At 40.5% G+C, this 144,179-nt stretch overlaps 1 protein-coding gene and 2 pseudogenes across 2 annotated transcripts; 2 read left to right on the forward strand and 1 right to left on the reverse strand.

Annotated features, from left to right (window-relative positions):
• Positions 1-1,842: 1,842 nt before the first annotated feature.
• Ces5a (carboxylesterase 5A) lies at positions 1,843-84,983 on the forward strand. Of its 2 annotated transcripts, XM_074055371.1 has the most exons (15): positions 1,843-1,975; positions 3,754-3,875; positions 53,009-53,196; positions 54,190-54,394; positions 55,400-55,538; positions 56,998-57,131; positions 60,127-60,280; positions 62,604-62,708; positions 64,789-64,893; positions 66,347-66,487; positions 69,624-69,692; positions 72,282-72,429; positions 81,928-82,077; positions 84,317-84,389; positions 84,466-84,983. In XM_074055371.1, exons 3-15 carry the CDS (start codon positions 53,124-53,126, stop codon positions 84,707-84,709), a joined length of 1,740 nt encoding a protein of 579 aa, XP_073911472.1. In that variant the 5' UTR covers positions 1,843-1,975; positions 3,754-3,875; positions 53,009-53,123; the 3' UTR covers positions 84,710-84,983. The 2 variants fall into 2 exon arrangements, with proteins under 2 accessions (XP_073911472.1, XP_073911473.1); XM_074055372.1 differs by lacking the exons at positions 1,843-1,975; positions 3,754-3,875 and adding an exon at positions 5,529-5,810.
• LOC109694655 (BTB/POZ domain-containing protein KCTD3 pseudogene) lies at positions 36,752-37,663 on the reverse strand (annotated as a pseudogene).
• Positions 84,984-129,391: 44,408 nt separating the features above from the next.
• Positions 129,392-144,179, forward strand: part of LOC109694654 (carboxylesterase 1D-like) — an 18,620-nt pseudogene continuing 3,832 nt past the window's right edge.

Raw genomic sequence — 144,179 nt, forward strand, 5'->3', positions numbered from 1 at the left:
GGGTTCACCTGGGGAAGCAAAATATATGCTTGGATCTAATTGTAAAGAGAAGTCAGAGGACCACTCCATCTTCCAGCTTGAAGGTACTTTCACATGGAGAGCATCAGCAGCAGGAGGATGGGGTGGGGAGTTACAGAGGACACTCAAATGGATCCTCCAGAAAGCACTCCAAACACACACACTAAGAAAGGGAAGATGTTGACCTGTAGAGCTGCAAAGTAAATGCAAAGGCTCTCCTTTCTCTTTCTCTTCCATTAATTCTTTGAGGCATGGAAAATGAATTTCCATACATCACATGCTGCTGAGAACATTCCAGAAATAATAGCAGAGGTACTGGGATCCTGGGCAGAATGGAGGTGAGAGAGGCCCACAGGAGGTGGTAGAGTGAGTACACATTAGGAGGACATGAGACCTGAGAGCACAGGCTTTCCACTCTGCAATTTTGGCAGTAGTGGTAATTTCAGCTTTTGTGTGTCATCACTCTGACTCAATGTTTTTATATGTAGCTTCCTGTTTATTAAATTTGGTTCCTGATAACTCTGTGATTAGCTAGTTGGCAGGCAAGCTTGTCTCATACTTTATATGGTCCCGGGAGGAGTAGGTGGAATGTGTATAGAAGGGAAGATATGCCAAAAAAGAGGGGATTAATCAATGAAATAGATCATCAAGAGAGTTCATGGAAAAATGCAGACAGAGAAATTACACTCAGACATCTGTCCAGAGAGAATCTGAGGTTGCCTATTTTAAGAATAAATACATTGTAAAAATGGTGTAGAATTCAGAGGGATGAGCTGGAAGACTTCTAGAGAGAAGGGCTTCTTGGCTGGACCTTGAGGGATGACTGGACTTTGGATATTTGGAAGGAGAAAAGATGGGTGGCATGGTTACTTTTACATGTCAATGTGACTGGACCTCTGGGTGTTCAGATAGTTGGTCAAATATTCTGGATGTGTTTTTAGATGAGATTGATATTTGAGTCAGTAGCCTGAGTAAAGCAGATTGCCCTCCTTCATGTGGGTACCCTTTGTCTAATCAGTTGAAAATCTAAATAGAACAAAATACTGATTCTCTCACAAATCCTAGGGAATTCCTCTTGCCTGACTGTTTCGAGTTGGGACACAGGGTTTTTCCTGTGTTTTCACAGGGACTCAAACAGGAACATCCTTTTTTTTTTTTTTTTTTTTGGATTCCCAGTCTGTCAGTTTTCAGACTGGAACTTTCTTTGGCAATTTTCCTGTTGCTCAGGTCTTTACACTTGGATGAACCACATATCAGCTGTTCTGGGTCTCCAGCTTGCCAACTTCTCATCTTGAGACCTCTCAGCTTCCATAATAGGGTGTTCTTATTCACTCTCTCTCTTTCTTGCTCTCTTTTTCTCTGTCTGCACACACACACACACCCTACAGCTATTGGTTTCTATTTGTTTGATTTCTCTGTAGAACACTGATGAAAAGGAACGTAACTTTTGAAGCAAAGCTGAAATAAGCTCTATGCTTGGCACTCTCTTCATGGTGTCATTTACTCCCTAGGCTCGTGCTGGGGGATACATTTCTGAATCTAGCTTGGATCATTGTTGTCTGATATTTAAATAACAAATATTTACTGAGCACTTTCTATGGACTGTAGTGATGACATATTTCACATAGTCATTTATGTTATCAATACCTATTATGTACTGAGTGGATGTTGGAATACATCAGTGAGCAAAGCAATGGTCTATATGCCCTTGAAGTTCATATTTTAGTGGGGGCAGTGAAGACCAATAGACAATATAATGCATACGTTAATCATAGAGTATGTTAGAAGGTGATTGATGCTATGAAAATGTTGAGTAGAGTAATTGGCTTGGATTGCAATTTTTAATAGGTTTGTCAAGGAGGCCTCACTACAAAGGTAGATCTGAGCAAAGAATTGAGAAGCATGTGAAGGAGCGAGCTGACCTGGCAACAAGAAAAGCAAGTGCAAAGGTCCTGAGGTGAGAACATATCTAGTGCATTTGAGGAAGGGGGAGAAGGTTAATGTGTTGGAATGGGAGTAAATAAGAGGAGAGAAGAAAGAGGTGAGGCTAAGGATAAGAAAAAGAGAGGTCAGAGTATGCAAGGCTTTGTAGATTGTTTAAAAGAATGTGGCTTTAATTCCTAGAGAGGAGTCCTTACAGAGGAACAGTGTAATATGATTTATATTTTAATAGAATCACTCGGGCTGCTATTTCAGTGGTTCAGGTGAGAGATGCATGTGGCTAAGATCAGGATAGTTGCAGTGGTGATGGCAAGCAGAGGGAACAAATTCAGAGACAGGGAGAAGGCAGTGTAGCTGGGCAGAGTGGGTCAAGGGGAGCCTGGCACAGAATTAGACTGGAGGGGGACTGTTGAAAATACTGCATGGACAGGATATGTGGGCCAGTTTCTCAGGCATTGGTTCTTTGGTGACTGGATGGTGGGGGGTTCTGATAGGGTCCTGGGGAGGAGCCAGAATAGTAGGGGACACCTGGTGGCCTGCTGAAGATTAGAAAGCATTTCAATATTTTAACAACTCTTGTGGCCATAAGGGCATGTTCCAGTTGGCCACTGGTGATTAGGATGGAACACCTTCCCAGGAGGATTTCAGGGCACATATAAACTTTTGCTTCTATCCTGACAACATTGGGAGATACTTCTGGGGTGGGGGAGGGCAGGCGACAGGACACGGTTGGGTTTTACTAAGCTGAGATTAAATCAAGGAGAGACACTTGCTGCAGACAAAGAATTTTAGTATGGACCCCCAAATTAGTAGATAAGTAATATTTGCATGCACTGTTAAAAATATTTTTAAGTAATGTTAAAAAATCCATTGTGAACAAACATACCAGCATGTTCAATGTAGATGGCATCTCACCCATTCCACGTGTATTGGCCTGGCTCACCTCAACATAATCCTCTGCCCTGTTAGACTTTGTCTTTAATGTCAATTTTTAATAAAAATTGGTCATTGCAGACATTTTTTGCATCAATTTTAGTTCTCAAACATATTGCACGAAAGTATAACTCATCTCAATTGCTGAGAATTTTGGATGTCTCCATATATTTTGAGCTTCACCCTGGTTTTGAGCTGATAATAGTGTTTTGGGTGCCTGAGGCTGAGGGAAGCCAGTGGGGATGCAGCAGGTCATGTGTGTGGGTACCTACACAGGTGCAGCCAGACCTCCCACCCATGTGTTGGCATGTGGGTGGTAGGGATGTGTGGGCAGGCCTGATGCTCTCTCCCCCTTCTCAGGATTCTGAGGAGGGGACCAGAGGGGGATGCTGTCAGCAGCCCATCTGCACACCATGCCTGCCTGCCAACCAGGCTTGTGAACCAAGTGCCTCTTTCCTCAGTGAGACTTCTGGGGAACCATTTTCCCAGGAAGGGAGGGGTGTACCTCATGTCTGACTCAACCATGCATTGGGGCTGATCTGAGGTGCTCTATAGGAGCTGATGGACTCCTCTCTGCTCCCATCTGGTGCCCTTCTAGATTCACTCAATTCCTCAATTATAGCCAGGTGAGGTCTGGCTTCTTTGGGGTCTGTGCAGAGCCCACCAGCCATGGACTCCTTTCTATCTGCTCCTTGGCTGAGTATCTTCAATCTGCTGGCAGCCTTGACATTGCCGGCCAATTCAAACTTCAAGGACATGGTGGTCAAATGATGAGAGCACCTGGAATCTCTCCACTTTGGAGGTAGCACTAGGACAAGCTTAACAATGACCCCTAGTTAACACTATTGTAATCTTTTCTAGACTGGCTATCATCTCACATGACCCACTGTGTCTTCAGCCTTCCAGCAGCCTTTGTGTCACCATCCTGAGCCCGGCAATGAAACCAACATGAAGCACAAAGCTGAGCAGTTATGGGAGAGAAGGTCTGGATACATCATTGGAGCCACGACTTCTCAATTACATAAGCTATTTGAATTGGGTTTTTGGTCGTGTTTAATTGCATAATACAAGAATTTACCTGTCTCTGAAGGTGCTACATAGGAGAGAGGGTGGTGCATGCTTCCCAGGGGCAGTGTGGTCTTTGCACCAACACCATTAGCATTGTTTAAGAACTTGTGAAGATGCATAATCTCAGGCTTTCTCAGGTTTACAGAATTAAAGTATTTATTTTAATACTTTTAAACAAGAGCCTTAAGTGATGAATGTACACATTGAAATTTGAGGAGTGCTATGGTTTGGATACAGTTTGACTGTGTCCTCAAAGATTCATTTGTTGGAAGCTTGGTCCCCAGTGTGGTGCCATAAGGGTGGTGGAGTCTTTAAGAGGTGGGGCCTAGTGGGGGGTGATTAGATCCTTTGGGGCACTACTTTTGGAAGGGATTAATGTAGTTCTCAAGGATCCCAATTAGTTCCTACAAGAGCAGGTTCTTTTTATAAAAAGAACAGGCCAGGCCCTCAATTTCTCTGGCTTCCTATTTTGCTATGTGATCACTCTTGCACATGGTCCAGTCATTGTGATACCATCTACCATGAGGTCCTCACTAGAGGCCAAACCAATGAAACTGCCCCATTTTGGATTTTCAGTTTCCAAATCTTTGATACAAATAAGCTTCTTTTCTTCATAAAATACCCAGCCACATGGATTTTGTTATAGCAATAGAAACTGGACTAATATAAGAAGCATTTCTGCATTTCTGTTGAGGACCAGAACAAATCTCTCTAGCAACCTGGGTTTTTCTTTGTGATTGGGTATGGTTTAATAGTTAACTGGAATTTAGGATAAGAGTTCAAACCATAGCTTTGACTAGTTATTAGTTTAAAGACAATGAACAGGTTTATTTTTTTAAAATATCTTTGAGCTTCAACTTTCTCTTCTGGAGAATGAGGCAATAGCAGCAGCTACCTACAAGGCCCTTTACAAGATTCAGTGTATTTTATTCTATGCCACTGTTGGGCATAGAGGAAGCTCTGATTATTTCCACAACTCTGCAGTGGGGTTGCTTTATGTTCAACCCACCCAATGTCTTTTGATAGATCAAATGAGACAACAGATGGGAAAACATTTTTGGAATGTGTAAATTGATGAAAAAGGAATGAGTTTTCTAAATCTTAAAACAAAATCATTCACAAAGGTTGTTTCATCTGTATGTGGATAGTAGTCGGTTGGCTTTGACATGTGTCTTTGGATAAGGGTAGGAAAGGGGCAAAGAGGTGATGAGGTCATTAGGAAGGTACGGGGCTCTGAGCTGAGTCTTAAAAGGCAAAGGGCCCCTGTCTTTTAGGGAAAGATGGATTATTACATTTGGGCAGAGGGAGTCTGGCTGAAGACAGACTCAGAGAGCCCTGGATGGTAGGCAAGGACCTTGATCTGCAACCAACAAGCAATGGAGATAAAACTGATTACAATGACACCCAAGTAACACTGGCCTCTCTGGAGTTCTTTGCCCTGCACTGACTGGATTACCAGTCTGCTTCTCTCTTAAGAATTGGCTTCACATGTTGCACAAACCTTGGAAGAGCTCCAGCAGGACCTTGAAAGAACTATGCAGCCCAGCTGTAGTGCAGGGGGAGCAAAGAGTGGATTTACAGAAAGCTGAGGAAGGCCATGTGGGAGGAGAGACCTGTGTCCTGTGGGTCACTCAGCCTTGGCAGAGAAGAGTCACTCAGCAGGAGGCTGGATACCTGGTTTGGTCCTTCTGAGATGGATTCTGTATATGGTTGAGAATTGGGTCTCAGAGGGAAGGGCACTGCAGGGTGCTTCCAGGACTCAGGAATGAGGTCTGCTATGTAGTTCTGGAGAAGGCACATGGATCCTCTGACCAGTTCTTGATTCCATTCTGGGATCCACCCTGGTGGAGGTACTGAGCCTGGTTTTTGAGATTTATAGAGGCGGGAAGTGGGAAGGGATATAGGTGAATTAGTGCCATTGATGTTGCTCCAGTAGTGCTCTGTGCTACCTATGCTTAGACACTGAGTCTGAGAGGCTGAGAAACTCAATTTCAGCTTCAGGCACAAGGAGCTTTGTGGTGTGAATGAAGAGAATAGTCTAGACAGCAGGCAGAACTGGGTTCAGATCCTACTCTTATTGTTTAGTCACTTACTATCTTATTGTCTTAGTCACTTACTATCTAAGATGCTGGGTGATCTCTTCATCTCTTTGTGTTTTCTTTTCTCCATTAAAAGTAGAGATCGACACACTCCTTGAAGGTATTAAAATGATCCCTGGTAACATAATTGAAATTAAGAGTGTGGTATGTGGGACTGAGTAAGAAGCTGGTGATGGCTGCTGAATATTTACCTCATTCAGAGTCTAATAGAATAGGGGGATTAGCACAGATGGAGTGGTAAATTCAGGAAAGTTCTCTCTGAGAAAGAGACAATTGAACTGAGATAAAAGGGAGCCAGTTTCATGATTCCTGGGGAATAACAGTTCACTATATTTGGAACACTGGAACAGTAAGGCAGATTCAGCCACCAAGGCAAGGTTCAAAGTGCTTGTAGAGAGGGCCATGATGGTGACACTGTCTCTGTGCAGCCCCTATCTTCCCAGGACCACCCACAGGCATGCTCTGGAGGTGGGATTTGGTTTGCTGTGGTTAGCAAGACCTCCATTTGGAAAGATGAGGTAGACACAGAGCAGAGGAGAGCGAAGACAAGCTGAGATGCTGCGGGAACCTCTGGGTCTGCCCATCAGTATATCTGATCATGATGATATTTCAAGGATGATGATTGTCCCTTCACTTCCTATTGTTCAAATTGTCTGCAAGTTTCTTTTCTGTTCAACTCTATCCCAGAACCATGCAATAGGGGGGTTCTGGGGCTATAATTCTAGCTTATCCAAGTTGACAGCACAATTGTCAGAATGCTGGTACCTTATTTCCTAAGATAGAGAAAACTTGAGTAGGAGCAAGCTTGGGGTATGAAGAAATCCAAGAATTCTGTTAGGGACATGTTTCACTTGAGATGCCTGTTTAACCCATCAGTGATCCCTAGGTCCTGTTGTCATGCCCTGTGTGGGCCCCTTCTCTTGATTTAATGACTCATTTCTAGCAAATAGAATTCCACAGAGGGATGAATGTCACTTCTGATATTAGGTTATAAAAGACCTGGCTTCTGTCTTGGCTACTCTTTCTTGTTCTCTTATTCCCTAGCTCTGAGGCAAGCCAGCTGTCCCTTTGTTAGCTGACTAGCAAGAGGCCCATGTGACAGGGAACTGAGAGAGACCTGTGGCCAGTGAGGAACTGAGACCCTTAGTCCCAGGATCTGCCAGGAGTTGGAAACTGCCATTAACCACTTAAGTGTGTTTGAAAGCAAATCTTCCCTCCCTCTCTGACTTTCATATAAGACTATACCCCAACCAGCAGCTTGACTACAACTTGGAGAGAGAACCTGAGTCAGAGGCACCCAGAAAGGCATCTATATTTCTGACTTATAGAAAATGTGAGAAAATAAGTGTTTCTTATTTAAACAGCTAATCTTTGAGAGCAATTTACTATATTGCAATAGATAACCAATATAAGCATCTAAGTAGGTATTTGTATGTGGAGCTTAAAGGAGAGGTCAAGGGTGGAACTGTTTAGGAACTGTTAATATTTGATGGCATTTAAAGTCCAAAACTGAGTAAGATTATTAAAATAGAAACAGTAGTCAGAGGGGAGCAGAGGTCTGAGAAGTGAGCTTTGAGGTTCTCAGAAGTCACAGGTTGGCCAAAGTAGAGACATTTAGCTAAACAGACATGAAGTGTCTGGGGTAGGAGGAAAAGCAGAAGACTGTGGTGCCAGGGGTCAAGAGAAGACTGTGTGCCAAGAAAGGAGGGGGGTCAATGCTGAGATCAGTTAAGGTGGGGTCAGAGAAGAGTCCATTGGCCTTGACCACATGAAGTCATTGGCAACATGGACCAGTATTGTCTGTGTGAAGTGGAAGCCCAGCTGGCCAGGACTGAGGAGAGCAGGGAGTGGGAAGTGATTGTGTGCCTGACTATGTGGCAGCCTGTATGCCCAAAGAAACAGGGACTCTCCTTTCTAGTTCCAGTGTATCTGTGCTTTTCTGGGTGGTCCTTGGCCTTGGGAGATAGAAGGCAGGATAAGGAGATAGGCAAAGTGGAGGGTGGTTTTAGGAAAAGAGTACAGTTGGAATAAGCTTAGTGGCAGAGCCAGGAAGCTCAAGTGACAAGGTTTCAAACCCCATTTGGGTTAATTGGTTAAGATAGTTTCTTTCTATGGTCTGAGTTAGAAACGTACATTTTAGTCATTAAACACCTTGCACAGGGACTCTGCCAGGCAATGGTGACCTGTCAGATATCATCCCAAAGGGAGAGGATCTTTTGATCCTCTCAGTAGTCAAAGGGTAACTGGGTCCATCCTGTTACGTTATAGGACAGCCAGGGAAGGAGGGCCTAAGTTTATCTGGGGGAGTCAAGAAGACTTTCTGAACAGAACTTAAAGGGTGAGTGGTCAACACTGTGCTGGGAAGGTTATTCCAGGTCTCTTTTTGTCCCTTCCTTCCTGCCGCACCTATTCTCTTTCTTTCCCACTCTTCCCACTCTCCCTCTTACGCCCTCCTCCTTCAGCTCCTCCCCAACTTCTTTTCTTTCCCCTCTTGTTCTGCCCCCTTCCCCTCTCCTATTCCTTTTCTCCTTCCCCCTCCCTGGCTTCTCTCTCCCCTTTCTCTCCTTCTCCCCCTCCTCCTTCCCTGGCCCATGATGAAAGGCCTTCTGCCGCCACCCGACTGATGAATTATGCATGCCCTTCAGCGGGTGTGCCTGGCATCCAATTAGGGCCTTGGCTAGGTTGATAACACAGACAGATTAAAATGTATTTCATTGGGGTTGACATTTAACTCCCAGTGTGAATGGCACGGAAGAGAAGTGATGCTCTTGGGTACTTCGTGTGTTTTTTGTGGGGGTGAGGGTCTCTCCACTACCTGTACTTGCTAAACAATGCCAGCTTGGGATAGTTGGCCTGCAGACTGGGCTTCTAATGTGCGAAGAGGCCAGTGCAAGGGAGGGGAGGAGGCCTGAGGCAGGCTTTGAGCCAAAGCAGGCAGATTTTTTTAGACTTTTTATTTGGAAATAATTTGAGATTTACACAAGAGTAGCAACCATAGTACAGAGAGTTCCCATATACCCTTCACTGAGCTTTCTCTGATGTTAACATCTTATGTAACCATGGTATAATGATCAAAGGGAAGAAATTAACATCAGTACAATCCCATTAACAAAACTACTGACGTTTTTCAGATTTCACCCAGTTTCCACTAATGTCATTTTGCTGTTCCAGGATCCTGGCCAGGATCTCACATTCCAAAGCAGCCTTTTATGATCACACCTCCCTAGGGACAGTGATTCCTCCCCACACCCCAGGTTCTCAAACTTTAGAGTCCAGAGGGTTACCAGGGATTTATTTAAAGGACACATCCTTCCCTAGACATTCTAATTCAGTATGTCTTGGGTAGTGCCCTGGCATCAATATTTTTAACAAGTCCAATCAACAGAAAGCCACTGGCTCTGACCAAGCGAAATCTTGTTGGTTCTTAGTTCCTTTGCCAAACCATGTATCAACTTGTAGCTTCCCCTCATCCATTGGTTGTGCCTCAGGACAAAGCAGGGTCCTCTCCCTACACCTACTGTCATATCCTAGGGTTTGGGGTAAGGGTTGGGCTGCCTTGCACCTCTCTCCTTGCCTTCACTGGACTGGCCAGTAGCTGGCCAGGGCAAAACCTCAGGCAAGCCTCACTTGGAAAGAAGAGGAAATGACATTTACCTGTCATTACTATATGACATTACTATAGATGCATCTATATTATATATATATATATATATTATAGTTACATACCATACCTTATGCATGGTATATGTACTTGTATATTTACATGTGTTATGTACATATATGTGTACTTATTATCCTTTAATCCACAGAATAACTGCTGCAAGGAGACACAATTTCCTCCATTTTATAGATGGGGAAACTGAACAAAGGTGAGGTGATCTGGGTGTGGTGGTCACTTCTGTAATCAAAGCACTGGGGAGACTAAGGCAGAAGGATTGTGAGTTCAAGGCCAGCCTGGGCTACCTGGTGAGACCCTGTTTCAAACAAAACTAAACAATACAAAAAAGCAAAGTAGGTCTAACAGATTTAGCAAATAGAAATGGTTAAATTTGAACATCAGATAATGCCATACTGGAGACATACTTGTATTTAAAAATATCATAATGCATTAGAAATTCAAATTTATCTGAGCCTCCTGTGTTAGATCTCGAAGTCCTCCTTAAGTGATGGTCTGGGGCTGCAGAGCTCATGGGTAGGCCTGGACATGGATCTGACTCTTGTGTCTGTAGCACAGGGCACCCTTGTGCTTGGCTGCCCAATGCCTACCTTACATGGGAGGTTACAAGCAACAGGAGGTGGGGACCAAGTATATCTGTCACCTACTGTATCTCCAGGGCCTGGCACAGTGGGGCAGTGGGTGCCTAATTAATTAATATTTGTTGTACAAATGAATCGCTACACACACACACCTGAATGGACTTACTACCCCCTTTTCAGGGAAGGTACAGAATGGCTAAGTAGGGGAGGTGCTGGAGTTCTGTGGGCCTCAGCCCTTGCAACCAAAGCTAGTTCTCATTTTAACTCACAGGGCCTCTGCTTTCTCAGCCATGAAATGGGATTGCATCTTCCAGCACCAGGCTTCTGTGATTCATAATTCTTCTTTCTTAACCCTATGCTCTTGAATAGTAAAAAATATGGCCACCTGAGGTTTACTGCTAGCTACTGGATATTTCTTCCCACTTTGCTATTTCTTTCTTTTCTTCTTCTCCTCCTCCTCTATGAGGGTATTCTGAGCACCCCCTTGGTGCCTAGCTTTGTGGGTTTTTTCCTCGAATGCTCCCTTCCACCCTGTCAGATAGAAACAGAAGCCCAGAGAGACCCAGCACAGCACAGTTCCTCGTAGACAAGGGAAGACGTTAGGAGCACATTGTATCTTTTAAAATAGACCTGTTGTCGTCGGAATATATTTTTAGCTGTGGGAGAGATTGGCATGCTCTCAGTGCCACCATCTGCCAAAGGCAGTTGCTAGGCAACTGACACTGACGACAGTGAGAGGATAGCTTCACAGAGGATCTGGGGACCCTGGTGGCCCAATCCCTCTCCACTGACTAGTTCTTGCATGACAATAGCCAGGCCCAAGAGAATACATGTTCCTCTCCTGCTGGGAGAGGCCAGGGAGTTGACTCAAGGCCTGTGCCCTGGGCACAGAAGGGGGCTGCCCAGGTAACAAGGGATACTGCATCGCCACTGTCCCCTTGATTGGTAGACTTTCTGTTTAGTAAGGTCAGATGCTACTGTGGGTTAAGGCTGGGCTCTGCAATCAATGAGCCTAAAAAATATACATCCTCCCCCACAGCCCCAGAGACACTTGGTTTGATTGGGGCAGGAGTTGTTTGGAGGTAGTTGGTTGACAGAAGGTGTCATGGACAAAGCAGCAGGCAAGTGGCTAGGATCCCTGGGCTCTGGCCCAATTCATTTTTTTGCTCTGTATGTGATTTCTTTCTGCCCTTCTCTGGACCCCCACATCCCCCTCCAAGTTAGGATATGATATCAGATAAAACCCATTCATAGGGATAAAAGGCAGAATAATCACAGAATAGAAAAATCCATGAGCCAGACCTGATTTTAAATCCTGATTATGCCTCTTACTGCTTGTTTGGGGAATTCAGGGATGACAGTGAACTTCTCAGCATAGAATCTTTACCTCTAAAGGATAGTAGTGACACTCTCATTGTGCTGTGGAACTCAACAAAGCGGCACCTTTCCTTTGGCATATGTTGGAGCACAGCAAATGTGTAGGTACATTCCAGTTCTGTAACAGAGACTGTGTCGTCCATCACAATTGTCACTCATTGTCCTTTTTAACAGACTTGAAGCTGGGCATGTCTCCAGCCTCCATTGCGGCCAAGTTCTCACCAAAGACATGTGAAAGAAAGGGAGGGTGTACCTTATACCTCACTCACTTGCAGGAAAATTCCCTCCCTGGGGGTTCCCTCTCTTTTCCTGCTTGTAAGCCAGGGTATGGCTATGCCAAGGATATAATTTGACCAAGCGGAGCCAGAGGATATGCTGGGGATGGGGTGGGGGGTAGCAGAGCAAGAAGACGGCAGAACCCTGAGCTGTGCCAAGCTTAGTACAGTTCCCCTGACTTGGAAGAGGATCTAGTGAATGTGGCTTGCTTGGGAAGGCCTAAGCACCAGTAGGTGAATGGGGAGGTTACAAAGGGAAGGGAAGGTGTGTTATGGAGCCAAACACCACAGTGGATGACTAGAGATACATTCTACAGGGAAGCTCTAGGAATAGGAGAGAACCCAGCCTTCATTGCTGGACAAGGGATGAGGCAATTCTACCAGACACCCTCTGCCCCTAGAGGACATCAGTTCCCATGCCCCTCCAGTCTTCCATGTGCTGTGGACAAAGAACACAGGTAGCCCAAGGTCACCCCTGACCAAGATGCAGGTGCTGGCCATTGGAGACCAGGCTGGTGGACGACATGGTAAAGGGCTCCAAGACCCTGTTAACATATCTCAGCAGCATCCACCCTGGTTCTTCAGAGAAAGAAATGAGCTTGTCTGTTCTGTGAGCCACTGTGTGTTGAGGGTTCTCTGCATTTTAACTTCCTCCTAATTTAGTTTTCAAGTGCCATGCATGTAGGAGGTTTCAGTTTTATTTGTTCCCTTCAAGCTCCCAGACATCATGCCATACTCACGGAGGCTTTGTCATGGTTGGGGAAACTATGTAGCCTACGGGTCTCCACAGAGAATGCAATCGAATGGAAGTGATGTTGTCCCTGGAGCTCTCAGAGAAGGGGTAGATAAGTGGATGAGCATAGTCAGAGCCCCCCTTTCCGGGGGAGATAGACTGAAGCTGAGCTTTATCTGCTGGAGAGGACTTGGAAAGTTGGGGTAGAGAATGTCCTTACTAGCCAAGGATAGCCCCTTGTGGCAGGTGTGGGGGAAGCAAGTACCTGAACTCAGTTGACTATAGGTGATCTCAGGCCAGTGGATAGAGGGTTGGATGCAGGATAAGTTTTAGCTAAGAATAGCTGGAGGAGGAGACACAAGGAACATTATCATTGCTCTCTGTGTCTGAGGGGGTGCTAGGGGCAGGTACCCCTTGTCACACATCTGATGCTGCTACTGTCCAAGTGGCATGTTACCAAGGTTGGGATCTGCTCAGTAGTCAGAAGCAAAGGCCAGTGTCCTTTAGTGGACTGGCGGGCTGGATGACCAGCTCAGGCTGGGCACTCATTTAGGCAATGTTTCCGACAATCTCAGCATACAGTGAGCACTCACTCTCTTAGAAGGCAGAACTGGGGGTCCCTCAGCAATCAGGTGGTTCAGGTTCCTCATTTTCAGGATGGTGACATGGAACACAAAGAAGGGAATCAACTTGCTTAAGGATATCTGAGGTAATAGAGTCCTGATTTCTTGACCAACACAAGTGGTTGATGTAGTCAACACAGGCATTGAATCTGGCCATCCATCTGGGAGCCATTCCTTCATACTTTTTACCATTTTACTTGTTCATGGCTGCTCACATATGAAACAGAACTCAAGAGATATTGCCTCTCATCCAGGTGTGGCACATCCTCAAATCAGGGCTATTGAAAACTTTCCCTTTCCTTGAGTACCCATAGCTCCTCTCTGCCATCTTTCTGTGATCTATCCCAATGATCTGCCAGTTCTCCTGGGTGTCTAACTATAGTCATTTCTGTTTTTCCTTTAGTTTGATTTAGTTTAACTTCCAGGGACAGGTTGGTTGTGCTGGTGAATGTGATAAATAGGCTGAAATTAGTAAATTCACTTTCATCTTTATTTTCTGTCCTATGTTAATGGGAAGACCCAAATCCTTCACCACTCCCTACTCATTCTACCTCTTTCAGAAGACAGAGGATGTGTAGCAAAGAAGGAGGCAGTTCAGCTGGGCCTTTTCATTCCAAATCACCCAGCTTGGAGGGAGGTTGGAGGGCAGAGGCTCCTGGAGATGAGGGGACTGTACAGCCTTGACTCAAACCCAAGGGAGTGAAAATTGCCTTTGCTGACTTGCTGAAAATCCTATCATCTCTCCATCCTTCACATATACAAATGTGGAGCATTTGTTTCTTGCTCTAGGTGCTATTGGAAGTTCATTCTTTTGTTCTGATTGGGAAGTTTGTGTCTAGGATGGAGAGAAAGAGGAAGAAGAGGACAGTCTTAGCCTCAAGAGAGAAGGAAAGCCCTTCTGGAGGTGGTGCCAAGGGACTGAGCCTGTGGGAGAGGGGAAATAGAGAGGCCTTCACAGAGCACCCCATCTATTTGGGGAAACAGACCCCAAAGTCAAAGTGCTTATTACAAAATGTAAGACAGACTAAACTGTGGGGGCCAGTGGCTCATCAGCATATATAGAAGCAAGAAGGGAGAGGTCAGCATGATCTGAAGTTGTTAGCGAGGACCTCTGAAGAAGAAATCTTCAGTAGGATGCTGACAGGTGACAATGGATGGGCAGAGAAGTGGATGGAATTGGGACCAGAGGCTCCAGTGTTTAAGGGGACTGTTAAGAGAGCAGAGGGTCCTGCTGGGAAGGAACAAGTACAAAGTCAAGGAGTTAGGCTCACTTATGGGGGATAGGGATTGGGCTAGGGGAGGGGAAAACTGAAAAAGAACTGGTCAGAACGGAGGAAGGAGGAGACACTTATCCAGTGTGAAGTCTCGAGAGGAGGCCACTAAGTTAGCAATGCCGTTTGATTGGCTGGAAAGACTGCTGTAAGGCTGTATGTGCTATGGACCTTCCACTCCCATTTTCCATGAATTGTTTGGTAAATGGTGTGGGCACTGATACAGGACCCAGTGAGTGGGGCAGAAAGAGGAAAGATGGGCAGTTTCTTATGGAGGAGGTCATTCCTGGGAATTTGCTCACAAATCTCACAGACTTGCTCAGCAGGCATATGAGGGGATGGTGACAGGGGCTTGAAGGTGAGGGGCCTTGTCTTGTCAGATTGAGTTCATCTCTCTCCTTCTTCCCCCAGGAAGCCATGGGATTAGTGAGTTGGCCTTGTTGCATGCTGGGCAGGCTCACCTGAGAGCAAAGGGGATGAAAGCATTTTGTGACCAGTTCAGAACACTATGCTGGAACCTCATTCTCATACAGGAGAACTCTTACTGTCCACAGGATTAAATTTTTTAATCCTTCCCATAGCATTTGAAGCTGTCAATAATTGGCTTTGGCTTGAAGTCCTATCTCTTTTGCTCATCATCATTTTTACCATCACTGCCATCACAAAATTATTAAACATAAACAATTTTTAAAATTGAGTACCTGTGTGTGCCAGGAGCTATTCTAAACAGTAAGCCTCCAATAACATTTAATCTTGTATGGGATCTCCATTGGTAGACTCTATAGGCAGGAACTATTATTCTCTTCCTTTCATGGGAAAAAAATGGAGGCACAGAGAAACTAACTTGCCAAGCTAGGAAGAGGCAGGACAGTAGATATATCTGACATGGAACTTTTTGCTTGACTTCTGTTAGGAAGCACATAATGACCACCATGTTAGGACCATATGCCCTCCCCTTCACAGGAAGCCTATTGGAAATGCCCCATATACCTGTCCCCAAAGAATGATAAAAAATCCACCTTACGCTATTGTCACTGGGGGCGTAGGTTGAGCAACTAACTGACCTAATCACCATTTATCTCCCTTAGTTACCTATACCAACAAGCCAATCACAAAATTTTTCCCAGCCTAACTGGTTTCCTGGTACTGTCCCACTACCCTCCTATAACTATCTCCAGTCTGTGACAGTGGGCTCCTGCATCTGCTGGAGACCCCCTCCACAGGTTTCTTCTCCTGAATAAAACTTGTGCTGACTTTGAGCCGTCTCCTGCCCATCCTTCCATGCCTTTCATGTTGGCTCATGCATCTCAGCCTTAAGCTGTCCCTTCCTGGATTGCTGCCCTTCCTTAACCTCTTATTAACCTGATGATCAGCCTGTAATATCTCAGTTGGAAGTCCTGGCTTCTGGAGTCTTCCCCAACTCCCCCAGCACACCCCAGTCATGGTGCCCATCACATCTCATTGCTGCCTTTCATTTACATGCCCATGACTTTCCTTGAAGGTTGAAACTACTCTTTCCCTGTTTTTGTCCATTTATAATTAACAATTGATATAAAGGAACTACATTTTCAACTTCAAGACTTTCTTTTGCCTCTCCTCCAAGATCTGGTGTGGAACAAAGCTGTAATTAATATGCATTGAATGGGGACATCTTTCTGCTGCCACTTGGCTCACTTACTGACCATTCTGTTCCTAATTCTACTGGTTGGGAGAATCCAGACATCTTGTACAGCTGCAGTTTAGTGTGGCTCATTTTGGCTGGAATTCAAGGAGTAATCACAGAAAAATGAGTATTATTACCACTGACATCAATCAACGTCGCTCTCCTCAAATGCTCTCACCAGGAAACAGGGACAATCTCAGTAAGATGCTGTCTTGTTTAAGTCCAAGTGTCTTCTGATGTCCAGGGTGTGACTACTTGGAGGGTCACAACATTGACCATCTGCAGCTGAGTCTCTAGAATGCACGGCCTGCACAGTCTGAGACTGAAGGTTCCCAGAGCAGACAGACCTGAATTCAAATCCTAGCCATCATTTTCTTTGCTTGTGAACTTGGACACAGTTCTTAACTTCTATAGGTCTTGATGTTCTCATAGGTAATATGGGGACAGTAATACTTCCTGGGAGTGTTGTTGCTCTGATTAAATGAGATAGCATGTTTAAAGTATCAAAAGAGTTCCTAGGTGATTAATCAATAAAAAATTCCTTTTCCTCTCATTCATCAGTTAATCATTGGGTTCTTTGTTCTCTATTGGGGGCATGGTTCTATAGTCACAAGAGTTTTGCCACAGCAGCTAGATGTTAAGTCCCAATCTTGTCTACATTCCAGGGCTTCTTGCAGAACCTAGAGCAACCAGTATAGAGAAGCTTCCCCGGAACCACTGGGGTTTTCTCTGGGTATGGGAGGAAGAATCGTGTTAATATTAGATTTACAGATCTTCTGTGTGGTGCTAGGGTATCCTGGGAAAAAGGAGAAGTACAAAAAAGACTTAGGAAGACCTCCAATCATGAAACTCCCCTACCTTTATAATACTACCTTAAGAAACATCATGGATGGAGAAGGCATTACTTTGCTCTTGTAGGAAGTGTGGGCAAGAAGAGATTCTTGCCTGGGCCATGGGTATATTCAGTAACCTGTTTAGAAAGACTGCTTATAAAACTGGAGGCTCAAGTAGCCAGGTGCTTCTATTTATGCGGATAGAACCCAGGCATGAAGTATTTTTGTCAATCTGCTAAATTCAATGTAATAAAATATTTGGATATCCTCTTTGGGTGAGATGTAGCACTGGGAGTCAGGAATCCAGGAAAGAAGACAAGTTCTCCCTCTTGTGCTGCTCAGCATCTTCTAGAGTGATATTTGGGGAGGTGTGCACTAGAAACATGGGGTCAAGAGGAGTCCTGACCTGAGATTTGAAGGACGAGGGTATCTGTTGCCACTGTGTTGTGCCTGGTGAAATATTTTGACTTTTAACACCCAGTGTAGCATGTGAAGAGCAGTCAGATGAACTTGGTCTCAATCCCAACTCTGTCAATTATTAGCCATGTTACCATAAGCAAGTCACTGAATTTTTCTGAGCCTCAGTTTTCTTTTCTGTATAATGGGAGTAATGATAAAAGTCCTACTTAAAATAGTCTTTTTGAAGATTGGGAGAGACAATCCATACAAGGCACTTACACAGTACCTGTGGAATCATCAGGTAGATGGTGGTGGTGAGATTAGACATGAATTTACCCTGAGGTCCAGGGGCAGACCAGAGGATTGTCAGAAACTTGTAGTGAAGGTATAGTTAGTGCCTTTTGACCTGCCTCTCTTGACTATCTCAGATTTTCTATGATGCTACAAATTTTCTTCCTTGTCTGGTGTCAGGTACTGGTCGACTCTACCATACTTAAGTTCAATTCTGCCCTCATTCTGACAAGTTCAGAAAAAAGAGATTTACAGAGAATAAGCACAGCTACATTTCATTGCTGTCTTGAGTTTTGACCCTAAATCCCAAAGAAAGCACAGTGAACTAGACAGGGCCTCCTTCATGATCAAGTCAATCTTTCATCTCCACAGAGAAATTAAAACCCCCAAACACCTTTTCCTTTCCTTCTATTTCCTTTCTTCCTTCCTTCCTTCTGTACTGGGGTTTGAACTCAGGGCCTCACACTTGTTAGGCAGGCACTGTACCACTTGAGCCATGCCCCCAGCCCTTTTTGTATCATTTTTGAAATAGGGTTTTGCTTTAGGTCTGGGGCAGCCTGGACCACAATCCTTCTATTTGTGCTTTCTAGCTGGGATGATAGGCACTCCACATTATCCTATAAATCAAGGGACACAGAGTATATCAGATTATATTTGACAGGAACCACACTTTCGTGTCTCTTGAATCTCCTTCATACTTCTCTGGACCCCGGATTCTGACAATCCTGCACCATTGTAAATCACTTTTTGGGAAGAGTTTGAATAAACAATGATTTTACAGGATGTGGGTCAGGTGTGTTAGCCACCATTCTGTCACTATAACAAAATACCTGAGATAACTAACTTTATAAGAGAAAAGGTTTATTTTGGCTCACAGTTTTGGAGGTTTTAGTCTATGATTGGTGAGTTCATTGCTTTGGGCCTGTGGCATGCAGTACATCATGGCAGAAGTGTGTGGTGGAGCAAAATTCACTTACATCAAAAGCCAGGGAACAAAAAGAGAAAGAGGGAGGGTCCAGTGTACACAATTTCCTTCCAGGGCACTTATCAATGATCCAAGGGCCTCTCATTTGGGTTCACCTCTCAAAGTGTTCACTGCCTTCAAGTAGGGTCACCCTGCTAACATGACCTTTTCTTAAACCTTTGACAGTGGATCTTTAGGGGACATTTGAGATCCAAACTATAGTATCAGGAGTGGCAGAAGAAGCCAATGTGGTCTCTCTCTCAAACTCCTCCATGTCTTCCATAGGCAGTTCAGTAGGATGTCAGTCCTGATAGTCAGGAAGTACTACATGGTAAAGACATCATGCCATGTCTTCCCACCTGAGGATGGGGGACAGTCGTCCTTGGAACTTGACCAAATTGGACAGAAATAATCATGTAAGAAAAATTTCTACTGCTCATTTCATGCCCCATGGATCATAGACTCCTGAAGTGCATGGTCGCCATCAGAAAGTGGGTGCCTTTTTATTGCCTGCCTCAGCTTACAGGTGATGACATTTCTGCTTCTTTCTAAGTGGAACAGACAGCATGGGAAATCTTTAGTGGCTTTTGGCAGGCAAAGGATCAAAGCTGTGCTCAGCATCCAAACTTGCAAAAAGCTTAGATCAAAGGGGATGGGCTCTATTTGAGGGTCAACTCTCCAGTTCCTCATTACAGCCCTTCTGTCATTCCTTGTTGAAAGGAACAAGGACAGGGAATTTTGGCTGTAACTGGCTACCACATGCTGACAGACAGACAAACCCAGAACAGCTGGAATCTAATTGTCAGCTTCAAAATGAAAGTAAAATCCACTGATATATAAAAGGAAAAGAGAAACAATTCTAGTGGGGTCAGAAAAATCGTTTGGAAGATCTCTTTGGTGGGCCTATATCCTACATATATCATGGGAGGAGGCATAAATATTTGCCATGGAAACTGCCAGAAGGAAGCTGGAGAGATTCAGATCTGGGTAAGTGAGTCCTGGTGGACCAGGAAGATAAATGACATCTCCATAAACAGGAAGTCTGAGAGACCAGAGCTGAAGGGCAGGTGCATTTTGCTTTCCAGCAGGGCTGGGAACCAAACAGGGCCTTGAGTATGCTAGGCAAACACTCTACCACTGAGCAATGGTCCCAGCCTAGCAGGTGCATTTTGTAATAGAAAGTCTTCCTCACTGAGGATGGGGAATCTGGTTACCAAACTGTATGGCTAGGAAGCTTTGTGTATTTTTTATCCATGGGTTTATTTTAACTTATGTGAAGCTTTAAAAACAAAATGAAACAAAATTTTAATAGTGTTCCCACAAAGTATTTGTTTGCTGCCTTTATTTCCCTTCTTGTCTGGGGGAAAGGACCCTCGACTGGGTAAGGGAGAGGCGGGCAGCTCCTTCCTCAAATCAGACAAACTCCTTCCTCTCCTTGTGCCTCAACTTCCCCATCATATGATCAGGATATAGGATAGATGAACACTTCCTCCATTTAACTTTTTTCTTACACAATCAGAATTTTGTTTATCACAGTTCTGGAGGCTAGGAAATCCAAGATCAATGTGCAGACAGATTTGGTGTTTGGTGAGGGCTTACTTCCTCGTAGATAGCCACCTTTTCTTGGACTTTTTTTTTCTGGATGGTACTGGGGTTTGAATTCAGGGCCTCATATTTGCTAAGCAGGTACTCTATCACTTAAGCCACTCTGCCAGTGGACTTCTTCTTCTTCTTCTTTTTTTTTTTTTTTTTTTGAGACAATGTCTTTCTATATAGCCCAGGCTAGCCTCCAACTCTGGATGCTCTTGCCTTAGCCTCCCAAGTGCTGGGATCATAGGTGTGCACCATCACACCGATCTCCAAATCAATATTATTAACTTTGGTCCTCACTGCACGTACTTTTTAAAAAAGTGTTTGAATACTTGAGTAAGGCCCTGGACTTAAAACTAGTGTGTGCAAGTTAACTACAAGCTGGCAGGTGAACCTCCATTCTGCTCCCTGGCTGCAGAGTGAGGTTAAGTTTGCCCCTCACCTCATATCCACCCCGCTCAGTTGATCCATGTCCTCTGGATGATCTCCAAGGCCCTTCTGCACTCTGACAGCAGACTTTATGAGAGAGTGTGGGTCCTCAACCCCCAGGAGTGGCCGTGGCATCCCATATCTCACTTTCCCTGGAAGATAAGTTCCCTCTTCTCTGGCATGCCCATGCCCAGGCTTTAATGATGGGATGGCAGGGGCTCATTCTATCAGAGTGAAAGGCTCCTTGCCCATTGGAGGCAAAGCTAGTATTCATTGAGATGGAAGCCTTGTCATTCCCAGTGCGCTACTCATGCCTTTTCTCTCTTGGTTAATGTGAGTGGGTATTAATCTTGCCTAATTCCCTGCAGCTGGCCTCACTTTGCATGGCTGTTTGGGGATAAGCTTCTTTTGTTCCCCCTTTTCTCTTTTCAAGCAAACAGATTTTCTTTTGAGTTTTGGATGAATGTCATCCCAAGTTTTTGGTAAGAAACAACTCTCTCTCTGGAATTTCTCCTGGGGCAAGGCATTAGAGCAGCAAGGAGGGAAAAGCCATTTTCTGTCATTGGAGAACAAGCCTGCAAAGAAGGTCAGGTTTCTGGATTGACAGGAAGGGTTAATAGGATGAAGGGGGCCTACATTGGAGTCTGGACCCCAACTCACTGCTGTGTGACCTTGGGAAATTCCTGGATCACATTGTTGCCATCTGTATGAAGAGGTGTTTGAGTTTGATTAATGGTTTGCAATTAAAAAATACTTTGGAGCCCTTTCTTCAATAGAAATCTGTTGAAACCCAAAATAAATCATATGACTTCACTATTTTAATAAGTCAAAAATAGGCAATATCATATACTTTAGTCCAGGGTTTCTAAGTCTTAGCACAATGGAACTTTCAAGCCAGATAATTGCAGGGGACTGCCCTGTAGAATGGTTAGTGACACCTCTGGTTTCTACCCAATGGATGCTCTTAGTTATGGTGACAAAAAATACTTCCAGACCTTGCTAAATGTCCCCAAGAGGGCAAAGTCACCTCTGTGGACTGCTTTACCCAATCAAACTGTTACAAGGTGAGGATAGAGGGGAGATGGAAGGAGTTTGATCCAGTCTCTGTGGCCCTTAAGGCTCTTCTGACCAACCAGTGTTTTAGGAGACAGCTCTTAAGCTCTGACACACTCGGAGCCCTGGCATCTCTTAGCTCAAAACTCCCATGTGTAGTTGGGTTCCAGTGGCTCACATCTGTAATCCTAGCTACTCAGGAGGCAGAGATCAGGAGGATCGCAGTTTGAAGCCAACCCTGGGCAAAAAGTTCCTGAGAAACTTTTTTTTTGTGAAGGGAAAAACCCTTCACAAAAAAGGGCTGAAGGGCTGGTGGAGTGGTTTAAGGTGAAGGCCCTGAGTTCAAGCCCCAGCACCATACACACACACACACACACACACACACACACACATCCAAAACAACTTCCATGTGGATCCAGGGTCAGATATTTAATTAGAGACTGTGGAGGGAACCATAGAAGCTTCCTTGGGGTTCCTGGTTCCCAGCTAGGAAGGATGTGAAGGGCAAGAAGCTGCTTTATCTAGCCTTTCTGACCTGGAAGCCTCCTCCAGGAAGTCTTTAATCATAATGGCAACAAGAAAACATGATCTCAACTCCCACATCTATTCTGAGAGGGATTTATCCATTCTGTGCCACAAGTCTGGGCTGCCCTTTCCCTTCCTAGATAGGCTTGGCCTAGATGTCTCTTTAAGGTTCTGGAGTTGGGACCTAGAGTAAGTGCTGGAGGCTGAGTGTCTCTGGAAAGGTTGATCAGGCAAGTGCTCTGCCCCAGGGGTGGAGTAATAAACAAATCTGAGGTCCATTAGGATCCCAGACTCTTATCTCAGAAACTCTCTGAAACTCCATGAAAAGGCCCTTACTTGTAATGTCAATTTTACCCTTCTGGAGAGAGTAGAGCTTATCCCAAGAATGCATTCACAAGGGCAGACTTTCTGTGAGTTGTGGGCACAGCAGCAGCCTGTGCCCTTAGATGAGCCCCCCTTTTCTCCATGTCCTAGCTCTGGAAAGAGCTCTCATTCTGTTCTTCTCCATCTGGGTCCCCAGGGGACTGCTAAGTGCTCTGCCTGCCTAAGTGCAAGCCAAGAGTATCTAAAGCTAGGGGACTCTTCCCTTCTGTCCTCTGTAGAAAACAAAGCACTTTGCCTGGAAAGGAGGAGGCCAGCAGGAAGCCAGGGGCAGGGGAGTGCTCTGCTCATTAGTGTCTCTGAAGGGCCAGGGCTGAGGGATGGTGTTTTTTGCAGAAAGGTAAGAAATAGTCCTAGAAGGGGACCAAAAGAAGATTTGCTTTGCCTCTTTTAGGAGATACTTGGTCTTCCTTGTCAGTCAATACATAAACAGAAGGGACCAGTCCTGTGGATGTCTGTCTGCCTTGAACTGGAGAGAGCTAGGTAAATGCTTGGATGCAGAGACAAACACCCCAAATCATCCAGTGCTCTGAAGGAAGGACTGTGAGAGACCCTTTCCATGTACAATGGGGAAACTAAGATCCAGCATGGGACACCTACTTCTGTGTTTTCTTTTTTGCTTAAGAAACACTTATGAATGACACATGTCATTAGGCTTTAAAAGCTAATTTGCAGCTGAGTGTGGTGAGTCATGCCTATAATCTCAGTACTGGAGAGGCTGAGGCAGGAATGTCACAAGTTTGAGGTCATCCAGGGCTACATAGAAAGTTCCAGGCTAGCCTCCATCTAAAAAACAAGCAAGCAAAATAGTCTGGCATGATGGTACAGACTAATCCCAACTACTCAGGAGTATGAAGAAGGAGGATCTTGAGTTTGACACCAGCTCCAACAAAGTTAGCAAGACCCCATCTCAAAAACAAAATACAAAACAAAAAGACTGAGGGGATGGCTCAAGAGGGATATCATTTGTCTAGCATGTGTGAGGCTCTGGGCTCAATTTCCAGAACCACAAAAGAAAGGATAATTTTCCATTCACAACAACATTATTTGTAGTAGTTAAAATCTACAACTAACTCAAGTGCTCATGTTTGTAGAATAAATAAATGTATTTGTAGGATAAATTGGGGTGTGTACCTGCAATAGAACACTACAGAGCAATGAAATAGAATGAATTGCTGCTATATGCCATGAAATAAGCAAATCTGCCAGACCAGGTCAAATTGAAAAAGTCAAATGCAAGTTCTATAGTGGAAAGTTCAAAGCAGCCAAGCTAACCTATGGCAACAGAAGTCAGAGTAGTGGCTGTCCTGGTGGACTGGCAATGACAGCAAATCTTTTGGGACTCAGGGAAGGCTCCATGTTCTGCAGTGTGCAGTGTGACAACATGAATAAAAATTGATTTGTGTGCTGAGCATTTGTGTTCTTTTCAGTATGTATACTACACACTGTACATATCAATTTAAAAAATAAAAGCAAATAGTGAAGATTCTTTGAGTTCATGCACCTAAAATCGCCTGTAGGAGCTTCAAGAAACTCTGAAAAGCTGCTATAAGGTATCAAGAGGGAATAGATTGATAGGACAGGATTTAAGTGGGTTTTATTTTTTCTGCATTGTTTGAAACTTTGCTTACAATGAGCGTGAACTGTTTTTATAACCAGAAAAAGATGTTATTCTTTTCATTTTGGGGAAAGACATTTGCAGTTAAATAAGAGATCTTAAAGAAGGAAGACTCAAAATGAAGTGTCACGGCAGATCTGACACACTTAATACCTATCTGGGAAATGAACAAAATCCCCCAAGCTCCAGAAGATCATTTCAACAGACCAGAAAATGGAAGTTCAGAAAGGAGACCTCCTTTGAATGGCTGGCACCAACTATGGTAGAAAGGTTTGTCCTCATAAAGGCACATGTCCCCAGGAGACAACGCTGGTCTAGCCAAGTTTCAAGTCACTGTGGGAGAGACTGGGGCTCCCTCAGAAAATGGTGTGACCAGGAAGATGGGGGCATGAAGGTAACAACACTGAGGCCTGACCACCCTCATGACTGCTTTCCAACAGGGCACTGTGTATGGGATCAAATAGGCCATGTGAGTTATTCTTCCCAATTACTCCATAAAGAAGGCTTAGAATCTGAATTTTGTAGATGAAGAAACAGAGCTTTGCTCAGGCCCCACGGCTGCTGTGGGAGCTCCTAATGGAGTTGTAAATGCTCCATGACCTTGAGAGAGATACTAACTTGTCTAAGCAATTATTTTGCCATATTTAAAGGGGTCATGAGGATTAAAGGAGACAGTGCATGCCCCTGTTAGCCCACAGCATCTGGCAGATTGTAATATTGGCACCTCACAGAGGAAACTGAGAAATCTCTATCTACCACCTTTATAGAGAAGACACTTGCTGGGAGTTGGGAACCTGGGTCCTGATCCCAGCTCTGTCTGCCTCTAATACTCAGCATCCCCTTGCCTACATAGAGGAGGACCCGGCTTTGGTCACATCCATCCCTTTCTGATTGTATCTCTCCTGGAATCTGTGCAGCTATACTTGTTGCCTTAAATGACAAATTTGCACTGGATAGTAGTGAATAAAAGCTCAGACTTGGAAGCTCAGACTTATTTCTCTTAGGCCTTAATTTTCTGATTTGTAAGATGGGAATAATAATACCCACTTCATCCAGTTACAGAAGGATTAAATAAAGTAATGTATGTGTGGCATGTGGTACAGTGGAAGCCATGATAATTACAAAACAGCAAGTATTGCATAATGGTCGTATAATAGTAATAGGAATCCTCATAAGTAATTTAAATAACCAATTTCATCCAGTTGAAAGGAGCTGAATCTTTAGAGTTTGACACCCAAGACAATCATGGCAAATAAAGAAGAGTGTAGTAAGGTAACTATCCCAAGATTAAAACAAAAATGTAATATTTTTTAATGTTGATAATGCCAAGTTAGGAGACAGGGCCCTTGCTCTGGTGGCAACACTACGCTTTAACATTTCGGAGTTTCTTCAACTTGCTCCCCAACTCTGGAGACTGGGTCATCACTCCTGGGTTTCAGTGCTAAAAGGCGTGAGGTGGGGGGAGAGGGCTTGCAGGGCCACCTGCTTGTCAAACATTAGTCCTCCTTGGAACCATTGATTCACGTGAGGTTCATCATCCCTCTGGCCAAGCCCAGAGACAGTGTAGAAGGTAACTACACAAGGATGTAGATATAGATATAGATATGTATTGACAAATTTGGGATTTACTCCAAAAAGCTCCTGGAACACTTTCTCATTCATTCAGCCTTCCTTAGGACAGAGATTGAAACATACTTTCTCCTTTGACATGGCCCTGCAACCCTTTGGGCTTAGATGATATGGTCTGAAGCTCAAAGAGTAAGGGTAGAGTAGAAAATACTCTCAAGGTTGTGCTGAAAACAAGGCTGGGGCTGGGAACTCTCCACTGAGGAGCCCTGAAACCATTGATCCAATGGCTATGAAGGCAGAAAATAAGGGATCTTCCAGGTTGTTGTTATAGTTTTGACCTTGAATATCCTCCAAAGGCCTATGTGGTAAAGGCTTGGTCCACAGTGTGGAGATGGTAGAACCTTTAAGTGGTTGGGTCTGGTGGGAGGTATTTAGATCATTAGTGTGTAACCTTGAAGGGATTGTGAAATGCTAGTCTCTTTATCATTCTCAAACCTTCACTTTCTGGTTACCATGAGGTGAACAGCTTGTTTTATAATGTGCTCGCATCACGATGTATTGCCTTACCACAGGACTGAAAGCAATAGGACCAGCTAATCATGGATGAAAATCTTCAAAACTGTGAGCCCAAATAAACTTTTCCTGTTTAAATTGATTATCTCAGGTATTTTGCTGTGACAGAGAGCTGACTAACACAGTTAACTCAGCTTATCTGTATTGTCTTTCTTTGCACCCTATATCTGTACAACTCCCAGTTGCACTTATCATATCCCATCTTCTATTAGAGTTACCTGCCCTAATGGTAAGTTCTTTACTTGAATTTAAGTTCTGTAAGGAAATCTCTATGCCTTATGTCCCTCTATATCCCTCCCGTCCTCCTGCCCAGAGTCTTGTGCATATTAGCATTCAGTGAAGTCAATGGGAGGCGTCAACACTCTCCAAGAATAGATGGAAAAATAATGTTTCGCTATTTTACATTCTCCTTCATTCCGTGTACCCATTGGCTCTTTTCCCAATTCTGCATGCATTGTTCCAGGGAAGAATGGTTTAGCATAAAATAGCAAAAATGGAAGATTCTGGACTTCTGAGTTTCAAAAGCTTTAGCCTTTAGTAGAATGGTGAAAAGTCATGCTCATGAACCTTTTTAGGCTTGTGATTTCTGGGTCAGTCTGTGCTGTGAGTTCATTTGTGCCTTAACGCACTCTCTTACACCAAATACACTGTAAGGAAAGAGAGCACACAAACGGAACATTAAGAAGAATCTGGTCTCAAATTTGACCAGAAAGAGCAGAAGCACAGAACAGTGAGCAAGTATGGATCCAGAGCTTGGATCTGGAAACAGGTGATGGTAGCAGGGGATTCACTTTTCCAGGGTGTTGATGGCCATTTGACACAGAAATTAATCTGAGTGAGATGAGAATATACTGTTTATGATGCTCCTGAGTGTGTGGATTAGGATTTTCACGTACTTGCTATGTGCAGTCTATGTACTTCACCTGTTCTCTTAAGTAGACCCCTTCTTGATCTGCTCTTTCTTAGTGAGAATTAGAGAGGATTCAAATGGATTGATGAGTGAACTTGGACTGCTGTCAGTTGTGATACGTACAATTTTTGGAATGGCCCACAGTGTTTTGAGGGTTGTAGCCACTGGGTATCAGTTATGAAGAGCTGACCAAATCCAGCAGTTGACTTTTGGAGCATGTTGAGATGGGCTTATGTATTCAGTAAAGTATTTTGTTTTGTGTGAGTACCAGAGTACAAACTGAAGCTGTGGTGACATGAGTTTGACAGTGAGTGAATACAGAAATGGTTTTGACTTCCAACACCCTGGGTTCATGGCTCAGCAAAATCTTTAAAAATGGGACCCTAATTACTTATCTGTCAGCAAGTCATTGAAATAAAATTTACCAAGCAGGAAACAAACAGCTCAAGCGTTCAGATTCATGTATCTCTATTTTCATTTATTGATCACCAGATCATAACACAAAACATTTGTATAACTTCAAAATATTCTGTTTTTCCATAACAGTTCCAACCTGTTACCCCATCTTGAATGCCATCACCATATTTCACATTTGTTTGTCTGTGTTTGGCTTCTTTTAATCAAGACAATATTTCTGAGATTCATCCAGATAGTGTCATATGTTAATAATTTCTTTGATTTTACAGCTGACTAGTATTCAATAATTTGAATGCACCACAATTTGTTTCTACATTCACCTGTTGAAGAACATTGGTATGTCTCCAGTTTATGATTATTAGAAGTGAAGCTGCCATGAACATTCCTGTATAAGTCTTTTTGTGGACATGCATTTATTTCTTCTCATGGTTATTCACCTAGGAGATAAATTGTTCATTCATAGGGTAGGTGGATGTTTAATTATTAGAAACAGCTAAGCAGTTTTACATTTTTTTTTACCATTTTAACTCCTACCAGCAATGTATACTCTGCATCATTGCCAACATTTGATATAGTTAGTTTTAATTTTTTTTTATTTTTAGCCTTTTTGGTGGGTGTATAGTGGGACTCGCAGCAGTTTTAGTCACATTACTCTGATAATGAATGGTTTTGAGCACTTTCTCAAGTGCTGATTAGCTATTTGGGTACCTTATTTCCTTTTTCGGGGAGGGGTACTGGGAATTGAAACCAGGGACTTCTGCTTGGTAGGCAAGTGCTCCACCACTTGAACCTCTGTCCCCTAGAGCCCTTTTGTATTTTTTGTTTTTGAGAGTAGATCTTGCTATTTCGCCTGGACTAGCCTTGAACTCACAATCCTCCTGCCTTCTCCTCCCAACCAGCTAGGGCCACAAGCATTCAACCATCATGACTGACCAAAAGTTTTTAGCTTTTATAAAGTATAATTTATTATTTTTCTTTACTGAGGACATTTTAATATTCAATATAGAAAGAATTAATGTTCTTTTCCTATTATCAAAAGTTAGAAACTGAATATTTTAAAATGTTAGGTATAATACCATCAAAATTATCAAAGTGTTTCTCTCTTAGGATCTTTTTGCCTGTTCTATATCTCCTGTGTTCCCTCCAAAAGTCTTATAGTTTAATTTTCACATTTAAGTCCATGATTAATCTTAAGCTAATTTTTGTGCGTGATGAGTTAGGGTGAAGATACCATTATAGTAAGTCTTTACATTGGATAGTGTTAAGTCTTCCAGCATATTTCAATGTCCTTCGGTATTCCATATAAGTTTTAGAACTTCCTTTTTGATTTCTATCAAAACCAAAACAAGCCTGATGGAGTTTTCATTTGGATTGAACTTACTCTACAGTTCAATTTGAGAGAACTGACATCTTAATAATATTGTATTCTTGAATCTACGAAGATAGTTCATCTCTTCAATTATTTAGGTCTTTTGTTTCTCATAGCAATATTTGTAGTCTTAATACAGAGTCAAATATTCCATCTAATATATTCTTGAGTATTTGACGTTTTGGGTGAGTAAATCCATTTATATTACCTAAGAATCCAACCTACTCTGAACTCCATTGTCTAATTTCCCTTGTGATCTTTTTCTTTAATATCTGGGTGATTTGGCAGTGTGTTGCTTAACTTTTAAGGATTTAGAAATTTTCTAATTACTTTCTTGTTATTGATTTCTATATTGTGTTCAGAGAATATAATCTGCATGGTTTTAGTACTTTAAAATTTATTAAAACTTGCTCTAGGACCCAGCACATTGTTTGATAAATATTTCATGTACTTTTAAAAAAGTATAACCTAGAGTTGTTAATGTAGTGCTCTATATGTGTCAATTGGATCAAATTGACAAATTTGATTTGCTGTTCAAATCTGTATCTTTTCTGAATTTTTTTGCTTATTTTAATAATTGTAGAGAGATGGTGGTGTTAAAAATTTCTATCTATGACTGTGTTTTCTGTTTCAGTTTTTGCTTCATATATTGAGTTTTTATTGTTAGGTACATACACAATAAGATTGTTTTACAGTCAACCTTCCAAACCCATGGGTTCAGTCACAGGGTAGGTGACTGCTAAGCACTTTTGCAAAGATGTTTTTACTATATTAATTCCTACCAGCAAAGTAGACTCTGCATCTGTGTCAATATTTGACCTAGTAGGTTCAACTAACTACTGGTAGACAATATTTAAAAAAATTTGCATCTGAACATGTATAGGCTTTCTTTTCTTCTCATTATTCCCTAAACAATACACAACAGTTATCACAGAATTTGCATTGTATTTGGCATTAAAAGCAATCTACAGATGATTTAGAGTGCAGGGTGTGTGTGGTTAGGTTCTATACAAATACTATTCCATTTTATATAAGGGACTTGAGTGTCTGAAGATGTCTCTCTCCTTGTATGTGGGAGTGTGTGTAGTGTTCTGGAACCAATCTCACACAGATACCAAGGTACAACTTTATATTTTTCCCATCATTATATTTTCTTTCCATCAGTAAAATAATGGCCCTGCAAAGGTATGGTCGTTCACACCTGTAATCTCTTATCATTTGGGAGGATCATGAGTTTAAGTCCAGCTTGGGCTACATAGGGAGACCTGTCTCAAAAAAAAAATCTTTTTAAAAATCTCTGGCAATGTTTCTTGTCTTGAAATCTACTGTACCTAAATTGTGGTGCTTAGTCTATGTCCATTAAATCTGTGGTATACCTTTTTGTTTTTGGGTTTGTATTTTTTCTCATCTGTTTCTTTTCTTGTTCTTACTTCTTTTTTTGCTGGAGCAAAAAAAGCCTGAACTCAGTGCCTTGAGCTTGCTGGGCAGGTACTCTTATCACTTGAGTTGAAACCCCCCACTTATACTTTCTTTTAAATTAATAAAATATTTCCTGTCTATGTTTGCTCTCCTCTTTAGTTTTTTAGCTATATTACACAGAAAACTTAAAAAAAAAAAAACCCTCGTTTTGCCCTTTATTTTACTTCTGTGCCTATAGGAGCTTGGTAATAGACTTGCATTGTATTTGGTTTGTCATTTTCTTTCAGCCTGAAGAAAATTCTGTAAAGTTGTTAGCCATGTTCTTACTTTCATTACTTATTTTACTAATTTGAGTTGGCTGTCAATGTAGAACAAGTTTTATCAGTTTTGTCAGTTTTCCCCCCAAGAGCCAGAGTTTGTTTTCGTTGATTGTCTTCATTGTTTTTCTATTCTCTATTTTGTTTCTCTACACTCTAATATTTTTATTTCCTTCTTTTTGCTTGCTTTGGATTAGTTGTTCTTTTTTCTGGTGCTTTAAGTAGAAGATTAGGTTATTGATTTGAGATTTTCTTTTTTTTGTCATGGCATTTATAGCTTTGGCTTAGTTGTTCTTTTTTCCTGGTTCTTCAAGTAGCAGATTAGGTTATTGATTTGAGATACTCTTTTTTGTTGTGAGCATTTATAGTTATAAATTTCTCTAGGTGCACTGTTTTAATTGCATCCCATAAATTGTGGCATGCTGTGCTTTTGTTGTCATTTATCTCAAAATATTTTCTAATGCTCTTGTGACTTCTTTGACCAACATGTTATTTTTTTTTTATGATTTTATTTTATTTTGTTAACTTTATTTATTTTTTTTTCATTTTTCTTTTATTATTCATATGTGCATACAAGGCTTGGTTCATTTCTCCCCCCTGCCCCCACCCCCTCCCTTACCACCCACTCCGCCCCCTCCCTCTCCCCCCACTCAATACCCAGCAGAAACTATTTTGCCCTTATTTCTAATTTTGTTGTAGAGAGAGTATAAGCAGTAATAGGAAGAACAAGGGTTTTTGCTGGTTGAGATAAGGATAGCTATACAGGGCATTGACTCACATTGATTTCCTGTGCGTGGGTGTTACCTTCTAGGTTAATTCTTTTTGATCTCACCTTTTCTCTAGTACCTGTTCCCCTTTTCCTATTGGCCTCAGTTGCTTTAAGGTATCTGCTTTAGTTTCTCTGCATTAAGGGCAACAAATGCTAGCTAGTTTTTTAGGTGTCTTACCTATCCTCACCCCTTCCTTGTGTGCTCTCGCTTTTATTATGTGCTCATAGTCCAATCCCCTTGTTGTGTTTGCCCTTGATCTAATGTCCACATATGAGGGAGAACATACAATTTTTGGTCTTTTGGGCCAGGCTAACCTCACTCAGAATGATGTTCTCCAGTTCCATCCATTTACCAGCGAATGATAACATTTCGTTCTTCTTCATGGCTGCATAGAATTCCATTGTGTATAGATACCACATTTTCTTAATCCATTCGTCAGTGCTGGGGCATCTTGGCTGTTTCCATAACTTGGCTATTGTGAATAGTGTTGCAATAAACATGGGTGTGCAGGTGCCTCTGGAGTAACCTGTGTCACAGTCTTTTGGGTATATCCCCAAGAGTGGTATTGCTGGATCAAATGGTAGATCAATGTCTAGCTTTTTAAGTGGCCTCCAAATTTTTTTTCCAGAGTGGTTGTACTAGTCTACATTCCCACCAACAGTGTCAGAGGGTTCCTTTTTCCCCGCATCCTCGCCAACACCTGTTGTTGGTGGTGTTGCTGATGATGGCTATTCTAACAGGGGTGAAGTGGAATCTTAGCGTGGTTTTAATTTGCATTTCCTTTATTGCTAGAGATGGTGAGCATTTTTTCATGTGTTTTCTGGCCATTTGAATTTCTTCTTTTGAGAAAGTTCTGTTTAGTTTATGTGCCCATTTCTTTATTGGTTCATTAGTTTTGGGAGAATTTAGTTTTTTAAGTTCCCTGTATATTCTGGTTATCAGTCCTTTGTCTGATGTATAATTGGCAAATATTTTCTCCCACTCTGTGGGTGTTCTCTTCAGTTTAGAGACCATTTCTTTTGATGAACAGAAGCTTTTTAGTTTTATGAGGTCCCATTTATCTATGCTATCTCTTAGTTGCTGTGCTGCTGGGGTTTCGTTGAGAAAGTTCTTACCTATACCTACTAACTCCAGAGTATTTCCTACTCTTTCTTGTATCAACTTAAGAGTTTGGGGTCTGATATTAAGATCCTTGATCCATTTTGAGTTAATCTTGGTATAGGGTGATATACATGGATCTAGTTTCAGTTTTTTGCAGACTGCTAACCAGTTTTCCCAGCAGTTTTTGTTGAAGAGGCTGCTATTTCTCCATCGTATATTTTTAGCTCCTTTGTCAAAGATAAGTTGCTTATAGTTGTGTGGCTTCATATCTGGATCTTCTATTCTGTTCCACTGGTCTTCATGTCTGTTTTTGTGCCAGTACCATGTTGTTTTTATTGTTATTGCTTTGTAATATAGTTTGAAGTCAGGTATTGTGATACCTCCTGCATTGTTCTTTTGACTGAGTATTGCCTTGGCTATTCGTGGCCTCTTGTGTTTCCATATAAATTTAACAGTAGATTTTTCAATCTCTTTAATGAATGTCATGGGAATTTTGATGGGAATTGCATTAAACATGTAGATTACTTTTGGGAGTATCGACATTTTTACCATGTTGATTCTACTAATCCATGAGCATGGGAGATCTCTCCACTTTCTATAGTCTTCCTCAATCTCTTTCTTCAGAAGTTTATAGTGGCATGCTGTGCTTTTGTTGTCATTTATCTCAAAATATTTTCTAATGCTCTTGTGACTTCTTTGACCAACATGTTATTTAAGAGTATTTTGACTGTATGTCATACACTTGCAGAATTGATGAATTCCTTTTGGTATTTACTTCAATTTTCATTTCATGTGATTGTAAAGATATTTTGTATGATTTGAAACTTTTAAAATTTATTGAAACTTATTTTGTGACCTAACATATTAGGTATGCCATGGAGAATTTTCCAAATTCACTAGAGAAGAATGTGGATTCTGCAGTCTTGGTAGAGTGTACTATACACATCTATTAGGCCTACTTGGTTTGTATTATTTTTTGAATCTTTTATTTCTGTCTGTTCTATTCATTATTGAAATCAGGGTATTAAAGTCTTCAATTATTGCTGTATGAATATTTCTCTCCTTAATCCTGGGAATTTCTACTTCAGATATGTGGGAACTCTATTGTTAGGTGCATGCATGTTTATAATTGTTGTATCTTCTTGGTGAATTGACTGAGCCTTTATCATGGTGTATGTTCTTCTCTATTCCTTATAAAACATTTTGTCTTAAAGTTGATTTGTCTTAAATTTGCATAGCCACTCCAGATCTCTTTTGGTTCTGATTTCATGGCATATCTTTTTCAATTCTCTCACTTTTAACCTATTTGTATCTTTGGTTATAAACTGAGTCTCTTATAGATGGCATATAGTTGGTTCATATATTTTTATCCATTCTCCTAAATTCTGCCTTTTACATTGAGAGTTTATCTTTTTACATATAATGTTATAGATAAGGGATGCTTTACTTCTGCCACTTTGCTCTTTGTGTTTATGTATTTGTACTTTTGTCTATTCCTCCCTTCTTGACTTATTTTGTGTCACATAGGTGTTTTTAGTGTACCATTTTGTTTCCCTTCTCAGTTTTTACTATATATTTCCCATTATTTTCTTCATGGTTTCTCTAGGGATTACAATTAGCATCTTAATTTATAGCAATCTAGTTTGAATGAATACCAACTCAGTTGCAATAATATATGGAACCTTTCCTTTGATATAGTTTTGCTCTTCTTTTATGTGTTGTTACTGCCAGAAAATGTTTAAAAACATTATGTGCATCCAACATCAATTATAGTTATTATTTTACAGACTTACTTTTTAAGTCACTTAGAAAAAATAGGCATTAAAACTACATCAATACTGAAACATGTATTTATGTGGTTTGCCTAGGTGTTCTCTATTTCTTCATGTAAATTTGGATTTTTGTCTACTGTCCTTAATCCTGAAGGACAATATTATTTCTTGTAGGACAGATCTACTAGTGATAAAGTATATTCATTTTTGTTTGTGCAAGAATATTTTAATTTCTTCCTGCATAGGTTTGCTATATATAGAAGCGTTAGTTGACCTTTTTGGTTTTCATCTCTTCAAATATGTTACCCCACTGTCTTGCAACCTCCATGGTTTCTGATAAAAAATTAGCTACTAATCTTATTTAGCAGAGCTTGTATGTGATGAGTCACTTCTTTCTGGAGTCCCTCTTTGTCTTTTAGTTTGGTGATAATATATCTAAGTACGAATTTTAAAAATTAATGCTTCTTGGGATCTGTGTAGATTTATGTATTTTTTCAAAAAATCAAATTTAGAAAGGTTTTAGACATTATTTCTTCAACTATTTTCTTTTATGTTTCCTCTCTCTGTTCTCTACTTCTAGGCCTCATATTCATCATGTTGGGATGTCCCACAGTCTTGAGCTTTGTTTGTTTTCTTTGGGCTCCTCAGATTGGGAAATCTCAAGTAATCTGTCTTCAAGTTCTCATAGTATTCTGCCACTAAAACCTATTATTGTTGAGCCTCTATAGTGAACTTTTCATTTCAGTTATTATACTTTTAAACTCCTGAATTCCTGTGTTTCCTCTTCAAATTTTTCTATATTCTGTTTTGGTGAAACATGCTTGTGGTTTGTTTTGTTTGTTTAATGACTTTTATAAACTAATTTTGTAAAGTTTGTGATCTTTGTTCTATGCAGCCAGTAAAGTCTTTGGTTAGGTTAGAAGTCAATTAATGATGTTGACAGAAATTTCTTTGAATATATAAGACAATAATAAAATCACAGCAACTAAAACGTCCTAGTCTTTGCAGCTGTGCTCTCTGTGTTAAGGCATACCTTCACTCAGCTAAGCTATTATACTCTGCATTAGCCTTGACTTTGTGTTGGGGCAGAACCTGAAGGTCATCCAGAAGTGAGAACCTTGGTGCTCACAGGTATTTGTTGAGTGATCATCTCACTCTTTTTTAAAATTTCAACTTCATTTATTTGTTATATTTCTTGGAATGGGATTATCCATATTATTCACCAATAAATGCTTAATGATTTAAGTTTAAACTTAGCTTATTTGTACAAACTTGAAAATATTCTTTCTTTTGCTTTTAAAACTCAAAATATATTAAAAATACCACTTTTACAAGAGCCAAAATATTTAGCCAAAAATCCAGAATTATAGTCCCAAAGTATAGCACAATGGCCACAATTAATTATCTTGATTATTAACACTGAAAAAATATGGTGGCTGCTATAGCAAGACAGAGTAGCAGCTGAGAATTTTCCCTTCTGAACACTCAAGGTTTTGACCTTGATTATTATTTTTACTTCATCTCTTCAAACATAGACAATTATGCCGACTTAAAAACATGGACTGTTGGCACTGAATATTGGTGATGCATGCTAAGATTTAAGAACTCCCAATATGAGAATCAGAAAATGACCCACAATTAAAACAAAATGAACCTCAAGTTCTTACAACATAGTGGAACTTAGTAGTCAACATAAATAGTGTTTGTGAATTACATGATATTTTATCACAAATATAACACCTCATCAAATACCGGGTAAATACTTTGCAGTCACAATAAGGGTCGAGAGCCCAAGTTCCAAGGAAAATCACATGAGTCACTTGAGATAACATTGCAAGACAATCAGGAAGATCAGGAATGCAGTCCATTGGTTCACATGCTCTAAAGGATACTTACCCATGTGGATACTATCCTAATAAGACATGGTACTATAACAAAACCAACGAGTGGCTAAACATTAAAATGGACTCCTGCTTTACAAATAATCTGTTACATGTGCTTGTAAAACACAAAAATTCAAAATGCCAAGAGATGATTACTATATCTCTTTATCAGGTAATTCTGTTAAAAAGATACTCAGTGAAGTCCAATTTTATCCTGTAAAGTTTTTGTGTAAAAACTAATGTGTTGAAATCCAGGAAACTTTAATATTCATCTAAAGTTAACAAAACTACCATTCATTTTGGTGAGTTTTCACAAGCTGTACTATTGACCTGAAGAATCACTTTATTTATGCTGAGGAGACAGAGTGGTCTTTGTAGGAGATGGGGATGCAGTACCAGGTGAGTCAGTTCCACCATCAGAAGTACTTGGTGATGAGGCCAGATAGGGAACGTTTTTTCTTCCAAGGAATCCTCCCCATTCAAATCCTCCTCTCTTCCTTATCTCTCCTTTATTTCCATCTTCTGATGACCTTTTCTTGGATTCTGAAAAACTTCAGCTATTTTATGCACTTCCAGTCCATTATCTAATTCTTTCAACGTTTTTATTTCTGTTCCAGAAGACTTGCTCTCAGATACATTACATTCCTCTGTTGCCCCCTTCACTTCAGCTTGTATTGGGCACCAGTTACCATTTTTGAGGATGGTTCTTTCTACAGTTCTGTTCAGATTAATAGTCTGGAAGTCCCTGTATCTGTGAAAGCTCTCAGTCCTTCTTGCCCTGGCTAACAAAGAACTCTCTCTGTAAGGCCTCATGGAGCCATAAGTAGTGGTTTCATGGATAGTCTCATGGTGCTGAAGCTAGAGGCTAAAATTGATTCTCATAGGCAGCTATGCTGAACCACAGAAGTTGCTGGACAAATGTTAGGAGTAGCACAGAGAGATGTACTCAGATCACAGTTGTCTAGTAATTTGAGTAGCTCTTCTGCAGTTGGACCACCTGTATCCTTATCTTCACTTTTGTTAACCATATCCATAGCAGTGGTCAGAACCCACATTTGAATGCTGCCATCTGTGTGGCCTGTAAACAAGCAGTGCTTTGACCTTGAGCCCAGCTACTGGATCCCTCACATTCTCTCATTGTAAATGAGGATATTGTAGTACAGTCAACAGCTTGGATCTCACATATTCTCTTCACAATGGCAACAAGTATTTGTAAGCCCATATTTAGATTGGAAAATTGAACGAGTGGCTTTAAATGTGAAAGACAAAATGGTTTCTTTGGCCTCAGAAAGCACCATCATCCTATAGAGTGTGCAAGATGGAGGAAGTGGAAGTAAAATTGGAGTGTTCAGCCTTGGTGTTCCTGCGGATGCCCTCTTCTTTATCAGTAATCAGTTGGTGGCCACAAGTCACACAGGGAAGGTGGAGGTGTGGAATGGTGTCACTTAGCACTGGCAGGCTCAAGATGTTTTTCTTATAACTAGTATGACACTGCTGGGTTATCCCTTCTGCTGGGATGCAGCAATGGATCAATATATTACACAGATATGCAGAAATTCCCTTTATGAATGAAGGATAATGGACTTCTTATTACTGAACTCTATCATGAGCCTTCAGTTGGGTAGGGTCCTCAGCCTTTTCAGGCTTTCACAGTTCACCGAAATCCAGTTACAAAAATCATGCTGTCAGAAAAGCATCTTGTGTCCATCTGTGCAGATAACAATCATGTCCAGACACAGACAGTGACACTATTCAGAAGAATAATCTGTACTCGGCCAGGTTCTACTCCTTTAGCATCTTTCAAGACACTGTCTTTGGGAGAGACAAAAAGTCATGGTAGCTATTCCTCTGGAAACAACATAGGGCCATTTGGAGAGCAAGATGATCAACAAGTGTTTATCCAGAAAGTTTTTCCTATGACTAACAAACTATTTGTAAGAGTCTCGTCTACTGGGAAGAGAATACATGAGATCATCCCACTCTTGATATGCACACAGGCTTCTGGAGTCCAAGAAACATAAGAGTTTTCAAAGCCCTAGCCTCTAGAATTTCTCACTCCCTAGGCTGTCCTCTCCAGCTTTTTGGTATGTCTATTGTTTTCTCTACTTGGAATTCCTTGTCCCAATTGGAAGCATCTTGAAATACTTTTTGACAAAAGTTCCCAGGTTAGTCCCTTCTCCACCTTTCAGGGAAAGTCCTGAGTTAAACCAAATAGGAGCAAAATTTTTTTCAGCTAGTTCCTAGAAGAACCACCAGAGAGGTAAAAACAAATGATCACAATTCTTTAATTTGGAAACCCCCCACCCACTCCCTCTGGTACAAGAGACCCACCCAGAGAACTAGGTAGTGGGGGAGGGTACGAAAATGGCACAAAATTCTCCTACCAAAGATTCAGTCACTTTTTTCTGGATTAAATGTTTGTCTGATTATTATAAAGCTTTGAGTAGTTTCGAGAGCTCAGATAAAATTTATTCTGACAGTTTTTGCCAGTGTATTTACTGTTTTATGAAAGAATGGGTCCTTGGAGTTCTCTAGTGAACTGTTTTTTCTGATGTCACTCCACATTTCCTACAAAATTTTTTTAAATGATTTTTGCCATTGTGGGTCTCCTGGTCACACATTCTGTCTCAGCTTTCCCCCTCCAAATATGTCTTTATTTTCTTCATTCTTGAAGGGTCTATCTATATAAAATTTTGAATAGACAGTCCCTTTCCTTTCATCATTTAAAAAAAATCTTCAAACTTCCACTCTTTCTAATGAAAATAGTCACCATCCTTACTTCTTTTTATAGAACTCAGTGTGTCTTTTATTTCCTGGCTGTTGGTAATATATTTTTAGCTTTGGTTTTCAGAAATTGTTTATGATGAACTAAGATGCAATATTTTTCTCGAAATAAATTTTGCTCAGTTTGTTGTGACTCTTAGTTTTATGTCTTTTATCCATTTTTCAGTTATTGCTTTTTCAGATCATTCTGCAGCTTCATTCTCTCTCTTTTCTCTTCCAGAGTTTACTTTTATTATTTGTTTTTGAGACAGTATTTTTCTATGTAGCTCAGGTTGCCTCAAACTTACAATCTTCCTGCTTCTGCTTCCTAAGTGCCAAGAATATACCACACCTGACTTCTTCTAGACTCTAACTGTACATATATTAGACCATTCATTACATTTCAATGCTTCTGTTTGCCTTTCTTTCTTTTCCTACTTTGTGTTTCAATTAGAATACTTGCAATCGCCCCCTGCCCCATTTTCAACTTTTCTAATCCTTTCTGTAGCTTAGTTCAATCTACTATTAAACCCATTGAATTCATTCTTTATTTCATGTATTTTATATTTAAGCTTTAGAACTTTCATTTGGTTTCCTGTAGAGTCTTCATTTGCTGCTGAAATTCTTCATCTTTTCATTAATTTTGTCCAGTGTCCTTTCTGAATTCTTTAATGTGCTTATAATGGTACTCGTAAAGTTTATTTGAAGTTCTGTTAATACCAAAATTTTTGTCATTTATGAGAACTGCTTCTTTTGGCCTCATTTATTTTTTCAGTTCTAGGTCATACTTTCTTATTTCTTCATGATTCATATGTTTTTTTCTGCTTTATACCAGGTATTGTAAATAGGGCTGATCTGATCAATCTAATCAGAAATTGAACTGAGCTAGGTTTGAGACTTTGGTTAGTCATAAATGACCTCTAGTCTCTAATGTCTTGAAGGCGAATTCAAGTCTCTCCCTTCAGTGGGGCTTTGATATGCAGCAAGTACTGTGAGTAGGTAAGATTCCGCTCTGTTTTCTAACATTTTCCTCAGATTCTCAGTGTCGCTGTTCACTCAGCAGAATTTCTGTGGAGGAGAATTGGGAGTTGATAGCAGAAAGCCTGTGTTTGATACTTTTCCAGACTTCAGTGTGTTGGGCTAAACCACATTTGGCTTTATAAGCTGAGATGGTTTGTCTTTGTCTTTAAAAAATGCCCTGCCTGTATTAGGCTCATTATTCTACCAATTATTTTTTCTAAAATTTATTTATTTATTTATTTTTATTATATTATTGTTGTACTGGGGGTACATTGTGACACTTACAAAAGTTTTCACAATGTATCATAGTCAAATTCACCGCCTCCATCATTCTCCTTTATCTCTCCTTCTCCCGTTCCTGGAATAGTTTCAACAATATCTCATTTTTCTGCTTTCATATATGAGTACACAATATTTCCACACATTCACACTCTTACATCCTTTCCTTATATCTTACCCACTGGTACCAACCCCCAGACAGGACCTGTTTTACCTTCCTGTTACCCATTTTTCTCCTACTTATTTGTGACCCTAACTTGGCAACCTCTCCTGAAGATATAACTGTACTCATCCATATTCATTTGCATTCATTTAGGGACAGCTTGTTCTCTCTGTGGAGTTTAGCTCAATTAGCCTTCTCTGTGACCACAGTTCTTTGATGGTTTTAAGAAAAATAGTTAATTATGAAAATTGAGCCAGAGTTTACTTCTTATTACAACAGGAACTGTAAGAATCTTCTCTGTCCCAACACTCTATGAGTGCTTTTATAAGCAGAATTATGCCAAAAAAAAAGTTTTCAACCTTGGAAAGTCAAAATTATGACTGTTTAAGTTCTTGGTAGAGAATTTTGTAATGTGGTAAACTACATTGATTGAGTTTCAAATGCTAAACCAACCTTGCATACCAGTAAAACCAAGGGAAAACCTAAATAAACCCTATAGTTTCTGTTGCCTCTAGTCGACTTTAAAAAATCACTGATTTTTTAAGGTACACAGCTGAGCATTGTATTATTAGTTTTCCACCAGCTTGGGAGCTACAGATGACTTCTCTGACTACAGCCTTTTGCTCTCTACCCTGTTCTCCAATGGTAAGATGCACTTTATTATCTTAATGACTAACTGCAAGGTTAGCTATTCCTAGGATGAGGAACTAAAAAGACACAAGCTATGAAACTTATTAACCAGTAGCTTTTCTGTAGATACACAGAACCCAGAATATCTGAGGGTTTTCAGATTAACATCAAAATATGGTTCCAAGACTTGTGAATCTTATTCTTCAATTAAAAGTAGAATAATGTTTAACTTTCAGGAAGATAATGTATTTGTCTAAAAAATTACATGGACTGGTCTAGAAGACAAATGTCAACTATTATTGCAAATATGCTCTGGTAGAAAAGAGAAAGAGAATCATCTAAATGTTGGGGATGGTTATTGAGCCCGCATGACAGCGTGGTCTTCATGCCCTTTACCTCCCTGCTCTTCCTTTCCCTTTCTGTAAAAGCCCTTTTGTGCCCCTGGGTTCCCTAAGGTGGCCCTTATTTTGGGAACCACAGTGTTTCCCTTCACCTTCCAGGGTAGGACCTTGAGTAAACTGACTGCCTTCCTACTGACTGTATCTCTTGAGCATTGACCTTCAAGCAGCGAGTAGATGGCCTTGAGTCTAGTAACACCAGGAATAAGCCTCAGTTGGTTGTGATGTGTGCTTTTATATATTTCTGGATTTGAATTGCTAATACTTTAAAAGATTTTTTTTCACATATGTTCATAAGAGATAACTATATTTAATTTTCATTTTCTCATAAGGTCCTTGGTGGCTTTTGGAATGAAGGTTACATAGGTCTCATTAAAGCAGTTGAAAAGTATTCATTACTTTTTTAGTCTCTGAAACAGTTCTTGCAAAATTGACATTAATTGATCTTTAAATGTTTGCCAGGCTTTGCCTTCCACATTTACCACTTCAGATTTCACAAACAATAAAATGAAAGAATTATCTAGTTCAAGTCTGGAATATTGTGGTGTCTCAAGCATGTTTGAATGTTCTGAAATTTCAGATTAGGTGATTTGATTTTTTTTCCCCAACTGAATGTTTCCTACAATCAATAAATTCAGTTTCTTTTATTTTTTCAGGCAATCTTAGGTTGCCATCTGAAGCTTCTGTCTCCTTTGCCCTCCTTTACTTTCCCGTAGCTTTTATTCTTTTTTCAGCCTGATATAGTAAATAGAGGAAGTCCATTCTTCCTGGGTGTTTGCAGGGCCCCTGAAGACTCAGTCTATGCTACTAACAGAGGCATCTAGATGGAATTGCTTTTAGTGAGTGTGACTCTGATCCACTCCCAGCTGGACGGTCAATATAATTTGGTTCTGAAATCCTATCAAGAGTCTGTAAGGAGCTTCTATTTTAAGATTAGCCTTCTATGAACTGAAAATATATATTTGGTATTTACCTGTTTTCTGAAAACAGCTTCTAAAATCCTTAGAATCCTGAGTCATCACTCTCAGTCTTTTTTTATGATAATGAAATGACTTGTGAAGGGGTGGGTGGGAGGAGGGGCTCCTGGATAGCTTCAGTCATGTGATTTAGAAGGTTAAAATTTTCAGTTGCCCTAATCTCTTGGTGGAGAGAAAGGCTACATGTTGAGTTGATAATCAATGGCCAGTGATTTAACTAATCATGCTTACATAATGAAGTCCTCCAATGAGTGGCCTGGAAAAGCTTTTGGAGAGCTGAACACATGGAAGTTCATGGAAGGTTTTGTGCCTGGAGAGAGCATGGGAGCTCAAAATTCCTTCCCATATATCTTGCCCTGAACATTTCTTCCATCTGGCTGTTCATCTTTACCTTTTGTAATATCCTGTGTAATAAAAGTATAAGCATAAGTAAAGTGTTTCCCTGAGTTCTATAAGTCACTTAAGCAAATCAATCCAATCCATGGAGGGGGTCATAGGAATCCCAATTTAGAGCCAGTTGGTGGAAAGTCCAGGTTGCACCCTACACTTATGGCTGCCATCTGACACAGGGTGTAGTTTAGTTTTGTGGAACTGAGCCCTCAACCAGTAGGATCTGATGCTGTCTTCAGGTTGATAATCCGAATTGAATTGAGTTAAAGGACATTCATGTGGTGTTCATTGGAGAATTGCTTATTATGAGGGAAAATATTCTGACATAAATGGTGAAGTGTTGTGTTGAATGTTATATAAGAGAAGAAAGGAAAGAAAAACATCTTTTTTTTTCCCCCACCTACCCAGTTTGGGGCCTTAGATTTCTAGTAGGCGTCAGGATTGAGTATTGTGCTGGATTTGTGTTATTCCAGGCCACCTTGGGTAAAGCTCTCCCCTTTAACTATCAAATTGGTGAGAGAAGCACATTCATAATTTTAAATGTAACAGTTACTAAAGTAGTGCTCTGTCAGGCTCTGAGCTGGTCATTGGGGTCAAAGTGAATCCAAAATGTCTCTGCCTTCATGTAGTCCGTATCTGAGGCTGATGGGCATAACGATTGAAACGAGAGTCAGATATATCCAAATCTGAGGATCAGCTTTTCCACTCACTAGCTGTGTAAACTTCTCTTAACCTCACTGTTTCTTAGTCTTCTCATCTATAAATAGAGTAACAACAGGATCAACCCCAAAGCATTTTGTGAAAATTCAATGTGACAATGATGGCAAAATCTTACCACAGGGACTGATACAACCAATGACTGGAAATAGAAATCTTAGTTTGGATCATCCTAAATGCAGAGCCTGAGACAAAGACTTAGGTTCAGATACTTTATTTAGGAGACAATCCCAGAATGAGGATTTCCTCCCTATCCAGGGAGCGTGAGCTAGGATAATGGAGGAAAAGCAAATACATGAGTATTTTGTTGAGATTTCTGTTGTCAGTGGGGTTCTTTTTGGGGGAAACATTGGAGTTTGAACTCAGGGCCTTGCACTTGCAAGGCAGGTATGGTACCACCGGAGCCAAGCCCCTAGCCCTTTTAGCTTTGGGTATTTTTGTGATAGGATCTTGCTTTATGCCTGAGTTGGCCTAGACCATGATCCTCCTATTTAAGCTTCCTGTGAAGTTGGGATGACAGGTGTATACCTCCACATCCCAGCTTTTATTAATTGAAATGGGGTCTTCAGAACTTTTTGCCTGGGCTATCTTCAAACAGTGCTCCACCTGATCTCTTCCTGCTGAGTAGTTAAGATTACAGGCTTGAGCTACCACACCTGGCTGTCAACGGGGTTCTTGATTCTACTGGGATTTATTGAACAACTAACTGAATAAAGATTGCTCATAGGGAAATTAGCTACTTCTAGACTACATTTATGCATGAGCCAGATAGATTTTCACAACATTAGAAAAATCTGCGTGGCACATAATTGAAATGGAACATAGCAACATGAAGTAAGTGAGTCCATAACAACTGCAGCTGAAATCAGAGGGGCCAAGGGAATTTTTATGGAATACCATAGATATTTGCTACAGTCCACTCCTTGCTCCACTTACATCTATTTATCCCTCCCAGTTTACACTGCTGTAGAGTCTTCATGGTGGTCTCAGCTACAATCTTCATAAAAGACAGTACAAGAAAGTTAGAAGAACAAGGCTGGCATCCACTGCTGGAACATGTCCTAAGTCCCAGTCTACTTGGTGTAATGATCCAGACCCTCATCCCTGATGGATCCAAGCCCTATAAAACATAGTATACATAGGGCTCAGTATACCCATGGTTTTATGTTTCCACTAAGGAACTTGAACCATACCCACTGCAGATAATGGGAGACTACTGTACCGAATTATGTGCAACATTCCAACACTCTGAAAGGTGTTTCTACCAACTTGAGACCTTAACTGATCTTTAATAGACCATTCCATTGATCTGTTAGGCCGACTGATTCTAGTTGATGCAGCCAGTGGAGCCTATGGCTATTTGTTTATTATTTCATGTCTCATTTTAAACTATAAAATAGGTCCATTTTGCTAAGGTGATATCACAAGGAATCATGTGTTAGCAAATTAAGCAATGGATGTCAATTCTGATAAAGATGGGTTACTATGCTTCTCCTGCTCCTGAATGAGAGAGTGGGAAGAGTCTGACACAACCAGTTTGTTTCCAGATGGATTTTGATACATACTTAGAGAGCATACCAGATTGAGGGCTCATATTAGTTTTTGCTGCTGGCTACTCAGCAGCAGTTCTGCCTAGGTCAGCCTTGGTTAATCAGAGCCCAAATATAGTTTATATTGGCCACCATTGCCACTCCAGTCATGGACTCATTGTACAAGCACTGCTTGGGTGAAGAGAGAGGCTGGTTGATGCCTCAAGTGAGTTTTTTCCATCTATTTGTACAGTTTCTAGCTTGTCATCAATGGTCTTTTGTGGATGTTAGCACGAGACACCAAGTTGTGCAAAATTTGGCCCACTCATAGATCCATAGCTGGATCTGAATGTTTCTTTCTCAAAGTTCTCTGTCATGAATTTTTTTATCTGTCTCTTTCCAGGTCCCTGAGCAATCAGCCACACCATTTTCTATTGCCCAGAAGTCATGCATGTATTTACTTCACATCACTTTTGTTCCCCTTCAATGTGGGCAACCAAGCATATTGCTTAAAGCTGGATACCAAATGGTGTCTCTCTCACCCTGTGGTCCTTTAGGACTACATCTGAGGGTGGCCATTGTGTAACAGTTGAATTTTAGCCCATTTTGAAAAGCAGCTTGCATGTGAACCAGTCTTGTTTTCCTCCTCCATCACCTAGTTAGAAAGCCTGCCATAAGGTGGTAGATGGCATTGGTTCAGTAGAGGGAGATGCCATGGAGTTGGTCATGTGTATGTAACTTGCTTGTGCTATCCAGACTTGCTCAGACATAATTTCTAGTATACCAAGCATGCTTGTCTGACCTTATTGCTGAATTTGAAAATACTCAGCTCATAATCAGCAGCTCTGATGGCACACTGGCTTGATATCCCATAGTGGAATAGGCATACACATGAGAATGCAGCTTGAAGGCTTCCAACTGGATCATCCAATGACTGATCAAGGATATCAAATGCTTGCCTCTGAAATTTGTCATTGCATTTATATGGAGACCATGATTCCATAGGATTCCCCTAGCTAATGACTAGGTATGCAAGGGATACAAGGGCAGATCCCATTTCTGGGGACTCAGAATCCTTCTGGTGATAGATTTAAGTGTATAGGCTCCCCAACACACTTGGAGGACCTTCTTTAGCCTTCACAGTAGGCTAGGATTATGCCTTTTATCAACCTTTTTGTTTTCTCTCCCTTTTGTCCTCTTAGACTCTCCTTTCAGATTCTGTTATAGTCTGGCAGCTCTCTTGGCCTTTCCTTGCTCCCTCCCCATTTTCTACCTACAGACACTCCCCTGTAATAAAAGAGTTGTCTGCTTAACTCTGTCTTTGAAATCTGTTTCTTGGAGGACTCAGATCAACATGAGTGTAGCAGGATTGGTCTTAGAAGACAGGTGGTAAGATGGGACCGTGGGACTGGATTGCCTAATGCCTAGCGGGAGTAGAAGATAACATCTTGGTTGACAGATGGGACATAGATAGTCCTGGCACAAGGTGGTGGCTCATTTGCTAAAGATTTCAGTGGTGATGACCTGGAAAAATGTTCCAAGTGGAGAATTTTGTGGGAGGTACAGTGATGTGAGCATTTGAAAAATATGAGGAAATCAGAGCCTACAAAGAAAGAGTAGGCCCAGTACTACTAAGTTGTAATCTGCAGAAGGATAATGAGAGGCAGGAAGCTGTTAGCAAGCAGATAATGGCTAAGAGTGAGATCAAGAGAGCCTTGTGAGAGCTCAAGAATAGCTTTTTATTGGGACAGCCATCCTCAGCCTTCTGCTGTTCCTCTATTCTTGCTTCTTCCTTTATTATGGATCTCAAGTAGTACTTTTGTAGGAGGTCTGTCTATTTTACTCCTACAGATACCATGCTGTATTAATCGTCTTCATCACTTCTTATAGATGAAGCTCTTTCTGATCCTTTGACCTTTGTGGTCATTAAAGTATTACAGAGTCCTGGTTCCTAGCAAGTAAGTGCCACCATCTAGTGTCTCTGACTTTGAGGCTCCATCAACCCTCTCAATGTTAATGAATTCAGCTCTGAGATACCTACCATGCCCTCTTAATGATGGTGGTGCTCCACTGACTACCACATTTAAGGTGAGATCATCATCCTGCAGTTCCACCACATTTTCCCTTCCACTCTGAAGCATATTAGGCATTCTTTCAGGACAACCAATCATGCATTTTGATAACGTGCTTTTGTATTAATAAATTCTCTCCTATCCTGCCTCATTTTTCTGTCCCATCCCTCATGTCCACTACATTTTAAGAATTGTTACCACTTAGTTTTTACCAGGACATGGTAGCTACACCATGCAATTAATATAAGGAGAAATCCATTTTCTCCTAGAGAAAGGACCGTATTTTCTTGTGTAGGTATTCTGAAACCTGAGAACATGAATCTCCCAGCTCTTATGCCCCTATTGGCCTGGACCAGTAAGAGGACAAGGGTGATCTGCATGAGGAAAAGTTTTATCTTGTAAGTCATGTATCACAAATCAAATCTATGCCTTGTTAATATAGTAGGAGTGTCTGCTCTCCTCTAGGAAGAAGGAGAGGGCTATTTCCTAGTTTGCAGAATTTAGAAGCATCTTGGTGTTCATTGTTCTCAAATTCATCCATCTAATATCCCACACCACATTTCAGTGTTCTAATCACTTCCTAGGGGAGTCCTGACTTTACCTTAGGATATCTTACAAGGCTACACATTCAATCTCCTTTGTAGTTCTTCTGTCCTTATAGTTAAACCCTGGGTCTAATTTTCAGCGTAGTCTAGCCATGGTTCAGGAATAAAGGCTATTTTCTTCTGATTTTCACAGCACACCCTGTGTTGATAACTGCTTGACTTGAGCCTGCTATTTTCCTCAAGATTCCAAGGCAGTTAAGAAAAGCCAGCCAATGCCACACTCCTTATAATTACTACTGCCTGTATACCCAGAGGTGTTAGAGTTAACGTACTTCTACGTGCTGCCCTTCCCTCATCCCAACCCATTAGGGAGAGTCTTAATAATATGATGCTGTCAGATCAGCGAGTGATCTAGTTTCAGAATTTCACTAAGGTTTGCCTTTTGGGCTTCCTTTTAGTACCAATAGAGTTAATTTGGTTCTCTGAAAGCAGAGCCTGAGACAGGGCTTTGGGTAAAAAGGGAGTTTATTTAGAAGGTGATTCTAAGGAGGAACAAAAAGTAGGAGGAGAAAGGATCAAACAAGGGGGGAATTATAGAGAATGTTGTTGTGAGCATTTATAATTCAATTTCCTGCCTGCTGAGCAGCATACAGAATACCCCGAGAACTCTCCCAGGTCTCCTTCTCTGTGATGGTTAATCTTGATTGTCACCTTGATTGGCTTGAGAGGTACTTAGGAGGTTAGTAAAGCATATCTCACTGTGTGTCTCTGAAGGCATTTCCAGAATGAATAGATCAGAAGGACTCTGATTTAACCAATGGTTTCATTCATTCATTGATTCAAAATTTGAATAGACTATTGATAGGTGGTAAATTGTAGAAGATAGGACCTAGTTGGAGACAGTGGGTCACTGGGGGTAGGGAGTGTACCTTTGAAGAACATATCTTGGCCTTGTTCCTTTTATGTTATTACTCTCTGCTTCCTGACTTCCATGAAGCAAACAACTCTGACCCACCATGCTCTTCTGCCATCGTGGTCTGTCTTACCACAGGCCCAGAAACAATGCAACCAACCAACTATGAACTGGAACCGCTGAAACCTGTGCCAAAATAAATTCTCCATTCTTTAAATTATTTCAGGAATTTGGTCACAGTTATGGAAAAAGTCTGACTAACACATGGCCTTTTTGTTGAGGGCTACTCCTGGGACTTTAACTGTCCTGTAATTCTAGTCTCACTTGAACAAAGAGATAAGAGGCTGTTTTTGATGGAGAGAAGATCCTTGGAGAGAAAATAGAAAGCTGAGTTGCTCACACATGCTTCAAAGGGTATATTGTCAATACAACAATTGGCTGGGCTTACATCAGAAGTGGGCTGAGGTTTTTCAATCTGGATGAGAGATTTCATCATTGTCATCATCTTTGTGGTTGTTATCACTGCCACCATCATCATTACCTGTGGCTAACCCAGTTATATAACAAGGGCAGGGTATTATAAATAATTTAATAGAGATATGAAAAAAGTGCATAGGAGTGAAGGAGAAAATGATTCTAGCATTTGGGAATGAGGAGGTCTGCATGGAGGAGATGGTATTTCATGGGATCTTGAAAGCTAAGTAGATAGAATCAGGTGAAGAAGTCAAAGCAAAATGTAGACGGGGAAAATGTAATTAAGAAACACTGGATGCAGTGGTGAAATGATGGAGCACAGTGATGGCTGGGTGATGGGGTTATAGTGGTGGGAATGTAGTAAGGGGTGCAGTGATGGGGTTGCCATGGTGAGGATGCTGTGGGCCATTGGTTTGGAATGGTAGGATGGACCCAAATGAAAAAAAGATTCAAAAATCAAGATAAAATGTTTTGGGTTTAATATGAATGTGAGCTTGGTTTAAAGAAACAGGTTATAGGAAGGAAGTTCCAAGGCTTCCCAGCTTTGAACTCATGTGAAGTGAGAGGGTCATTGCCCAGTGACCTGCATACATCACCAGAGAATCCTTCTTTTGTTTTGCTCACCTCCAGGCTGGTGGTTTCCACCTCGAGGCAGCTGCCATTGACCTCATGCCTCTAAGTTTCCTTTAACTTTCCTTATGTGAAGCCAGAAGTGGGCCTTGATCTTCTCTACTTGTCAACAGGGACATATTGGTATATGTTTTGAGCCAAGCCTTAAACTGAGATCTTGCTTCTCATGATGGTTTTCTCCCTCAGGATTTCAACAGAACAATCTGGGAAAACAGAGATCATTGATCAAAGTTCTGTGTCTCTCAGGGGCCTTCCAGGCCGCTTGGTCTGTGCTACTGATGGAACATCAAGGTTCAAGGAAGTGATGATGTCAATTGGTTAGTCAATTTCTTCAAAGATTAATTGATTTTTCATGGCCAAGAACTGCAGAAGCCAGGCCATCCTCTTTGATATTCCTTTGTTCCTATTCCTTCTTTCCCAAATTGCAAAGCCTGCATCGTGGAGGCAGGAAAACTGGGCTCAAGTCCTACCTGTATTTCTTCTCAGCCTTTTGATATTGGACAAGTCATCTTATCATACAGCACCTCAGTTGCCTCATCTACAAAATGAGAATAATTGCATTAAATTAGGTAACAGATGTGAAACATTTAGTCCAGAGTCTGGTACCTATAAGGCATTCCATAAATGGTAGTGATATTGTTTCCTGACATATCAGTGTTTCCCAGAGTAAAGGTCCTAAATATTTTAGGACATCTAAAATAATCAGAGACTGGTCTTCATGACAAGACAGTACATGTAAAACCACTTTAAAAACTGTTGGTGAGAAATGGCATAGAGAATTAATATTACTTCTGATTGGATGGAGGGACAGAGTTGTAGGCTAGAGAGAATTTTTGTGGTGCCAACTTAGGAGGATGAGAAAGAAAGGTGGTTAAATAAACCTCCAGGTTGCCAAGGAAGGCATAGACAAATGGACATTGAAGACCCTTGTTGGTCTAAATCTTCACCTTGGCCATCCCAGATGCCATTTTGAGTTGGCAAAATTTGGGCCTTCAAAGTCAGTCTCTTGCCATGCCTGCAACCTCTTTTCCTTCTTGGGAACGTCTCCACCTTCCTGTCCTGCTCTGGGTCTTCTACAATCAAGGCAGGTCTGGAAACTTCACTTATACTCCAGACTCTGGAAATTATAATCCTTAAATATCTGCAAAGCTGTCATCATAAGATGGGGAGACTGAAGCCCAGAGGAGAGGGAAGATTTGTTCAAAGACCCTCTTGGCTCTGAGGATGAATCAAGGTAGAACCCAGGTCTCTGTTAAGAGTATTAAGGCCATGGTAAGAGCATACAGCCACTTAGGGCTTCCATAACTGTAAGGGCCTACCTGCACAGGAAGAGAGAAGGAGTATAACTTTTTAAAAACCAGTGTATGGGTGGCTCTTAGTAGGCAAGATTTAGATTGCAATCTTGAAAGCACTATTGACCACCTACTACTTTTTGATGTCTAAAAAGCTATAAAGGGAGGCTGGATTTGATCAGTGTAATATATGCATGTGTTCGTCGCCAATGTGTACAATTAATACATGTTAATAAAAACAAAATAGTAAAAACCTTGAATCCTTTCCTCTTGAATCCTTTCAACAGCAAACATGTATATAATACTTATTAAGATATTTATATTCTTAATGTTAAACCTAATAAATAAGCCTGAAGACAAACTGGAAACATTTTAGAAATTCCTGCTCATCCTCTTCTTATCCCCAGAGATTTATGCTTCAAAGGTGGACATTTGAGCATCTAAACACATTTGATATAATCAACCCTTTCTTCCTTTGCCCAGTTTATAGTTCTTAGTTATCATCCCACACAGAGACCTCTGTCCACTCTTGATTAGTGGGTTTAGGGGCAATTTGAGAGATTTTCAAGGTTACCTTAAAACATAAGTGATTTTTGCTGAATTGAGAACCCAATTCTCACATAAACTTCCATGATATCCTCTTTTTATAATTTGTGGCACATCAGCAGTGTAGTGATATGGAGTTGAAATTATCATGAGATTATTTACTGGAGGACTTCAAATCTGTAAGGGCTTATGGGAGTATTTGCCTTGAGTAAAGTGTGTCCAGTAGCCCTTGGCTCTGACCTTGAGAAGGCCTTCCTTGCTTATACAATTCTGTATCCGGTAGGCACATAACACCTGTAAGTGGCTCCCCATGTAATCTTTTAAACTGTTCTGAGAAATATCCTGTGGATAAGATTGATGTTTCCAAAACCTACTATTGCCATAGTTAAATTCCAGGACGCTGTTCCCAAATCTGTAGATGGTGGGCAAAGGATGCCATTTCAACAGGTGTACCTAAAAATTCTAACTCTACAAGACCCATCCCAAGCATTTGGGAAGCTCCACTGTGGGTCCTTTACTAAGTGGGGCTGGGCATCTGCTGGGAGCAGGTGGTGATGCTCTTGGTCCTACCCTGGATCCCCCAGGACCACCAACTCTTTCCCAGAATATGGACTTATATTGGAAAGACCACTGTGGTGAGTACCCAGAATGCTGAGGACAGTTCCCCATGGAACATGCTATAGCTTGACCTCTCTGGGCCTGTTCCCTGGAATTTATACTAGGAGCTTGAATCTAGAGTAGAATCACAGAGGGTTGGTCCAGGATCAACTCAAACCAGTAGAAATGCTATGTTGAGTTCACGTGGTAATTTTTTCTTTTTTAAACTGAAGTCAAATTTGAAAACTAAGTGATATCATAGGCTTCTGGTTTGGCCTATGTATACTGTCATAAGACAAATGTTTACTGGAGCTGAGAAGTCACTGTTCCTTTAGACAAAGCATGTGTTCCTATTTTCTTTAGTCCCTTCCACTCCTTATTGTCCTCTCCTGGTCAGCTTCATTCACTGCCTTTTTGGCCCCTGTAGGCATCTGAGTTTGAGATTCCCTGCTTACCTGATCTGAATGTCCATTTGACTTCTGCTGTCCTATGAGTTCAGAGCCTGACAAATGGTTTTCCCCAGCACAAGAGTTAATCATCAGCTGCTTCTTACATAAATCAGAACAGGAAAATCTTGCTTGGCAATTCCACTGAAAATCTTGGTCTGATGCTATTCTTTATTTTCTCTGCAGCTGGTGTCTGTCTGCTCAGCTTTTGTCTGCAATCAGGAAGCCTTTTCTTGTTCCTGACTGAAGCTCTCTGAGGCCAGCATTGTCTGTGGATGTCCTGGGAGTTCAGGCCAGCCAGATGAATTGGGATTGGGTATACCCAAGCCAGGCCCTAATATGGGCCGTTTGGATCCTTGCAGCGATCATCAGGGGTGAGATGCCCTGTTGGAGAAGAGGAATCTTAGAAAATAAGAGAGGGGGAGGATTTCCAGTTGGGAATGAAGTTATTTCCTAGAGTTCTTGAGAACTCATGGAGGGCTCTGTAGACTCTCAGTGCTCCAATGTCCATTGTTGCTGAGAGTCCCGGTCAGAGCCTCCTTCTTTGGTGTAAGGAGAGTATGAAAGACCTGGCCCTGTTATGGGTTATTTACAAGGACAGGCTCCATCTTGGGCACTGGAGAAGGGTGTGGGATGGAGCCTCTGCTTCTGTAGTCTTGGCTGTGGAGATGGGACTTTCATAGATGAAATAACATCAGAGCAGGTAGTGCCAAGATACTTGGGTCCTGCTAAGTAATTAGCTGGACAGTTTCCTTCTCAAATCTCCCTATTCTGTACAAAACGCAAGGTGTCATCTTCAAGTCCCTGGAAGAGGGGTTTGATTTCAGGTGGCATTTGAAAATTTTAATTTTTTCATAATGTATCCAAAGCATATCTACCTCACTCATAAGAACCACAACTCCATGGATGTTATTGCTTAGGATTTCTCTAGGTTATACGTTAAAAAGAGTTTATTTAATTTTCATAAAAACAGTTTTGAGTAACCATAAAGGTTATGCAAAAACTACCAGCAATTATGCTGGTGGGTGGACAAAAGTGTGAACCCCCCAGCAGATGATTTAGTGAGGTGCTGTCATCTACAGAGCCTGATTTATGTTAGTCCCTTAGAAAGAAAGCTTCAGGGCAGAGAGAGACCTCTCCCCAAATTCTGTGACTTGATGGTGGGCTCCCTGGAGAAACTAAGTCAGTGTCCTGGTGGTGACTTCTCAGGCAATCTTAAAGGAGGTGAGGGATGTGGATCTGAGTTTGTACCCAGTTACTTCTGTTGCATGGCCTCTGGATGGGGAAAGAGCACCCCCAAGGGGAGATCTGGTTTGGTTGATTCCCTGCCCTTCCACAACCAACTTCTCATTCTTGTATTTCCTTAGGGACTGAGACTGAAGGGCCACAGAGGAACACCAAGCTGGGAAGGATCCAGGGGAAGCAAGTCACAGTGCTGGGAAGCCCCAAGTCTGTGAATGTGTTTCTTGGAATCCCCTTTGCTGCACCCCCTCTGGGACTCCTGCGATTTGCAGACCCACAGCCTGCAAAGCCCTGGGATGGCTTACGACATGCCACTTCCTACCCCCCACTGTAAGACCAGGTTCTGTTTCAAGGGTGGCCTGTGACTCTGGCAGTTGGCAGCAGATCAGGGGCAAAGAAGAAGAGGGGTGGATATCAGAAGGAGAGGTCGGGGAGAGGGCTACAGACTGGGGCGAGTGTTTCAGTAATTCCCAGCCTCCCTTCTTAACTTCCGAAACAGAATCTCCTGAGCTGGACCCTGGAATCTGATCTGAAAGATGCCTAGGGATTCTGAGCACCACCCAGATTTAGGAAGTGCTCAGTGGGCTTGCCGAACCTTTTGGCTAGAAGATATTGTCTGAGAATTTTCGTGCAACTTCTCACAGGGCTAGTTTCTGTGGTCAAAGTGGGTCAGGGCTTCAGAGGAGGAGAACCACACTAGGAGGCATTTAGCTCCTGCAGTCAAAAAACTGTGCTGATGGCAATGCCTGGCCCACAGGGGGACTCTACAAATCCCTGTGGAATGGTGACATGAACACCTTAATGACACAGGGGGCTTGGGAGGTGAGAAGCTTTCAGTCACTGCAGATTTTCAATCTTGGGTGGGTAATCAGTTTCCAGGTTAATTGTGGAGGGGTAAGATGAAACTTCTAGATGGGCAATGAGACTAGAAAACCCCCAAGAATCTTTTGATTCTTCAGATTTCTACAGTTGGGAATTGTAGAGAAAAGTTTTTTATACTCAGCTCAGGTCCTGTCCTCTACAATGTGAGGAATTGTTGAGCCACCTTGGGTCTTTATGTGTGTCTATATTGTGGTGGTGGGTATAGGCCTGGGAGTGTGCTGGGTTTAATGATACAATTATTTTCCACAATATGTTTTCTTATCCAGGAGTCAGATAAAAAATGATAATTTGTTAGTTTATTTTCTTGCTTGTTTTGGAAACTAGAGGGGCCAGGTGCGATTAGCTCCCATAGGCCTGGGAAGCCAGGCCTTGCTGCTATCCCTCAAATTGGCCCCTCCCGGGCATGTCTGGTGAAAGCAATTCTGGGGGATATTTTCTCTCCCTTTCTCCAAGGTGCTTCCAGAACTTACAGTGGATGAGCACACATCAACGCCTGCTCAAGGTGCATTACCCCAAGTTAGAAGCATCAGAAGACTGCCTCTATCTTAACATCTATGCACCGGCCCATGCTGATGAAGGCTCCAATCTCCCTGTAAGGCTGCCTGCCTGCTACACTTGGGGTCCAGCTGGCAGGTCCTTGGTCTTGGATCCAGGAGGATGTCTGGGTGTCTGGAATTGGACATGGCCTCTATTGCATAAAAGGGAAATAAAATCACATCAGTAACTTGTTTTTAAAAAAGCTGTAATGGTAGAATTCACTTTACCATCTTTTCTGATTGATTTCTTTTTATTGGCAATGACTTGACCTTTGATATTTGTTTCAATTTGTTGTTCCTCTTTGTTGGGTATTAAATGGTATGCAAACCTTCAAAAAAGACACAGCTTAAAAGGACTTTTTTTTTTTAAATCAAGAACTCCTTTTTAAAAAGAGGATAATTGCATCCTCCAATTTTTCTTATGTAACTGAGACAGTCAGGTAACGTAAAGGATTTCATTTAAGAATGTAAGAGTCCTATAGAAGTGAGTGGGGGAAGGGCTTATTGTATGATCTATTTTTTCTTTTTTTGAGGTGCAAAGCGACAGTTTTATTAGAAAAGGAAAGCCGGAGAAAGAGCAGAGACTCCTGTATGGGAGGGGCTGGAGAAAAGCAGTCCAAGCCTGTATGATCTATTTTTTAGCTATATCCATCTAGCATTCTCTCTGCCCCATGCCTCTGCAATGGGAGACTCTGTTCTGTCACGATAGCAATATGTACTGTGTGCTAGGCTCAGAACATCATATCATTGTAACTCTCACAATGACCCAGTGTATAAGGATGATTGGACTCGTCCTGCAGGTGAGGAAGGCGAGGCACAGGGCACGCTTACGTGACTTGCTTGATGTTGTGAGCATAGTACGGACGAGACGAGCTAAGGCTATGCCTACCTCTATGGACTATGCCTACAGGGTTATAGTCCATACTGTGAACTTAAGAGAATGGAAAAGGCTCAGTATATAGATAGTGAAAATACCATTTAAATAATGTTTTATGTTTCCTGGTCTCAATTTTTCTAATAAAAGTTTCCACAATTTGTTTTTCTTCTTTCTCTCTTCTCTCCAAAGACAGAAAAAGTTGATTATCTTTGGTGCTTTTATCCATGACTTACAATGATTTCCATCTTCCTGTAGGTCACAGGCTCTGTGACACTCTGAGCACCCGGAGTGAACCAGCACTGTTTGTTCTATGAGCTTTAAATGTGTAATCTTGTTTAGATCTCATGGTGGCCTCCTAAGTGAGACACTCATTCTTCACAGATTACAGATGAGAAAAATAGTCCTCTTAGAGGTTGAGCAATTTTCTCAAGGTTGAACTGCTAATTAGTGGCACAGCTACACTTCAGCATTATCTACTCAGCTATCAGAACCCTGGCCCTTCTTCAAAAGACAAACTATCTGACCCTTCTTAGAGAGGAATGGACATTTATTTCCTGGAAGAAAGAATACCCAACATACATGGGGAGGAGTTGTGGATACCTGGTGAGCTGATTGGAGTGTTCCTCTCTCCTTTTTAGGTCTTCGTGTGGTTCCCAGGAGGTGGCTTTGAGAGTGGTTCAGCTTCTGTCTTCGATGGGTCTGCCCTGGCTGCCTACGAGGACATGCTGGTTGTGACCACCCAGTACCGACTAGGAATATTTGGCTTCTTCAAGTGAGTCCCCTCCCCCAGGTGATTCACATACTAGGTCCCCAAGGGGCTGCTGTGCAGTAGCCATGGGCAAGGTCCAGCAGCTTAAGGAAGAATGAGCCTTCAGTGGTGTTTAATAAATCTGGCTCTAATTAGGTAATTTTAGCAGCTGTAACAGACATCCCCCCAAATCTAACTGACTTAAGACAATAAAAATCTCTTTCTTATTCAAGTAATGTCCATGTGAAATGTCCCTGATTGGTGGATCTCCTTTCATGTGATCAATCAGGGAGCTGGGCTCCTTCTGTCTTGTGGCTCCGATGTGGATTCCTTAGGGCCCAGACCTGCATTTGGCCAGCAGTGGAAAAAGAGTATAGGGGATCACAGGAGGGAGGCTTTCCTGGGCCAGCCTGAAGGTGGAGTGCCCACACCATTGGGCAGAGCTTGGTCACATGGCCACCTCCAATAGCAAAGGAGACAGGGAAATGGAGCCCAGTGTGTGGCCTGGAAGGCAAAGAGACAGGTTGTGTGAGCCATTGGTAGTGTCTCCCACAGCCCTGCCCCACACCTTAAGGCTCCTCAGATGCTCCCCAGAGAATAATCCTCCCCACATCACAATGGTTTCCCTCTCCCCAATAATACCTACCATGTACTGGCATGCACTGTGAACAAGGCACCATGCTGTGCCCTGACCAAGTGTTACTTCAACTCACCCTCAAAGTGACAGTACAAGAAAGGTCCTATTATTCCCACTGTTTAGCTGAGAAGTGGGGGCACAGAGACGTTACCCAGCCTTCCAGAGGTCACAGAATAGGACAGGGTCTCTCTACTTCCTCTATTATCCTGCCTTCAACATGGTAGCATAAGTTCAGATTGCAGTGTGAGCAGAGAGGAGTAGTGAGAGGTGGGGCAGCCATTCTGCTTGGAGGCTGCTGTCATATACTATGGAAAAGGCAACAGTGACTCACAGTAGAGGCCCACTCCCAGGAGGCTCAGAGGCCAGTGAAGGGGTCAATGCAGAAACACACATGTCCATGTTGCCAGACAGGATGGGATTAAGTCTGTAAGAGTGACAGGCAATGGGGTGTGAATATGGTGAGGAAGCTGCCATGGATCTGAGAGCTTCCTGAGAGAGAGGGCATGAAGTTACACCCTAAAGATGTGGGTGAGTCTGGAGGAGGGGTTGGGAGGGAGTACGTTCAGCAAAGGGTGCTGCCTAAACACAGGCTAGGAAGCTGGAAGGGATGTGACAACCCATGGGTTAGGTCTACTAACTGGGCCTTGGGCCTGTGGCTCTGAGAGGTGGCTCTGGGGTCAGGTAGGGCAGGCTGATGGTGTGCTCTGTCCAGAGCAATTGCACTTTAAGCTTCTCTATACATTAGGATTCTGCATAAGATTCCTTTGTTAGAAAGGTTTCCAAGAAATCTTTATAATATCTTGGTTTGAGCATCAGTAAATGAGGGGTTATTAGGAGATGGATTTGACAGGCAGGGACAGACCTGATTGCTCAAGGCCTTGAATGCCAGGCCATCTGTAGAATTTGGATTTTATCCTTTAAAGGCTAAGGGGCCCAAGAGTACTCTTCTCAGAACAATGCACTAGGAAGCTCCCTTGGCAGCAGTGGAATCTGCCAGGAAAGTCCAGCAGCACATGGGACGTCCAGCTGGGAGCAGGCCATGGAGGTTGAACCATGAAAACAATAGGTAACAGACATATATATATATATTTATATTTTAGTATTGTTGTTGGGGGTACATTGTGACATTTACAAAAGTTCTTACAACATATCATAGTTGAATTCACCCTCTCCATCATTCTCCTTTATCCTCCTTCCCCCCATTCCTTGAATAGTTTCAACAGGTCTCATTTTTCCATTTTCATACATGTGTACACAATATTTGCATCATATTTACCCTCCTACACCCTTTCCCCACATCCTCCCTCCTCCCACTGGTACCAACTCCCCAGAGAGGACCTGTTCTGCCCTCCTGTTCTCCACTTTTGTAAAAAGAAAAAAAAAATGCCATTTTTGTTTGTTTGAGATAGCTGTACATTGATTTTCATTGTGACATTCCATGTATATGTGTATTATAACCTGAATTGGTTCATTTCCTCTATTTTTCTCCTTTCTACCTTAGTCCCCTTCTTAGGGTGATTTCAACAGATTTAAAAATTCTATATTCGTTCTTGTATAGGAAATACATCAACCATATTCACTTTCTTAACTTCCTTCTTTTACCCCCTGCCTCTCGTATGTGACCTCCTCTTAGCATGAACAGTTTTTCATAATTTTGCTTATATTTGTATTGGGTCTATATTCCACATATAAGAGAAAACATGTGGCCTTTGGCTTTCTGAACCTGGATAACCACACTTAAGATGAAGTCCTCCAGTTCCATCCATTTATCTGCAAATGACAAAATTTCATTCTTTTTTATGGCTGGGTAAAGTTCCATTGTATATAAATATCACATTTTCTTGATCCATTCATTAGTAGTGGGGCACCTTGATTGTTTCCATAGCTTAGTTATTGTGAATAATGCTGCAATAAACATGGATGTACAGGTGCCTGTATTGTAACCTGACATATTCCTTTGGGTATATCCCTAGGAGTGATATTGCTGGATTGTATGGCAGCTCTATTTTCAGTTGTTTGAGAAGCCTCCATACTATTTTCCAATGTGGTTGTACTAATTTACATTCCTGCCAGCAGTGTATGAGGGCTCCTTTTCCCCACATCCTTTCCAACATTTATTGTGTTCTTGATGGTAGTCATTCTAATAGGAGTGAAGTGGAATTGCATGAGCATTTTTTTGGTGTGCAGAGCTTTCATCAGATTCTCAAAGAACTCCAAATCCCAGCAAAAGATGAGGACTATACATGGGTTTCCTAGCTCATACAGGCCTCTGATTCTCACCCCCTTCCCAGATGATACCTTTTCATAGTCTCTGCTGCTCCCTGGGCAACAAGACACAGAGAGCAACTGGCTAAAAATTCTCTCCTTGCTTCTTGTCCCCAGCACATGGGACCAGCATGCCCCAGGGAACTGGGTCTTCAAGGACCAGTTGGCTGCCTTATTCTGGGTCCAGGAAAACATCAAGTTCTTTGGTGGGAACCCCAGCTCTGTGACCATCGCTGGCGAGTCAGCAGGAGCCATAAGTGTTTCTGGCCTTGTGAGTTTTCTGCTTTGTGACTTGAGTGATTCTTGCTGGGGGAGGTTATGAAAATGAGAACGATGAATCACTTACTTTTGATTGGTGCTTTCATGTTGAACAAACCCCTCGATACGCATTGCCTCCCCTGGGCCTCACAGATACATTGTGAGTTCGAGGTGCAGTTTCATTTTATGAACAAGACAGCTGTCATTGGAAGAGTTCAGATGGATGCCTATAGGTCACATAATGAGTAATAATTTGAGTAAAAAATATCCCCTGTAGTTTGTAGAATCAAAGTCCTAAGCATCCAATGTCTAGAATTGGTCATTACTTTTTTGTATTAGGCAGATTGTGGGTGCTTTTTCTGGAAGAGGGTGGCTAAGCCCCCTGGTATCCTGTGCTTCCAGGGGATCTCAATTTCACTGTGACTGAGGCAATCATTCACCTGTGCTTTAGTCAGCTTTTTGTTACCATAACAAAATACCTAAGACAGGCTAAATTATAAATTCAGAGGTTTATTTAGCTCACAGTTTCAGAAGCTCAAAGTTGAAGATTAGGTGATCCCATTGGCTGGGCCTCTGGCAAGGGTGGTGGACGGTGTCCCATTATGGCGGAACATATGGGAAGAAGCACCATATTCTGAACCAGGAAGCAAAAAGAGCTTATGGAGCCAGGTTGGCTCCTTTTATAACAACTCACTTGTGAAAAGTACCTTAATTTCTTCCAAGGGCAGGGCCCTTGGAAATATGACCTCCTAGTAGCCCCCACTTCTTAAAGGTTTCATAACTATTGCCTAATATTGTCACCCTGGGGACCAAGCTTCCAACACGTCAACTATTAAGGGACACCCAAACTACAGCATTGTTTAATAGAAAAACTCAGCTAAAGCATGAAATAATAAAGGATGCATATTAACATTTTATTTTAAATTAAAACATGAAATACACTTTCCTCACTGACAGTTTCATATCCTGTCAGGGTCCCAGCATGATCCTCTTATGTCAACCATCCTTAGAATTCACTGCCCTCAAATTTAAATTTCAGTCTTTATTTATTTTTATTTTTTTACAGTGAGCACAAACTTAAGGATGTCCACAAAGTAGCCTGAAGTAGCATATGTTTTATAGTTTTACAAAAGTATAACAGTTTTATACTTTTCTCCCAAATAATTTACTCTTCCTCATCCACACCAAATTTGACAGCAGCATTTTTAAGCCACTGATCTTTATTTTTCCCCCAGACACATTTTGTTTTCTTTTTACATGTACAATCGATTGGCTTCCATGATATTTCATTGATTCCCTAATTACAATAACAAGTACAGATGACAATATAAATTTGGAAGCAAATACACCTGACTCTTGGCAAGAAACTGCTGGAAATAGAAATGTATGAATGTGCTAGAAAAATGACCCACTGGCTGGGAGTGGTCAGCATTTCCTTGGCATAAATTAGCATATAATTGCATAAATCAGTTTTACATCAGTGTGTTAAGAGAGCATCTACCGTACAGCACTTGAGAGTATTCCAGGTATTTTTATGTCCTCAAGATTACTTTCTAACGTGGACTATATTAGCCCAACTTGATGTATATGGTAACAGCCACCCTTCAGGAGTGAAATTTGAACAGGCTTGGTATGAATTTTTTTTTTTGCAGCACTGGAATTTGAACTCAGGGCCTCATGCTTGCTAGGCAGGTGCTCTACCACTTGAGCTACTCCACCAGCCCTTTTTTTGTGATGGGTTTTTTTTTTTTTTTTTTTGGTGGGACTGGGTTTGAACTCAGGACTTCACACTTGCAAAGCAGGTGCTGTACCACATGAGCCACACCTCCAGCCCTGTTATGGGTTTTTTAAGATAGGGCCTCTCAAGCTATTTGCCTGGGCTGAGTTTGAACTGCAATCCTTCTGATCTCTACTTCCTAAGTAACTAGGATTATAAGTGTGAGCCGCCAGTGCCCGGCTTGGTGTAAACTTCTGTATTCATTACTTCCTCTATTTCCCACAACAATTTTGTAACACAGATTCATTTTTTACCTACTTTTATAGTGGAGTAACTTGACTGTGTGACCCAACTAGGAAGGAAAGGAGCTAGAAATCACATGCCAGAATGTCTGATGTAAAAGTTCACCAGTCAATGGGGTCTCAGAGAAGTTATGTAACTTGTCCAAACCTTCACAGCTGGTCCTTGAACCCCTCAATCCAGAACTTTTCTCCCCTCTAAGGTTAATGCCCTTAAGGAGGCTTTCTGAGAAGAACTCTTTAAGAAGGGGATGGCTGGTATGTGTGGTGGTGGGATTTCCTGGGATAACTTCCATGAGTCTCCTGTGTTCTCTTTCCAGATTTTGTCCCCAATGGCCAAGGGCTTATTCCACAAAGCCATCATGGAGAGTGGGGTGGCCATCATCCCCTACCTGAGAAACCTCGATGACAAGCTGAGTGAAGATGTAGGTATATTGTTAGCACCTCTCCTTAGTCAGGAGTGAATGTGGTCAGAAGCCTACAGACTGTTGTCTCTTCATATGTTTGGCTTTCTTTACTGAGCACACCCAGACAACTCATACTGGCCCAGTGGGAACCTTGTTCTGTGGTAGTCTTGTTCAATAAGCAATGGTGCAGCTACATGATGCAAACCATTGTGCCTAACTGTGTGCATCTGTATGTTGTAGTTCTCATGTTTTATCCATTATTCTTAGCATGAGAGATAACTTAGTCGCAGTTATTCTAGGCAGCGCATCTACAGGGAATTGGTACCTAGAATGCTATGTTCAGAAAGATTCTGAGGCTGTTTCTGGTTCAATAGGAAATAACACTGTGACTGACTAATGATGCCTGGAGTGGGATTTTGAGGGAGTGTTGTAAGGCATATTTCTAGATATTTGTCATCTTGTCTTAATTTCCTACTAGGTATGAGGACCTGGAGGCTAAGATTTCTTTGTCCTGCATGCTCACAGCATTATATCTGGCATATTTTAGGCAAGCAAAATGTCTGCTGAATGAATGAATGAACTGATTCCTTCAATGTATATTAATTAGGCACTAGCCTGTGGAACCATGTCCTCAGTATTAATTATTTTAGTGATGCATTTTCTTCTGTCCTCCCTCCATTTCTCCTCCCTTTCCCTCTTTTTTCTTTCTCTCTTCCTTCCTTCTTTCCTCCCTCCCTCCCCATCTCCTTTCCTTCCATCATTCCTTCCTTCCTTTTTTCTTGGTATTACTATGCTGCCTAAGCTGGTCTTGAATTCCTGGGCTGATGCTCAGCCTCCTAAGTAGCTGAGACTACAGGTGTGAGCCACCGTACAATGGTGCATTTTCTTAAACACCATATAGAAAATAGCATGTATATCAAAAGCAGAAATTCAGTCATAAAATTGTGAATGTACCCTGTATACACAGAGAATACTGATTTTGGTAACATATAGGAAGCTACTATCACTTTGTGCATGTATTTATTCATTCACAAAGCATTTATTGAGTGCCCACAGTTTGGGAAAACTGTGTTGTTAGGACTTCTTTTTTTATGAATGGGGAAAGCACATCCAAAACTTGAGAAGACTATAATTTCTTTCTCTTGTGATGCTAGGAATTGAGCCTAGGACCTTGCACATGCTAGGCAAGTGCTGTACCACTGGAGACACACCCAAAGTAGAGGCTATAATCTTTTTGTTAGAAGGGTAACAAAAAGTCTGTGGACAGGTGTAGGAGGTGGTCCTTAATGCTTTACAACTGTGTGCAGACTTTATATGTGTGTGCATTTCCCCAGAGTCTGTAGCTTTCATTGAAGATCCAGAGCATCCATGGCTCCTAAAAGATTAAAAATCACAGGGGACAAATATTTCTACAAATATTTAAAGTTCAGCAATAGGGCAAGAAAGCATTTTGCAGTGGGCTATGTAGGGAAGATGGGGATCACTGGGGTGATGGGAGGTTAGCTGAAGAAGAGCCTAATGGGGATGTCAATGATTGAAATGCTGTCATAGAGGAGGCATGACTTGGGCCTAAGTGGGGAAAAAAGTAAATAGAAACAAATACAAAATTATAATTATGAAATTAAAAAAAAACCAAACAAGATTGGTGTAGTGATAGAAAAAGACCTCCAGGGATTCAGGCTGTGCAAGGGACTCACTTCAGAATAGTTGGCAAACTGGGTATGTGCTCCAGATGCCTGAAATAATGGTGAAGGAGCTTGCAGAGCTGCCCCTCACGCTATGGGCTCGGGGTTGGGACCTGGTGCCAAAGTAGCTAAGCTCACAGGATTAGTGTCTCTTTGGACCAGGAATCTTGATTCTGGTCTGTCACCACAGACTGGTCCCCAGCTCTGGTATTTGCTAAATAGGACAGGAAGGGCAGGGAGGATCAAGATAATGTCATGCCAGTCTGTCCTCAAGGTGAACATTACATATGATTGCATGAGGCCGGGGAGAACAGTAGGCTGGGCTTCAATGGCTTGTCAGAGGGCGCTTTCCAGCTTTCGTTTCCTTGAGTGCTTTGGGTACCCCACTCTGACCAGCTCCTTCTCACACATAGTTGCAGATGATTGCACATGACTGTGCCTGTAATGCATCAGACTCCAAAGCCCTGCTGGAGTGCCTGAGAACCAAATCTTCCAAGGAGTTGCTGAGCCTTGGCAAGGTGAGGAGCGAGGGGAGAATTTGGGTTACCCTTTGAGTGGAGTGGTAGACAATCCTACCCCTCTGTTATTGATTTTGAGTCAGAACTGGAAATTTCAGCGAGGGGTTGCAGATTTATGGCAAGAGCTATACAGAACAATGTGGGGTCTAGAACTCTTATAAGTGATGTAAAGAGGTTGATGGGACAGCGGTGGTGCTTAGCCACAGGAAGAGCCACCAAAATACAGTGGTTGGTGTTAAGACTTAGAAGGCATCTCACTGGGAAGAGAGACCATGGGCCCCTAGGAGCTAGCGTCAAGACCAAGAGCTGTTCTATGGTGAAGCCATTTGGGCTTGGTACAACTGAGAATGTTCTACAACCTCAGTTCTCTGCAAGGGACTGGATTCCTTTAGAAGGTTGTTCACCTTTGCAGATATTCAAGTGAGGTCTTGCTGACCACTGGCAACTTTCTATCACTGGTGGCTAATTGGAGTGGATAATATTTTTATGTGACTTCCAGCCTTGAGAATTGTGTGAGTCCTTACAAGATTCAAGATCATTGTGTCAGATTCAAACAATCGCTACTTACTTGCATGTTTGGAATCAACTGTACGCTACAGTCCATAAAGAGGACAATGTGTCCTTGACCTGGTGTGATAGTGAGCTCTTTTATAGATTCACCTCAACCTAACTCCCAAAACAGACATGTTAAAGAAATCCCAGCATGAGCAGAATCAGTTATTGCTTGTTGAGACCCAAGCAATATCCAGCCATGTCCACAGCACAGCTGTCTGAAGGAGACATTTCAGGAAGGTGTTCACACCACCCCCTACTATCGTGGCCACTTCCTTCCTCCTCTTTTGCCTATTGCATTTAGCTAATGGTTCTCAAACTTGAGCATGTGTCAGAATTACCTGGAGGACTTGCCTTAAGAGTTCTATATACAGTAGCCAGGGAATGGAGCCTCAGCTTGTGCATCTCTAACAAGTTTCCAGATGACATTGATGCTGTGGTCTGGGATTCACATTTTCAGAACCACTATTCTACTCTTTCTTAGGTATGTGCTATTATTATTCCCAGTCATAGGAGGAGAAACTATGGCACAGAAAGGTTTAGGCGTTTGCCCAAGTAAATGGCAGGGCTGACCAGGGACCAATGCTTTGGGCTGGGCCCATAGTGGTTTCTTCTTTCTTTCCTTGATGATTTTTTTTTTTGTTGTTGCAGTACTGGGGTTTGAACTCAGGGCCTTCACCTTGAGCCACTCCACCAGCCCTACTTTTGTGAAGGGTTTCTCGAGATAGGGTCTCATGAACTATTTGCCCTGGCTGGCTTGTCCCTGCGATTCTCCTGTTCTCCACTTTTAGCTATTCAGGATTACAGGCATGAGCCACCGGCGCCCAACTTTCTTTGATGAATTTGGGGATGAGAGTTCTGAACAGAAGTCTGTTGATTTTTCTTTTCCTCCTTATTGCAGAAAACAAATTCTTTCACTCGAGTGGTTGATGGTGTTTTCTTTCCTGAAGAGCCTCTAGAACTATTGTCTAAGAAAACATTTGAAGCAATTCCTTCAATCATCGGAGTCAACAACCATGAGTGTGGCTTCCTACTGCCCATGGTAAGAATTCTGGCTGTGCTTCCTGCTGCTCCAATAGCGATGCAGCTGTTTTCTTTTATAGTGTGGAATTTCCATAGATGACCCTCAGGGTTAGGAGAGACAGCGCCCGTGGCCATGCATGCACTGATAACCTTGCTCTGTCTACAAGAGGGTGTCCCTCACCTGTTTTGTGTTGTTATAACATACTACCAGGTGCTGGGTAATATAAATTAAAGAGATTTATTTGGCTTGTGATTCCAGTGGCTGAAAAGTCCAAAACAGTATGTATCAGAATTTTGCTAGGGTTTCCCTGGCTGTGTTACAACACGGAGAAATGGAGAAAAGGGTGTATGCAGAAAGTGCCAAGCATGTGGCTTTGTTTTGTACCAATTCACTCACTTGAGAACTACCAAGATCCTTTGAGAACTACATTAATCCCTTCCAGGGGTGATCCCCTGATGACCAAGTCACTTTTCATTAGGCCCCATATCTTAAAGATTCACCACCTTGCAACATAGTTATACAGGGGACCAAACTTCCAGTCCCTGTCAGGGACACACTCAAACCATATTCAAACCATAGGCAAGGAGAACTGAGGACTGGGGAAATTTGCAGCAGGTGTCTGCTATGCTGCTCATACAGTTTTGCAGCAAAAGAAGCAGGTATCTCAAAAGGAAAAAGAGGGCTGGATACACTTGATCTTTCTAAAACACATTGCAAACGATTGTTTCAAATGTACACCATTATTACTTCAAAACTAAATTTAGATAGTTTGGAAAACTTCAGTCCTTTAAACTTTTTATGTCAAGACTTGGTCCTGGGCATTTTGACTTCCAGGAAGGCTCTCTAAGGTTGTGTAAGTTGCAAAATTATGAAACAGCTTTACTCATTTGGCGAGTACACACTGCACATTTACTACACACATAAAAAACTGTACCTTCAGTAGCAAACAAGTAACATGGTACCTGCTTTCTGTGAATTTACATTCCCCAGGAGCAGACACAGAAAATACATGGTTGAAAAGATGATTTCAGAGGCTGTGAAGCACTATGAAGGACATAAGCGGGAAGAAGGGAAAAAGGCAGTCAGTGAAGGTCATCTGAGGTGTAATCATTGCTGAGGCTTGGCTATGGAGAAAGAGCCATGATTTCTGGACTTTGTGGTTTCAGAAACCACCCCTTTGGAAATAAACTTCATCTGTCCTCAGAAGATTAGAGAGATCAAATTCATTATACTGTCAGAGCTTATTTACATAGACCAAGCCCTGGTTTTAAGCTGGGGGAAATGAAGTTAAGAAATAAAGTGATTTGCTAAATTTCAAAGCTTATTGTTGGTTGTTTTGAACCAGAATTTTGAGTTAATTGGGTTGTTAAAGCATGTTCTGGCATTATTAATTTGATCTTCTGAGCAGTGTTTTGGGGTATAGTGTTTTGGGCTGGGGATTTTGTTCTCATGTTGTTATTGAGGTAACTGAGAGACAGATTGTCACTCAAGTAAGGCCTCTCAATCCTTTCTGGGTGTGTGCTTGGAAGACATCACCATAACCACTGTTATCACTCCCATGAGCCAGGTGCACACCACTGGTGCATTATTATTCTAATTTCATAGTTAAAGAAACTGAGGCTCAGAGAGGCAAAAGTAGCTTTTGTAAGCCTCTCAACTAGTAAGGAGGCAGGGCCGTGTAATTTTTATGCATTTAGATTCTGCCTTTAACTGATGGCTTCTCTTTTTACCTGCTTTGTGATGTTAAGTGAGATTCTTAACCTCCCTGAACATTTATTCCCTCATCACAAAGCAGGGTTAATTTTAGGACCCACCTCAAAGGTACATATCAAATAGCCGAACATAGTATAAGTGCTCAGAAAATTCTAGCTCTGGGAATTACTCCCAAGATGGAATAAAAATTGGTGTCCAGATCTGCATAACTCAATGTACTGTGTGAATGCTAGTGTTCTGGCTATTGGAGACCCTGGGAAGTCTTCCAAAGGCAAACCAATTCCTGAACACACAGAGAGATTTTTTTAGTGCTTATAATATGCTTGTGGGTGAGTTGAATGACTTTGTGATTTTCCTCAGATTCCTGGACATAGGTGTGTTTAAACATCTACTCTAGTGATTCATTCCTGCACGATTTTCCCCAGAAAATTCACTTAATCAGTGAATGGTATTTCTACCGCTCATGTTTTTTAGCTGTAGTATTGGCAGGAAATGATCATTTAACAAATAATTACACGAAGCTTGCTGTTTACCAAGTATCATTGTAAATGCTTTACAAATATCAACTTGCTCTATTCACATCACAGCCCTGTCAGGTGGGGACTTTGCCAAGTTCACAGTGGGTATCTGGTAGGTTGGGGTTTCAAATCTAGACATCCAGGCTGCTCAGAGTTCTCACTTACCAGTCTCACTGATTTTTAAGGCCGGCCTCTCATGGTATTTAGAAGAACAACAAACCAAAAGTTTTGACATTTCCTAGCTTTTCTTTCAACTTGATGTCAAAGCAAAGGTGTGGTCTGAATTAGTCAGGTCAGGCTACTATAACAAGAAAATCATAGACTTGGTGACTTGAACAACAGAAATTCATCTTCTCATGGTTCTGGAGGCTAGAAGTCCAAGATTAAGCTGCTGGCAAGTTTGGTTCCTTTTGAAGCCTCTCTCTTTTTCTTGCAGTTGGCTGCCTTCTTGATGTGCCCTCCTGTGGTTTCTTCCTAGTGCCTTTGTGTGTCTGAGTTTCTTTTCTGATAAGGATGCCAGTCTGACATTAGGGTCACAAGGGTCCAACCTAGTGGACTTATTTTAACATAACCTGTTTAAGGGTCCTATTTCCAAATGTAGTCATATTATTAGGTACTGTGGGTTATTAATTCAGCATATGAAATTTGAGAGGGGAACATGATTCAGCCAATAACAGAATTTTTTCCAGAGTGGCCACTTGGGCCCCACAAAGCTATGGGTATGGCAGAGAATGGCTTCCTTTTATCAAATGTGAAAAAAAGTTGAAGCATGACTAACTCACTGAGGCTGCTACAACATGTGTCCACCTATGGTTGGGAATTCCTGCTCTTTCCATCCTTCCCTGGGAAAGTCAGGTGCCCAGGCCCTCTGGAAACTGTGATGACCAGATGGCTCACAGAGGACAACCTGCTTCTCTTCACAGGTGGACAGTCCTGAGGTCATCGATGGCTCCAACAAGACTTTAGCCCTAGACATGATACATTCTTTCCTGGTAAGTGAACTTGGGTCATGGTGGTTCTCCAGATTCATTCATTTAACAAACATGCCTGGTCCCCATTCAGGAATTGGAGTTGGGGTACAGACATTCCTCATAAATGAATGAGTTCATTCATTAACTAAACAGACCTTTGCTAAGTATAGGCCCACAATCCCTTACTCACAGTCCCTGAATCCAAAGAGCTCCCAAAACCCAAAGGTGTTTTTAAAAATCCTCAGGGAGTAGCCCAACCTGACTTAGACAGATCTGTGGCCGTGAGGCATTTTTGTTTCCACACATTTACTCACTTTATTTATCCACTGCTCATGTTTCTCTGTGAACGCATTAATGTGAGTGCTGGGAGTGTTATCCCCCAAGCATGTAACACAATGTACAACAAATGTGCTGAGTTGTCTATCTGTAATTTGAAAAGTCTGAAACACACAGGACTAGAAGCCCATATTCATTATATGTCAGCCAGGCATTGTGCTAAGTTCTAGCAATTCCAGCACTTACTAACTCATTCATTTATTACTCAATCATTTACTCATTCAGTGCACAAACACAGCATCATCAGTTCTTATTCTAGACACTAGAATATAGAGATGGATTTTTCTCCTTCCTTTCTTCTCTCCTTCCTTCCATCTTCCTCTCCATAAACATATATTCAGCATGCACTCAAGTGCTAGATATACTTGATTTATTGAACAAATGTTTGTTGAGATCCACATAATCCATACTTCCCTACTCACTAAGGTGTGGTGTGAGTAGACAGACATCACAGTCCATATGAACTAGAGCAGGGAAATTCCAAGATGTGTGATGCCTGCAGGAGGAGGCAGGAAGCTTGCTGGGGAGAAGAATTTTGGAGAGGCAGGGTTCAGGAGAGCTTGAGAGGAACCATGAGGACCAACTGGGAGAAGAGAGATGTGATGAGATGCAGTGAGGGATTTGGCTGTAGCAAGAAAGGATCATGCAGCTGTTACAAGTTATGGAAGCAGTGTAAACTTCATTCCGAGGTTTGAGAAGAGGGAAGAATGAAGTAATTCAATTTTCATTTTAGAAAGAGCCCTCTGGCTACAGAGTGGATTTAACTGGGTTGGGGGATTGCTTAGGTTCTAAGGTTTGTTTGTAGGATGTTTGATGAGTCTTGGATGTCTGATGATGCAAATTGAGAGTAAGGTTCTAGGGATATTTAAAATATAAGTTGGACAGTGGAATCTTTCTGATTGGGTTGGAGATGCCTCATGGAGGAGATGGTCACTCATCTAGGCCCTAGGGGAGGGAACCACTGGGGCAAGAGATCATTTCAAGGGAAGAAATTGGAGAAGTAATCTTGAGCTAAATCCCAGGGGTTAGAGTAGGTTGTTTGGGAAGGCAGGAGAGGAAAGGAAGAGCATGGGGTCTCTCCTAGGCTTAGTAGCATGGGGAGATGCTTTGCAAATGATAAGTTATTCTCTGATGCAGAAGGCATAGCCTTGCTCAGAACTCCAGAGCTCTCTCTTGTCACTATCTTTTGGTGGCTTGCCAAAGGCACCACACAGCCTGTTTACCCACCTTGGACACCTCCAGCATTTTGAAATTTGCTGGCCATGTGATCCAAGTGGCCAGACCCTTGCACCACTGCTGCAGAGTCCACCCTTGCTTTGGGCCTCATTAAAAACTATTAACCTACTGAGGAATTGATCAGTGATTCTGAGCAGCACTCCTAGATGTGGTAAATGCAGCCTCTCCTCCAAATTCCACAGAAACCTACCAAGGAGTGTGTCCTGAATTACTGGTAATGGTTTAAGGTGCAATAAATTGTCTAACCTTCCTCAGAGTGCCAGTCGTGTACAAATATAACCCTTGAAACCTCAGGAAGTTTACTTCCCACCCTCTACCATTGATGCTTGAGGCAAGGTGAGGATGGAGGACTGTTGATAAAATGGTGCTGGATTAAAGAGGGCATTGAATGCTGTGTTAAGACACTCAGCAGTGGGTCTCAAGGGAACCAGCCTCATGAGACCTGCTCTGTGCTAGGCAACATGCTTTTCTCTTCCCATCTCATACAATCCTTTGAACAATCCATTATTTTGATGACAGAACTGAGGCTCCAAATCCACCAATTAGATTAATAGCAAGACTGGAGGCAGTGCTGGTCTCAAGAGTAGGAATGTTTTCATGGTTGTGACCTGTGTAGTCATAAAGGGCTTTGTACTCTGAAGAGGCCTCCATTTGGTTTAGTACTCTTATGTCACCACCTGGAAATTCTCAATAATATTTGAAGAACGGGGCTCTCATTTTCACTTTGCACTGAATTCCACAAATCATGTAGCCAGTTCTTCCCAGGAGTGACTCTTTCTGGCGTGTGTACTGTGGTCAGGAGCATGGGGTATGGTTGCAATTAGACTTGTGAAAGAATCATGGTTCTACCAGTTTGGGACAACCACTTAATCTCTCTAAGTCTGTTTCTTAATCTGTGAAACTGAGCTTATTTTACCACTTGCATCATAGGATTCGTGTGTGCATTAAGTGAGGCAATGAGCAGAAAGAATTCAGAATTAATATGTTGGTCACTGTTGCTGATTTGGATCTTCTATGACCATGACTTTTTTTTAACAGCATATCCCCCCCCAGTATCTGCATGTCGTGGCTAAGGAATATTTCCATGACAAGCACTCCTTGACTGATATCCGAGATACCTTACTGGACTTACTTGGAGATGTGTTCTTTGTGGTTCCTGCACTGGTCACAGCTCAATATCATAGAGGTGAGTCTCTGAAGTGTGTCCTCCAAAGACTCAGCTCAGTGAGGCTGATGGCCCCAAGGGTCCATGTTGTCCACTGACAAGGATCCATGTTGTTACTTGGGGGGAGTAAACAAACTGTATCTCCCTTCCTTCCTTCCTTCCCTCTCTCCCTCCTTCCCTCCCTTCCTTCCCTCCTTCTTTTCTTTCCTCTTTCCCTCCCCAACACCCTATGTCCTTTACTTTTTTAAAAAACAAATACTTAGCAATGGCTTCCTTTGTGCCTGGCCCTACTGTATATCCTGAAGATATAACAGTGAACAAAGCAAAGATCTTGTGACCATTCTAGTGAGAGAGACTATAATAAAGAAACAAGCAAATACAGAATATGTCAGATCTTGGTAAGTACTAGTGAGTAAAAGCAGAGTAGGGGTTATCAGCGACATTACTGTGGCAGGTCACCATTGCATGAGGTCTATTAAGGTGACAGGTGAGATGAGGACTGAGAATTGACTATTGAATTTTGCAGTAGTTCTTCTTGACAAGAACTACTTTGAAGGAATTTATAGGGAGTAAAAGCCTCATTAAAATGGTTCAAGACAAAAATGGGAAATTGATCAGTGCAATCTGAATCTCAAAATATGCAGTAAATTCTAAAATTTATGTGGAAATTGTGGAAATGAAAGGCTTGCCAAAATAATCTTGAAAATGAGTAATAAAAATGGAGGATATGCAATTCACTTGATTTTTGGGACTTATCATTGAGATACAGTAATTAAGAAAGCCTGGTATTGGATGCACTATAGATAAACAGAACAATATAACAGAATGGAGAATCCAGAAAGTAGACCCTCTCTTGTACAGCTGAGAAGTGGAGCTGGAATAACTAGATACATACGTGAAAAAAAGTCAACCAAAACCACTAACTTATGCCATACACAAACATTAGTTTGAGATGAATTGTAGAACCAAATGTATAAGCTAAAATTACATTTACATAAAATGGGTTTTTTGCTTGTCAAAATATGCTTTTAATTATGTCAGCAAAAATGGGGGAGTAGAGAACTTAAAAAGCTCATTCCCCCACAAAAGTAGTGAATTAACAGACAAGGACTGTCAAGATCAATTTTATGAGAACCCTGGAAACAAATCAAGGGTTTGTAGCCAGTAGGTGAACATTTAATTAAGACACAGAACTCTAAGTCTCAGTAACAGAATTTTGTGGCATATTCCCTTACTCTTTAAGCTACCCAGTACCTTATTACTGGAAGGGAAAAATTGGATTTTATTCTCAAAGAATTTTGGTAGTTTGTTTGACTAGCTCAAAGTGAGCAGTTCTCTAAATAGCTTGCTCTTATTACACCCAAATCAGAACCCTATGAGGCAGTTACCTGGAATGTGTCATAGCATTTAAAGGTGCATTTCTTGTCATCAGAGGAAAAATGGTATCAGTTGGAGTGAACAATGAACACACTGAAAGCCTTTGGAGGAAAAGCTGGGTAACTAGAGACTTTGTGGGAGTAAATACTTTGAAAAGCTGTCAGATTCTCCTAAAGGTTTGGAAGGCTGTGTGCATGTCCATGCTTAGAAAAGGCCTTGGGAGGCCCTAAGTTCTCACAGCACAGCTAACCCTCAGGCTCTGCTCAAGCACAAAGTAAAGGCTAAGGCAGAACTGTAAACTATTTGATCAGGTATTAAAGAAGTCCTCCATCACTCTCTCTCTCTCTCTCTCTCTCTCTCTCTCTCTCTCACACACACACACACACACACACACACACACACACACACACAGCCTATAGGGGAGGGAAGGGGAATTCTTTGTTTGCTTGGTTTCAAGAATTTATGGAAATCTCAGATGACCTGTCAAGTCAGCTCACCACAAAGCTAACAGAAGACAGACTTCAGTGGTCATACAGGACCAATAATTCGGCCTTTATAAAATTAGTTCAGAATATCAATAAGCAAAATAACAACAGCACCCACAACAATAAAAACAAACCCCAGGGAGGGGATGGAACTTGATGTCTTTAGTTACCACATCATATATTAAAAACCTCCAGTTCCTGACAAAATTACAATAGACAAAGAAATAAGAAAGTATGTCCCATACACAAGAAAAAAGAAATTACTAGAAACTGTTATTGAGGAAGTCCAGACATTGGAATTATTGGGTGGACAAAGAGTTTAAATTAACAATTTTGAATATGTTCAAATAGCTAAAGGACACCCTGTACAAAAAGTTAAAGAAAACCATCAGAATAATTTATCACCAAATAGAGAATATAAATAAAGACACAGAATTTATCAAATTATGAAAATAAAAAAATACAAATTCTGGAGTGTGAAATTATAATAACTGAAACAAAAAATTTAGAATCACTATTAGATTTGAGCATACAGAAGCAAGAATAAGAAAACTTTTTTTTCTTTTTTTTTTCATTTTTCTTTTATTATTCATATGTGCATACAAGGCTTGGTTCATTTCTCCCCCCTGCCCCCACCCCCTCCCTTACCACCCACTCCCCCCCTCCCTCACCACCCCCAATACCCAGCAGAAACTATTTTGCCCTTATTTCTAATTTTGTTGTAGAGAGAGTATAAGCAATAATAGGAAGGAACAAGGGTTTTTGCTGGTTGAGATAAGGATAGCTATACAGGGCATTGACTCACCTTGATTTCCTGTGCATGGGTGTTACCTTCTAGATTAATTCTTTTTGATCTAACCTTTTCTCTAGTACCTGTTCCCCTTTTCCTATTGGCCTCAGTTGCTTTAAGGTATCTGCTTTAGTTTCTCTGCGTTAAGGGCAACAAATGCTAGCTAGTTTTTTTGGTGTCTTACCTATCCTCACCCCTTCCTTGTGTGCTCTCGCTTTTATAATGTGCTCATAGTCCAATCCCATTGTTGTGTTTGCCCTTGATCTAATGTCCACATATGAGGGAGAACATACGATTTTTGGTCTTTTGGGCCAGGCTAACCTCACTCAGAATGATGTTCTCCAATTCCATCCATTTACCAGTGAATGATAACATTTCGTTCTTCTTCATGGCTGCATAAAATTCCATTGTGTATAGATACCACATTTTCTTAATCCAATCATCAGTGGTGGGGCATCTTGGCTGTTTCCATAACTTGGCTATTGTGAATAGTGCCGCAATAAACATGGATGTGCAGGTGCCTCTGGAGTAACAGTCTTTTGGGTATATCCCCAAGAGTGGTATTGCTGGATCAAATGGTAGATCGATGTCCAGCTTTTTAAGTAGCCTCCAATTTTTTTTCCAGAGTGGTTGTACTAGTCTACATTCCCACCAACAGTGTAAGAGGGTTCCTTTTTCCCCGCATCCTCGCCAACACCTGTTGTTGGTGGTGTTGCTGATGATGGCTATTCTAACAGGGATGAGGTGGAATCTTAGCGTGGTTTTAATTTTCATTTCCTTTAAAGAATAAGAAAACTTGAAGGTAAGTCATTTGAGATTACTAAGTCTTGATATCATAAAGAAAAAAGAATGAAGAAAAATGAAAGATGCTAAGAATCCAGTGGAATACCATTGAGCACTCCAATATATGCATCATAGGAGCTCAAGGAGAGGGAAGAGAAAAAGGAGAAAAGGAATACAATGGTAAAAATATTCCAAATTTGATGAATTTCAAGATACCCCAAATAGGAAAACTCAAAGATTGTGCAGAGACACATCATAATCAATCAAAAGTCAAAGACAAAGAGAAATTCATAAATGCATTAAGAGAGCAGACACTTGTCAGGTGCAAAGTAATTTCAATAAGATTGACACCTGATTTCTCACCAGAAACAATGCAGGTCTGAAGGCTGTGGGATGACATATTGAAAGTCCTGAGACAAACAACAACAACAACAAAAAACCCCCCAAAACTCACAAAACAAATAAAAACCAACTGAAAAGCCTGCGATCCAAAAATTCTATATTTGGTAAAATTATCCTCACAAATGAAGGAAAATTATTACATTTCCAGTTAACCAAAGCTGAGTTTATAGATAGTAAACTGGCCCAACAAAGCTAGAAGGAGCCTTTCAAGGTGAAACAAAAAACAAACCCACAGGAAAGAGTCAAAACACCAATAAAAGTAACTTTACACAAATAAATGCAGAAGTCAGTATTAATGTATTTTTATAACTCTTCCTTTTTCCTATAATGATTTAAAATAAAACTGTGAAAGTCATTATAAATCTGTGTTGACACACAGTGTGTAAAGATATAATTTTATATGTATTTTAAATTAATGCATTTAATTGTACTAGGGCGCTACACCATGGTATTCCATACATTTATATATTATACATGGATCAATTAACTCCTTTATAACTCTCTTAAAGATGCAATTTTTGATGTTAATAACATAAAGAGGGGAAGGAAATACATAGGAGAACAGTTTTTGTATTCTATCAAAACTAATCTGATATTAACTTGAACTAGATCATTACAAATTAAGATGCTAATTATAATCTACTTAAGAAACAACAAAAAAGTTGTGATAGAAGAGGGGAATCAAAATGGTGCTCTAGAAAATCTCTAAAACAAAAGAAGGTAGTAATGGAGGAACCCCCCCCTGCAAAAAAAAAAAAAACCAACTGAAATAGTATAATTTATGTAGAAAACAAATAGCAAAATGGCAGAAATAAGTCTTTTCTTATTAATAAGCATATTAAATGTAAATGGATGAAACTCTCAAAAAGCAGAGGTTGCAGAAGGGATTAAAGAAAACCTGGTACACGCTATCTACAAAAGACTCACTTTAGAAACAGAGATCTAAATCCATTGAAATTGAAAGAATGGAAAAGATGTTCTGTGCAAACAGTAATCAAAAAAGGATTGGGTGGCTGCATAAATCAGAAAAAATAAATTTTAAGACAAACATTGTGGCAGGAGATAGAGGGACACTACAAAGGGATAAAAAGTTGGCACCACCAAGAAGATATCATAATTATAAACCCATATGTACCTTACAACAGAGCCACAGAGTATGTGAAACAAAAAGTGACAGCAAAAACTTGAAGGGAGCAATGGACAGTTCTATATTAATAGTTTGAGACTTCAGTACCTCATATTAGATGGCAGAACAGTTATGCAAAATATAAACAAGGAAGTAGAAGACTTGAATACTGCTATACTCAGAGGACCTAACAGACACATAAGGGCATTGCACTCACCACCACCAGATTCCATATTTATCTCAAGTGTACATGGAAGGCAGCCATGCTCACCACTATACCACCAACATATCAAGTGCATATGGAAAGTCTTCCAGAACAAACCATGTTTAGGCTACAGAACAAATCCCAATAAATTTAAAAGGATAGAAGTCATACAAAGTATCTTACCTGACCATGATGGAGTGAAATCAGATATCAATAACAAAAAGAAATCTGGAAAATTAAAAAATATATAGAAGTAAAACAAACTTTTTTTACATTTAAAACTTGTGGTAAAATATGTATGACAAAACATTTACTATTTAACTATTTTAAGTGTACTGTTCAGCAGAATTATGTTTACATTATTATATAGCCAGTCATCACAATGCACTTCCACAACCTTTTCATCATCCCAAACTGAAACTCTTCTGGTTAAAAATAACTTCCTTTCCCATTGCTGAACCTCTGGTACCAAGAGTCTACTTTCTGTCTTTATGAATTTGACTATTATAGTTACGCCATATAAATGGAACCATACGGTATTTGTCCTTTTGTATTTGGCTTATTTCACTTTAGCATAGTGCCTCAAGGTTCATTCCTGAAACTATGTTTCAGAATTGCATTCCTTTTTTTTAAATTTTATTATTCATATGTGCATACAAGGCTTGGGTCATTTCTCCCCCCTGCCCCCACCCCCTCCCTTACCACCCACTCTGCCCCCTCCCTCTCCCCCCCCACCCCCTCAATTCCCAGCAGAAACTATTTTGCTCTTATTTCTAATTTTGTTGTAGAGAGAGTATAAGCAATAATAGAAAGGAACAACGGTTTTTGCTGGTTGAGATAAGGATAGCTATACAGGGAGTTGACTCACATTAATTTCCTGTGCGTGTGTGTTACCTTCTAGGTTACAGAATTGCATTCCTTTTCGAAGATGAATAACATTGCAATGCATGTATAAACCGCGTCTGTCCATTCATTTGTCAAAGGACAGTTGGATCAATTCTACCTTATGGTTATTGTGAACAATGCTACTATGAACATGAGGTGTACAAATATCTGTTCAAGTCCCAGCTCTAAATTCTTTTAGGTGTATACCAGAGGTGGAATCTCTGGATCATATGGTTATTCTTTGTGTAATTTTTGAGGAATTGCCATATTATTTTTCCATAGTGATTATATCATTTTACATTCTCTCCAGCAATGCACAAGGGTGGTAACTTCTCCATATCTTTGTGAACATTAATTTTCTGCATTTTCTTTTTTAAAAATAGCTATCCTAATGATGTGAAGTGGCATACATTATAGTTTTGGTTTGCATTAGAGATGTTGGGTATCTTTTATGTGCTTTTTAGACACTTGCACATCTTTTTTGGAGAAATATATTTTGCAAGTGCTTTGTCAGTTTTTGAATTGTGATATTTTTTGTTGTTGAGTTTCAGAAATTCTTTACATATTATAGATATTAATTCCTTATGAAGTATGATTTGCAAGTATTTTCTCCCATTCTATGGCTTGCTTTCTCACTCTGTTGACAATGTGCAATATCTTTACAGTGGTTTTTAATTTTGGTGACATTTTCTTTTGAAGTTTTCTATTTTTTTCTTTTGTTAATTGTGTATTTTTTGTCATATCTGAGAAACTATTGTCAAATTCAAGGCAATGGAAATTTACTCCTATGTTGTCTTATAAGACATTTACAAATTTAGCTCTTCCATTTAGGTCTTTGATCCATTTTAACTTTCATACATGGAATGAGGGAAGCGTCCAATTTAATTCTTTTACTTGTGTTACTCACTAAAGTGACTATAATTTAAACAACAACAAGAACAAGAAGGAATGAAGAACACAAGTGTGTGTAAGTCATTTTGTTGCTGTAACAAAACCTGAAGAACTTATAAAAGGTTTATTTAGGCTCACAGTTTTGGAGCTTTCAGTTCATGATTGTTTGGCCTCTTGGTGGTACATCATGGCAGGAGTGAGTGGCAGAGAAAAATTATTCACATCATGACCAGGAGCCAGGAAAGAGAAAGAGAAAGGGGCTGGATCCCACTATCCTCTTCAATGACCTGAAGGCCTCTCAAGAAGCCCCACCTCTTAAATGTCCACCACCTCCCAAGAGCATCATGCTGGGGACCAAGACTTGAACACATGAACTCTTTGGGACATTAGCAGTTGTGAAGGATGTGGAGAAACTTGAACCATGGAACATAAAATGTTGCAGCCATTGTGGAAAACAGCATGGCTATTCCTGAAAAAATTAAACATGGAGTTATTCCATAACTGAGAAAATCCACCCTCTATAGATTTACACAGAGAACTGAAAACAGATGTTCAAACAAAAATTGTGCATGAATGTTTGTTCATAATATCCTCATTCATAATAGCCCCAAATGGTAACAACCTAAGTGTCATTAACTGAATAGATTAAAAATGTGGTATATACATGCAGTAGGTAATTATTTGGCCATAAAAATGAATGAAATATTGATGCATACTGCAACAGGGATGAGCTTGGAGAGCATTATGCCATACAGAAAAGGCCACATGTTGTATGATTATATTTATGTGAAAAATCCAAATCAAGCAAATCTATATGGACAGAAGAACTGTGTTTTCCAGGAGCTGAGGGGAAGGACAAATGTAATGACTGCTTAATGGACCTGGGATTTCTGTTTGGAATGACAAAATGTTCAACATCTAGATGGTGGTGATGGTCATACAGCATTCTGAAGGGACTCAAAACTTTTGAATTATATACTTTGAAATTGTTAAAGTGATAGATTTTTGTGCTGATTTTTTTCCCCTAAAAAATACTGCCAAAAAACGAAAAGACAAACCACAGACTGGAATAAAATATCCATAATACATAATCTGACAAAAATTCATATCCAGAATAGAAGAAGTCTTACAGCTCAATAACAAAAATAGTCCTTTACAATAATGGGTAAAAGATTTGGAAAGAAGATATGTGAAATTCTCAAAGCGCATGAAAAAGTGTTCAACATTGTTAGTCACTGGGAAATGCAAAAGAAGCCCAAAATGAAGTAACAATTTACATCTACTCAAGTGGCTAAAATTACAAACACAAACTATACCAAGAAGTCTTGCTAAGGATATGGAATGTTCAGAATTCTCAGATAATTATCGTAGAAAATATAATAGTACAACCATCCCAGAAAACTGTCAATTACTTATATAACAAAACACACCTATTCTATCATCCAGCCATTCTGTTCTTGGGTATTCACTGTAGAGAGGTGAAAGTACACAAGCATGCAAAGTACTTGTGCATACATGTTCATGGCTTCTTTATCCCTAAGAACTGGAAACTGGGAACAACCCAAATGTCTATCATCAGATGAATAGATAAACAAGTTGTGGTACATTCATACAATAGTATAGTAATCAATGATAAAAAGTAATCAACTATTGATACACACAGTGACATGCATGAATCTCAAAATCATGCTGAGCAAAAGAAGTCACAAGAATACACAGTAGAGTATATGTTGCATTACTCCCTTGAATGTCAGAGTTCAAGAACAGGTGAAATTAATCTATGGTATAGGAATAGGAACACGGGCTGTCTTTTGGGTAAGTGATTGCAAGGGACCTTTCTGGGATGATGGAAAAGTTTTATGTTCTGACTGAAGTGGTGGTCACATGATTATGTGTGTATTTGTAAGAACTTATCAAATTCTATGCTTAAAAGCTGTGTTTTTTATTGTCCAAAAAAGATACTTTGAGAAAGAGAGAGAGGAAGTAGATACAAGAAGTTTAAGGCAACTGTGTTGTGGTGTGTTGCTGGAAGAGATGCAGAGAAACAAACCAGTAACTAAAGAAGAAATTGAAACCAAGTGTCTGTGTGTGTGCTCATATGAGTGAGTGTTTGTGTTTCTGCTCACGCATGAGTGTCCATGTGTGCATGTGTGCAAATCCACCTGTGCTAAAACTTACAGAGCTTTAAAGATCGTTGGTAGAAGAAAGCTGAAGGAATGTGGGGTATACTTGTGTGGATTGTTCGGAAGCAGATAATTACCCTTATTTTGTTTGTCTCCAGACATTTGAACCAGGATCAATGAGAGGAAGTCACAAGGTAGATCTTGACTCAGTATGAAGGTCTTTTTTGAGGAGCAAAACTATTACCTTTCCTGGGTGCACTGAAGGGTTGTAAGGTCTTTGTTACTAGGGTCATGAAGACTGCTATAGCAGGTAATTCCAACCTCGGATGAGGAAGGGAGCTTCCTGTTTCTGCACTGTCTCATACATAGATCTTTAAATCTAGGATTTGATAGGTCAATACCTTGTTTTACCTGCATGCACACCCACCTGAACTTTCCTAATTTTTTGTCAGATGCTGGTGCACCTGTCTACTTCTATGAGTTTCAGCATCGGCCCCAGTGCTTTGAACACTCAAGGCCAGCATTTGTCAGAGCTGACCACACTGATGAAGTTCGTTTTGTCTTTGGAGGTGCCTTCCTGAAGGGTGACATCGTCATGTTTGGTAAGGACCTGGCCATGGGCTGCTGTTTTTGCAGGGACATGGGATGTAGGGTAAGGTGGGGAGAAGAATTGACTCCTCACTGCTAACATACAGCTCTCACTATCTCTGGAGGACTGGTGGGTTAGTATTTAACCACTCTGTGGTTTACAGACAGATAGAATCTTCCTCTGGAAAATGTCCCACTTGGAGTTTTAGAAACCAAGATAGAAAAGAGCTGTCAACATTTGTTCCACGAGCGTTTTACTTTTTTCTAAAGTCTGTAGAGATGGGCACTTTGCAACATTCAGCAATTTAAGTTTTTGAAAAAAATTAGAATAATTTTCTTCCTTGTCCTTCCAAGAACTCTCTTGAGACTACACCCAAGGCTTTAAAAGGCAGAACTCATTTAAAAAAAATTCTAACTCCACATGTCTGTATCTAGATGAGTTTGTGAACCAGTGATAGTAGCTTTTGTATTCCTGTATTTATGACATACTCAGTGCCTAAAGTAACAAACCTATCAGATGAGGTTGTCAATAGAAAAACTCATAGGAAAATTACATGCAGGAATGATCACTAAAATATTTACTTAAAAACATTACATTGTAGGCTTTCAAACAATTCACGCTGGTTTCTTGACAATGAGGATAGAACCTGCCATATAAAGCATGTTTGTGGCCTGTGGTTTATTCATTATTTTATTTATTCACCCTCATTTTACAACACAGTTAGTGATAGAACTACCTCCTAGTTTTTCTGGAAACACAGATGACTTTTGTTTCTTTTGGAGGTACTCAGGACCTCACATTCACTAGGCAAGTGCTCTACCACTTGAGCCAAACCCCCAGCCCTAAAAATGGCTTTTAAGCATAAATAAGAAAATCCACTTATTTTCACTCCCAACAAGAGAATTGTAGACTATCCTTAGCTGCTAAATCACTTTTCATCAATCAAGGTGGGGAAGAACAATATATTTTAAGTAATGTATTCTACCAGGTGTAGGAAACAGATGGTTTCATACATTAATAGAAAACTCTATTAATATTTAAGATGCATGTAGTCTTTAGCCTGGCAGTTGTTCTAGGAATTTTTTTTGTGTAATGATTCTTCTACACGAACAAAAATATATGTGCACACTAAAGCATGGCTTTATCCATCAAAAGACTGGAAATGATGTGAAGATCCATAGGTAGAATATTGAATGCATTTAATATACATTTAAATATAATTGCATACAAATATATTTAAATTTATGTACTATATATTTATAGAACAACAAATGGCAGCTTTTTAGATGGCTATGTATAACTGTATCCTAGATACAAATTCAGTTAAAAAGGACAAGATGCAGAACCTGTGCCTGATATACCACCAAATGTGTAGAAAGGTGTTCACTCATACCTGTGCACATGTAGAGCCTGTCTTTGGCCAGGGGATTAACAAGTTGGTAGCAATGGTTGCCTCTGAGTCTGGTTACTGAGGATCTGGAGGGAAGAAATGGGAGTGAAACTTACTTTGATTAAACATTTCTCTTTCAACATTTTTGGATTTTGTACTTTAATCAGGTATTACCTTTTCAAGAAAAATGCTATGGTCAGCCCTCCACATCTGTGGTTCAACCAACGGCAGGTTGAAAACATTGGAGAAAAATTGCCTATGTACTGAACATGTACAGACCTTTTCTTGTTATTATTTCCTAAACAATACAGCATAACAACTATTTGCATTGCATTAGGTGTTATCAGCACTCTAGAGATGACTCAAAGTATGAATGAGGATGTGCACAGGTTATGTGCACAAATGGCACTGTTTTCCATAAGGAACGTGAGCATCCTTGGATTTAGTATCTGTGGGGATGTCCTGGAACCCTAGGGATACAAGGGCCGACTGTAATTAACTGTGTGTGTGTGTGTGTGTGTGTGTGTGTGTGTGTGTGTGAGAGAGAGAGAGAGAGAGAGAGAGAGAGAGAGGTGTTTTTGTCTTTAAGGACACTGCAGTCTCATGGGAATGTCTGAAAGGACAGGGCTAGAGAGGGAAGAAAGGTGTGTGCTCAGCCTCTGCCATTTGGAAACTACGATTCCTTGGGCAAATCACAGTTGCTCAGAGCCTCAGTATCTGCACATACAAAATAGGTGTGGTAACTTGGTAAGCTTGTAAGGATTCCACAGGAGGAGCCTATGAATCAGATCCATCAAACGGAGGAACCATGGATTTCTGGTAAATCCTTGTGAGCAGCTGGATTTGTGCTTGTTTTCTGCAGAAGGAGCCACAGAGGAGGAGAAACTGCTGAGCAGAAGGATAATGAGATACTGGGCTAACTTTGCTCGGAGTGGGTAAGTGAACTTCCTGGTCTCCCTACACCAGGTATTTGAGGATGAAAATCTCACCCCCATCTGCCCTCACTTCCAGGAATCCTAATGGAGATGGCCTGCCTCTGTGGCCTGTCTACGATCAGATGGAGCAGTACTTAATGCTGAATTTGAACGTGAGCCAGGGAAAGAAACTGAAAGAACAGAGGGTGGAGTTTTGGACCAATGCCATCTCCCTGATCATGTCTGCTTCTGAAGCTCTGCCCAGTCCTCCTGCCTCCTTAATCCTCTTTTCTCTGTCCTTGTCTTTTTTTCTCTTTTGCTCCTCAGAAGTCATTGTGTGATTTTGATTTTCCTCCTCCTCCTTTAAGTTTCTCCCCCAGTCATTGGCTTCATTCTCAGTTGAGCTGCTTTTGGTGGGGATCTTTGTGGAATAAGCTGCGTTAGCTGTTTTATGGACTTAGGGATGATCATTATAAAATTCTTTTCAACATCAATAACTGCAATTATCTTGGAAGGCAACAAGATTTCCTCAGTATGTCTGGAGGAGTGCTGGCTTGTTGATTGTTATAATCATGATTGTGTTATTCATATGAAATAAAATCAGAATGCAAACTATACACAGAGAACAGAATTTAATGTGATGATAACTCCCCTCTGGCCCTCATCATCTGAGATAAAGGGGACATTATATTCTGTTAGAGAAAGTGTGTGTTACCCATAATGTGAGCCCTGACCTCAATCCAGGGGACCTTTAGCCATAAGCCAAGTATGGACGTCCTGGACAACTCTGAGCTAAATCTCTTTTTTGATTCAGGGGTGTGTGTGTGTGTGTGTGTGTGTGTGCATGCACGCACATTCTGGAGAGCATCATTCTCAGCAGTGGAAACCAAACATCATTCAAGGCCAAGGACCTAGAAGTTGAAAACTGGGCAGCAAGGGTGAGATCAGAGACACTAGGAGAAAAAATGCTTCTCTGATGTGGTTAAGACTAACCCACCATTCATTAAATCTGCACTGAGTGCCTCACATGGGCCAGACCCCACTGGGAATGCAGCCGTGAACAAAAATATGTCTCTACCAAATAGTGAGCAAACAGACATTAGGCAAACATTCAAGCATGTGAATGTCTTATGATGTAAGTGGTTAAGGGCTACTCGGGGACAGCAAGGTATTTTAAGATAGGATAGGAGAGGGAACATCATTTAGATTGAAGTTGCAAGATGGTTTCTCTGGAGAAATAGCATCCATATTAAGAAAGGGTGCATTAAAGTCAGCCACATGAAGGGTCTGCAGAATATTTTATGTACCATAATTCAAAGGACATACTCTTGCTTTTTGTATCCCCATATGCATATTATATACATGTATGTCACCAGGGTAACTCGTTTTTCATTGTGATTACTTCCTGGGTACACAGAATAGGAGGTTTTCTGAGGTACCAGCAACTTCAAGTTCTTCTGTCTCAGAGATCTCCAAGTTATAGTCTGAATCTGACCCCTGGAAGTATTTTGTTTAGTTTACACAGAGTTAGAGATGTTTCCAAATTAGTCACAGGCTAATTTTCTTAGAAGAATTTCATATTAGAAGCCACATTTACAGCTTCTCTAGAAAAAAAAAACAGGAAATCTGGAAAAAATAGAGATACATTCCTACATGATAAGCAGGACTTCTGAAAGCCCATATACCATTTTGGTGCACACTAGAAGGTGCCCCTTCCTTAAAATACTCCACAGACATCTTCCAGGAAACTCACTGATAAATATCTACGTCTATGATGGGAAAGACACTTCCTCTGAAGTGTTACCCTTCTGCAGTGCACATCCCATAGGAGTATTCTCTGATGGAGGAATCTGCAGGAACTGGGTAGTGGCAACTCCCTTTACAAAGCCAGGAGCTCTCAACTTCCCATAGTTTCCACCATTCCCCTGTGTCTTCTGCCTAGCCATTCTCTCTCACTGATATTACCTCACCCCTGAAGGCATTTAAATGTGAACCTCTAATTTTACAGTGATCCCCAGAGAAGTAAAGGATTCATCCAAGATCACTCAGCAAGTTGGCAGAAAGTCAAAATCAGGCCTCATGTCTTTTGTTTCTCCAGAGGAAGACCCTTTCTGCCAAGTTGCCTACATCTCTGAGAAGATGGGCCAAAGCTGTAGGGTTGTCTCTGGCTCAGATGATTGTGGGAAGGATGGATCATAGATGCTTAGGACACTTTATGGTTCTAGGAAGAAAGACTGAGCCATTTTGCAAGCTGGAAATTCCATGGTCTCTGCAGCACTCATTTTTTACATTGATATTTAGTAAAAGGAGCAGTTAGTAAACACCACTCACTTAAAAAGTACCATTTTATTAAGTGGCATTATATTCATCATAAATATACTGCTCACAGTCTCAGAATCCTCAAACATTGTTCTAATTTTGGCAGTCATATTGCTAGATGGAACACATTTCCTTCACCCAGATATAGGACCCTCTGCCTTTCTTATTATTCACATGCAATCAGATGTTTTGTGGAGCAAAAGTCAATATAAAAATGACACTTTGTCACTTAATTGAAACTTTCCTGTCAGAAGTATAAGCAGGGATTTCCCAATATTCCAATGACCTGGTCACTTCCCATTTCATCTGAAGTAGATTTTTCTTGGATATGACCTGCACATTCATATTGTTAGTTTGCAGGCATTCTGATGCACAGCTTTGATTAAGACCCATCAATCCTCAATAGTGTAGCATGTGTACTCTTCAAGTTGCTAGAGTCTTTTAAAAAGTCTGGTTTAATATCCTAGATATTTATGGGCATAATTTGATGAGCAACTTTGGGAATGACTACTTTTATTTTTAAATATTATCCACCACATCAGGATTTGCAGAATATGGACTGCTTTAAGGTCCATCACCTTCAAAACTACTCATCTTATGCTCTGCAAATTCACTTTCTTTAAGAACCATATCACTTCCTACTCATCAGCAATCTAAGTGCACTGAGTCAGTCACTTTTGCTTTTCCATAATTTGAACCACAAAAACCTAATCACTTTATTATTATAAAATGAAGAATTTGCTTTAATAGTGGAAAATCTTTTTTCTCTCCTAAACAATCTTGGACCACATTCATTAAATCAAACCAACACAAAACTTTAGGAATAACCATCAGTCTACATCTGTAAGTTTCCAACTGCCCAGCAGATGGCAGCACTACAACAGGAAAACAGTGTTTCTCTCCATGAAGGCTCCTAGGCTGCTGGTGATATTTATAGAACCTGGACAGAAAAGAACCATACCAAATAGCTAAATTAGAAACTAACCAGGGCTGGTGGAGTGGTTCAAGGGGTAGAGTGTGTCCTTAGCATCTCAACGCCCTGAGTTCAAATCCCATTACTGAAAAAAAATTATCTTATCACTTTTCTCTAACATTTTAAAAAGGGAAAGATACAATCCATGACCTGAAAAGGCTGACTGAAAAAGACTAAACCCACAGACAAAGCAGAGGCTTGGGACTGCAGTGATTTTTTTTTCTACTTTTTGTACTTTTGGGTCAGGTTCCAAAAGAGCCTCAGATAAAGACATAAAGAAGTCTATTCTCTTAGCGCTCCCTGCTCCTTCAGTTTCTCTGATGGACTGAGGTCTATGAACCTTTTCCTCAATTTCAAAACCCAATTTTTCTTTCTCTCAGCCTCTGGCAAGTTGCAAGTCACTACTCTCATCTTTCCAGAGCTGGGGAGGAAGTAGGAATTATGCCCAGGTCTTGCACTCTGGAAGCATCCCTACTTGGTCTGCCCCAGAGAATCCATCTTCAAGTGAACTTCTCTTTCCATAGTTGAGATGGAGGCATTTGTCATAATTTCTGTGCTCCCTAAAATTTGTGTTAAGCTGTGCCTTATTTATTCCCTTGGAAGGAAAGGGTGGGGAGAGGAAAACCTACCTTGCCACTTGATTGTGTCAAAACCCAAGGGGATTCATTGATGAAGTGCTCACTTGGTTCAATTCTGGTCTTAAGGGATAACTAGGAGAGGGACTGACCGGTGACAGCATGGTGGAAGCATGCTGTGAATGTGTAGGGTGGTGAGGAAGCCAGCACAGGTAGCAGTGTGGTTTATGTTGATAAGATGTCTGCCACTGCACACTGTAGGGATTGAGGATGACAGCTTTTATATCTTGACTTGCAGGAAACTGTTTTTTTAAATGAAGGAACTATATTAGTCCATTGTCTGTTCTATAAAAACATACCTGAGCTAGACTTTTCATGAAGAAGAGAGGTTTATGGGAGAATTCCAAGATGGTGGCTAGAGGGAGGAAGCAGAAACCGTGCCTCCTATAGTGAAATCTTGGAGAAAACCTGGAGACACACCTTGCAGGCAAAACCACCGAGAAGAGGCAAAATTTTGACCCCTCCACACCTCCAGCCAGCACAGAGAATCTCCACTTCACGTTAAATGGAGAAACCAGGAGGGCCCCGGGGCTGTCAGTTGCCTGCGCCCAGATGGCTTGGGAAGACGTGGACAAGATGAGCTAAGTGGTACGTGGTACTTCCATAGACAACCCTGGGCCAGATCAGCATAGCCCCCTGGACAGACTGACCTCCACCTGGGGAAAGAAGAGCAAGAAGAGCATGGGGTGAGATCTTTTGGGAACTGAATGAAAATAACTTCAACCCCAGGATACTCTACCCAGCAAAACTATCATTCAAAATAGATGGAGCAATAAAAGCCTTCCATGATAAGCAGAAACTAAAACAATATGTGACCACAACTACAAAAGATTCTTCAAGGGATTCTGCACACAGAAAGTGAAACCCAACATAACCATGAAAAGACAGGCAGCACCAAACCACAGGAAAAGAAAAAGCATGACAGTAGAGAGTAACCTCAACTTAGGTACACACAATCAAACCTTCAAACAACTAAGACAACTAAATGACAGGAATCACCACATACCTATCAGTACTAACGCTTAATGTTAACGGACTTAATTCACCCATCAAAAGGCACCGCTTGACGAAATGGATTAAAAAGGAAGATCCAACAATTTGTTGCTTACAAGAGACCCATCTCACCAACAGAAATAAGCATAGGCTTAGGATGAAAGGCTGGAAGAAGATTTACCAAGCCAATGGCCCCCCAAAACAGGCAGGAGTAGCAATACTTATCTCTGACAAAGTAGACTTCAAACCTACATTGATCAAATGAGATAAAGAAGGGCATTCCATGTTAATAAAAGGGGAAATAGACCAAAAGGAAATAATAATCATCAATCTGTATGCACCCAATGTCAACGCACCCAGTTTCATCAAACATACCCTGAAAGACCTAAAAGCCTATATAAACGCCAAGACAGTGGTTGTGGGAGACTTTAACACCCCATTATCATCAAAAGATAGGTCATCCAAACAAAAAATCAATAAAGAAATCCAAGATATAAAATATACAATAGATCAAATGGACCTAGTTGATGTCTACAGAACATTTCATCCAACTTCTACACAATATGCATTGTTCTCAGCAGCCCATGGAACCTTCTCCAAAATAGATCATATCCTAGGGCACAAAGCAAGCCTCAGCAAATATAAGAAAGTAGAAATTATACCGTGCATACTATCTGATCACAATGCAGTAAAAGTAGAACTCAACAACAAAAGTAAAGACAAAAAACATGCAAACAGCTGGAAACTAAATAACTCATTACTTAATGAAGAATGGATCATCGATGAAATAAAAGAGGAAATTAAAAAGTTCCTGGAAGTCAATGAAAATGAAAACACAACCTACTGGAACTTATGGGACACAGCAAAGGCAGTCCTGAGAGGAAAGTTTATAGCCATGAGTGTGCCTATATTAAAAAGACTGAAAGATCCCAAATCAATGACCTAATGATACATCTCAAACTCCTAGAAAAACAAGAACAGGCAAATCCCAAAACAAATAGAAGGAGAGAAATAATAAAAATAAGAGCTGAAATCAACAAAATAGAAACCAAAAAAACCATACAAAGAATTAATGAAACAAAAAGTTGGTTCTTTGAAAAAATATACAAGATCGATAGACCCCTGGCAAACCTGACTAAAACGAGGAGAGAAAAAACCCAAATTAGTAGAATCAGTAATGCAAAAGGGGAGATAACAACAAATACCATGGAAGTTCAGGAAATCATCAGAGACTACTTTGAGAACCTATATTCAAATAAATTTGAAAATCTTAAAGAAATGGACAGATTTCTAGATACACATGATCATCCAAAACTGAACCAAGAGGAAATTAATCACCTGAATAGATCTATAACACAAAATGAAGTTGAAGAAGCAATCAAGAGTCTCCCCAAAGGAAACGTCCAGGAACTGATGGATTCTCTGCTGAATTCAATCAGACCTTTAAAGAAGAAATAATACCAACAACCCTCCTTAAACTGTTCCATGAAGTAGAAAGGGAAGGAAAACTGCCTAACACATATTATGAAGCCAGTATTACACTTATCCCAAAACCAGGCAAAGACACCTTCAAAAAGGGGAACTATAGGCCAATCTCCTTAATGAACATTGACGCAAAAATCCTCAACAAAATAATGGCAAACCGAATTCAACAACACATCAAAAAGATTATTCACCACGACCAAGTAGGCTTCATCCCAGGAATGCAGGGGTGGTTCAACATACGAAAATCAATAAACGTAATAAACCACATTAACAGAAGCAAAGACAAAAACCACTTGATCATCTCAATAGATGCAGAAAAAGCCTTTTATAAGATCCAACACCATTTCATGATAAAAGCTCTAAGAAAACAAGGAATAGAAGGAAAGTACCTCAACATTATAAAAGCTATATATGACAAACCTACAGCCAGCATTATACCTAATGGAGAAAAACTGAAACCATTCTCTCTAAAATCAGGAACCAGACAAGGATGCCCACTATCTTCACTCCTATTCAACATAGTACTGGAATTCCTAGCCAGAGCAATTAGGCAAGAAGAAGGAATAAAAGGAATACAAATAGGTAAAGAAACTGTCAAAATATCCCTATTTGCAGACGACATGATCCTATACCTTAAAGACCCAAAAAACTCTACTCAGAAGCTTCTAGACATCATCAATAGCTATAGCAAGGTAGCAGGATACAAAATCAACATAGAAAAATCATTAGCATTTCTATATACTAACAATGAGCAAACTGAAAAAGAATGTATGAAAACAATTCCATTTACCATAGCCTCAAAAAAATCAAATACCTAGGTGTAAACCTAACAAAAGATGTGAAAGACCTCTACAAGGAAAACTATACACTTCTGAAGAAAGAGATTGAGGAAGACTATAGAAAGTGGAGAGACCTCCCATGCTCATGGATTGGTAGAATCAACCTAGTAAAAATGTCGATACTCCCAAAAGTAATCTACATGTTTAATGCAATTCCCATCAAAATTCCCATGACATTCATTAAAGAGATTGAAAAATCTACTGTGAAATTTATATGGAAACACAAGAGGCCACGAATAGCCAAGGCAATACTCAGTCAAAAGAACAATTCTGGAGGTATCACGATATCTGACTTCAAACTATATTACAAAGCAGTAACAATAAAAACAGCATGGTACTGGCACAAAAACAGACATGAAGACCAGTGGAACAGAATAGAGGACCCAGATGTGAAGCCACACAACTATAACCAACTTGTCTTTGACAGAGGAGCTAAAAATATACAATGGAGAAATAGCAGCCTCTTCAACAAAAACTGCTGGGAAAAATGGTTAGCAGTCTGCAAAAAACTGAAACTAGATCTGTGTATATCACCCTATACCAATACTAACTCAAAATGGATCAAGGATCTTAATATCAGACCACAAACTCTAAAGTTGGTACAGGAAAGAGTAGGAACTACTCTGGAGTTAGTAGGTATAGGTAAGAACTTTCTCAACGAAACCCCAGCAGCACAGCAATTAAGAGATAGCATAGATAAATGGGACCTCATAAAACTAAAAAGCTTCTGTTCATCAAAAGAAATGGTCTCTAAACTGAAGAGAACACCCACAGAGTGGGAGAAAATATTTGCCAGCTACACATCAGACAAAGGACTGATAACCAGAATATATAGGGAACTTAAAAAACTAACTTCTCCCAAAACTAATGAACCAATAAAGAAATGGGCAAGTGAACTAAACAGAACTTTCTCAAAAGAAGAAATTCAAATGGCCAAAAAAACACATTAAAAAATTGCTCACCATCTCTAGCAATAAAGGAAATGCAAATTAAAACCACACTAAGATTCCACTTCACCCCTGTTAAGAATAGCCATCATCAGCAACACCACCAACAACAGGTGTTGGCGAGGATGTGGGGAAAAAGGAACCCTCTTACACTGTTGGTGGGAATGTAGACTAGTACAACCACTCTGGAAAAAAATTTGGACGCTACTTAAAAAGCTAGACATTGATCTACCATTTGATCCAGCAATACCACTCTTGGGGATATACCCAAAAGACTGTGACACAGGTTACTCCAGAGGCATCTGCACACCCATGTTTATTGTGGCACTATTCCCAATAGCCAAGTTATGGAAACAGCCAAGATGTCCCACCACTGATGAATGGATTAAGAAAATGTGGTATCTATACACAATGGAATTTTATGCAGCTATGAAGAAGAACGAAATGTTATCATTCGCTGGTAAATGGATGGAATTGGAGAACATCATTCTGAGTGAGGTTAGCCTGGCTCAAAAGACCAAAAATCGTATGTTTTCCCTCATATGTGGACATTAGATCAAGGGCAAACACAACAATGGGATTGGACTTTGAGCACATGATAAAAGCGAGAGCACACAAGGGAGGGGTGAGGATAGGTAAGACACCTAAACAATTAGCTAGCATTTGTTGCCCTTAACGCAGAGAAACTAAAGCAGATACCTTAAAAGCAACTGAGGCCAATAGGAGAAGGGGACCAGGAACTAGAGAAAAGGTTAGATCAAAAAGAATTAACCTAGAAGGTAACACACATGCACAGGAAATCAAGGTGAGTCAACTCCCTGTATAGCTATCCTTATCTCAACCAGCAAAAACCCTTGTTCCTTCCTATTATTGCTTATACTCTCTCTACAACAAAATTACAAATAAGGGCAAAATAGTTTCTGCTTGGTACTGAGGGGGTGGGGAGGAGAGGGAGGGAGAAGAGTGGGTGTTAAGGGAGGGGGTGGGTGCATGGGGGATAAATGACCCAAGTGTTGTATGCCCATATGAATAATAAGACAATTAAAAAAATGATTAAATAAAGTTCAGAAGAGATCACAGGGTAGAACATGGAGCCAGAGACTTTGGAGGGGCCAAATTCATTTTTCACTGTTTTTTGTGGTACTGGGATTTGAACTGAAGCCCTTATACTTGCTAGGCAGGCACTGTATCACTTTAACCACATGGCTAGTGCTCTCTCTCTCTCAATAATAAAGTACCAATATTGGCTTAAATAAAAAAAAAAAAAAGAAGAATAGCAAGCTACTCTTACAGGAACTAGCCTTGTATTATAAGAACTACATTAATTTCTCCTGAGGATTATGTCCTTTGTGCTTTAATTATCTCCCACTAGGCCAACTTCTTAAAGGTTCCACTGGTTCCACTGTCTCTCAGCAAAGTCACACAGGGACCAAGCCTTCAGTACATGAACCTCTGGGGAACACACTCAAGCCACATAGAAGCCAAACCCTAGCAGGGATGATGTGACAAAAGGCAAGGTTATCTATCCCCTGTCTAATTGACTATCAGTCTGTCTTTTTTTATAATTGTACTTGAAGTGCTATTTACCATCCTATAGCTATAATTTATGTGATCGATAGTAATTTTACCCATATCAATCTCATCTCCTTTGTTACACAATAAGTTCTTAATGCCTGGTATAAACTTTTAGGTTTTTAAACAGAATATATACCCATATAAGAAATCATATATGTACGTGTATATATATATGCAATATGTGTATTATGCTTTGATGAAATGTCACAAACTGACCACACTTGCATTATTAGCATCCAGATCAAGAAACAGAATACAAGGGGCAGGACAAGATGACTAAACAGAGGTACCTGGAACTTACCTGTTCTTCCAAGAATGGAACCAAAGCAATAGGTGTATAGCTGCATGTTGAGGTGAGTAACCATGGGAGAATGCTGGAACTAAACAGCAGAGGGTTGGAGACCTGGTGACTTGTGATATCAGCATAGCTAGAGAAGCAGGCACCCACTGCTGTGCACTATAGCTGGAAAAGGGGTTCTCCCTTCAGCAGGGATGAAAGTGAGGTAGTCTCAGCAAGTTCTATGGCTATAGAAGCATCATCATGTAGGCAGAAAACCTAAATAAATAAGAAACCTAGGATTTGCACAAAAGGCTGCTTTAGAGGAGCTTTCTGTCTCTCCCAGTGAACTCACAGGGTGCTGAAGCTGGGAACCATCTTGGGAAAGGTTCCATTTTCTGAGTTTGTATTGCTCTGGGGGCTAGGAATCCCTGCATACTCTCATCTCTGGGACCACCCAGAGACATTCTACTGTGCTGCCTCAGTAAGGCAGCTGCTTCACAAGATAGTCTCATCTTGCGATGTGACTCTGACCCAAAGCCACTGAGAGATCCATGCTATGGGAGACATAAGCTGTGACATGGAGGGAAGAAAACTCTGTCCTCTAGAATTGGTGAATATGGGAACTTGCCCTATGCCAAGTTGCCTGCCTCTCTTAGAAGATGGCCCAAGGCTGTTGGACTGCCTCTGGTGACTCAGGTGACTGAAAGAAGGGTGGAACTTGTCTTCTAAGACTGATGAATGTTGTTTTGCACAGGTCCCAGCACTGAGACTGTCAGGATTAAGGACAGCAGATAACACAGTTTTGTGATGCGGTCCCCCCTCCCTCCCAACACAGAGCATTATGGTTTGATTGCTCTCCTATCCCTGCACTGAGAAGCATTCTGTGACCTTCTAAGGTTCTGTTTTTTTGTCCTGTCCCAGGGTGCACAGCCCAAGAAGCTCTGTAGAGAAAACCTGCCAAGGGCTGCCTGCATTCTGTTTTAGCTCATTCTAGTACACAACTCAGAGAGAGAAATTTCAACTAGCTTTAGCCATGAGTAACTGGTACTCAATACCATAATTGAAAGAACTGGTGGTGAAAAGCCCTGGTCAATACCCTGCTCTTGGGACACACACAGCCTGAGAAGACCCAGAAAGAGGCTTTGCTCAGCATAGGCTGTGATCATCTACCCTTACTTGCTTATCCCAGCAGCTAGCCTGGGAGGAATTTGTTTTTAAGTTGAAAAAATTTTAAATTTTGCTTTCTTTTTACTCTACCTCTTTTAAAATTATTTTCTATTTTAAGTTCCTTTTCTGTTGTTGCTGTTATTTACTTGTATTTTTATTTTATTTATTGTGGTGCTGGAGACCTAGCCCAGGGCATATGTTTAGTGGGTGGTCTGCCACTAAGATACTGAGAAGAACTATACCTAGTTCCAGTCCCAGGTCAGTCCTGCTTGATCATGGTGAACACATCAACTTAAAGAATAGCCATGCACTATTCACAATAGCCAAGTTATGGAAACAGCCAAGATGCCCCAGCACAGACGAATGGATTAAGAAAATGTGGTATCTATACACAATGGAATTTTATGCAGCCATGAAGAAGAACGAAATGTTATCATTCGCTGGTAAATGGATGGAACTGGAGAACATCATTCTGAGTGAGGTTAGCCTGGCCCCAAAGACCAAAAATCGTATGTTCTCCCTCATATGTGGACATTAGATCAAGGGCAAACACAACAATGGGATTGGACTATGAGCACATGATAAAAGCGAGAGCACACAAGGGAGGGGTAAGGATAGGTAAGACACTTAAACAATTAGCTAGCATTTGTTGCCCTTAACGCAGAGAAACTAAAGCAGATACCTTAAAAGCAACTGAGGCCAATAGGAGAAGGGGACCAGGAACTAGAGAAAAGGTGAGATCAAAAAGAATTAACCTAGAAGGTAACACCCACACACAGGAAATCAATGTGAGTCAACTCCCTATATAGCTATCCTTATCTCAACCAGCAAAAACCCTTGTTCCTTCCTATTATTGCTTATACTGTCTCTACAACAAAATTAGAAATAAGGGCACAATAGTTTCTGCTGGGTATTGAGGGGGTGGGGGGAGAGGGAGGGGGTGGAGTGGGTGGTAAGGGAGGGGGTGGGGGCAGGGGGGAGAAATGAACCAAGCCTTGTACGCACATATGAATAATAAAAGGAAAAAAAAAAGAAAAAAAAAAAAGAATAGCCATGAAAAAAACTCCCACCTATTAACCCAAACCTAGATATGCACAGTTATGAGGATCTCAGGTACTGTTCATGGGAAGACACACCCAGCAGCAACAGAGAAGACACCGCGTCTTCTACATCAGATGTAGAACAACTTGTCAGATGGTGCATTACTGACAAGACTGGATGTGAGTGCCACAGACAGAGGGTTATGACTCCTGCTCCTGCTTTCCCCTATGAAGTACTTGGATCTGTACCACTGTCTAATCAGAGGACAAGAACTCAAGTCTCTTACCATGACTGAAGCAGTTGGCATCAGAATTGTTTTCAAGTGATAGAGCTAATATCAATAATGCCCATGGAAACCCTTTCAACATTATAGGGGCTCTCACTCCTATTGTAGGGAGAACCACAGAAATCCAATGGATGAACACTAGAAATATGAAAAAAATAAGGTAATATGGCACCTTCTAAAGTTCTTAACTCTGCAGGAACAGATACCAAAAATATCAAAGTGGATGAAATGTCTGATAAAGAACTCAAAAGAATGATTTTTTTCAAAGCTCAATAAAACCACAGAGAATACGGGTAAACAGTTAAATATAATAATAAGGGCAGAGCTGGGTGCTTGGCTGAAGTGGTAGAGTAAGTAGGTGCGAAGCCTTGACTTCAAACCCCAATACTGCAAAAAAGAAGGGGGGGGGGTAGGTATTGGAGGACATGAGTGAGAAATTTAGCAAAGAGATAGAGATATTGAAAAGGAAGTAAGCAGGAATTTTGGAATGAAAAGCATAATTCAGATTAAAAATTCAGTTGAAAATGTTAACAACAAAATAGATCAAATTGAAGAAAGACTATTGGAGCTTGAAGACAAATCTTTCAGAAAGAAATGAAGAAAAAACAAGAAACAATGAAAAGAGCATTCAAGAGCTTTAGAACCCCAATAAAAGATCAAACATCCACATAAACAGAACATACAAAGGAAAATTACAGTTTGAGAGCACAGAAAACCTATTTAATGAAGGAATTTTCCCAAATCTTGGAAAATTTCCCAGATCTTGGAAAAGACATGGACATTCAGGTATAGAAAGACTTTAAAACCCCAAATAGACACAAGAGAACTTTTCTACAACATATTGTAGTCCAACTGTCAAAAGTAGAAAACAAAGAAAGAATATTTAAGTCTATAAAAGAGAAGCACCATGTCATATTTAAAGACAAATCCATTAGATTTTTAATTCATTTCTCAGTTGAAATACTACAGGCCACAAAGGTGTAGAATGATGTAGTTCAACTCCTGAATGAAAATAACCAGCAATTCTACCCTTTGGAATCAAAGGAGAAATAGAGATTTTCCAAGATAAATATAAGCTAATAGAATTCATAGCTACTAGATTAGCAGTACAAAGATACTTAAGGAAATCCTACACCTAGAAGAGGACGTAAGATAATCACCATCATGAGAACTCATGAAAAAATAAATTCCACTAGAAGAGTATGCAAACAAATTAGAAATAGGAAGTAATCAAACACTATCAATAACTAATCAAAGCACAAAAATTACTAAGAGAGGAAGACGTGAATGAGGAATATTCAAAAGAAATAATAAAAAATCAGCATGGCAGTCATATGTCTGTACCTTTCAGTATCAACTCTGATAATAATTATTTTGATTATCCAATTAAAATTCACAGACTGGTTGAATGAATTAAAAAACAAAGCCCAACGATATGCTGTTCACATGAAAATCACTTCACCTATAAAGACACACACAGTTTGAAAACAAAAGGATGGAAAATGATATCCTAAGCAAATGGAATCTGACAACAAGCTGGAGTATTTATAGTTATATGTGATAAAACAGACTTTAAGAAAAAAGTCATTAAGAAAAGACAAGAGATGATGATATAGTGATCAATTAATTAATCAAGAAGAATTAATGCCTATAAATCTATATTCACCTAGTAAGGGAACATTTGATTTTATAAAACAAACACTACTAGACCTAAAGTGAGAGATAAGCCTTAACGCAATAATACTGGGAGAATCAATACTCTCTTTTCAATAATAAAGAAATCATTCAGACAAAAAAATCTATCAAAGAAACACTAGAGTTAAATTATACTATGCATCACATATACTTAACAGATATTTACAGAATATTCTACTCAACAGCTGCAGACTCCATATTCTTTTCGTCAGTGCATGGAACTCTCTCTGAAATAGATCATGTATTAGACTACAAAATGACTCTTAACAAATTCACAAGATACAATAATATCCTATATCTTTACTGATCAAAACTGAATGAAACTGAAAATCAACAATAAGAGAAGCTTTAGAAATTATACAAACACATGAAGACTGAACAACACATTTTTGAAGAATAGTGGATCATTGAAGAAGTTGGAGGGAAGTTTAAAAACTCTTCAAATCAAATAAAAATGGAAATACACCATGCCAAAATATGTGGGATAAAGTAAAAGCAATAGTAAGAGGGATGCTTATAGCAAAGAGTGTGTACACAAAGACAAATAGAAAGATCTCAAATAAATAACCTAAGGTTGAATTTCAAGGTCTTAGAAAAGGAAGAACAAACCAAACTCAAAACAATTGAAGGAAAGAAAAAAACAGGTCAGTGTAGAAGTAAATGAAATAGATAAAAGCACAATGGCCAGGGACCAATGAAACAAACAATGTATTCTTTGAAAAAATAAACAAAATTATCAAACCTTTATGTAGATTAATGAAAGACAGAGAAGATGCAAGTAAATAAACTTAGAAGTGAAAAAGGAGATGATACAACCAATACCACAGAAATTCAAAGTATCATTAAGGATTATGCTAAAACACTATGTGTTAATAAATTGGAAAATCTAGAAGAAATGAACAATTTTCTGGACATATATTACCTATCAAAATTGAACCAAGAATATATAAAAGACCTGAATAGACCAATAACAAGTAAAGATATTGAATTAGTAGTAAAACGTTTTCAAATGAGGAAAAGTACAAGTTTCACTGATGAATTTTGCTAAACTTTAAAGATGAGCTAACATGAATGCTTCTTAAGCTAGTCCATAGAGTTGAAAAGAAGAGAACCCTTCCAAACTCATTCTGTAAGGCCAGCATTAGCCTACAATCAAAACCTGTCAAGGACAAAACAACAACAACAAAAAAACTATAGAGCAATGTCCCTGGTGAAGATAAATGCAAAAATCTTCAACAAAACATGTGCAAATTTAATTCTATGCCACACACACACACACACACACACACACACACACACACAAAACAAAAACAAAAACAAAACAAAAAACCTCTGCACTCTCCATAATCAAGATGGTTTCATTCCAGGGATGCAAAGATGGTTCAGCACATGCAAATTAATAGATGTAGTACAGAATATAAAAGGAATCAAGAAAAAAAATCACATGATTATCTCAACAGGTGCAAAAAAATTGGTAACAGTCAACATTCCTTTGTGATAAAAACCATGAAAAAGGTTAAGTCTATAAGGATTATACCTCAGTATAAGAAGAGCCATATATGACAAACCCATTGCAAATGTTACACTAAATAGGGAAAAACTGAAAGCATTCTAATGTCAGGAACAAGACAAAGGTGGTCACTCTCACTGCTTTTATTCAGCACAGTACTATACATTTTCTTCAGGGCAATTAGGAAAGAAAGAAAGAAAAGGCATACAAATAGGAAAGAAAGAAATCAAACAATACCATTTTCAGAAGGCATGGTTCTATACACAGAAAATCTGATGACTCCTCCAAAAGACTATTATAATAAATTCAGTAAAGTAGAATACAAAAGCAGCATAAAGATTTGGTAGTTTTCTATATATAAATAACAAATTTGCTAAGAAAGAAATCAGGAAACTAATCCCATTTAAATAGCCACAAAATACTTAGCAATAATTAACCTAACTAAGAATGTGAAAGACTTCCACAAAAAATTATAAACATTGAAGGAAAAATGGAACAAGACACTAAAAGGTGGAAAGCCCTCCCATGTTCATGGTTGCAAGTATTAATATTGTCAAAATCGTTATAATTCTCAAAGTGATCTAGAGAGTCAAGGAAATCCCAATCAAAATACCAAGGACATTCTTCACACAACTAGAAAAAATAATCCTGACATTCATATGGAGCACAGCAGACCCCAAATAGCCAAAGCAATATTAAATAGAACAAATTCAGTTGGAGCCACCACAATTACTGATTTCAAGACACACTACAGAGGCATAGTAACAAGGCTGAGTTTTGGCATAAAAACAGACATGCAGGCAAATGAAACAGAATAGAGGACCCAGAAATAAACACACATATCTTCAACCAACTCATTCTCAATAGGTGCCATAAACATACATTGGAGAAAGAACAGTCTCTTCAACAAATGGTTCTAGGAAAACCAGATATCTATATGCAGAAGACTGAAATTTATCCTCCCCTCTCATCCTGTACAAAAAAACTCAACTCAATGTGGATCAAAGACCTTAATGTAGAACCTGAAATGAAACTACTAGAGGAAAAGATTGAGAAAGCTTTTTAAAATACTGGCATGGGCAATGACTTTTGGGGGCAGAACTCTGACAGCACTAGGGACAAAGTAAAACTGACAAATGGGGTTATATAAAAATTAAAAGTTTCTGCATAGAAAAGGAAGCAATCAACAGAGTGAGGAGACAACCTACAGAATGGGAGAAAATCTTTGCCAGTTAGTCATCTGATGGGGGAGACTGGCCATGCCTGTGGTCCAAGCACAAGGAGGTCTAAGTCAAGATAGGATACATAGTGAGTTCAATGCCAGCCTGAGCTACATATTGAGACCCTGTCTCAATAAAAAGTTAACAACAACAACAATAAAATAAGTATTGTAGTTAATAATGAGAAAATAATCTAAAAAGGCATATCTTAAAAGAAGAAATAAAAATGGCCAATAAATATATGAAAAAGTCCTTGTTATCATTAGCCATCAAGGTAATGTAAATCAGAACTACAATGAGATTCTATCTCACCCCAGCTAGATTGGCTATTATCAAAAAGCAAAAACAAAAGCTGGAGAGGGTTTGGAGAAAATGGAACCCTTATACAATATTGATGGTAATGTAAATTCCTACAAGCCATTATGGAAAACATTATGGAGGGTCCTTAAAAAATTAAAACTAGAACCAACCAACAACCCAACTATCCTATTCTTGAGTATATATTCAAAGGAAATAAAATTAGTGTACAAAAGAATATCTGCATACCTATGCTCATTGTGCCACTATTCCCAGTAGCTACAATACTGAATCTGCCTAGGTGCCCATTAGCAGATAAGTGGATAAAGAAAACACAACATAATACATAACTGGCTATAATTCAGTCATAAAGAAGAATGAAGTCATATGACTCACAGCAACAGGAATGGCAGTAGAGGGAATTTGTTAGAAAAATCAGCCAGGCACAAAAAGATAACATCATTTGTTTTTCTCACACTTGGAAACTTAAAAAAAAGATGGGTCCAAAAATAGAAGTGGAATTATTAAGGACTGGAAAAGATGCTGAGGGGTGGAGGGCACAGGAGAGAAAAGAGGAGGGAGTGGAAGGGTTGATGAACATGGTCAATGCAGGATCACGAGATATGTGTGTGTATGGAACTATCATAGTGAATGCCATTAATCTAAATAATTAACATATTAATGCTGAAAAAGGAACAAAGTATAATCAGAATTCAGAAGCCATCCTGAGCTCAATTTCAGGCCCTACCTACTGACACTGACCAATTCCTGCTCACCTATCGACTGTCCTGACTTTAGGAGCATATATTAACGTTTTTTCCATGTCTGGGGCTTTATATTAACAGAATCATGTACTGTTGCACATTCTGTCCACATTATGTTTGGGAAATTCATCTTGTATGTGGTTAGAGTTTGCACATTGTCAGTACTGTAAAGGCATTGTTTTTGTGAATATTCCATAATTATTCTACTGTTGTTGGAATTTGGATAGTAGATTAGTCTGTTCAGGCTGCAATAACAAAATGTCAAAGGCTGGGTAGATTAAAAGCAAACTGATTTTAGCATAGTCCTGGAGACCAGCACTTCAAAATCAAAGTACTGTCTAATTCCGTTTTTTGGTTAGATCTCTATTCTTGACTTGTAGATAGCTACTCTTGCTGTGTCCTCACATGTTCTTTCTTGGATGCATGCGAAGAGAGAGAGAGAGAGAGAGAGAGAGAGAGAAAGAGCGAGCTCATTTCTTTTCTTCTTACAATGGTACCAATTCTATTTGACTAAGACACCAACCCACCAATCATATGATCTATAAATTCTATATCTCCAAATATAGTCCCATTGGAGACTGAGCCTTCAATATAGTAATTTTGAGGATGAACATAATTCAGTCTATTATGGATAGTCTGTAGTTTGAGGATAATACAAATAATGTCATTAGCATTCCAGAATGTGTCTTTTAATGACTACATGCATGCATATAAATGCAAGCGTGACTTTGTTGGGCCATGAGGGTCCCATATGTTAACTACAGCATCCATTCCAAAAGGTTTTCCAATGTGGTTGCAGCCATTTGCATTCCTACCAGCAGAGTAAGAGTCACTCCACATTGATATCAGTACTTGGTATTTTCAGGACTGGTTCCCTTTGATTCTTATTCATGACTGTATATTTACTTGCTTAGTTTACTGTAGGAAAAAATTTTAAAGAAATACATTACCCCAAATGGTCCAAAAGAGGACCATTGTCGGTTGGTTGGTAACATAAGCATTACCAGGTCAACATTCCCTATCATCATGGTCGCTGGTTAGTTGACTAAGAATGATTCCATTAAAAGTCCTAGCTCTTGAATTCACGTCTCCAGCCTCAGGAAACTTCTTCTTTTTGACACTCAGGTCTCTGGACAGAAATCACATTGTGTTGAGCCCTGCCAAAGACTTCCTAATGCTCATATATAATTAAGTGGTCAGAGCTGCAGGGGGTATTCCAGTTCTAGGATTGGAGAGGCAGAGTCTGTGGGAAAATTTGGCCTGGGAGTAGATCTCAAAGAGGGAGCTACACTTCTCATGGGTGGGAAACACTTGCACCCCAAGTCTTATCTATCAATCTAGAGTCATTTGCTGCCTCATTTTGCACCTATATTTGCTTGAGGTCCTCCTCCTTTGCACATATTGATATCCTCTTTCTCAGCTCTAAAATTAGTTTTTGTTGCCTTGTTGATGTTCTAGCTCCCAAATGCAGTGGTGTCTTCCTCATCTGTTTTGTCTATATGTGTTTGTTCTTGTAAAGGTATTAGTTTAATGTCTTTTTAGACATTTTGGGAGATGCTAGGAATTACTTGACCCCTTTCTTTCATAGGAAATTGTGTACTTTTTTTTTTGTAACAAAAACAGTGGAAATAATATTTTATATATTTTGACAATTACTTTACATGCCATTGTATTAATACTCAATAAACTATTTGACCACTTTATTACTGTTAGTAATTCAGATTATTTCAGATATTTTACTATTGTTAACTTCATTGAGGTGAGCACCAAATACATACATCTGAGGACTCAGCACCATTCCTAGGTAACGGTGATTTCAAATACAAGTTTATTGTTGCTTGCATATAGCAAGGCCAATAGATCAGGGGATGACTGCCACTGAAAGATAATTTATTCCTCACAAATTCCAAAACAAGAGGGCCATGTGGTGATGGTTCACCTAAGGAAGCAGTGGCATCATTGGAAGGAGGTGGTGGGAAGATGGGAGCAAGACCCTTTACTGTGGCTTCTGTGGGATGGAAGAGGCAGGGTGAGCAGTCATGGGATTCGCTAGTTTGAATGAGTTAAGTAGGTTCTGTGACATAGGGACCATTCCACAAGGTGCCTGGCCCTGGAGTGATTAGAGCAGGAGGTTTTTGGTCCAGACTGTGAGAGCATGATAAAGGAGGTGGTTGAGGGTTTGGGCTCAGGATAGATGAGTATGTATATGAAAGGCACACTCACAGATAAGTGGCTTACTGTCTATAGGAATTAACTAACCCTGAAAGAGGATTCCTTCCAGTTCCAATGAGGCCTCAGAGGTCTCATCATTGGAACATAGAAAATGAGGAACATGGTTAATATGATATCTAAGACAAAAGAGATGCCTCACCTTGAAGTGTTAGGAGGGATTTTACCAAATTGCTTCTAGGAATGCATGTACTTTTTCATATTCTTGCAAACACTTTGTGTACTAGGAAAATAGTCATGGTTAAAATCCTTGCCAATTTGTTAAGTGTAATTTGTGTATCTGACTTGAATTTGCATGCTATTGTTTTGTTGAAAGGACATTTTATGTGCATGTAGATTTTAGACCCCTTGTCTCCTGGTTGAGAGGATAGAGGGGGATGCTATACTGATTTGTCCTTCTGACCCACCTTCTTATCCAACCCTTATGCATACCTGGTCTGCATCCATATAAGGTCACGTAGGAGCAGATACCCAAAGAACTTGAGAATCTCAGAAGGGCTCCAACTCTTATCAGTGGCCAATCAACCCACAAATCATTCTAGAGATTTAATTATATCCACAAACTTTCAGTGTGAAAACAGAAGGCCAGCAGCAATCCAATTGGGGATTAGGCTAAACTTTTGTTCACCCCAAATTTTTGGAGAATTTATTCGTTATTGTTGAGTCTTGTGCAAGCCCAGGAGGAGAAGCTTTCTCATACAGAAGACCTGGCATGTTGGAAGAGGAGAGCTGATTTTCCAACCTCCCAGGGAGTGTTTAGGAGGGTATCTTCCAGAGTAACCCTACTAGTTCCCCCAAATGGCTTGCCAGCTTCTGCCAGATTGTACTTTCAAAAATGCCCTACTCATCATATTATTGCCTAGACTAAAGCACTCAGTGTCTTCCCATTTGTGGGGATAAAGTTTGTCCATGCTTTGGTGTTCAAGCCCTTGTTCTTGACCTCCCCAAGAAACCTCCAAGCCATCCATGCACCACTGATCATGTCCTCTGTTCTCTGTTCTCACCAATTCTCCTCATCTGTTGATGCCCAGTCCCTTCAGGATATGTCACAGATTGGGCACTAACATATACACATGCTCGTAATTCTCAGGGCAAGAAAAAAACATAAAAACATGTATATGATGCTGCTTTATTCACCCAGGGATTTATAATATAATCTACAGTTTGAGTTTGCTGAGCCCTTTCCAGATTATAACTGAATTTTAAGTCTTCTGGGCCTCAATTTTTATATTTAGGTCTTTCTGATTCATCTTTTTTCCTTTTTATTAAAAGCTCAGCTAAAATGTTCACAAAGCAGCTCTCCAACCAGAGTCTTGTTTTATGATTAAGCTCTGTGATTTGAATCAAAGAAATATAAAAGCTTAGTGTTTATCAAAGTGTAGTATACTTATTTCTGGAGCTAAGCAAGATCATCTTAGATGATGCACAAACAAAATTTAAATTCTCTACATAGGGAATATGTATTTATTTTATTGTATGTTGCAAAAACAATCCTTACTATAAAATCTATGATAGAATCAGTAGTTTTTGTATCAGGAAGAGGTAGGAGTTCATTAAAATTTGTCCCAATTTCTTTTGCAAATATCTGGGCCACATTTCTCAGGTTTCTCTGCAATTTGACTGATGATGAAACTAAGTTTCCTGCAATGCAATGTTACTAGGAGGGATGAGGACCACATCCTGTTGGGCCCCAGGAACCTCTAACTGTCATTCTTACATGTTTCTTCTCCCGGCTGACTGGAATCAATACCCATCGATCTTGTATCCCATAGCTTACAGATTGGAAGCCGCCAAAGTCTAAACTAAGAGTCAGAAAATTACAGAAGAAGGGTCACATCTGGCCCACTACCTACATAGGAAAATAAAGTTTTATTGAAATATGGTGATACCATTTGCTTATTTCTCACTTGTGGCTGCTTTCACTACAGTAGCAGAGATGTTTAGTTGCCACAAAGACTGTGTGGCCTGAAAGCCTAAAGAATTTACCACCTGTCTCTTTAGACAAAAGTTTTACCTACCACACCCTGTTCTAGATTGCTGGATTACACAGGAAAGCTACCTTGTTGGTTTGAACAATACCCTAGTCTTTACGTTAGCAAAAACAAGCAATTGAATTCTGTGCCTATTTCCTACCATAATCGACCCTTGTCTCAATACAACAGTCCTAGGAGATTGCCTAATATGATGATCTGAGGGCCAGGAGTTTGTATCCTTCAGGATGGCCTCTTATGTCTATGGGAGTGCAGCTCTCCATTTTAGGACTCACCTACAGGCCAATGTTTCTCTCAGACACTCTGACTTAATCTCAGGACCCAATTGACCCTTGAAAGGTATCAACATAACACAATTTCAGCCTAAAATTCTGAATGTCATCAGGAAGAAGTGCCCCAAAGCTCAAGGAAATGACTGCAGTGATGATGGCCCCGAACAAACTCAATGCTTACCAGTAACTGGTAGTCATGATGGTGGTTGAGGTCATCACTGTCTTTACACTCCTTCATGTAACTTATTAATCATTGCTCACTTCTCACACTGAACGATTTGTTTTCAGGTACATACTTCTGTAAACTAGGTGTGTTATTACTTACATTTTCTCATTTATTTTTCATTTTGTGATTATTTAATTTTATATAATACAGTGACACATTTTACATGCTTACCTTGAATTTATTGCAATATAGATTTTTCATTTATAGAAATGAAAAAGGAGTGAGGAGAGGAGAGGAAAGAGAGGAGAGGAAAGAGAGAGAGAGAGAGAGAGAGAGAGAGAGAGAGAGAGAGAGAGAGAGAGAGAGAAATTATTATGCTTATGTGGGCATAACCAGGAGTGTTGCAATGAGGAACAAACATTACATGGAAACCCTGGGTTACATAAGTTATTTTGAAATTAATCATAGGCCACAAGTATTAGTAAGGGAAGTTCCCAGGGTCAATGGCAAGGGGAGGCACTAATTCAAGGCTGAACAGACACTTGCCTGGCTCACATTCTCATAGAAGCATTTGCAGAAGATTGCAGTGGCCTTTGTGCAAGGTTGTAGTTTTGGCAGTTTTTTCTTTTTTGTGATAAGCCTTGTTATTAGATACTCATGTACAAGATCCCCTCCTTTAGAACCTTCTTGGTCTCTTTTATTTTTATTAGGGCTCTACGTAAGTGACTCCATTTGGATTCTGGCAACTTTTACAATAGTGAAAACTGTTGTTAGTGTGAGAACAACAGAGGTTCCAGAAACATGGCATCCAGGCTGCACTGGAAGATGCCATGTCATTCTAGATTCATAGAGCTTGAACCATAGCGAATGTTACATGAGAGGGCACCTCATTCAGAACTACCCTCCTCTACCTCGCTTCCAGAAAGGGTTACAATGTCACCAGGTGGACTCCTAGTGCAATATTTTACCCCACAGTCTACCCTGATTAGTCCCAGGACCAGTAGACAAAACTGAGTGAAAATTCAAGGGGACATGTCTTGCTTTTATCTAAGGCTTGTTTTCTATATGTGCACTCCATGTGCCTGTTGAATAAACTAATGGATGTGGGGAGGTTTGGTGGATAAGTGTGGAACCCCAAGAGACACCTTGCTCCCCTACTGCCCAACTTCTTAAGAATAAAGTACAATTCCTAGGATTATACTCTCCAGGTCATAGAGTTCCACACAGGAAACCTTAGGGAGTCCCCAAGGGAAAAGCAAAACTCCCAATCAAGTGACACTGAAGCTCAGAGAGATGTTCACCTACAGCTAGAGTGACACAGGGAAACTAGATTCTTTTTCTCCTCCTTTTTTCCTCGAAGGCCCTGTATACTTAATGGAAAGTAGGTTTTTAAAGTAGCCATGATATCTGGTTCAAGGTCTGGAAGATCCCACTGCATCCATGCACTTCTTTAGGTTATCAGGAGCCAGGAATAGGCTTCAGCCCCAGGGTATTTTGTGGTAGGCTTGTGTTGACTAGTTGTGGCTGCTTTTCAAAAATTTACAGAATTTGCTTGTGTGATTTAACAATAGATTGGAAGAATAATTCATTCTTACATTTGATGTTTCATTTAAAAAGCACTGTTTAATCTTCATGGGTGTAGAGCCAGAATTATTTGCCCAGTTTCAAAGGCTAGATAGCTAGGGCAAAAGAGAGAGTGGTTAGTAAGTGTGTGTGTGTGTGTGTGTGTGTGTGTGTGTGTGTGTGTGGTGTGATATAGGGAACACTTTTATTGTCTGCGTAGGAGGACCACATAGATTGTCTCATGTGGACAGAGATAAGGGAGCTTTTATTGTAGTGCTATTTATGACCTACATTTATTTTATGAATAAAATAAGGGATGAACCATAAGCCTGGTCAAGCTCTGTAAAGTGAGATTACCTCTGTAGACAGATTCTATTTTTCTACAATGTCCAAGCCACATCCAAGAGCTCCCCATCACCAGTCAATCTGTCAAAGTATCTAGAATGAGTGCTAGTGAGCACCTCTCTCTCTCTCTCTCTCTCTCTCTCTCTCTCTCTCCCTCAATCTCTGTAGTACTGGGGTGTGAACTCAAGGTTTTGACTTGTGAAGCAAGCATACTAGTGCTTGAGCCATGCCTCCCTCCAGCCCTTTTTGTTCTGGTTATTTTGGAGATAAGGTCTTGCTTTTTGCCAGGCCAGTCTGGACCACAGTCCAGACTGCACTTCCCACTGTAGCTGGGATGGTGGGAGTGCTGTACCATGCCCAGCTTTTTTCAGTTGAGATGGAGTCTTGGGAACATTTTTGCCTGGGCTGGCCTGAAACCTTGACCTTCCTGATCTCAGCCTCCTATGGTAGCTTGCGATGACTGGCATGTGCTATTGTGCCCAGCGATTGGTTGATATGAGGGTCTCTCAAATTTATTTTGCCAGAGCCGGTCTTGAACTGTGATCTTCCCCATCTCAGCCTCCCAAGTAGCTGGGATTGAGCACCAGCCACTGGCACCAGCTTGAGCATCTCTTTTTGAATTTGGTTCTCCAAAAGCTTTTATTCAGATGAAACCTATGGTTTTGGGCAAAAACCCATGAGCTTCTTTGGGATTGACTTGTGCTTTGTGGCTATTGATTGATCAATCCTCCTTATTTTTAACTTTCATTTATATTTATTTTTATTAATATAATTATTAACATGTATTAGTTGCACAAATTAGTGGGATTCACTGTGGTATTTCCAACATACCTATATCATGATGTCCAACCACTCCTCACCCCACAACTAGTAGTCTCCCCTTTTGTTGGTGCTGGGGTTTGAACTCAGGGCCTTGTGCTTGCCAGGCAAGTGCTCTGCCACTTGAGTCACACACCCAGTCCCTACTTTATTTTTCAGACAGCGTCTCCCATTTTTGCCTGGGGCCAGCTTCCTATCTCTACTTCTCAAGTAGCTGGGATTATATGTGTGAGTTATCATACCCAGCCTAGTCAAAATTAGTTTATCTTTTAGTACCTCCCATATTCCTCTTGAATTTCATAATATTGATATTAATTTATCCCAACTAATAGACCATTATTATGCTCCACAGTTGAAAAAGTTGAAAATAGCTCATAAACATAATTACAGTATCTTGTAGTATGTATTGTTACATTTGCTTTTTCCTTCATAATTAGGAAAGCAAAGTGAAATGTTGAAATTTTAATCAGTTTTTTCATAGAATTTTGTTTCTGTAGTTCTTGACTATCATCAAGGAAAAGATGAAGCTCTGCATTACATCCTTCAGGTACAGTAACTTTTCCTAGGAGACTAATTCTGAAGCAGTGAGCAGGTAAGTAGAGGAGAATATTGCATTGGCTAACAAATTTAATTTGTTTACAGTTAATTGAATTTAAAAATTACATCAGTCAATATGTTTAATACTTGCTGGGCAGTATGATTTAAAATTACAGGAAACATTAAGATTTTAGAGATATTGATTTGTTCAAAAATCACCATTTTACAAGGCTAAACAATTATGTTAAAAATCTCTTCCTTGATTATTTTAAGATCTTCGCATGGTGTTCTGACTAAACTGTACCTGATTTGCAGTCTAAAGCTGCTTAATTAGTTACATATAAAAGAAATTACACACTCATGTATCTATAATTATATCCACATATTTATATATAGATGTAGTCTTCCTGACAGAAAACTGTATGTATAAAATTGTAGTCTTAAATGATTGTGGAAATGTCTTAAGGTATGGGAAAACTAAATATTTAAACTGTGCTTTATGACAACTGTCTCTAGCATGTTAAATAAATAAACTATTCCAATTCTTTAATAAAATGTTTTCCCCTATATTGGTCACTTTGATAATGCCTTGATTAGTTTTACTTTAAGCAAATATTGATTTACAGAAGTGCATTCCCCCACATAGATCACTCAATGGGGAAGACAAGACCAGTGGGGTTGGTTGGTAATGTAAGAGCCAAGACAAAATTCTCCGTCATATGACCACTCCATTAAAAGTCCCAGTTCCTGCAGCCATATTCTTCAGCCTCAGAAAACTTCTTCCTTAAAACACTCAGGTCTCTGGACAGAAATCACATTGTGTTGACCCCTGCAGAGGACCTCCTGATGCTCAGATGTGATTAGGTGGCCAAAGCCCTAGAGTCATTCCAGTTCTAGGATTGGAGAGGCAAAGTCTGCAGGAAACTTTGGCCTGGGAATGGATCTCAAAGAGGAGGCTATACTTCTCATGGGTGGGAGACACTTGCACCCCAAGTTTTACTTCTCAATCCTGAGAGTCTTTTTCTGCCTCCATTTTGCACTTGTGTTTGCTTGAGAGCCTCCTCCTTCCCCATTGATGTCCTCTCTGCTCTAAAATCAGTTCTAATTGCTCTGTTGATGTTTCAGCACTCAAAATACTGTTGTGTCCTCCCTATCTGTCTGTCTATATGAGTTTGCCTCTATGTTAGTTTATCTTTTTTTTAGAATTTGAGGCAATGATAGAAATTTCCTGATTCCTTTTTTCACAGGAACTGGTGCACTTAAAAAAATTTTTTTACAAAATCATTAAAAATATTTTACACATTTTTGACAGGTATGTTATATCCCATTGTATGAATACTCAATAAATATTTGAACACTTTCTATTTTTGGTAATTCAGATTAGTTCAGCTATTTTAGATTGTCAATTTCACTGAGGTGCACATTAGATATGTATGTCTTTGGGCTTACTCAGAATTTTTCATGGAGAATAGAATTTTAAAATACAGGTTTGTTTTTATTTAGGTATGGCAAAGCTAACAGACCATAAGATGACTGCCACTGAAAGGATAGTTGCTTCACACAGATCCCAAGACACGGGGCACTTCAAGTCATATGTGAAGGAGCCCACATCTGAAAGAATCAGGGTCATTCAGGAGATGTGGGGGTGTGAGTGAGCAAAAGGCTTTACTGTGGTTTCCATGGCAAGAAAGAGAAGAGAGAGGGTGATCAGGCATGGGACTGGATAGTTTGAATGATTCCAGTGGCCTCTGAAATCATTATGGGATGTTCTAAATGGTAACTGGCCCTGGAGTGACTAGAGCAGGCAGTTCGTGGTCCAGAGTGAGAGCATGATAAAGGAGGTGGGTGAAGGTTTGAGCTCAGGATAGGTGACTACGTACACGAAAGGCACACTCACAGATTCGTGGTTTGCTGTCTGTAGGAATTAGCTAATGCTGAGAGGAGAGTCTGTCCTGCTTCAGCAAGGCCTCAGAAGCCCCACCATTGGAACAGAGAAAATAAGAAACATGGTTAATATAGTATCTAGGGCCACACCTAGATGTGTGGGAGAGACTTTACCAAATTGCTCCTGAGTATTGCTAAGTCCTGTGCAAGCTTAGGAGGACAAGCTTTAACACAGAAAGTGCTTAATCATGTTTGATGAGTATTTAGGCGGGTTTCTTGCAAAGTAACCTTGATGCTCTCTCCAAATGGCTTTCCTGCTTCTGCCAGATTCAAGTTCAGAAGTGTTCTTTTCATCTTTCAGTTCCTCAGAGTTAAAGCTTTCAATGGCTCTCTATTTTGTGAGGATAAGGTCAGTTTATAGCTTAGTGTTCAAATCCTTGCCCTCTCTTCACCCCTCCATCCAACTGGCCTCCCTGAGGTGCCTATGTCTGCCACACGCCATTGCTCATGTCCTCTTTTTTCTGCTTCCCCCAAATCTCCACATCCTTTAATGCTCAGTACCATCAAGAAATGTTGCAGACAGTTTGGGGCATTAACATAAACAAACACTGGCAATTTTCAGGGCAAGAAAACACACGAAACATTTTTCTGTGTGAGGCCACCTTATTTACAAAGGGGCTTTATAATATAATCTGCAGTTTCAGTTTGCTTAACCCTTTCCGGATTATAATCAAGTCTGACTTTTCTGTGTTTAAATTTTTACATGTATTCTAGTGACTCTTTTTATTTAGTTTTTATTAAAAGGCTGAAGAAAATATTTACTAGGAAGCTCTCCAAACAGACTTGTTTTACAGATTTAGGCTCTCATGTCTTGAATCAAATAACACAAAAGCTAGTATTCACCAACATGTAGCATACTTACTCCTGGATTGATGCAAGAACTATTTAGATGGTGCACAAACTTTAAATCATGTATGTAAGGGTCACTTATGTATCTTGTTGTGTATTAGAAAAAGAATCCTTAGTATAAAGTTCATGATTTGGTATTATTTGTTTCAGGGATTGCTAGGTGTTCATTAAAATCTGTCCCAATTCCTTGGCACACACCAGAATGTATTTCCCAGTTTTCCTTGCAATTAGAATATTCATGTGGCTAAATTCCTTCCAATGGAATGTAAGTGGAAGTGAGCCAGGCCTGGATGCAGAGAATGAGAACTCTTACTGTCATTCCTGGATGTTCCCCCTACTCCTGCCTGGCTGGACTCAACACCATGACAAATCAGAAACTGTAAGTTAAAGATGGCAAAGCTACTGTTTTATAGATCAATAGTCAGCAAACTATAACCCAAGGGTAAAGTCTGGTCCATTGTCAATTTGTGAAAATAAAGTTTTATTGAGACACATTCATGCCCACTTATGGCTGCTTTCACTGCAACAGTTGGATTGTGTAGTTGTCACTACCCAACTGAGGCTGTACGGACTTCAAAGTTAAAATATTTACCATCTGTCCCTTTATACAAAAATTTTACTCACACCCTGTTCTAGATCCTGGATTTCAAAGGACAGACACCTTGTTGATTTGAACAACATCCTATTTACATAAGCAAAAAAGAGGTTATCAAAACTCTTGGCTAATTTCCTCCCATAATTAACCCTCCTCTCACCAATATCTTCTTATTCAGCAGTCCTAGAAAGATTACTTGATGTGGGTAGCCTGAGTGCCAGGAGTTGTGCCCCTCAGGATGACCACTATGTCTCTGGGGACTGAAGAGCTCTTTACTTAGCAACAGATCAGTTTCTCTCAGACATTCTGACTCAGTGGGTCTTAGTACCAGATTGACTGTATGGTATTTGGTCCCCTTTCTCAGCATAACATCAAGAGTCTTGTACGGTATAGACATAACACAGTTTCTGACCAAAGGTATGAATGTTAGCAGGAAGAAGTTTCCTGAGGCTCAAGGGAATGACTTACAATGGTGATGTCCCCTAACAAACCCCAATGCTGGCAACTTAAAAAAATAGAGATATTTAAAGGAATGTTCATGTGGGAATAAGCAGGAGTGTTGCAATGAGGAACAAGCATTGCATGGAAACCCTGGGTGTCTTCAAAGGCTGGTAAAAGCAAAATGAGGAAGCTTACATAAGCTATTTTGAAACTAACCATAGGCCACAAGTTTTAGTAAGAAGAGTCCCCAGGGTCAATGGCAAAGGGAGACACTAACTCAAGGCTGAACAGACACTTGCCTGGTCTGTCTGGTAGAAACATTATATGCAGGATATTGTGCAACCTTTGCACAAGGTTGTGGTTTTGGCAGAGTTTTTTTGTGATAGTTGTTATTGTCATGCAAGGATGTATGAGATCTCTTCCTTCATAACCTTGAAGTTTCATTTGTTTTTTATTTGTTAGGGCTTGACACAGCCACTTAATTTGGATTCTAGAAATTTTTACAATGGCAAAAAATACGTCATTAGGGATAAAGAAGCATGGCAATAAGCCTACATAAGTCTAGTTTCATGAGTTGTGGAGCCACAGTGAATGGTACACGAGAGAGCACATCATCCAGAGTCACCCTCCTTTACCCCCTTTCCAGAAATGATCCCAGTGTCTCCTGGGGATTCCCAGACCAGTACAGTACAGGATTGTATTCTCCACCACAGTGTACACCTGATTAGTCCCACGACCAGTAGGCAAAGCTGAGTGAAGGATCAAGAGGACATGGCTTGTTTTTATTGAAGACCTTTTTTGATATGTGAGCTCCATATGTCTGTTGAGTAAATTAATGGATATAGGGAGGTTTAGATGGGTTAATGCAAAGCTCCTAGAAATACCTTGCTTTCCAAGTCCTTTTTAAGACTAGAATTATATTCTCTAGGTCATAGAGTTTCACATAGGAACTCTTAGGGAGTCCCCAGGGGAAAAGCAAAAGTCCCGATCAACTGACACTGAAGCTCAGAGAGATGTGTCACCTACAGCTAGAGTGACACAAGGAAATTAGATAAGTTAAGCACCCATGAGATTCAGTGTGAGGCTTGGAAGATCCCAGTTTTACCCATCATTTCTGCAGAGTCATCATGAGCAGGAATAGCTTTACAAGTTGCAGCCAGGTGCAGGCAAGTTCTGTGAGTGTTCACTTCTGTCTGCAGAATCGGCTATTGTCTCAGGCAGGTGTGTGATTCAACAGAGAATTGGGAAAATAACTCATTCTTTCACTTATCATGTTGTCAAGTTTCATCTACACTGTGGTATGTTGTTCTATGGCTGAATAGTATCCCATGGTATGAGTATACAACCTTGTTTTTAATCATTCATCAGTTGTTGAACATTTGAATTGTTTCCATTTGGGCTATTGTGAATAATCCTGCTAATTATGTACAAGTATTTTTTCTCTTTATTCATTTATTCATATGTGCATACATTGTTGGGGCTATTTTACCCCCCTGCTTCCTGCCTCCTTCCTCTCCCCGCCCCACTTCTAGGCAGAACCTGTTCTGCCCTTTTCTCCAATTTTGTTGAAGAGAAGACACAAGCATAATAAGAAAGGCAAAGAATTTTGCTACTTTAGATAAGGATAGCTATACAGAGAGATTCCTAGCATTGCTTCCATGCACTTGTGTATTATAATCCGAATTGATTCATCTCTACCTGACCTCTTCACTACTTCCCAGTCACCTTCCCATATTGACCTCTGTCATTTTAAGGTAACTGTATTAGCTCCACTGCAGTGGGGACATCAAACACTTTCAAGTTTTGGGTTTCCTACCTATCCTATCTTCATTCCTCCTGTATGTGCTCTCCCCTTAGCGTGTGACCCAAGTCCAAAAACATTATTGCATTTGTCCTAGATCTAAAGTCTGAATATGAGGGAGAACATAAGATTTTTGGTCTTCTGAGCCTGGCTAACCTCGCTCAGGATGATGTTCTCCAGTTCCATCCATTTATTTGCAAATGAGAAGATTCCATTCTTCTTCATGGCTGCATAAAATTTCATTGTGTATAAATACCACATTTTCTTAATCCATTCATCATTAGTTGGACATCTTGGCTGTTTCCATAATTTGACTCTTGTGAATAGTGCTGCAATAAACATGGGTGTGCAGGTGCCTGTGGAGTAATCTCAGTTGCATTCTTTGGGTATATCCCTAGGAGTGGGATTGCTGGATCATATGGCAGATCTGTTTAGTTTTTAAATAACCCTCCATATTGTTTTCCAGAGTGGTTGCACTAACTTGCATTCCCACCAACAGTGTAAGAGGGTTCCTTTTTCCCCAGATCCTCACCAATACCTGTTGTTGGTGGTGTTTTGATAATAGCTATTCTAACAGGGGTGAGGTGGAATCTTAGTGTGGTTTTGATTTGCATTTCCTTTATGGCCAGAGATGGTGAGCATTTTTTCATGTGTTTTTTTGTCCATTTGAATTTCTTCTTTTGAAAATGTTCTGTGTAGTTCAGTTGCTCATTTCTTTATTGTTTCATTGATTTGGGGGGAGTTTAGTTTTTTGAACTCCCTGTATATTCTGAATATCAGTCCTTTGTCTGATGTATAGCTGGCAAATATTTTCTTCCACTCTGTGGGTGGTCTCTTCAGTTTACAGACCATTTCTTTTGTTGTGCAGAAGCTTTTTAATTTTATGTTGTCCCATTTGTCCATCCTTTCTCTTAGTTGCTGAGCTGCTGGAGTTCTATTGAGGAAATCCTTGCCTATACCTATTGCTTCCAGAATATTCCCTGCTGTTTTCTGTACTAACGTCAAAAGTTTCGGGTCTGATATTAAGGTCCTAGATCCATTTTGAGTTGATACTAGTGCAGGGTGATAAATGTGGATTAGTTTCAGTTTTTTTTTTTTGCAGGCAGATAACCACTTTTCCCAGCAACATTTGTTGAAGAGGCTGTCTTTTCTCCATCGCATGTTTTTGGCACCTTTGTCAAATATAAGGTGGGCATAGCTGTGTGGTTTCATATCTGGGTCCTCTATTCTGTTCCACTCATATTCATGTCTGTTTTTGCGCCAGTACCATGCTGTCTTTATTGCTACTGCTTTGTAATATACTTTGAAGTCAGGTATTGTGATACCTCCAGCATTGCTCTTTTTGCTGAGTATTGCCTTGGCTATTCAAGGTCTCATGTTTCCAAATGAACTTTAGGGTAGATTTTTCAATCTCTGTGATAAATGTCATCAGGATTTTGATTGGAATTGCATTAAGCATCTAGATTGATTTTGGTAGTATAGCCATTTTTACTATGTTGTTTCTACCAATCCATGAGCACAGAAGATCTCTCCACTTTCTGTACTCTTCCTCTATCTCTTTCTTCAGGGGTTTGTGGTTCTCCTTGTAGAGGTTATTCACATCCTTTGTTAAATTTACTCCTAGGTATTTGATTTTTTTTTGAGGCTATTGTTGATGGAATTGTTTCCATATATTCCTTCTCAGTTTGTTTGTTGTTGGTGTATAGAAAAGCTAATGATTTTTGTAAGTTGATTTTGTATCCTGCCACCTTGCTGTAGCTATTTATGGTGTCTAGGAGTTTTTGGGTAGAGTTTTTTGGGTCTTTAAGATATAGGATCATGTCTTCTGCAAATAGGGCTATTTTGAGATTCTTTACCTATTTGTATTCCTTTTATTTCTTCCAAAAAGGTACCTAATTGCTCTGGCTAAGAATTCCAGGACTATGTTGAATAGGAGTGGGGAGAGTGGGCTCCCTTTCTCATTCCTGGTTTTAGGGGAAATGGTTTCAGTTTTTGTCCATTAAGTATGATGTTGGCTATACGTTTGTCATATATAGCCTTTACAATGTTGAGGTACATTCCTTCTATTCCTAGTTTTCTTAGAGCTTTTATCATGAAGTGGTGTTGGATCTTATCAAAGGCTTTTCTACATCGAGATGATCAAGTGGTTTTGTCTTAGGTTCTATTAATGTGCTGTATTACATTTATCTATTTGCATATGTTGAACCACCCCTGCATCCTGACTTGGTCGTGGTGAATGATCTTTCTGATATGTTGTTGGATTCGGTTTGCCATTATTTTATTGAGGATTTTTGCATTGCAGTTCATTAAGGAGATTGGCCTATAGTTCTCCTTTTTAGAGGTTCTTTGTCTGGTTTTTGGATGAGTGTAATATTGGCTTTATAAAATGAGTTATGCAGTATTCTTTCCCTTTCTATTTCATGGAAAAGTTTAAGGAGAGTTGGTATTAGTTCTTCTTTAAAGGTCTGATAGAATTCAGCAGAGATTCCATCAGGTCCTGGACTTTTCTTTTTTGGGAGACTTTTTATTGCTGCTTCAATTTCATTTTGTGTTATAGATCTATTCAGGTGATTAATTTCCTCTTGGTTCAATTTTGGATGGTCATAAGAATCTAAACATTTGTCCTTTTCTTCAAGATTTTCAAACTTATTGGGATATAGGTTCTCAAAGTAGTCTCGGATGATTCCCTGGATTTCCGTGGTGTTTGTTTTTCTTTCCCCTTTTGCATTTCTGATTTAATTAATTTGGTTTTTTTCTCGTCTCATTTTAGTCAGATTTACCAGGGGTTTGCCAATCTTGTTTATTTTTTCAAAGAACCAGCTTTTTGTTTCATTGATTCTTTGTATTATTTTTTTCTTTTTTTGTTTCTACTTCATTAATTTTGGCCCTTATTTTTATTATTTCTCTCTTTCTTGTTTTGGGTTTTGCTTGTTCTTGTTTTTCTAGGAGTTTGAGATGTAGTATTAGGTCATTTAGTTGAGATTTTTCTGACCTTTCAATATATGCACTCATGGCTATAAACTTTCCTCTTAGGACACAGCCTTTTCTGTTTCCCATAGGTTCTAGTATGTCGTGTTTTCATTTTCATTAACTTCTAGGAACCTTTTGGTTTCCTCTTTTATTTCACTAATGACCCACTAATCATTGAGCAATGTGTTGTTCAGCTTTCAATTGTTTGCATGTCTTCTGCTGTTGTTTTTATTGTTGAGTTCTAGTTTTAATTCATTGTGATCAGATAAAATGCATGGGATTATTTTCATGTTCTTATATTTGCTAGAGCTTGCTTTGTGCCCTAATATAAGATCAGTTTTGGAGAAAGTTCCATGGGCTGCCGAGAAGAATGTATGTAGTGCAGAATTTGGGTGAAATATTCTGCAGACCTCAGCTAGGTCCATTTGATCTATGGTGTGATTTAATTCTAGAATTTTTTGTTTGGATGACCTATCTATTGGTGATAGAGGGTATTAAAGTCCCCCACTATCATTGTGTTGGAGTCTATATATGCTTTTAGTTCCTTCAGAGTATGTTTGATGAAATTGGGTGCACTGATGTTGGGTGCATATAGGTTGATAATTATTATTTCCTTTTGGCATATTTCTCCTCTTGTTAGTATGGAGTGTCCTTCTTTATCTCATTTGGTCAATGTAAGTTTGAAGTCTACTTTGTCTGAGATAAGTATTGCTACTCCTGCCTGTTTTCAGGGGTTATTGGCTTGGTAAATCTTCTTCCAGCCTTTCACCCTAAGCCAGTGCTTGTTTATGTCAATGAGATGGGTCTCTTGTAAACAATAGATTGTTGAATCTTCCTTTTTTTAAAATTTTATTATTCATATGTGCATACAAGGCTTGGGTCATTTCTCTCCCCTGCCCCCACCCCCTCCATTACCACCCTCTCTGCCCCCTCCCTCTCTCCCCCACCCCCTCAATACCCAGCAGAAACTATTTTACCCTTATTTGTAATTTTGTTGTAGAGAGAGTATAAGCAATAATAGGAAGGAACAAGGGTTTTTGCTGGTTGAGATAAGGATAGCTATACAGGGAGTTGACTCACATTAATTTCCTGTGCATGTGTGTTACCTTCTAGGTTAATTCTTTTTGATCTCACCTTTTCTCTAGTTCCTGGTCCCCTTCTCCTATTGGCCTCAGTTGCTTTTAAGGTATCTGCTTTAGTTTCTCTGCGTTAAGGGCAACAAATGCTAGCTAATTGTTTAAGTGTCTTACCTATCCTTACCCCTCCCTTGTGTGCTCTCGCTTTTATCATGTGCTCATAGTCCAATCCCATTGTTGTGTTTGCCCTTGATCTAATGTCCACATATGAGGGAGAACATACGATTTTTGGTCTTTTGGGCCAGGCTAACCTCACTCAGAATGATGTTCTCCAATTCCATCCATTTACCAGCGAATGATCACATTTTGTTCTTCTTCATGACTGCGTAAAATTCCATGTGTATAGTTACCACATTTTCTTAATCCATTCATCAGTGGTGGGGCATCTTGGCTGTTCCCATAACTTGGCTATTGGGAATAGTGCTGCAATAAACATGGGTGTGCAGGTGCCTCTGGAGTAACCTGTGTCACAGTCTTTTGGGTATATCCCCAAGAGTGGTATTACTGGATCAAATGGTAGATCAATGTCTAGATTTTTAAGTAGCCTCCAAATTTTTTTCCAGAGTGGTTGTACTAGTTCACATTCCCACCAACAGTGTAAGAGGGTTCCTTTTTCCCACATCCTCACCAACACCTGTTGTTGGTGGTGTTGCTGATGATGGCTATTCTAACAGGGGTGAGGTGGAATCTTAGTGTGGTTTTAATTTGCATTTCCTTTATTGCTAGAGATGGTGAGCATTTTTTCATGTGTTTTTTTGGCCATTTGAATTTCTTCTTTTGAGAAAGTTCTGTTTAGTTCACGTGCCCATTTCTTTATTGTTTCATTAGTTTTGGGAGAAATTTAGTTTTTTAAATTCCCTATATATTCTGGTTATCATTCCTTTGTCTGATGTATAGTTGGCAAATATTTTCTCCCACTCTGTGGGTGTTCTCTTCAGTTTAGAGACCATTTCTTTTGATGAACAGAAGCTTTTTAGCTTTATGAGGTCCCATTTATCTATGCTATCTCTTAATTGCTGTGCTGCTGGGGTTTCGTTGAGAAAGTTCTTACCTATACCTACTAACTCCAGAGTAGTTCCTACTCTTTCCTGTACCAACTTTAGAGTTTGTGGTCTGATATTAAGATCCTTGATCCATTTTGAGTTAGTATTGGTATAGGGTGATATACATGGATCTAGTTTCAGTTTTTTGCAGACTGCTAACCATTTTTCCCAGCAGTTTTTGTTGAAGAGGCTGCTATTTCTCCATCGTATATTTTTAGCTCCTCTGTCAAAGACAAGTTGGTTATAGTTGTGTGGCTTCATATCTGGGTCCTCTATTCTGTTCCACTGGTCTTCATGTCTGTTTTTGTGCCGGTACCATGCTGTTTTTATTGTTATTGCTTTGTAATATAGTTTGAAGTCAGGTATTGTGATACCTCCTGCATTGTTCTTTGACTGAGTATTGCCTTGGCTATTCATGGCCTCTTGTGTTTCCACACAAATTGAACGGTAGATTTTTCAATCTCTTTAATGAATGTCATTGGAATTTTGATGGGAATTGCATTAAACATGTAGATTACTTTTGGGAGTATCGACATTTTTACTAGGTTGATTCTACCAATCCATGAGCATGGGAGATCTCTCCACTTTCTATAGTCTTCCTCAATCTCTTTCTTCAGAAGTGTATAGTTTTCCTTGTAGAGGTCTTTCACATCTTTTGTTAGGTTTACACCTAGGTATTTGATTTTGTTTGAGGCTATTGTAAATGGAATTGTTTTCATACATTCTTTTTCAGTTTGCTCATTGTTAGTATATAGAAATGCTAATGATTTTTCTATGTTGATTTTATATCCTGCTACCTTGCTATAGCTATTGATGATGTCTAGAAGCTTCTGAGTAGAGTTTTTGGGTCTTTAAGGTATAGGATCATGTCGTCTGCAAATAGGGATATTTTGACAGTTTCTTTACCTATTTGTATTCCTTTTATTCCTTCTTCTTGCCTAATTGCTCTGGCTAGGAATTCCAGTACTATGTTGAATAGGAGTGGAGATAGTGGGCATCCTTGTCTGGTTCCTGATTTTAGAGGGAATGGTTTCAGTTTTTCTCCATTAGGTATAATGCTGGCTGTAGGTTTGTCATATATAGCTTTTATAATGTTGAGGTACTTTCCTTCAATTCCTAGTTTTCTTAGAGCTTTTATCATGAAATGGTGCTGGATCTTATTAAAGGCTTTTTCTGCATCTATTAAGATGATCAAGTGGTTTTTGTCTTTGCTTCTGTTAATGTGGTTTATTACATTTATTGATTTTCATATGTTGAACCAGCCCTGCATTCCTGGGATGAAACCTACTTGGTCGTGGTAAATGATCTTTTTGATGTGTTGTTGAATTCGGTTTGCCATTATTTTATTGAGGGTTTTTGCATCAGTGTTTATTAAGGAGATTGGCCTATAGTTCTTTTTGAAGGTGTCTTTGCCTGGTTTTGGGATAAGTGTAATACTGGCTTCATAAAATATGTTAAGCAGTTTTCCTTCCCTTTCTACTTTATGAAGCAGTTTAAGGAGGGTTGATATCAGTTCTTCTTAAAGGTCTGATAGAATTCAGCAGAGAATCCATCCAGTCCTGGACTTTTCTTTTTTGGGAGACTCTTGATTGCTGATTCGATTTCATTTTGTGTTATAGGTCTATTCAGGTGATTAATGTCCTCTTGGTTCAGTTTAGGATGATTAGAAGTATCCTGAAATCTGTCCTAGGGTTGAATTTATTTTCATTCAGTGCCTGGTAGACTTCACCCCAAGCTCTTCTTGCTTTTAATGTTTCTGTTGAGAAGTCTGCTGTGATTTTGATGGGTTTACCTTTTTATGTTATTTGTTTTTTCTCTTTTACAGCCTTCAATATGCTTTCTCAAGTCTCTGTACTTGTTGTTTTAATAATATGCCATGGGGTAGTTTTATTTTTGTCAGGTCTGTTTGGTGTTCTGGAGGCTTCCTGCATGTGTATGGGCATAGACTTCTCTAGATTTGGGAAATTTTCTGTTATTATTTTGTTGAACATATTGCGAATCCCTTTTGCTTGCACCTCTTCTCCTTTAACACCCGTGATTCTCAGGTTTGGTCTTGTAATGGAGTCAGTAAGTTCTTGCATTTTCTTTTCACAGGTCTTGAGTTGTTTAACTAATAGTTCTATTTTTTCTTAATTACCATTTTGTCTTTGAGTTCTGAGATTCTGTCTTCTGCTTGTTCTATTTTGCTGGATTGGCCTTCCATTTTGTTTTGCATTTCTGTTTCATTCTTTTTTCTGAGGTTTTCTATATCCTGAGTCCCTTCCTCTTTGATATTGTCTATTTTCGTTCTGAGTTCATTTATCTCTTTATTTATTGTGTTCTTTGTTTCACTTTGGTGTTTATACAGTTCTTCTATAGTTTCTTTTATTTCTTCTTGTGCTTTCTCAAATTCTCTATTTTTGTTGTCTTGGAATTTCTTGAGTGTCTTCTTTACATTTTGGTTGACCATATCCAATATCATCTCTATAAAATTCTTATTTATTATTTGCAGGATTTCTTCTTTCAGGTGTTCTTTTGGGTTTCATTGGGTTCTTTGGCATAGTTTATCTTCATTTTCTTGGAGTCTGGATCTGGATATCTGTTTTCTTAATTTCCCTCTGGTTCCTGTACTGATTTATTATTGGGGGAAAGTGGTTTCCCTCTTTTTTCCATCTTCCCATCATTTCCCTTGCTATTATTACGCCCCTGTACTGTGTGTAATTCTGTATTATCTAGCTTGTAATAATAACAATAGCGATTTCTAGAGTGGAAGGGTGAGAGAAGAGGGAAAGGAAAGAAGGTAAAGAAAAAGGGGAAAAAACCCACAAGAAACAAGCAAACAGACAGACAGACAGACACACACACACACACACACACACACATGCACACACACAAATAGAGCCAATGAAAGAAACAAGGAGAGGTAGTGTACTAATCAACAGTGAGCTATACAGGCATTAGGATAGTAAAACAGAAAAAAAAAAAAGAAAATCCCCAAGTTCAAATGCAATAAAGTTTCAGTCTTAATAATTTTGGTGTTAGTCCTTCATCCTCCAGTCCTGGTGTTGGTGTCTGGGAAGAAGTTCTGTTGTTGTCTTATCAAAGGGAAAAAAGCAAAACAAATAAACAACAAAAAACCCAAAAACCAAAACACAACAAAACAAATAAATCCCAAATTTAAATGCAATACAGTTTCAGTTATTCTTTCAGCATCCAGTTCTAGTTCTGTCATTGTCTCATCAAAGGACAAAAAGAACAACAACAACAAAAAAGAGTCTGGAGAAAGTTTTGTGAATGTCTGTCTGGGGCTGCGGCTCACCTGCCATTTACTGTCAGCCTTCTGCTATGGCAGGCTTTACTTATGCAGCTCTCAGGTAAGAGGTTTACATTCACCTAGCCCTGCAGGCTTTGTTTGTTTGGAGTTCTCTTGGCCGCATGCCCCTTTTATTTTCTCCAGTATGCAGCCCTACCTGCCTGTTACAATTGCAATCTTTTTGCATGGGGTGGTCTTCCTCCCCCACTCTCCAGTGGGGCGTGCTATGCTTTAGCCACTTTTACAAGCCTTCCCCTTTCCAAGCACTGGGGGCGGGAGCTGCCGTTCCTGCCTTCTCCTGCCAGCTTGTTTATTTACAGATCGTGTGAAGGAGTGCCTCTCCCCTGCTCTCCTGTGGGGCTGCTATGCTTTAGCTGCTTTTACAAGCCTTCCCCTCTCCAAGCACACTGGGGGGAGGTGCTACTACTCCTTCCTTTTCCTGCTGACTTGTTTATAACTCTCCAGAGCTCAGGGCACCCTGCCCTCTTTGGTAAATGTCTTTTTTTTCAGCTACTTGTTTATTATTCAGATTTTTTTTCCTTGGGTGGGGGTCAGTCTGTCCAGGGGGCTGTGCTGATTTGCCATGTGCCTCTTAGCTCACCTGGTGATCTGCGTCTTCTCAAGCAGTCTGGGAGTTGGTGTCTAGTGGTGCGGGAGCCTTCCTGGTTTCTCCATTTAACGTGGAGTGGGGATGCTATGCATGGGCTGGGGATGTGGAGGAGTTGGAGTTTTGCCTCTTCTTGGTGGTTTTTCCTGCCAGGCATATCTCCAGTTTCTCTCCAAGATTTTACTTTAGGAAGCATGCTTTCTGCTTTCTCCCTCTAGTTGCCATCTTGGACTCTCCTCGATTCTTGTCATTTAGTTGTTTTGTTGTTTAAGGGTTTGATTGTGTGCAGCTGAATCAATGTTACTCTCTGATTCCTGTCTTTTCTTTTCCTGTGGTTTGGTACTGCCTTTTCTCTCATGGTTTTGTTAGCTTTCACTTTCTGTGTGCAGAATTCCTTGGAGAATCTTTGAAGTGGTGGCTTAGTGGTCATATATTGTTTTAGTTTCTACTTATTGTGGAAGACTTTTATTACTACATCTATTTTGAATGATAGTTTTGCTGGGTAGAGTATCCTAGGTTGAAGTTATTTTCATTCAGTGCCCAGAATTCCTTGCTCCATGCCCTTGTTGCTTTTAAGATTTCTGTTGAGAAATCTGCTGTGATTTTGATGGGTTTACCTTTGTTTGTTATTTGTTTTTTCTCTCTTATATCCTTCAATATTATTTCCCACTTCTCTTTGCTTGTTGTTTTAATGATAATATTTCATAGGGTAGTTCTATTTTGGTCAAGTCTGTTTGATTTCCTGGAGACTTCCTGTACCAGAATGGGCATAGTTTTCTCTAGATTTGGGAAATTTTCTGTTATTATTTTGTTGAACATATTGCAAATCCCTTTTGCTTGCACCTCTTCTCCTTCTTCAATGCCCATGATTCTCAGGTTTGCTCTTTTGATGGAGTTGGTGAGTTCTTGCATATTCCTTTCATAGGTCTTGAGTTGTTTGACTAATAGCTCTTCAGTTTTTCCTTTAATTTCCATTTTATCTTCAAGTTCTGAGATTTTATCTTCTGCTTGTTCTAGTCTGTTGAGTGGCCTTCCATGGCCTTCCATTGTGTTTTGTGTTTCTCTTTCATATCATTGGTCACTTCCTTTTTAATATTGTCTATTTTTATCTTTAATTCATTTATCTGTCTATTTATGGTGTTCTGTGTTTCACTTTGGTGTTTATTTAGGGCTCCTATGAGTTCATTTATTTGTTTCTGTGTCTTCTCATATTCTTTATTTTTGCTGTCTTGAAATTTCTTGAGTGCCTCTTATACATTTTGGCTAACCATGTCTAGTAACATCTCCATGAAATTCTCAGTGATTACTTGAAGGATTTCTTCTTTGAGGTTGTTCTTGTGGGCATTGTTGGGTTTCTTGGCATTGTTTGCCTTTGGTTTGTTGGAGTCCAGAACTGGGTATCCATTTTCTTCATTTCCCTCTGAATCCCATATTAAATTATTTTTTGGGGGAGAATGGTTTCTATCCCTTTTACTTCTTTCCATCATTCCACTTGGTACTGTGCAACTGTGTTCTTGATAGGCTTGTTGGTGGTTTCAGTCATCTGTTTTCTTTTCCTTGGTTTAATTTTGTTTTGTGGCTATATTGGGTTTTTACCTAAGTGTGTGTGTGTGCTATTTCTGTCTCTGGTCTTGGTGGAATTTAGTATTAACTAATTCACAATGGCAAAACTAACAAAAAAAAACTCCAAAGAAATCAATGAGGAGAGATGAACAAACAAACAAGAAACAAAACAAACAAAAAAACTCCAGGTTTAGGAACAATAGAATTTCAGTCTTAGTTTAAGTGCTGGTGTTACTCCTCCAGCATCCAGTCCTGGTGTTGGTATTTAAGCTGCAGCTCTGTCATTGTCTCACCAGGTCTGTGGGTAGTGTTGTTTTGCTTTTTCTTCTGTCTTTCAGTGGCAGTGGCTTGGTCCGCTCCTCCCTCAATAAGGTGTGGCAGTTTAAGTTTGTATGTTGTCCTCAGGTTCCAGAGATCATCTCTGTAGTCCACCAGCTGTCCTGCTTTGGAGTTGGATTTTTGCTGTGCTTGTTTACTGGGAACTTGTTTTCTTTGCCTCACTCCCTTTCTCTGAGGCAAGGTCAGTGATCTGTCAGCCAGCCTGTCCCCTGCTGTCAGTATTTTATGATGGTTTGCTGATTATTTTTCAATTTTGCAGAGCCGTTAGACTTTGGATGTTGCTCAGTGGTCCAGGAGATGAGCTTTGTGAACTGCTCCCTGCCTTATTTCAGGCAGTGGCTTATCACCTACTTGCTGTTGGCCTTCCTACCTTTCCAGCCTTTGTTTACTGATAGATCACATGGAGATTATCTCCTTGCCTCTCCCCCCTTCTCCTGTGTGCCTTCAGTGTTTCCACCCCCTCTGCTCTGTGCTAGTTTCCAGTTCATTGTTTATTGTTCAGTTTTTTTTTTTTTGTGGGGGAGTCACTGTGCCTGGAGGGCTATGCTGGTTTATCTCAGGAGTGGCTGGGGGAATACTGTGTAACACTTGGCTGTCACCTGTTTGGTCTGCCAAATGTCTCCCAAGCAGGTTTGGAGCTGTCAGCTGGTGTAGCAGCCCACCTGTTTTCTCAGTGTAATGTGGTGTGAAGAAGCTTTCTACAGGCTAGGGGTTCAGGGTGTTGAAGTTTTGATTCTCCTTGGCACTTTATTTCCACCAAGTGTGGTTCCAGTGTCTCAGCAAGGTTTTTGATTCATGGAGCTCATGCTGTCTGCTTTTGTGCTCTAGTTGCAATCTTGGATCCTCCCTATGAATATCATGTACAAGTATTTTATGGCCCAAGTTTTCAATTCTCTTGGGTATTACTTTAGGGTCTGAATTTCTTGGCCATATGGCAACTCTCTGTTTGACTTTTATAGAAATGGACAAGCTGTCTCTCAAAGCAGCCATAATAGTTTATGACTTTTGATTTCACCTTTACAATAGATTATGACTATCTTCTCATGTCAGTAAATAGAAATGTGCTTTGAATTAAAACAGTATTTCCTTGGACAGCTGTATCAGAATGTAATTACATATATTTCCTTGTTGGACATTTAATGATCCTATGAAAGCAACTTTGAGGTCCTCCCTTTCTCCCCAGCAGTGTGTAAATAGCTCTTTCTCAGATGCACCTGGCACCCATTATTCCCCCCTAATTTGAAGCCTTCACATGCATTGTAGCCCTCTTCTACATCTGTCTTTTCTAGAACATAGAAAGCTCCTAGAGAAGAGAGACCATGTCTTAAATTCATCTTTGTATCCACAATACCTAGGCAAGGGTCAGGCATTTGATAAATGTTTGAAGGAGGAACTGATAGATGAATGACAAAGCCAGACTGTGCAGAGATGGAGGTCATGTAGTGTAAGAACATTCTATCCAAAAATCCTTTCTCTGAAAGCTAATGATTTTCCTGGCCTTGGACCTGTTCAGCAGCAGGCTGGGCTACTTTAAAGGAATATTGCACAGCAAATTTAGGTGTGTTAGTCAGTTTCTCATTGCTGTGACAAAATATCTGAGGCAGGAGGGAACAACTTAAAGAGGGAGATTTATTTTGGATCAAATTTTAAAGATTTCAGTCCATGGTAGGCTAACTCCATTGTTTTGAGCCAGTAGTGAGGCAGAATATCATTTTGGAGAGTGTGTGAAGGAATAGAGTTCTTCAATTTATGGCAGTCAGGAGGCAGGGTGAGTGGGGAAGTGTTCAAAGGCAAAATATATCCTTCATAGGCATGCCCAAGTGACCCTTTCCTTCAAATATATCCCATCTCAAAATAGACCATTTAGCTATAATGGATCAATAGATTAACCCATTAATTAGGTCAGCATCGTCATGATCCATTCTTCTTTAAATAGTGCCACTGAGATGGGGACCAAGACTTCAACACATGAATCATTTTGAGGGACACTATATCCAAACTACAACAAAAGGGGATTGTATGAAGTGTTCTTATAACTTCCAAACTTGAGAACCTAGAACTCTAAGAAACATCAGACCAAGGAAGATAAGAGATGTGTCCTAATCTCCCAGCTGAACAGTTCTGGGTCTGTGAGTTCCTTTAAAATGTTCAGCCTTGCTCAGAGGACCCCAGACCAAAACTTCACTGAGCCTGAAGGCATCTGCTTCCTGGTGCCTGCCTTTGGGATGCTCCTAGTGCACAGAACTTAGAATCCTACAACAGAAAAAGTCTTACAATAAGAAGTTTTTGAATAAGTTTGTGGCTGTCTGTTATCTGAGATTTGGGTATAGACTATTCAAATAAAAGAGTAAACATGCCATGGCTTGGTAGTCCTAAAGGACTATTGCTATATTCCATTTTAAGCAATTGGGCTGTGTGGGTCAGTGTTGACTTTTGGGCTGGGAAAAAGGGAGCACAGAGGACTCACTGACCCCTGAAGTTGTTTTCCATCTATGATGTGGTTCTATGCCCTGGTCTTGGCCTCTCTTACTGCATGCACAGTGTGAGGTGTGTACTTATGAAATACAAATATTGGGGGCATATTTGGAAATTCTGATCCTGGGCAGATGTGCGCAGATGTACATACAGGGAAAGGGATGACAGGTCTGGCTCTGCAGCAGTGTTCACTCTCTCGAATTGGACTTGGACTTTTGGACTTGAATCAGCCAAGCCCAGTCAACTCTGGCCTCACTGAGCCATGGTGTGTGTGGAAACAAGCTCCCTGAGATCCTGCTGCAGGAGTCAGGCACAGGAGAGCAACTGGCTGAACTTGTGCCTTACACATCAGGAATTCAGAGAGCTCAGTTTATTTTTCCCTTGACTTTTAATCCAGTTATGGTCATATATCATGGAGAGAGGTTTAGCAGAATGCTAAAATCATCAACTTAGGAGCTAAAGTAGAGGTATGAATAGCAGCTCCACACTTCTTGCAGGGTATTGTTTTTCTGTGCGTGGTCACATAGCGATAACAGTAGTACCTTACTGGGCTGCATCTTAAGGTAGAAAACTCATAAGTGAGAACATCATAATTTGGAAACCACCTATATTTGTCTTCTGAAAGTTCATGTTGGTGTTATTTGTAATAATTAGCAAAAATAGCATAAAAAAACCAATCTAAATATCCACAATATGAAACTGCCTATTGATACCCTGAGACATGAATTCTGTTTGGCAAACTGGTTTTTGCCAAAAACAATTTCCAAAACCACAGACAATTCCTCTCTCAGACCAAATCAGGATTATTCTTTTCTTTTATGGCCACACACTTTGAGGGTAATGTTTATATATTGTCTGTCTCCAAGTAGAAGAAATTGGAAGGGCAGGGAATGAGATACAATTTCTAATGAAGGATACTCTGACAAACTAAAATTATCAAGACTAAAAACAGAAGATATCAGCTGTGCCCCTGATTAAGTATCTGAAAACCCACCTGCCTCAGGAAGAAGTTGGTTTCTCTAGTCTCACAGCAGATAGAACCAGGGCAGGAGAGGAAACTGCAGGAAGATGAGGAACAATTGTTTATCCATTGAGAATGTAGCCAATGTGGCAGAAAGGAACCTGATACTCAGTTTCTATCCCCTCTGAATGACTCTACTTAGAACCATCAGGAGATATTCTAGGAACTTAACATTTCTGCTGCTTATATGTCCACTAAATAAAAGCCAATTCTTAGCCTGGCATTTGAGGCCTCCCTGACATGTACCTGCTCATCCAGGACAATCTTCCACTCCCAGTGGACTCTACCTGGTGGGATTCACAGGCTGCTCACTCTTCCAAGTCAGGATCTATGCTTTGCTGTCTCTGAACCTCTGAACATTCTCTTTTTTCTGCTTTATCACCATCTTATTTTCTTTCCATTATTCAATCCTCCCTCTGCTTCAAGTCCCAGCTCCTCAATTGCTCCTCTAATATCTATAGCACCTTCCTGGTCCCTTTCCAAGGACATAACCTCTTTCTTCCCAGCAATAAGTCAAATAGGTTTGGGGTTCCTTCTCCCTGCACGGTCATCCCTCCTGATGAGAATAGGGGCCAACTCTTATTCATTCTCTCATCCAGCACCAGGATCTTCATGGATAAATGGTCCCAAGGCTTTTCATAGGGAAAACAAGTATCTGTTGGTGTACCAGCAGCTCTCCTTTGGGCAGAGATTTTTGGATGGATGCTTTTTTTCCTCCAATTCCAGTATAATCCTTCCATTAGCTCTCTAAGTTAGGAAGGGCAGTTTTCTCCATCCTTATTTTACAGAAGAAGAAACTGAGGTTTAGAGTGTTGAGGTGACTTTTTCAAGGCCACATGCTTAGGAAGTAGAAAAATCCACCTGGAAGCCAGGTCTAACCTTTCTTCTCTGATGTGACCTCATTTCCTCTCCATGTCTAGCAGGGCACTTGTCCTCGCCACCTGTGGTGGACATGGTGCATGGCAAAGTCCTGGGGAAGTATGCCAGCTTACAAGAATTTGCACAGCCTGTGGCTGTTTTCCTGGGAGTCCCTTTTGCCAAGCCCCCTCTTGGATCCCTGAGGTTTTCTCCACCACAGCCTGCAGAACCATGGAGTTACGTGAAGAACACCACCTCTTATCCTCCTATGTAAGTCTGTGCAGTTCTCTTTGGTTTCTTTTAGTGGAAACGTTTGTCTCAGAGTGACACAGGAATGAGTCAAGGCAATCTGATTTGCTCATACTGTACCCTAGGATCCTCAAGAATGTTGAGAACCTGAAAATATTCCGGAACTATCACAGCTTTTTAGGATCCTTTTTTCAGCACATGTTTATTGTGTGGCAGGCTTGTTCTAGTTATGAGAATCATTAGTGAATCAAACAATGATCTCTACCTTCAGGGAGCTTGTATTCTAGCAGAGAAAGAGATAATAAAAAATAAGCAAATTAATCAATCAGTTATGTAATGTGTTAGAATATACTGTCTTTTGTAAATATGCAGTTGACTAGGTAAGGGAGACAAGAAGTAATGGTGCTCTCTATTCTGTCTTGAACAGACTGAAATTTCTGGGGAGTGGGGTGGGTGAGGATATGCTGGGTGAGGAGTATGATGGGGTTTGATTTTCCAAGTTCTCACTACTTGTTGGGCCTAGGTACCTAGTCACAAACTAAGAAGTGATTGATGTACATCAATCATCCTGTCCAGCTGGGTGAAAACACCCAAAGTTTCTAGGGGGCTTCATCACCACCCCCAGAGCACCTCAGGCACCTAGAAGTGTCAGCTTAGACAGTATTCACTCACATACTCTGAAGATTTCTAGGCCCCTCTTCTTACTGCCCCCTTTCCTTTCTCTTCTAAAAATAATATTCACTATTTTTGTTTTCTGACTGCAAATGTAATACATACATATTGCAGAAAAGTTAGGAAATGCAGAGAAGAAAGGGCAAGAAAACTAAAATCATGTATATTTCCACCACCCAGACAGAATTGCTGTGAACTTTTGAGGTTATGTTTTCCTCTTTTTTCTCTGTTGCATTCTTTCTCCTTTCAAAGTGATCACAAATACAGTTCGTATGGCTGATTCGCTCATTAATAAGTATAAGACCAACATCATTTTTTTCTTTTTTGTGTTTATTCATATGTGCATACAATGTTTGGGTCATTACTCCCCCCTTACCCCAACCCCTTACCTTTCCCTCCCGCCCCCTCTTTCCCCCTCACCCCCTCGCTTCCAGGCGGAACCTGTTCTGCCCTTATCTCTAATTTTGTTAAAGAGAGACTATAATCAATAATAAGAAGGACAAAGCATTTTTGCTAGTTGAGATAAGGATAGCCATACAGGGAAATTCTTGGCATTGCTTCCATGTAACACCAACATCATACTATGCCATTAATTATCACAGCCTGACATTTACTATTGCACTAAATTCAGTATTGAAATGTAAGACTAGTCTGTGATCTGGGTCATTAAGCTGTTTCTGATGTTCTTGACAATATAAACAACACTATGATGAACATGTTGCAGCTAAATTGTAACACAGATTCTTTAATATTTTAGGATATGTACCAAGAAATGACATTTTTGATTGAAAACAATTGGAATGAAAACAAGTGCACTTTTTGTTAAAATTCCCTCCAGAAACATTAGAACTATGCTTCCATTGATACATGAAAATCCCCATTTGGCAGAAGGGCCAATGCTTGAGTTTAAGTTTAATTGAATAGATAAAATAAAAATATGAGAATCATAATACGAATATAATTTGAGTCTTTTTTGTGCCTTTATTTAAATACTAGTGAAGTTGAACTCTTTGTCCCTATTGATATTTAAATTTATATTATTATGAATATTCTGCCCCTTGCTTTTGGTGAGCTAGGGAAAAGTTCTCCAAGATGGAAATCAGGAATTTGCCTCTGCAGTTCAGCCACTTGACAGCTATGTAATCCTGGCACTTGAAATCCTCAGTTTCCTGTTCTACTTGCTGGAGGCAGTGATGTCAGACTTCTGAGTCTATTATTTATTATCTTCCAATTAAAAGTAAAAACATTCAAAGGTCTGGGGATGTTGCTTAAAATGTACTTAGACAAGTAAGCACAGCATAGCATAGATCTTCTTGGCTATGTGATCTTGGGCAGGTTCTCAACTCTCCATGAATCATTTCTTCATCTGTAAAGTGGGGATAACATAACTCACACCTGGAACTGATCTGAGGCCTTAAGAGTTAGTGCATAAGGAGAACTTAAAGTACAAGCCAGCACATTGGAAGAACTCAAGACATGTTACAAGTTCTAATTTATGTTGGACTTCCCAGACTTATTATCAGGTCAACAGTGATTGTTGGGATATACAGATGATAGAATCTTAGTAGGCTAGGGCTGCAAGGCCCTTAGAGAAAACATTCACCTCAATGCATGTGGCAGATTGGGGCCCAGAGCAGAAAAAGAATTCACCCAAGGTCATACAGCACATCAGTGGCTGAGGAAGAACTAGTAATTCTGTTACCATTGTCATCCCTGACCTATTGCAAGCTAGCTGTCATTGGAGGGAGTTCTCCTAGTTGATGGAAGTCTACCAAGGACTAGACATGTTTACATGGTAGAGAAGAGTGGTCAAACTTCAATATAGTGTAGAATATCCTGTCTAACTAGTGCAAGAAATGTCATCTTCCAGATCAGCCCATGGCAGCATCTTCTCTTTGGCCCAGGGCAGCCCAAAGTTTCGGGAAAGTGGAGAGGTGACAGGTCCTTTTCACTGGGTATGGTGTGGGAGGCTCTAGAAAGACTCAGGGTTTTCAGTAGGACCCCTATCGACCCTCCTACCCTTTCCCATGTCTCAATTCTGGTGATGGAAGCTCCATATATAGGCTCAAGGTTCCCAGTGCTAGGTCTAGTCCCAGGTGACACTCCCAGCTTCCATTTAGTTGAATTTCAGGTGTTCATTCTTCCTTCCCAGGTGCTTGCATGATACAGTTATGGGACAAGTGCTCTTACAGATCTTTACCAACAAAAAGGAGACCATACTTCTCACATTTTCTGAAGACTGCCTCTACCTAAATATTTACCCTCCTGCCAACTTGGCAAAAAATAGCAGGCTGCAGGTAAGCTTGTGGACCACTGGTCAAGACTTGCTTGTTACAGCATCCAGGATATCCAGATACAAACTGAAGGAGATGAAGAAAGCTGGGGACAGAGAAACCAAGGGCCAGGAGTGTTTCAGTGACCCAGAGTTTTCTTTTATCACAGGAAGTACAAGTTTTCCTTACCTCAGTTTCCCCCAGTGACAGCAGGAGTCTGGAGGAGACTGATATACATCAGGAACACACATTGTTAATTTTCAAGATCTCTTACACTAATAGAAGGTCAGAATGATTATTCTTAGTTAAAAGATTAAGAATCTGATTCCCAGAGTAGCTAAGACCTAATTTCAATACAGTTAGATCTAGTCAAAAGCTTAGATAAAATAGAACATCCCTTTCTTTTGCAGATAGAGAACTTGATGCTGTAATGAAGGAAGGGGGATTACACATTAGAGTTGACAGGACAAGATTTTAGGTCTTCTGATTTTAAAAGCCACATCTTTGACATGGACTATGAACTTGAACAAGTGGGTGACCTTTTCCAAGCACATTCTCTCATGCAGAGATGTGTGGGAAGCAGGCTGGGACAATCTCAGAAGCATTTTCCTTGCCTTTGACTATGTATCTGGAATTTTTGTAGCTCCTTTCCCTCCCTAATTGGCTTTGGCATAAACTGATAGCCAAGTGACTCAGCATCTTCCTCATAAATAAAGGGCCAGAGATGAGGCAGGCTGCCAGTTGCAGGCCAGAGGGTGGTGTTGAGGGAAGGGTTTGCAGAAAAGGAGTTGACCCCAGGTGGAGGATATAGTGGTGTCAGCACACACCCAATATCCTTGGAAGACCCTTGCATAGAGTTCAGAAGTAGGGTGGAGACTATGAACATGGGACTAGAAGTTGATCCTATACATGCTTTGTAAGGAATAAGGAAGTGGGGTCGAAGTTCACTCATTCACTCACTCATTTGTTCATCTTCCTGTTTGGTACTCAGTGCCCCATACACAAACCTGGGGCCAAGGAAAGATGGAACGTGAGCCATCATCCCACAGTCGTTCTTCTAGGACATTGCCATCTGGGCTGCATAGACACATGCCATTGCCCATCAGCCCTTGGGCTCAGACTTCATTCAGAGATGACCCTGAGTCAGTCCCTTCCTGGAGGGGACAGGGATCGTAAGAGAGGAGAAATAGGAGATTTGGGGGTCCTGAGCAGGAGACCCTCCTGCTATGGACACAGGTTCTAGATTTATAGGGTCTGGGTTTAAATTCTGGATCTGCTGTTGTCTAAATGAGACTTAGCTTCTCTGCTTCCTGAAATGGGAAAACCCACCTGTGAGTATCAATACAGACTGTCAAGCTTCACCCCAGTCCTGTGAGCACACAAAGCAATTGCAATGATGAGCTATCAACAGTTGCAGGAATATCCTCCAGCTTTCACAGTCGCTCTCTATTGTGGCTGTGGTTGCAGGATCTGTGGTGCTTGGCACATTGACTCTGGCCAGATGGCCTGGATCACACCATGCCTCTGCCTCTTATTAGTAGTGGGACCTTGGATAGTTTCAGTGCCTCAGTATTGAGGGACATGTGTAGGTTTGGAGATAGTCACTCATATACAGGGAAGTTTAATTATCCACTGAGGAGTTAATTATGATGAAACAAATTGAGTTGGATGAAAAGTTCAGGGAGGAGAATGGTGGCTAGGTTGGGGAGAACATAACATCCTTGGCTCTTGCCAGTCCCATGATGAAGGAACTTGGGCTGAGGGGAAAGGAAGGAGTTTCTAGGGAACATTGAGTGGGATGACATCCCAGCTAGGAGACCTGGGGAGGAGAGACTGCCTTTTTCCACTTTGCTGGGTACTAGTAGACTTTGGGTGATGGCTTTTTTGAGTCAACGCTGAGACAAGGTAATCAAACCCAACCACCTCTGAAGTCATTTCCAACTCATCTCCCTCTAACACTCCTGCAGGTGATAGTGTGGATCTGTAGAGGTTCTTTGGTGATGGATGGGACATCAACTTATGATGGATTGGCTCTTGCTGCCCATGAAAACATGGTTGTGGTGACCATTCAGTATCTGGGTATCTGGGGATGCTTCAGGTAAGGTGTTAGACTGTCTTATTTTCACATTTGTTCCTCCAATGGCCAGTTGTCTGTTGATGGAACAAAACACCCAAGGCCGGATTTGGACAGCTTGGCACATGGATTCTGGGAACTATAGGGAGTAGACATGTTAATTTAGCTATCAGTTCAGGAGGATAAAAGCCCAAGATTGAGTGGCCTCATTGGATGGTCTCTGGTGAGGGCCTTTTACCTGCATCACAATATGGTGAAGACACAGAGTTGAAATCAGCAGCATACAGAATATATCACATGGCAAGACAGGAAGCCTGGGAGTGGCATATATATGGGTCAGTATTGCTCTTTTTTAATAATGTATTTCTCTTGGGAATTCAACAGGGTCCTGTGAGCACTTTAGAGATCCCTTCCAAAGACTGGACCCCAATGACCTAATCACCTTCCACTAGACCTCACCTTTTACAGGTTCTATAAAAGACCTGTATATAGGACCAAGGCTATAGTATAAATCATATTCAAACCATATCAGCTGCAAAATCAAAGATTCTAGGGTTCAACTCTAGTGACATAATTCTTAATGGGAGCCATTACTAAGACCCTTCATAATGAATCTAATCCCAACATCTCTGGACTCCATTTACCTCCTCATTACACAGCCACACTTGTCTACTTGCTTCTGACTTTTTGTATATGCTGTTCCCTGGAAAGTCTACTCTACCTGTGACGCTCCTGTTCATTCTGCAAGGCCCAGCTCTCTTATTTTTTCTTTGAAACACTGCCCAACACACTGTGTTCTGCTATGCTGGCAGCCACCATGAAGCACAGTAGTCAAATGTTGCACATCTTCTCATGGGAAAGGAAGAAAGGCCAGTGTCATGTGAAGACCTGCACAGGCAAGTTTATACCAGACCTTGTCACCAGGCTGTTCTCCTAAGGGCTGTCAGTGACCTCCACCAGCCCTAACCCAATCTCATACGGCTTCACAGCAGCAGGCCCTCCAGCTTCCTTCTCCTGTCCCTGGCTATCTCCTCCCTTTTCTGCTCCTTCTCAGCCCTGCCTTGTCCCTTCCCCTCCCCATAATCAGGCCTCTGCATGTTCCCTTCTTCTAATTCTCTGAGTAACCACCACAGCATGTTCACCCATCTGTATTTGATAGCCTCTTCCCTTCCTGTCCCCAACTCCCCCTGGCTGGAGCCATCTTAAGCTATACCTCCTGCCTCCACTGATGTCTGCAGGAAATATCCCACATCACAGGCACAAACTGAACCCCTGACATCTATAACGTCTTTCCCAACACAGACCCTCAAATCCCCCATGGGTAGCGCTGGCAGTTCCATCTTCCTGTTTGTTCCTTGCTCCTCTTTTTCTCACAGCCCATATCCAGTCAGGCAGCAAGTCCTCATGTCTCCACCTTTAAAATATGCTCAGGAACCAAGTTCTTCACATCTACTTTTCCCATTCACCTAATCAAAGCCCTGAGTCTCTGGCTTGGATTATTGTTAAAACTACTTACTTTCATAAAGTTGCTATTTCAGTGCTATAGCTGTTCCTCTCACAGTAGCCAGATTGCTCTCTGAGACATAGACTAGAGCACATGTGCCTCTGCATGTACATCTATGGCATGTACAATGGCATAGACATCATTCCCAAGGCCCATTACAAAGCTCTTCCTGTATCTCACACTAGGGGCATTCACAGTGTTGTTCCATGGCCCTGGGGCCTTTGAACCTGCTGATGCTCCTCACCTGGATTTCCTTTTTGAGATATGTACAAGTCCCATGTTCACATGTTATTCAGTCCTCTGCCCAATGCCACTGCCTCAAAGGCCTTCCATGTTCACAACACCCCCCGCCCCGCCTACCCCTGTTCTTTCTTTAGCTCACTGTAGTTCTCCACTAATTGTACATGTCTGTTTGTAGTCAGCAGTGTGAGTTGAGTGCAGCAGAGATTTTGCCCATTTTGTTCCAGATGTACTCTAGCTTTTCTTAGACTAGTATTGGGTATATAGTGGATCATCAGTACACAGTTGCTGGATGAATGAAAGTAGATCCCTACATATATCAATGCTATAGAAATGAGAGGCAAAGGAAGATCCCTGTTGCAGTGATGCAGAGCCCAGACTTATTCTAGAAGGATTACCAAGAACCCCTGGCCTGCCTGTGGTCCTGAGAGTCTTGCCATGACAGCTCTGCCCCCGCCCCAATTCTCTTGCAGCACAGGGAATGAACATAGCCAGGGGATCTGGGGTCACTTGGACAAGATGGCTGCATTATATTGGGTCCAGGACAATATTTCCAACTCTGGAGGAAACCCAGTCTCTGTGACCATCTTTGGAGAGCCAGTGGGAAGTGAAAGTGTCTCTGTTCTTGTAAATATTCTGAACACCAGACCTTGATGTGGCTGCTGATGGGACCTCTCAGAAGTCAGCCAATCTAGCCATGGGACCACTGCTTACAGGACCTGGATTCAAGGCTGACTCCTCTCACTGTACAGCATCAGATGATGCAGAGCCAAAGCCCAAACTCTTTTTGTTCCTCAGGAAACTCAGAATTTTGTGTTCTGGGGTCATAAGAATCTCCATCTTAGCCTGTGATATTGACCTTCCTTCTCTTTACTTAGTTTAGTTCTTTTCCCTTTGCTAAATATTTTGACATTAGGACTCACTTTACCTGGGGTTGAGTGCTGGGTATAGACTAAAACTGGAAGAGGCAAGGACAAGAGGTGGATAGGTGTCATGTTTGTCATCAAGGTATATCTACATGTTGAGGGGACTTGAGCACTGATAGAAGGATGAGCTTCCTCTGAGGTGGACTGATGCCTTTTCCATGGCCAAGAGGGAGGGCAGTAGTCTCTTTGCCTGAAGAACCAGATGGGCTGGGGAAGTTGGTGAGAAGGAGGGATGAAAGCTGGAATGGAAAGGTAAGGGTCAGGGGATGTGAATCACAGACACAACTGGAGGTGTGTGGTGTCTTTCTGGTGTAGAGATGGTACAGTGGGGAGACTGAGGGAAGCCATAGAAGGTGTTGTGACCAAAAGAAACCCTTCAGCTACCTCAGAATAGAATCAGCACTATTACTGTATTTTTCAAACATGTACTGGTTTCTTAGTTGATTTCTCAGAGGAAAATGTTTGTATTTTTTAAGTAGAGAAAAGGGAAAAATAAAGATAAGCCTAAAGAAGAAGAAAGTCATCTAGAATCCCACTACCCAGGGACAGTCAGTGTGAAGTTTTGACGTGTATTTTTTTCAGTCTTTCTTCACAGTTTTATCTATCATCTATCTATCTACCTATCTATCGTCTATCATCTATCTATCTATCCATCCATCTATCATCATCTATCATCAATTACCAATTACCTGCTCATGTATCCTTTCTGTGATATATGTTATTTTGTTGTTGTACCAAAAATTCATTTTCTTAACAATATAGTGCGCCATAAATATTTCTGTAAACATTAAACACTCTTATGTAATATTATCTTTAAAATTGCATGGTATTCTGTGGTAGGAATGAGAATTTTTTATTGATCCAATCTCTTAATATTTGAACATTGGATTATTTTGAATTTTCCTATTAGAAACAGCATGAAGATTCTCAGATATCTTTTTGTACTTCTATGATCATTTCTTTTTTTTTTTTTTGATGATGTTGTGGATCAAACCCAGGGCCTCAGGCATGCCAGGCAACCAGTCTGTCCCTGAGGTACAATGCCAGCAATTCTTTTGTTTCATTTTTCCTAGAATTAATTTTGAGTAATGGAAATGCTGAAATAGAATTTGTGGCTAGGAATTGCCAAGCTTACTGTCTAATAGTTTTGATTGTCACCATGATGGGAACTTACTATATACTTCCTGTTTTGTCCTGGTTCTGGGCTCTTGCCCCACCCTCCTGAAGTTCTTTTGAGAACCTAGGCCCAGGAGGAGCATGGCATGCAGGCTGGGACAAGTGAGGAGCTGTCATGTTCACAGAGCACCAGAGTCTCCAGGTAAATGTCCATGGCAGAGGAACAGGTAGAGAGACCCTTAACGGTCAAGGGAGTCACTCATGCCTCCTATGAGCATCAACTCTTCTCTACTCCTCTCCCTTGCCAGGTGTTATCTCCCCTGGCCAAGAACCTTTTCCAAAGGGCCATTTCTGAGATTGGTGAGGCCCTTACTCTGGTATGGTCAGGAAGGACATCAGGCCTGTGGCTGATGTAGGTCTCATTCTGGACAACTCTGGTACCCTTTCCTTTGCTCTCCTGGAGTCCTTGTGTGTCTTTCTTTCTGTGGGATTTAGCTGAGGTGCTCAAAGGATCACCAAAGTGAGAATGGTTGAGTAGGAAGGACTCTGTCAGGACTCACATTTAATTAATATTCTGCATGGTCTGAAGTGTTTTCCATGTGAATTATATCCTTTGGGCTTCCGGCAATTCTGCACAAAGTTTGGTGTATGGGAGACATGGTAGCCTCTTAAGTCACATGTATCCTTCTAAGGTAGGTAAAATCATCACTTGCATCTAAAGGGAGACAAGTGGTGAAAGGAGGCCGAATGACAAACAAGTAGAGAAGGTGGGATTTAAGTCAGGGAGATTCAGCATTCCTTGCTCTTCACCCTCTACTACTCCACATGACCTGTCTTGAGACAGTCCACTTGAACTATGTTAAATATTGTAAGATAACAGAGGCATAGATATCATGTAACTAGCTCATGTCAAAATCCAAGCTGGTTAACAGAAGCAACACTGTGTGGGGCCCAGAGCCCATGCCTACTGGTCTAGAATATATCTGGCTACCCTCTGATGTCTTTAGAAATTGTGTTTGGGATAGAACCCTTCTGACTACAATGATGGAGGGAAGGACATTGCTCTTGACCTCTGCTGCTACCTGTGGTCTCTGCAGCAAATTGCTGGGTGTAAAACCGTCACATTGGTGGTCATGGTTCACTGCCTGTGCCAGAAGACAGAGGAGGCATCTTGGAGACCACACTGAATTTGGTGGGTGTGCTCATTCTAGTGGCCTCCACCTCATGTCCTTGACCCAGGCTTGATCCACTTCAACTGTCCTCTTGCCCTGGACAAATACCTTGAATAGCTTTCCACCTCTCAGTGACTATGTCAGTCTCCTGACCCCAACTGGGAATTTCATTTTTTTCTTTTTTATTGTGAAATATCTCAATTGTTAAAAAAACAGTTCAATTACAACACGGTGAAAGAAGTTTTCATGATAGGGATGGAGGAGGTATGTCAATGGTAGAGCACTAACTTAGCATGTGTGAGGCCTTGGGTCTAACCCCAGACCTGCAAAGAAATAAAAATGCCCAAAATAGAAAAAAAAAATCCAAGGGGAAAAACCCATATAATAATCCCCAGCTGTTTCAAAACTTAATATTTTGTCATTTTTGCTTCATATATATTTTAAGGAACAAAACCATTCCATATTCCAGAAACAACTATTGTCTTGAATTTTAGGATGGGGGACATTAAACACAATTTTTTTCAGACAGGTGTTATAAAATTTATCTTGGTTGATGTATAAACTATCTAAGTTATAGAATAGTAGTGGTTCAACTATCTAGATTTTCTGATATTCTTTTCCAATTAGGATTAAAGGATTGCTGTCTATATGCATTCATTCATCTGTCATCAATCTGTCTAAGTCGTAGATATTACTCCACCAATCTATATCAGCCTCTCTATAACTTTACATTCATCTATTTTCAATCCAACCATCCAACATGAGTCATATAGTCAACGCACATCTATACTATAACACCAAGTTGGTCAAAATCAATAATCTCTCCATCACCTATCTGTTAATTTTTATCCTCTTATCTATGCATCCATTCAACTCACCCAGAGAACATGTGTTGACTAATTCCATCTATACATCCTTCCTTCCCTCCATCCGTCCATCCATCCATCCATCCATCCATCCATCCATCCAGGATAAGTGTATGGAGGCATATGTCAGCACAGACAATAAAAACATAAACTGAACATTGTTTCTGGTCACAAGGGACTGTCCAAGGAGAAAAACAGCCATATACTCAGTAGGTTATATGTGGTGGAAGTACGAAGAGGGGACACATTTATTACAACCAGCAGGTGCTGCTTCTCAGGGAAGTTGAGGATTGATGGATGGTCACAGTAGTCTGCACCACAGTGAAGCTCAGCAGGACAAACACCCAGAGAAAAGAGGATGCAGGCCCCTGGGAACTACTGCCTTATGGGGAAGGTGTGAGTGTGAACTCAGAAGTCACCTGAGTACCTGGTCTCTCTCTGTTTGGACCTTGGACACTGAAAGATACTTCTGACCCCAAAGCAGGCCTCTTGCAGTTTTCTGCCTATATGTCCACAGGATGAGTCAATATGGCCTTGTGGCTTTGGTCTTGGTTAATCAGAGTCAAATAACATGAGCAAGATCTTCAAGGAATTATGACACAGCTGTTTTCTAATTCCAGGAAAGGGTGATTCTCTATGTGGCATAGGAGGACTGCTTATACAGGAATAGTTGGTGATTGAGAAAATTCAGAGAATCTTAGAAAGATCCCAGGACATTCTTCTGAGATTTTCTGAATGCTTCTGGAAATGTTTCCATGATTATTCAATACCCTTTGTATGAACGTACGCACGTGTGCGCACACACACACACACACACGCACACACATAGATGCACCCTACCCCTGTCAGGTGGAACTACAATCTGTAATAAAATGTCCCATAGTGGTCTCTTCCAACATAGAGGTCAGACCCATTAACTAAAATGTTGTGTTGCAATTACTGAATTCTTGCAGAACTCACTTCAAAGAAAAGTGTGGGTTGGAAGGAAGGATTTTCACAGAGCTTGTAGGAGTTAGATTTTTCTGATGCAAGATGCGAAAACTCATTTCAAGGGCTTTGAACAGAGAAAGGAATGTGTTGTAACAGAATCTTCAGGAAACTGAGAAGTTTAGGAGTAGGTGGCTTAGAATGTGGCTGAATCCAGGTGCTGTTAAGATACTATGGACAATCTCCCTCTGTCTATCCCTCAGGCACTATTTTTGTTTGCTACTCTTGAACCATATTTATTCCCTGAGGAGGTTAAAGATGATAGCACCATACACTATCTGCTTAGAAATCATCTGTCCCTAAAAACCTTAGCAATAGCTTTGTGGTACTCTCTTGGACTGACACTGGTATGTAGCCTTGAGCTATGTCCTTGAGCTAATCTCTATGTTCAGGGACATGGAGACCCCAGGTCCCATATGGATGCCTGAACTCATAAAGTGGGAGTGAGGAAGAGGGAGATAGTGAGGGGTGGGTGTCCTCTTCTGCTGGTCCATCCCACTTCCAGTCCCATCTCGCCTCAAGGTTGCTGTATTCCTGCCACCTTCTTTACATTCAGGAAGAGTAAAATTGAAGAGACAGATAGGCAGGCACAAACAGCTCTCCAGAGCTCCAGCAACTCTGATTTTGGGTCCCAGGGCCTGTACCTTGCTGATATGCCCCATCCTCACCCCACTCCACCCTGTGCTCATGACAAGCAGAGCCCATGGAGTGTCCTCTTCCATTGAACACAACCAAGGAGGGAACAGGATGGAGAACCTGATACTTCAGAGGCATGGCTCAAAGGATCACCTTTTATCTGAGGAAGTCTCCTTACTTAATTTCTCTGCCTTTTTTGTCTTCAGACACTTTT

Source organism: Castor canadensis, chromosome 15 (assembly GCF_047511655.1).
Source record: "Castor canadensis chromosome 15, mCasCan1.hap1v2, whole genome shotgun sequence".
In the NCBI taxonomy this organism is placed as follows: domain Eukaryota; kingdom Metazoa; phylum Chordata; class Mammalia; order Rodentia; family Castoridae; genus Castor; species Castor canadensis.

Bases quoted from the DNA above. Each gene is read 5' to 3' on its own strand.
- Ces5a (XM_074055371.1), top strand. From the start codon at position 53,124: ATGAATTGGGATTGGGTATACCCAAGCCAGGCCCTAATATGGGCCGTT. The intron at 55,539-56,997 runs GTAAGGCTGCCT...TCTCCTTTTTAG, and splicing joins ATGAAGGCTCCAATCTCCCT to GTCTTCGTGTGGTTCCCAGG. The intron at 57,132-60,126 runs GTGAGTCCCCTC...TCTTGTCCCCAG, and splicing joins GGAATATTTGGCTTCTTCAA to CACATGGGACCAGCATGCCC.